Below are 144,179 nucleotides of genomic sequence, written 5' to 3' on the forward strand. Positions count from 1 at the left end.
ATGGGCTGTTAGGGGCGAGGAATGTTCGGGCTAGTCTTTCACTTCTTCATGCGGAGATGGAAGCACTGCTCTGGGCAATGGAATGCAAGAGAAACTTACGTCAATTTCAAGTCACGTTTGCAACGCATTGCTCTCAATTTGTGAAGATGGTTTCGGAACCAGAAGAATGATCAGTTTGGAAGATATTAAGGTCCTGAAAGAAAGTTTCCTCCAATCAGAGATTATCTATGTACCAAAGACGCAAAATACAAAGGCGGATAGCCTAGCACACAGTGTCAGAAAGCAACCGTTTTTCGTCGTTCACGTGGATCAAGATCTACCGGTTTGGTTCACAAAGTCAGTATGAGTCTGTATAAGTTGATGACAAAAAAAAAACTCTAAATCCTAAAATTTGAATTAGTTAGTCATATGGATATAATTATATATTTGTGATCATTATGATCACTACAAGAAAACAACGGCATACTGAGGGAAAAAATTGTCGGTATGTCGTCGGAATAACGCTATTCCGACGACATACCGACGAAAAAAATCCTCGGAAATAACTCCTCGGAAATTCATATTTCCTCGGAAATCCCTCGGAAATTTCCGACGGAATTCCGAGGAAACCCTATTTCCTCGGAATTTCCGAGGACCACAAGTTCGTCGGAAATTCCTCGGAATATTCCGAGGAAGATGTCGTCGGAATATTCCGAGGGATAAACTTCCTCGGAATATTTCCAAAATTAAAAAAAAAAATTATAAATTTATTTTTTTAAATTGAAATTCGAAAATATAAAATTAAAATTGAAATAGAAAACATATTTAAAATACAAAAAATAATAAATAGTTTTTATAAATAAAAAAAATGTTTTATAAATACAAAATTAGTTTTAATAAATATGAAATCATCTTTTTATAAATACAAAATAGTTTTTATAAATACAAAAAATAATAAAAGAGTGTTTATAAATCAAAAAATATTTTATAAATACAAAATTAGTTTTATAAATATAAATATTTTTATAGATATGAAATCATCTTTTTATAAATACAAAATAGTTTTTATAAATACAAAAAACAATAAAATAGTGTTTTTAAATCAAAAAAAATATTTTATAAATACAAAATTAATTTTAAAATATGAAATCATCTTTTATAAATCCAAAAATCGAATTTATATACAAAGAACGGTTTGTATATTTAAAAATAGTTTTTATAAATACAAAAATAAAAAAAATAGTGTTTATAAATCAAAAAAATGTTTTATAAATACAAAATTAGTTTTAATAAATATAAATATTTTAATAACTATGAAATCATCTTTTATAAATCCAAAAATCGAATTTATATACAAAAAACGTTTTGTAAAATCGAATTTATATAGAAAAAACGTTTTGTAAATACAAAAATAATGAACAATTTATAAAAAAAGTTCTAAATCAATTCAACACAACCAAATCACAATTCTAAACCTATTACACAACAAATCACAATCCTAACCAATCACCCTAACAAAAATCTATCAAAAACCTTCTAAAATCATCAAATCTACTTAAAAACCTAACAAATAGGACCTAAGAGAGTGGGATAGGGTCCTTACATGATTTGCAAGGGAATGGAAAGGATTCGCCGGAGAGATCGTCGCGAGAGAAGGTGGAGAACGCCGGAAGGAGAGAGAGATCGCCGGAGAGGAAGAAGAGAGAAATGGGGAAGAAGAGAGAAATGGGGAAGAAGATGCGTTTCAAGTTTATAAAACCTTGGGTCCGACGGATATTTTCCGTCGGAATTCCCTCAGTATTTCAATTTCAATTTTCGCGAAATATTTGGCGGCTTGTTTGCCCGGTTAAATGAAAATATTCCGAGGAAATTCCGACGGCCACTTAAATATCCGTCGGAATTTCCTCGGAATATTTTCATTAATTCGAGGAAAAAAATATCCTGTGCATGTATTTCTATTAATTTATATTGTTCCTCGGAATTTCCTCGGAATATTCCGAGAAAATTCCGAGGAACTAGTGTTTGGGGTTTCAAAACGTCAATTTTTTTTTTATAAACGCATCGATCGATGTATATATATTCAAAAACGCATCGATCGATCACATAGATGCACCGGGCCGTAAGAATGTGATCGATCGATGAGATTATCCCATCGATCGATTGAGGATATCAAGTGTTCCTCGGAATTTCCTCAGAATATTCCGATGAAATACCGAGGAACTAGTGTTTGGGGTTTCAAAACATCAATTTTTTTTGCCGTATTTCATTTCTTATACAATTGTAATGCATACCATTGAGGATTCTTTGTATAGATGAGCATAAACCATGAAATAAAAAATTTCAAAACGAATTGTAAGTATTCCCTTTACCGTTCATTAAAGTGTATAAGTGTTTCTCTTATGTTGTGGGAATTTCGTTCATACAATCGGAAAAGTGTTTATTATAGGGTAAGGAACAAATTTTTAACTTCATAATGAACGCAAGACCCTTAATAAGGGTTATATAGGTGTTATTCAAACCGCAAAACGTTGTTTTCGGTTTAAAAACCCTATTTCCTCGGAATTTCCTCGGAATATTCCGAGGGAATTCCGAGGAAACCCTCTTCTTCCTCGGAATTTCCTCGGAATATTCCGACGAAATTCTGAGGAACTAGTGTTTGGGGTTTCAAAACGTCAATTTTTTTTTATAAACGCATCGATCGATGTATATATATTCAAAAACGCATCGATCGATCACGTAGATGCACCGGGCCGTAAGAATGTGATCGATCGATGAGATTATCCCATCGATCGATTGAGGATATCAAGTGTTCCTCGGAATTTCCTCGGAATATTCCGAGGAAATTCCGAGGAACTAGTGTTTGGGGTTTCAAAATCTCGAATGTTTTTTTATAAACGGATCGATCGATGGATTTATGTCCAAAAACGCATCGATCGATCACTAAGATGGACCAAAGCGTAACAATGTGATCGATCGATGGGTATATGTCCAAAAACGCATCGATCGATCACTAGTTCGTCGGAATTTCCTCGGAATTTTGTAAAATCCCTATAATATTTCCTCGGAATTTCCTCGGAATATTCCGACGGATTGATGTTTCCTCGGAATTCCGTCGGTTTTTTCCGAGGAACACATTTTTCCTCGGAATTTCCTCGGAATATTCCGACGGATTGATGTTTCCTCGGAATTCCGTCGGTATATTCCGAGGAAATTCCGAGGAAACCCAAATTTTAGGTTTCCTCGGAATTTCCTCGGAATTTCCTCGGGAATTTCCTCGGGAAATTCCGAGGATTTCATTTTCCGTCGGAATGTCCGTCAGAATACCGCTGTTTTCTTGTAGTGGATGAGTGTTTTTAAAACCGGACCGGAAGCTGAACCGAAATTTTTTTGGGTCATGGTTCAATATGGTTCGACCGGGTCAAATCTGGTTCAATAATCTAGTTTAATATATTTTTAATATATAAATTTAAAAGTAATGTTAGTAAATATGATACATAATTAAAATATAAATGAATTTAAAACATAAAACTTATAAATATAACTAGTTTTATGTTTATATGGATAGTTTATAGACTTTTGATAGTTTTAATGGTTTTTAGCATTTTAATAACTATGAAATCCAATAAGGCTATGTGACCGGTTCATGGTCGAACCAATTATTAGGTTCAACCCGGCTATGCAACCGGTTCAAACCGGCTATGCAACCGGTTCAACCTCCTCTTACAGCTTTCATTTGCTTTTCAACAACCTTTCCAACTTAAAAAACTTGCAAAGACAGATAACTAAGAAGAAAAGGAACTTTTGATAAACAAAAAATGTTTTAAAAATTAATTACATGATTAAGACTACTTTAAATCTCTAACAAAAATAATAAATTACTTGTTTGAAAAGAAAACTAAAAAAAAAATCAAAACGGCACCACTTCGCTACGACCGAACTCGTCGTCGTTCACAAGGGTATCGTCCGGCCATGAATCTCTGAGAAGCTTCAAAAGCATCTGAGCTTTCCTCTTCGCTCTCTCCGTACAATCACTCTGCACCAAAAGCAGCAACTGCGTCACCAATCCCGCCGCCGCAGCCTCGTCTCTACACCTTTCCTCCGCCGTGCACAGAGCCAACAACGCTCCCGCCGCATACTCCGTCGCTCTATCCGAAACTCTCAAAATCGTCTTCACAAGAAGCGGCACCGTCAAAGCGTGCTCTCCGAACGCCGCGCATCCTTCCGGAAGCCGGCAGAGAAGCTCCACCGTCGCTAAACCCCTCTCTGTATCACACCTATCGAAGTCCGCCGCTAAACGGTCGATTAAAGTCCCCGGAGCTCCGGCGGAGATCGCGAGGTGGCGCGTTTGTTTCACGAGGCAGAGAGCAAAAAGCGCTTTGATTCCGATCTTCAAAGCTCGCCGCGATGAAACCGAACTTCTTAAAAGATCCATCACGCCTTCGAATACCGAACCCGACCCGGAGATTATCATTTTCAGATCCGTAGATTTGGATCCGGTCAACACCATCTCTACCAACGCCGCGGCGTTGACCCGGTTTTCAATCGATGAATCGAACAGTAACCGGGTCATAAACCCGACCCGATCCGGATCCGAGGAGATAGAGTCGCACTCTCCCTCTGTCATATGGAACATAACCAAAAGCGCGAGCGACTCGGAAACAACCTCCGACGACGACGTTTCGACTCCAACGTCCACGTCAGCGAACAAAATCCTCACGAGAATCTCCCTCGCGTTATGACCGGCGATCAAAACGCGATTCTTCTCGCTATCCCTAGCCAACCCCCTCAGCCGGCGAATCGCGGCGGCGCGTGAGCGAACAGAGACGTGAGCTCCCGAAATTGCGGAAGCTTGGCTGAGGAGAGACCGGACGGAAATCGGATCCGCCGGCTGTTTCGGCGTGGGAATCCGTTCGACGCCGCTGGAGCGGTTGGCGACGCACCATTCTTGGATTAGACGGCGGAGAGTGTGGTTAGGGATGAGAGTGAAGTCGGAGAGAGGGAGGCGTGTGACGGGGCAACTGGTGTTTCCGGTGGCGATCCATGACTCGATGCTTGTGCGGTCGTAAGTCTGACCGGTTGAGACGGTTACTGGATCGGACATAAGCTCCAATGAGATTGGGCATCTGAAATGGTAAGGTATTTGGATTCCGAGATCCAACGGTTCTAAATTCCCCGGCATTTTTGGAAGTTTTTTTTCTGAGCTTTTAGGATTTTGTTTTCTGGAATTTGAGAGTGGGAAGACGAAGGAAGGAGACCTTATCTGCGCAGGGTATGCGCCACACGTGTGGCTTTTATAACTTTGTTGAATTTAAATTTTAAACATTTTATCTGTTCGGTTTGATAAAATTAGTTGTTTTTATAAAATGTTATGAACGTCGCATAAAATATGGAGACAATATAATTGTCCATTTTTGATACCAGTTGTTAAACAACAATAATTTGTTATGAAAATTGATGTTTATATTATTTTTATGTAATAAATATTAAGTAATTAAGATCTAGTATAAATCAATGAAAGGAAATTTCAGAAATTAAATACAAAAGAGTTGATTTTTTTTTTGTGCTCGATTTGACAGAATAAACAAATTAAGTTAAACCAAGAAAATTTTATAACTTACTAAATAAAAAATGATATTAACATTCCGTTATTGTTTTTTTTTTGTAATGTGTAAATATTCTAAAAGTAACAATCTCAGTATTTAAAACATAAGCAGTGTCGAATATATTATCTATCTTATGGTTTCATTTTGTTTTATACGTTGACATGTTAAATGGTATTTACTGTCTACATTTTGTTGAGTAATAGAGTCGCACCAATAGAATTTTGTGTTAAGTCTTAATCACTTATTTTGTTTGTTTATTATTTCTTCGTTAACACCAATATCATTTTCCAATGACAAAAAAAAAACCAATAGCATTTTGCATTGATAATATGATTATAAGTTGTTCAAACATTATTCTTATATTTATTTGTTAAACAATTTTCAACCATTTAGCCACCATAATTTATTTCATTTGTACTCCTACTCACAGCCTTAAGTTTAAATATCTGGATTTGTTTTTCACGCATATGAACAAGGTTGAGAAAATTTGCAAATTATTTTTTTTGTCAAGTCATTTTATGCTGGAAAATTTTCCGTTACCAAAAGTTAAAATTAAAAATTTATTTTGTAAAGATAAGTTTTTGTTCTTATCCATTTTAATATGTAAAAAAAATAACTTTTGAATTTATTAGTTAATGGATAAATATAGGTTTCTACACATAAGTTTTAAAAACTAGTATTGATTTATTAAAAAATGTTAATATTAAGAATAATGTAATTATTTTACTTTTTAAAAAAGTAACTATAATTAAATTTATTTTATTAATAAAATATGAAAAAGTGAAAATATCTATTTATTTGAAAAGAGATGGATTACATAATCTTAGAAGTGAAGCTTAAGACATCTAAATCCAAGTATGTCTTTGGTTTTGATATGATACTACAAAAGCGAAATCTTTAATGTGTGTTTCGTATACAAATCACTTGTTAACAAAAGTTATAATCGATGTCTATACTCATAATTGATGATTGTATCACCAGTTGTGTATTTGTATTTTTATTTGGTCAAGATTTGTATACTTGTATTCTTTTTTTTTTTTCATCTATTAGTTTTTATTAAGGAACCAGACCCAAAAATGAGAATCCACATACATTATCCAAAAAAACTCAAACACAAAGAGAAAAAAATGAAATGGGTCTTGAGCCCAACCCACTGAACCGACCGCTTCACCGATCGCAGCTAAACCAAACCGCTCCACCGATCGCCACGCGTCCCGCAAGAACGTATAGACGCCCACGTGTCACCGATCACAACATCGTGACCCACACGTCGTTTCACCTCCACCACTTCAACCATCTCGAGATTCTACGTCGGAGACCAAATCGACGGTGCACCGGAACCCATCGAACCACACCGACGTCACACCAGGAACACCATCCTCCGTCATCTTCTCCGACTTACTAGTCACCACCTGACCAAACAGAACACTCGCCACCGGAATCCACCGGTTCCTCAATCACAACCACCGAGAAACCACCTCCAACAAGTGTATTGAAGGTTTAGGAGATTCGGTGGCAAAATTATACCGCCCCAAAAACTTCACATCACGACATCAAACTCAAACCATCACAAAAGCCGGCGAAAAAGAACTGGAGAAACTTCTTCTTCCCAGAAATAAAGCCCGTTGAACGGAAAACTAGTCCAGAAAAGATTTGATAGACCAAGAAACAAAGTTTTCTCTCTTCTCTGTGGAAGATTTTAAAGAGGGAACAAAACCAAGAGAGAGAAGCTTTCTTCACCAATATTGTATACTTGTATTCAGTAGCCACAACCACCAAATTTATTATTATCTACCATATGTATATGAAAATAAATATCGATCGTGTGTTGTGTTTTTTTTATAAAATCAATAAATTTGGTCAAACTAAAATGCTAAAGACTGGGAACGAACCTGGGACCCACCAAGACAGCTCCCCCTTACTTCTGTTACATCAAAGCCTGTAATCATATAACCAAAATAGATCATTACAAGACCAAATAAATAGTTTGACTGTTTTGTCTTTTATGGAAAAACTTTTTGACTGTTTACGTCGCCGTAGGAAGTTATTATCCTGTTTTCAGTTCTTACAGTTTCTGTTTTTCTTGCTAAACAGTAAATTTTCTGATAGGTCATCAATCTTTAGGTCTTAATTAAGAATTCAAAAGTTACTTTTGTCTAGACTTTGACAATATTGACATCTAATTAGATTTTTTTCAATTAACTAGAACTAGTCACTGTATTATAACATATAAACAATAGCTTAAAACAACAATGTAGACTAATTAGAAGCTAATCAAGATAAGCCTGAACAAATACATATACATATATATATATATACACACATATGCATATACATATATATATATATATATATATATATATATATATATATATATATACATCTATGATTGGTTCGTACAATATGCATGATAAATAATTATAATAGGAACAAAAATCCAGACAGTAAATTGTGTTGGAATTTTAATTTGCTTCTGCACAAATGTAATGTCGGCAAGTACAAGAATTTGCAGAATCCTTTGAGATAAATAAGTTATCGAATGAAGACAAATATTCTTAGACAATAATATCGAAATCAAATAAATTTGGGATGAGGGATGAGATTCATGGACTTAGACCGTATTATTGTCTGTTTTCTTTCTATTTATTTTGTTTTGTATTTTTATTATATTTTTAAAAAATATTAATTTATTTAAACTAAACTAAATTGAGTGAAGAGGAGAAGAACAGTATCTGCCTGTCATTTGGCTTGGTTGCATGGGAACAACTAAAGAAGTTCGTGATTATTGTATTTTGCCTTTCTCCGTCTCTCTTGCGATAAAAGGAAAAGCAAACAGAAAGTAGTTAAAAATATATAACAAATTTAACTACATCTCCTGATTAAAGAAAATTACTGAAACCGAAATATTGTCTTACACATATAAACGACTATATGTTTTTATAAAATTATGAATGCGCATATAATCTAAGATTCATGATTTTCACAATGACATTTACTTATAATAGTTTAGAGTTATATACATGATCTATAAACGGACTGGGTCCATTTAAATAATATGCATTTGAGTATCATGCCAAGTTGTTTTTTTCTTCTATAGGAAAATAGATGATTGGTTGTGAGTTGTGACGAGTCCTTTAATGTAAAATATAGATCCTTGATGTTCAGGCTGTAACATGTAAATATGCAACAACAATAAAACGATTTGAAAGAGAATGAATATGAAACAAAAAAAACAAAAAAAAAAACAAGATTACAGCAAATATAAAAAAAAACTCGCCTCACGCGCTATGCGAAAACTCTCTCAAACCTGAAGACCTCTTCGTTTCACCTCCTCTGTCGCCATCTCCGGCGCCTGTCAGCCCCATCCGGGATGGCAAAGAAGAAATCGGCGAAAGGAAAGGGTTCCACTGTTTCCCACGCTCGTCAAAACTCGTCTCCACCGAGTTCCTCTGTATCAAAGTCTCTCTCTGTTGCAAAACAGAGACCTGATTCTGATTCCACCGCTGGAAAGGCTGCAAGCGACCTTTCTCCAGCAATTGATGCCCAAACTGCTGTTGTCGAAGCAGATCCGGCCATGGAGATTGTTTCCCCCAATCTTGAAAACCTAGCTACAGAAGTTACTGTACCTATTTCGAAATTCTCTGATACCACTTCTGCAACAAACACTGGAATTGAAACAGTGATAGAAACGACCTCTCCTCAGGATAGACAAGACGTCCACGTCCCCTCTCCTGCAAATCCTACAGCTTCACCCTCTACTTCAAGTCCAGCAGAGCTCTGGAAAGGCTTTGTGAAGGAAGCTAACATAAAGCTCTACCCAAAGGAGAAACCTTTTCTGCTCGACTCAGGCGAACCGTGTGTTACCATACCGAACGCCGTAGTGGAGAAGAACAAAAAGGCTTGGGAATGCTTCATCATAGGTCAGTTCTATGACGAAGCCCCTGCTCGGGGAGCTGTTCACGCGATTGTAAACAGTATCTGGAGCAAACATCGCAGAGATATAACAGTCTCCAAGATGGACAACCAGGCTTTTCTTTTCCGCGTCCCTTGTCCTCACGCCCGTAGACGCATCTTAAGCCAAAGTCTATGGCAGATTGATGGTCTCTCGATGTTTGTTGCCAAGTGGTCTCCGGGTATTCAACAGACCAAACCTGAACTCAAGATGGTGCCAGTTTGGCTTGAATTTCGTGGAGTCCCATTACAGTTCTTCAACGGAGATGCCTTGAAGGAGATAGCGGGAATGGTTGGACAGCCGGTCTGCCTTCACCCATCAACAGAGCATCTAACAAATATTGAGGTGGCAAAAGTCTACACTGTTATAGATCCCAGAAAACCGCTGCCAGAATTCGTAAATGCTCGGTTCGAAAGTGGTGAGACTCGTCGCATCTCAGTCACTGGCCCCTTCCTCCCGGCTTTATGTTCATTTTGCAAGAAAGTGGGACACTCCATATCCCGTTGCAAAGCAGCACCGAAAACCTGCACTCTCTGCAACTCCGTAAGGCACTTAACGGTTGAGTGTTCGAGGTACAATCGCGAGAAGGCGAAAGGAAAGGCACCTATAAAAAACTTACTCCCGATTGTAACGCAGACAAAGGCTGTCTACAGGCCAGTGAGTGGAAAGAGCACAGATGTTTTGATCTCCTCGGATGCTACTACTGGAAAGAAAGATGAACTGGTAATACGAACACCACCACATCCCAAAAGAACATCAACTTCGCCACGACGAGCCAAGGAGATGGGTATTAGGATGCGATCCCTGTCCCCCACCAATAATCAGTCTCCGCGCGTTAAGGCTCCACAACAGTCTCCCCTCGTAGAGTTCAATGATCTGAGGGATGGTGGTCTTTGTGTGGATTTGTCTCCTTATGCAGATGATCAGCACTCTAATGATGACTCCCTCTCAGCCGGCCACTCCTCTGGTCATGTGTCTGAAGGCAGCAAGTTTTCAGGAGAGGAGGATAATCCGGACGATGGAAATGACAAGTATATTGAAGTCATTTCTCGAAGAATGAAGAAAAAGTTAAAAGGAAAGTCTAGGGGTGGAGGCCCTTTAATCCTCTAAACCTTAACTTCTTAAATGGATCTTTTTTGTTGGAATATTAGAGGAATAAATGATCCTGTGAAGCGGAGGGGTTTTAGAAAATGGATGCGGAAGAATAAACCAATTTTTGGTAGTCTCGTGGAGACACATGTACAATTATCTAAGTCGGCTAAGGTTTTAGATTCTATTTTACCGGGTTGGTCTTTTCATGGAAACTATGACCACGCGGACTTGGGGAGGATATGGGTTGTTTGGCACCCTTCGGTTAAAGTAAGGATTATCTCGAGTTCTCGCCAAATGACTTTTTGTGTTGTGAAGCTCCCACAGATAAATCAGGAGTTTCTGGTTTCGTTTATCTATGGTTCCAACTGCAGAATTGAAAGACGTACACTATGGAGCGAGTTGGAAGCATGCTCAGTATCTCAGCAGGTGATTAATACACCTTGGATCACTCTCGGTGACTTTAATGAGATTTTACATCCATCAGAGCACTCAACGACTGATCAATTCTCTTTCTCACGGGGCTTGAGGAATTTCAAAGACTGTGTTGACAGCACTGCTTTGTTTGATCTTCCCTACTGCAGGAGTTCTTTTACTTGGTCAAATGGACACATATCAAAGAAATTGGATAGAATCCTCACTAATGCATCATGGTTTCAGCAGTTTCCAGAGTCTATCGGGGTCTTTGGCATTCCGGGAATCTCTGACCACAGTCCCTGCTGTGTTTTCTTCGATCAGTCTAGGCCGAAGCAAAAGAGACCATTTAAATTCTTCGCTCACTTGAATCAACATGACGAATTTGTTGAGATCCTTCGTAACTGTTGGAACTCTTTGAACTTCTCTGGAACAAATCAGATAAGAGTCTCTAAAAAGCTGAAGGAGCTCAAGGGAATTATTAAAACCTTCAACAAAGAGCACTTTTCCCAGCTGGAGCAACGCGTAGAAGATGCATTCTCCGAGCTGTGTCTTGCTCAAGAAAGTGTTCTTACAAACCCTTCTCCTACCTCTACCCAATTCGTTCAAGACGCTCATCGTCGCTGGCACGTTTTGGCAAAAGCTGAAGATTCTTTCTTGAAACAGAGGTCACGGGTACAATGGTCTGTAGACGGGGACTCAAACACTGCCTACTACCACAGGATAATTAAAACAAGACAGGCCCAAAACCAAATTGTTTTTCTCCTTGATAGTGATGGAGCCATCATTGACCAGATTGAAGACATAAAGAAGCATGCTGTTGATTACTACTCAAATCTGTTAGGTGGCCCTTCGTCTTCAGCTGCCCCTTCTCCGTCGACTATAGCCTCGTTCTTGCCTCTTCATTGTTCTGCAGAAGCTGTGAGCCTTCTTGCTGCTGAGTTCAGTGCTTCAGACATACAGGCAGCTTTCCTCTCCCTTCCAAAGTCCAAAGCCCCCGGACCGGATGGTTATCCTGCAGAATTTTTCAAGGCAAACTGGAGTGTGGTAGGAAAAGAAATGACCGCAGCAGTGAAAGAGTTTCTATCAACTGGGTGTCTTCTCCAACAATGGAACTCAACGATCATTTCCCTAATTCCGAAGAAGGCAAATGCTAACCGGATGACTGAATTCAGACCCATATCCTGTTGCAATACCCTCTACAAGGTAGCTTCCAAGCTGCTATCAAACAGGCTTAAAGCTGCCCTGCCTAAGCTTATCTCCTCTGCCCAATCAGCCTTCGTTCCAGGACGTCTTCTAGTTGAGAATGTACTCTTAGCGACAGAGCTTGTGTCTGGATATAAATGGAAAGAAATCTCAAAGCGGTGTATGATGAAAGTTGATCTACAAAAGGCTTTTGATTCGCTTAATTGGGAATTCATATTGAATACGCTCGAAGCCCTTGGGTTTCCAAGCCACTTCCGGAAGCTGGTATCTCAGTGCATAACAACTACCAGATTCTCTGTATCAATTAATGGTGAGTTGTGTGGCTATTTTAAGGGGTCAAAGGGTTTACGGCAGGGCGACCCGCTCTCTCCCTATCTATTTGTCATTGCGCTGGAAGTATTCTCTCAGCTGCTAAATACGAAGTTTAGAGTTGGGGATATTGGCTACCATCCGAAGACATCAGACCTTGAGGTAACACATCTTGCCTTTGCTGATGATATTATGATTTTCTTTGATGGTGAGGAAAACTCCCTTGCTAATATCGTTGATACTATGGAGTTATTTGCCACTTGGTCTGGATTGAGAATGAACAAAGAAAAAACAGAACTCTTTGCAGGAGGGTTGAACCAGGCTGAAACTACTGATCTGCGACGTCTTGGTTTCACTCTCGGTTCAATGCCTATCCGTTACTTGGGTCTTCCTCTGATGCACCGTAAGCTGTGCATTTCCGAATACAGGCCACTGTTAGTGAAAATAGCGGGTCGGTTCACTGCTTGGTCTGGTAAAAAGCTGTCCTATGCTGGTCGTGCTCAGCTGATAAACTCGGTTATCTATGGAACTATAAACTTCTGGACTTCGGCATTTGTTCTGCCTAAAGGATGCTTACAGCAAATTCAAAGTTTATGCTCTCGCTTCTTATGGACCGGAAATATTACTGATCGTGGAATGGCTAAGATTGCGTGGAGCACAATCTGTTTACCTAAAAGAGAAGGAGGGCTCGGCTTTAGGAACCTGGAAATTTGGAACAAGACCCTTTGCCTAAAGCTTATTTGGATGTTATATGTTCCTAATCCTTCTTTATGGGCTGCATGGATTAGGAAGTATAAGATTGGAGATGAGAGCTTATGGAGCCTGGACCCTAAGAAGGCAGGCTCGGGAACATGGAGGTCACTGTTAAACCTGCGTCATCTAGCTACAAAATTCTTGAGAGCAGAGGTTGGAAATGGTGACAAAATAAGCTTTTGGTGGGATACTTGGACCCCTCTAGGTCGGTTAATTGATTTATTCGGTGAGACAGGTCCACGTGAACTCTCAATTCCTCTGTTCGCATCAGTTGCTGATAGTTGTGACCATAATGGTTGGAGACTGAGAGGTGCTCGCTCACCTGCGGCAGAGAATCTACACATTCATCTCACTAGTATTCAGCTGCCTACTACCTCCCAAACAGATGATGAGTTTTACTGGTTCATTGATGGTGAGAATCTACCGCGATACTCTGCATCGCGAACTTGGGGGGCAATTAGAGATAGAGTGCAGTCACTTGGTCAAGCAGTGTCTGGTTCAGATCAGCAACACCTCGTCATGCTTTCTTGATGTGGATCGCACAGAATGATAGAATGCCAACTCGAGTACGACTAACAAGTTGGGGCCTTGGCATCTCATCTAACTGCTGTCTATGCGACTCAACTCCAGAGACTCGAGATCATTTGCTTTTGCGCTGTGAAGTTAGTAAGCAGATTTGGGTCTTGGTTCTGAGAAGGTTAGGATATTCCCACTCTTGCTTCATCACTTGGACATCTTTTATTGAGTGGTTATCTCTAAGGGATTCCACAGCTCCACTGATGCTCAAAAGAATTGTTGCTCACACAACTATCTATAGTATCTGGGGAGAACGGAACAAGCGTCTACACGACGGTATCTCGACTGCTCCTCCAACGACTTACAGGCTCATTGATCGTAATATCAGAGACACAATCTTGGGGAAACAGCACATCAAGAAGACTTTCAAAAACCTTATGCTATCTTGGATAAGGCATGATTAGGAAGTCTTCTATTTATGGTTTACACTTTGTTTTTATCCTTTTTGCCAAAGTGCATCCCATCTACTCTAATTATTTTTGTAAAGTTTTACAAACTCTTCTCATATTTATATGAATTTCAAATCCTTGGCAAAAAAAAAACAAAAAAAAAAAGTACTGCCGTTTGCATACCATTGTTTGCATAACTAACGTTAATTGACTAATCAAACTCCTAATAAATTACATGGTATACACCAATCGAATAAGTGGGGAGGATATGGACTGACATTAGTAGAGCTACCACGACCGTTTGTATGGTTTTTATCATTTTTATAACCAAATAACCAACTCATTTTACACAAACAAAATTTTAGTCAATTGAGCTACAAAAATGGCAGAATGATGGATTGATTTTTTTCATGAAACAAAGGGGAAAATGAAGAAAATTAAATAAAGTCATTAGGGTCACCAATCATGCCAAGCAGTATGAAATTCCGCCAAATAATTCCAAAAATTACAAATACGATTGATTGTATTGATTAATTTACAAATTATGTCAATCATTATGTAATATTATGTTAATTAAATCCAAACATTACAAAACAATTTTATTTTATTGGTTAATTGGAGACTTGGATGAGTCACAAAGGTCAAAGAATCTTAATGAACAGCGAGGACATGAACGCTTAAAACTGGGTCCAGCTTGGTCCCAAGCTATAGGTACTCAACAATTACACAAGAGGTTGGACCATTATTGATATTTCTTTTATTCTATAGTATTTTTTTTTTTTTGGTATATCCTTTTCTAACTATAAATTACACTGAATTTATTCACTCATTTCAAATGAGGAGTATTTGTAGTTTTGTGATGAATGAGAAACGGTGTCGTAAAAGGCGTGTGAAGGAGACTGTGCGTCTCCCACTTCTCGCGACCCTACGGTCTCCAGTCAACCCTGCACTGTCTTTGTTGCACGTGCTTCTCTCTCCTTCACACGTGCTTCCCAGCTCATCTCCTTCTTCTTTTGTGTCTTTTACTAATTTATTCATATTTTTTCTTGCCAAAACATAAAATATGCCAAAGTAAAATATGAATTATTCCCAAAATTCCTAACAATTACTGACACTGTCGGATGAGTTCCAAGGTTTCTTTTGTTTTTTTAACATTGGGGTTTTCATTTTTCTTTTCGAGTTTTAATGTGATAAAGATGAAACTAGACGAGGTTTGTGCATGCATGTAAATGTAAGCATGTTTATCTTGTAATTATAATCCAATAAAATAGGTTTAAACAAAGGCGCTATGATATTAAATCAATCATGCACTACGAGAAACATTAGTTGTCGTTTTAATACGAAAAGAAATTCCGGTCAAAAAGTTTTCGATATTGAATGTAAAACACACATGTGAGAGCTTTTGGCGTGCCTATATGTGAGAGGGGCTAGTTTGATTTAACCCAAAAGTCTAAATAAAAACCCTATTTTAAGAGGTTGGAGCCAATTACGGAATGGTCCAAATCTGCTTAAACTGTTTGGATAATTTCAATTAACTTGAGAAGCAACTTAACTCATTAAAGTGAAGTTTGATGGGTTAAGAAAAAAGGAAAACATATCGAGCTTAGGAATGTTTCCATATTATTATTAGGAAAAGATGTAGCTTCGCTCTTAGAAAAAGATGTAGCTTTTTCCTATATAAAGAGTTCTCATGGAGAGATGTTCCATCAAGAGAAACACATTGAAAGGTTTAGTTTTGAGAGAGTTTCTAAATCTAATAAGAAGAGAAGTTCTTATAATCTTTGTGTTTGTGCAACTTTAATTGGTATCAAAGCTCCAGGTTTCGAAGGTCGTTTACAAGAGGAGTTGTAACTTCGATCAAAACATGGGAGACGATTCTCAAGCACGTGATAAAGGTCTTGAGATGAAGAAGGACATACGATGTCCGATGCTAACATCGACCAACTACACCGTATGGTCGATGCGAATGAAAGTGATGCTTCGTTTATACGAAGTTTGGGATACAATTGATCCAGGGAGTAACGATGCAAAGAAGAACAATATGGCGATTGCTCTAATCTTTCAATCAGTCCCGGAGGCGCTAATACTTCAGATTGGAGAACATGATACATCGAAGAAGATTTGGGAAGCTATCAAATCCCGTAACCTAGGTGCTGATCGCGTGAGAAAAGCAAGGTTACAAACTTTGATGTCTGAGTTCGACAAACTGAAGATGACAGACACAGACACGGTGGATGACTACGCAGGAAAACTTTCAGGCTTAGCATCGAGAGCAGCCGCGTTAGGAGAGATAATGGAAGCATCAAAGCTGGTAAAGAAGTTTCTGAAGGGACTTCCAAGAACGAAGTTCATTCACATCGTAGCTTCGTTAGAACAAGTGTTGGATCTAAATTCAACGGGATTCGAAGACATTGTTGGGAGATTGAAGGCTTTCGAAGAACGCATCAAAGAAGAAACCCAAGATGAAGATCAATCGAAGCTAATGTTTGTAAAGAATGATGCACAAGGTCGTGGAAGCCATAGAAACTCGCGAGGAAGAGGCAGAGGTAGAGGTTATGGTGGAAGAGGAAGAGGACAACGAAGGTCTAATGGTTCAGATGGTCATAACAAAGGAGGAGAAGCTTCAGACAAGACCAAGAAGGACTACTCTAAGGTTAGATGTTGGCGATGCGACAAGATGGGGCACTTCGTGTCACATTGTCCTACACGACCAAGAGAAGAAGCTAACCTAACGGAAACACAAGAAGCAGATGCATTATATATGCATGAAGTAGTATTCCTCAGTGAAGAGAGAGTGTTTCCTAAGAGGTTTGATGTATCCGATGGAAATACGAGTATATGGTACCTTGACAATGGTGCAAGTAACCATATGACAGGCAAGAGAGAGTTCTTCTCAAACCTAGATGAGAGCATCAAAGGAAAAGTCAAATTCGGTGATGGATCAAACGTCGAGATTGTTGGGAAAGGTTTGATCACGTTCATCGGAAAAACAGGGGAGAGAAGAGCACTCAAAGATATCTACTACATCCCAAGTCTTAAACACAATATCATAAGTCTTGGACAAGCAACCGAGATGGGTTGTGAAGTCAATATGAAAGAAGACTTACTGATGCTGAAAGATCCCCGTGGAAGGCTATTAGTACAAGTCGCAAGGCAACCAAACCGATTGTACAAGACGCCAATGGAGGTTGAATATCCGAAGTGTCTTCAAATACAAGGAACTGATGTTACATGGACGTGGCATGCACGGCTAGGACATGTGAACTTTGGAGTCATGAAGAATATGGTAGACAAAGAGATGGTAGTAGGGATGCCTCAGGTGATACACAAGAAAGATGTGTGCAGCGCCTGCTTAGTTGGGAAGCAAACTCGGAAGTCTTTCCCGCCTAAAGCAAAGTATCGAGCATCACACGCATTGGAGTTGGTACATGGTGACTTGTGCGGTCCGATATCACCATCAACACCAGCAAACAATAGATATGTATTTGTCTTAATTGATGATTACTCAAGATATATGTGGACGATGCTGCTAAGAGAGAAGAGTGAAGCGTTCGATCGGTTCAAAAAGTTCAAGGAGTACGTGGAGAATCAAACGAAGCTACAACTCAAGACTTTTCGCACCGATAGAGGAGGAGAGTTCACATCTTCTGAGTTCATTCGTTTTTGTGAAGAAAACGGTGTAACTAGACATCTCACCGCACCGTATACACCGCAACAAAACGGTGTGGTTGAGAGAAGAAATAGAACACTAATGGAGATGACTAGAAGTTTGATGAAAGCTATGAAGATACCTAATCAGCTATGGGGAGAAGCAGTACGTCATTCAACGTATCTCATAAACCGCATTGCTACAAAGGCTTTGGAAGACAAGACTCCATACGAAAGCTTGTATGTTAAGAAACCGAACATTGAGCATCTAAGGATCTTTGGATGTGTAGCTTTTGCAAAAATCAACAGTCCTCATCTCAAGAAGCTGGATGATCGATCAAGGATGGTGATCAACCTAGGCACAGAGCCCGGCTCAAAAGCTTACAGACTCTATGATCCGGTCGCGAAGAAGATAGTTGTTAGTAGAGATGTAATCTTTGACGAGAAGAAAAGTTGGGATTGGTCCACACTATCAACAAACGTAGACGAAGAACCAGGATCATTCAAGCTTCCTCATATTGATGTTACAGAAGAAGGAGATGGTGATGAGCATCAAGATCACCAACACCACGAAGAGAAAAACAATAATGAAGAAGAAGATGTTGTAGACGCAGATGAACAAGAGCAAGTAGTAGAAAACAACGATGCAAACCAAGACCCGCATGTAACATCAAGATATGGTCGTAACATCAGAAAACCAAAGCGGTTCGATGATTACATCCTACTCGCTGAAGTTGAAAGTGGCAGACTCTTGCTCACCATCGATGGTGAACCAGAAAGTTACATCGAAGCTGCAGTGATACAAGCTTGGATCGATGCAATGAAGGCAGAGATCGAAATCTATCATCAAAAACAAAACCTGGAAGCTCGTCAAGAAGCCGGCAGGTGTGAAACCGATAGGTTTGAAGTGGATCTATAAGATCAAGAGGAATGCAGATGGAACGGTGATCAAATACAAAGCAAGGCTAGTTGCAAAAGGTTATGTGCAACAACAAGGCATAGACTTCGACGAAGTATTTGCACCAGTTGCTCGGATAGAAACCGTACGACTACTCTTGGCGTTAGCAGCAACTAATGGATGGGAGATCCATCACTTAGATGTGAAAACTGCGTTCCTGAATGGAGACTTAAATGAGGATGTATACGTTACTCAACCAGAAGGCTTTGTGGAGAAAGGAAAGGAGGATCATGTGTACAAACTTAGCAAAGTACTATACGGTTTGCGTCAAGCTCCGAGAGCTTGGAACATCAAACTCGATCGTGTTCTCAAGGAGATGGAGTTCACGAAGTGCACCAAGGAACCTGCGGTATATCAAAAGAAACAGAAGGGGGAGCTTCTGATCATAGCTATATACGTTGATGACTTGTTTGTAATAGGGACTTCACTCAACGTTATCAAGCAATTCAAAGATGATATGTCAAGAAGATTTGAGATGTCAGACCTCGAGATGCTTACATACTATCTTGGTATAGAAGTAACGCAAGGAGCTGATGGCATTCACATCAAACAAGAAGGATACGCGCAAGGTATACTTGTAAAGACGAAGATGGAGTCATGTAACTATACTCACGTTCTGATGCACACGAGTTTGAAAGTATCAAAGGCAGAGGAGGAGCCTGAGATTGATGCAACATCGTATCGAAGCACCATAGGATGCTCAAGAGAGAGTCATAGAGATGCAGTGAAGCATTCATACTCACGTTCTGATGCAACATCGTATCGAAGAAATGCGATGCACCTATTAACGGTCTATGGAAGTTCATCGGAGTTAAGAAGATCAACATACCCGAGATTCGAGTTGGAATTAAGGGGGAGAATGTTGGATAATTCCAATTAACTTGAGGAGCAAGTTAACTCATTAAAGTGAAGTTTGATGGGTTAAGGAAAAAGGAAAACATATCGAGCTTAGGAATGTTTCCATATTATTATTAGGAAAAGATGTAGTTTCGCTCTTAGGAAAAGATGTAGCTTCTTCCTATATAAAGAGTTCTCATGGAGAGATGTTCCATCAAGAGAAACACATTGAAAGATTTAGTTTTGAGAGAGTTTCTAAATCTAATAAAAAGAGAAGTTCTTATAATCTTTGTGTTTGTGCAACTTTAATAAACTGCCAGTTAATTATAACCACATATATTAGGGCATGTAATGGGATATAAGTATGCAAGGCCATTGCGATACTCAATAATTATTGATAAAGCAATAGAAGACGGACATCCTTTAACAAATATAAGACGAAGATGCAAATCGATGATATAAGTACTAATTCAAGTGTATCGTAAATTTAATAATATACATATATATGAAGTATTGTGTGCTTTAAAAAGCCGAGAGAGGACAATCGCATGGTTTTTTTTTATAGAAATTATTTTAAAATCAACCTGGAAATTCGATTTCGGTTTACAAGATCGACCTGAACAAAAAATTTCAAGTCATTTTATGACTAAACTGGCTTCGCCTAAACTCAGCACGTTAATCCGTTTTTAAACTTCTTAGAAATTGATTGTCGTTCCCAACCCTCAGCGATGACCACCACGACATGAGGTTCACCTCTTTTACACGGATGCCGAAAATCACTATATTGTTTTCGGAATGGCTAGCTCTCGATGAACGCCTCGATTCTTGTAACTGTCACCGCCATTTAACACGCAAAATGTAGTAGAAGAATGGATATACAACGTAAACCTGATAAAATCACTCCAGAACCACTTGTACAATCTTCTAAAACGTCAGGATCCAGTCAAGAAAAAGCAAGTATGAGGAAGCCACACTCACCCTTAAACAGAGATTCAGAAAATTGGGCACAGAACGGCCGCAGCTTGTTGAAACTAGTAGAAGCACCATGACCTGCCAAGCTATAACAATGCAACAATACCATAAGCAAGTCGCCCTACCCATGGCACTGGATATGCACAACGTCAACTGATCCACTGAGGTAAGACATACCCCTCAGACCACATGGAGTCTGATACACCCAAATTAGGGAATGATTACTCAGTCGGACTTGGATATGAACTCAGACGGTTTGAATGAGAACTGATGGATTGAATGGTGACACAAAAGGGGCGGAAAGTCTCTTAATACTACCATATTTCGATTGTTGCTTTATGTGACACACAAGTCCAACAAAAGAAAGATTTGTTTACTTTGAGATAACCTCACCAAAAAACGAAAAGTATTCTAAGCAAAAAACAAAGAGATAGACTCAAATAAAAGGGGAAAAATGAATGATTTATTTTGTGGCTCTTAGACCTGATCATATAGGTTACAAGTTGTAGAAAACAAGAATTATTGTGCTAAAAACAAGAAACATAGAAACTAGAAATGAAGACTTTGACCAGAGACCGAAATTAATGATTTTTGTTGAATTCTTTTTCCCATGCACGACCAAGACCTCCTTGCTGACTCCCTCTTGGTATTCTTGATGAGAATGGATCAGAAACATTTTAATATAGGACCTGGTCGAATTTTAGCTTCATCCAAAACAAAGTGAATTTGTTTGGATCATTTGCTCTGCCCAAAGAAGTCTGTTTTGTTGATGCAGTGAAAATAATAAGGCCCAATCTTTCCTGAACGTCTTTGGACTGATAAAGCACCTTTGGCCTTGAGTCTTCACTTTTTTGAACATAAGAAATAATCATGGTCGATGGTTGGGAATTGGGTGACCAAACCAGCTCGGATGGTCAAACCAGCTAAGAAGATCGAACCAACTTACTTAGCTCGTCCAGGTGAGTGTTAGTCCAGCTAGGCTCATCTAGGATAATGTCATTCCAGCTCTCTTGATTATTCAGCTCATCCAGCTCAGCTAGGTAAGTGTCACTTTGATTCAGCTCGACCATGGTTGCATTATTCTGGCTCGGATCTACGATATGAGGCGCATCATTCCCTTTCTCTTTAAAAGAATTTGACCTCAAATCCATTTTACCTGTATCAAAAAGAAATGAATCAGACAAAAAGAATTTAAAAGACATGTAAAATTTAGGAAAGGAAAGTTTTGGACAGAAACTTCCTTGGAGTTTTGAAGCCATTTTCCTTGAGTACATGCATCTCCAAATCTCAGGCTGATAAGCACGGTCTATGCTTTTGTTCCTTACATTTCTTTGAGACTGAACCTGTTTATCTTGGACACTCAAAACAGAAACTAGAATACCATAATCATATTCCCTAGAACATGTAGCACACGTTTCAGCCTTTCAAAATTCACATCAAAGTAAGCATTACATGCCAGAATGGTATCAAGGCACAAAATAATATTGAACATTTTCAAAACGTGCATATCCTTCTCAAATCCAGAAGACAAAAGAGTAAGTTCGGATTGAGAATCACTTATCAAAGGCTCAATATGTTTGTCAAAGAATGTGTTGTAAACCATAATATTATCAAAGCTCAAAACAACACAATTATTAAGCAATGATCTCAACACATGCCAAGGTCTATCAATTTCAAAACAAAAAAAGATCAAGCTTCAAAACATAATCACAAAAATCGGTTTCAATTCTAGGTGATTTATGTTCCAGCAAAGTCTTAAATATCATGAGTTCGTCCAAGGCACAAGTAGATGCAAACAAATCACCAGTGATCAGTTCATGTTTATAAAAACTCAGATCGAAGTCTTTTTATTGAAGACAAATGAATCAAATGATTTTCTAGGACATAAAATAGGCTGTTCCAAATCAAGCTCAAATGACCTTTTAAGATGATAAAAACCTTTGCTATGTTTCAAAAACTGATCAAAACTCAAAAAAGACCATAATGGATGTCATTGCCATATTGAAAACGTTCTTGATCAGAGAGTTTATCAGGTTCAAACAATTTAAAAGAGTTAATCATGTTTTCAAAAACAGAGTTTGAAGCACAAAATTCTTTTGCCATGTCTAGACCAAAAAGTTTGACATCTTGAGAACTGATCGTAACAAACATTTCAGGCAGAGAATTAGTCATAACAGGTTTCTTACAGTGCTCTGTGGACAAAGGAATATGACTTGTTCCTGGATCAAAGCAAAGCTGGTTCTCCATGATGATGGACGTCATGCTTGGTGCTTCCTCATCAAATATTGGACCATGATCATATTCTTCATCAAATATGGGACCTAGATCATCGTCCAAGGGTATCCTTTTGCCAAGAAGCGGTTTTTGATGTGAGTAGTCGAATGGCTCTTCCGCAAAATCTTGTGAAAATAGAATAAGACTACTCGGATGCTCCGGTTGCAAAAAAGTTAGTTCTGTAATAGTCTGTTCATTATTAATCATCAAATCGGATTCAAGAGAAGGAAGATCACAATTAGCCTCACAGATCATCAAACTGTCCATCAGCTCTTCATCATATTCATCAAAAATGAGTAAAGAATCTGAAAAATCTTTTCGCTCTTCAAAGTTGTTTTCATATTTACCTTTGGGTTTTTCACTGAAGAATATTGGTTGTTCAGCTACAAGTGTACATGTGGTTGTGCTCATCATTTGGCTCTTGCTAACGTCCTTAATTCCTTTAATCATTTCCATCTCAAAGTTGTAACAAAACTCTTGGACATCAAAATGACGGAAAAGCCTCATTTGATCAGCTTCATCTCTAGATGGTTTAAACTGCTCTCTGGACCTCTTGTTAGGCTTCTCATATGGTTTTGTTAGGGCCAGCCTTTCCTGCACAGTAACAAACTCATCAAAAATATTCAACAAGTTTTGAGATGAAGATTGAAAAATAGCTTGTCGTTGGGATGTTGCTTTGCTACTTTTCCTGTGAAGACTAAACATCTTATCCCTTAAAATACTCAACACAAAAGGTTAATAGATAAAAATCCTCACACTCTCATGTGTTTAATTTCATCCACACAAGTGTTTCTCTCAGAAATTTAGTGGTCACTCAAGAGTCTTTTCTCAATGTTCTAAGAGAACAAATCAAAGTAACCTAATGGAATCTCCAAGCAACAAGGGATGAACACAAGATAGAAAGATAAAAGATATGAAATCCGTATTAACCACTCCAAGGCTGGATTTCTCCTCAGCCAGCATGATTTCTTTTCCACCACCTAGCCAAAATCAAACTTTGTTTCTTTTCTTTTAATCGATCCTTTTTTTTAAGAATGACAATAGATAAGGTAGTGGACCGGATTTGAAATAGAAAGAAGAAGAAGAAGTGTTTAGAAAATAGAAGATGAGAAGATGAATAGATAGTATCGGTTGAGTGGCTCTGATACCACTTGATACACCCAAATTAGGGAATGATCACTCAGCCGGACTTGGATATGAACTCAGACGGTTTGAATGAGAACTGATGGATTGAATGGTGACACAATAGGGGCGGAAAGTTTCTTAATACTACCAGATTTCGATTGTTGCTTTATGTGACACACAAGTCCAACAAAAGAAAGATTTGTTTACTCTGAGATAACCTCACCAAAAAACGAAAAGTGTTCTTAGCAAAAAACAAAGAGATAAACTCAAATAAATGGGGAAAAATGAATGATTTATTTTGTGGCTCTTAGGCCTGATCATATAGGTTACAAGTTGTAGAAAACAAGAATTATTGTGCTAAAAACAAGAAACATAGAAACTAAAAATGAAGACTTTGACTAGAGACCGAAATTAATGATTTTTGTTGAATTTTTTTTCCCATGCCCGACCAAGACTTCCTTGCTGACTCCTTCTTGGTATTCTTGATGAGAATGGATCAGAAACATTTTGATATAGGACCTGGTCGAATTTTAGCTTCATCCAAAACAAAGTGAATTTGTTTGGATCATTTTCTCTGCCCAAAGAAGTCTGTTTTGTTGATGCAGTGAAAATAATAAGGCCCAATCTTTCCTGAACGTCTTTGGACTGATAAAACACCTTTGGCCTTGAGTCTTCACTTTTTTGAACATAAGAAATAATCATGGTCGATGGTTGGGAATCGGGTGACCAAACCAGCTCGGATGGTCCAACCAGCTAAGAAGATCGAACCAACTTACTCAGCTCGTCCAGGTGAGTGTTAGTCCAGCTAGGCTTGCTAGGATAATGTCATTCCAGCTCATCCAGCTCATCTAGGTAAGTGTCACTTTGATTCAGCTCGACCATGGTTGCATTATTCTGGCTCGGATCTACGATCTGAAGCGCATCAGAGTCTCCATAAACCTCGGCAATCGCCCACTCTGAAAACCGGAGCTAGGTAAGCTTTAGAGTGAAGGGATGAACCCGTGGAACGATTCAACACAAAACCAATGAAACACCGGTGCTAAAACAACCAAGAGCTACATCAACATACACTACAAGAAAACACAAATTTAACGACGACCAAAATCGTCGTTATTTCCTCGTAAAAGAAGAGTTACGAGGAAATGGCGATAAAAGGCGTTTCGTCGTTATACGTTTGTCGTAAGAGAAGATTCGTCGCCATTTCCTCGTCCATTAGCGAGGTTATATTTTCATCGTAAAGAAGAATTAAGTTTTCCTCGTAAAGACCACGTGGGCTTTCCACGTAACGCGGTCGTTGTGCTTCCTCGTAATAAACTCGAAAAGGATTCGTCGTAAAAGACCCGCAAAAACCTCTAAATATATTCGTCGTAATAAAAACGTAAAGAACACGAAAATATTTCGTCGTAATTGAATCGTAAAGTATACGAAATAGAATCCACGTAAAATCCTCGTTAATAGTTCCTCGAGATTTTGTCGTTAATTTTCCTCGTTAATACATCGGGAATTAGCGACGAAATTACTTTGTTTTCTATTTACTGAATTTATAAATAAAAATAAAATAAAAATTATATTTATTTAATTTATTAATAAAATTTTAATTGAAATTAAATCGAATAGAAATTTTTTTTTGGCCGAATCAAAATGAAATTATATAATATATAAATAAGTTTTGAATTTTAAAATACAATAACAAAAAAAAAACTAATGCTGCATTGCCGCGTCGTAGAATTCCTCGCTCCTTCTCGAGAGATCTGCCTCGTTGACTTGCACGGATGTCTCGCCTGGAATGGGGTTTTGTTGTTTCATGGTCCTGAACATGGCCTCCCATTCCGGATTTGTGGCCGCTATGACGTCCAAGAAGTTCTCGAGACCACTCATACGAGCTGTGAACGACGTTTTTGTCGAGGCCAACTCGTTTTGTGTCGACGTCAGCTGATGTTGTGTCGTCTCCAACACGTCGCGCAGCTGAGAGACTTCATCATCCCGTCTCTGGCCATAAGAGGAAGTCGCTCTCGGAACATCGTTGACGGAACCAATCCCCAACACACGTCCCTTTTTCCTAGGAGCGACCTTAAAAAACAATAAAATATATATTAAAATTTAAATTTTAAAGTAAAATGGAATTAATAAAAAATTTATATAAAATTTACCTCCTCGTAAATTCTATCCACTTCTATTGTGGATAAGACGACGGGTGATCCGTCGGCGGACTCCTGCGCCAGCTGGGTCTCACGCTCGTCAATACGAGCTGCCACATCATTGTAGATCTTCTCAGACTTCTCATCTACAAATCCGCCCGCCTTGTTCTTGTGGGTCCGATCGAAAAGTTCCATAAGAGTCGGTAAACGTCCCAACTCCTTGGCCTAAAAACAGTTAAGAAAGTTTTTATTATATATATATATATATATATTAAAAATCAAAAAGTTAAATATTTAAATTACGTACCATTTCCAAACGGACGCGGGCGTGTGGCTTTTGGCCCGTACTATGTTGCATCGCCCTGTGGCCGTGCTCATCTACCGAGTTACGGGAGGCGGAGCAAGACTGGGCGACTCTCATGGCATCAGGATCCCTCCAATAACGGATGAGGCCATCCCACACGTCCGTGGTGATGGTTGAGGGTTTGCCCCGCTCATAGCCCTTCACGATCCAGTCACCCTTCCAGTTGGAGACCGTGTCCAACAAACGTTTCTTCGCCTTGTCGATAAACTCTTTCCGCACCTTCTCAGTGAACCCCATGGACCAATTAAATTTTTGCTGCAAAAAAAAAAATTAATAATTAGTTTAGAAAAATAAAATTTAAAAAAATATAAATCAGGAATAAATTGTAAAAACTTACAGCGTAAATCTTGAACCACGTCCTTCTGATGTAGATCGGAGTGGATTTCCAGTTGGGATGTGCCATGGAGAAGTAACCTTTAATCGTCTCGGTTACTTCTGTTGCAAGGCAGTTATCAACCCCAAACCTGAAAAAAAAAAAAAATTTAAAGTTTTAAATATTTATTAAAGTCACAAATGAATTTAAAAAAATTAATGTAACATACATACCAGAGAGTTCCGTCAGGTCGGTCGGGGTCTATGATCGGTAAGCCTTCTCTGCCTGGCAATACGAGAATGTCCTCAACAGTGTACTGAGAGTAAGGACAACTCGGTGGCACCATCAAATCAGCATGAACCTGATTGGCGGGCATCTGAGGAGGCACATGAGGAGCTGGCATCGGATGAGGAGCTATCGGAGGAGGCACATGAGGAACTGATGGCGATGCCGTAGAAGAAGGCGAGACTCTCTGAGAAGATTGAGTCTCGGGGACGGTCTCCTGCTGACCCGAAGAACCGGGAGCTGAAGAAGAACCGGGAAGTGAAGGCGGGTCTAACCGACTACCCGGTGGACCGAACATCTGCGAGTAGTGAGCAGTACGCTGGTGCTTGCGAATAGTCTGCAAAATTTAAATTTCTAAATTAAAGTCAAGAGTAAAAAAAAAAATTATGAACAGTATTAACTACGTAATTAATAAAATTACGAAACCTAAATTTTCTAAACTAATTTCGTAAACTAAATTCCCTAAACTAACCACCTAATCTAAATTCCCTAAACTACTTAGAGAGGAATGAGAGACTTACCATGGTGAGAGGAAATAGAGAGGCTGTAGAGAGGAAATAGAGAGGAAATGAAGAGGGCATGCGGTTTCGCCTATATATAGGATTACGGTTCGTCGAAGATTAATCGCAAAATAACGAGGAAAGACAGAGGCCCGTCTTTCGTTTCGTCGCAAGGCCCACGCAAATTAACGAGGAAATACAGAGGCCCGTCTTTTATTTTACGTCGTTCTTGCGACGATTTTTGTTTTTATCATCGATTTTACGTGCAAATGGCGAGGCTTTTTTTGCTAACCCCTAAAATCTTAAACCCCAAACCTCAAACCTTATCTTTCTTATCTCCAAACCTCAAACCCTATCTTTCTTATATTTCTTATCTTATACTTCATATATTTCTAACCCTTTAACTTCAATATATATATTTTTTTGAATTTGAAAGGTTTAATACGTTGAAAAACAATTTTACAATATCTTACGTATCAAATATGAAAGGTTTAATATGTGTTTCCAATATCTTACGTATCTCGTCATATGTGTTTCCAATATCTTTTTTCTCTTTTTTTTTTAAGTTTATATAAAATAGAAAATAATTTTTTTTAGGGTTTGCACATTTGGGGTTTAGGGATTTGGGTTTCATTTTAGTTTAGGGTTTATATTTACCGACGAATTAACGACGAAAAGTAAAATAAAAAGCGAACCTCGCTCATTCCACGTAAGTTCACGAGGCTCTTACGACGTTTTCATCTTACGTGGAATAAGCGAGGTCCGCTTCTTTAATTATAAAGCGTCTCTTATTCCACGTAATTTCACGAGGCTGTTACGACGATTTTTGTTTTTATCATCGACATTACGTGCAAATAGCGAGGCTTTTTTTGCTAACCCCTAAAATCTTAAACCCCAAACCTCAAACCCTATCTTTCTTATCTCCAAACCTCAAACCCTATCTTTCTTATATTTCTTATCTTATACTTCATATATTTCTAACCCTTTAACTTCAATATATATATTTTTTTGAATTTGAAAGGTTTAATACGTTGGAAAACAATTTTACAAATTTTGAATTTGACATATCACACAACAAATCAAACACACTCTACAATTTTGAATTTGACGTATCTCGTCATATGTGTTTCCAATATCTTTCTTCTTTTTTTTTTTTAAGTTTATATAAAATAGAAAATAATTTTTTTTTAGTTTATATGAAGTAGGATGGGGAGTTTTAGGGTTTGCACATTTGGGGTTTAGGGATTTGGGTTTCATTTTAGTTTAGGGTTTATATTTACCGACGAATTAACGACGAAAAGTAAAATAAAAAAGCGAACCTCGCTCATTCCACGTAAGTTCACGAGGCTCTTACGACGTTTTGGTCTTACGTGGAATAAGCGAGGTCCGCTTTTTTAATTATAAAGCGTCTCTTATTCCACGTAAGTTAACGAGGCTATTACGACGTTTACTGTTACCGTGGAATATGCGAGGTAATGTATTATAAATCGTCGTAAAATTCCCGTGAGGTAACGTGGAAAGTACGACGACTGTCTCTAAACCCCTAAAACGAAACGCCAAACCCCAAACCACATCTTCTTTATCTTCTACTTCATATATCAAACACTTCTATCCTTTAACCTCAAGCAATTCATTCTAATCCAAACCGAAAATTATAAAAACACAATTCCTTTACTTATAATTAATGTCGATATCTTATTTATAAATAAACTCCCATTATCTTTAATTATATATAATAAATCAAACTCATACAAATATCAAATACATTAATCGGATTCATCGACATTCTCGTCATCACTTGAAACATCATCATTTTCATGAAACTCGTCTTCAACAGCTTCCTCCGTGGGATCTTCGGTAAGATCTTCATACTCGTGATTATGCGGATCAATGAGAAGGATGTCATCAATTTCTTGTTCAGGTTCATGAACTTCATTTATTTGTTCTTCTTGCAATGGTGGTTCTTCTCCTATGATGATTCGTCCTCGAGGTGTAACTTTGATCACGGCTAACCAATTTATACCCGACTCTCTCATCCGAGGGTATGGAAGGAAGCTAACTTGGTCTGCTTGTGAAGCTAAGATGAAGGGCTCGAATTTGTTGTACCTCCGGCCACCGTTGACATCTACAACACCGAATTTGTTCAACCGAACACCTCTATTGACGACGGGGTCGAACCATTCACACTTGAAGAGGACGCATTTTAGCTTCAATATCCCTGGGAATTCGACTTCAATAATCTCCGTCAAGATTCCGTAGAAATCTGTTTCTCCTTTCACACAAATTCCATAGTTACTGGTTGCCCGCTGTTTACCATACTCATATGTGTGAAAAGTATAGCCTCGTGTGAAATACATCTGTGATGTGGTGACCTTTACAAGTGGAGATTGAATTACTTCGTGTAACCACTTAGGATAATCTGCATCGTCGTCATAATCAACCTATTTAAAAATAAAAAAAACGTTGAAATACAAATCATTCATGTATGAAAATTTTAAAAGTATTTGATTAATACCTGATTCTTCAACCACTTAACAAAGTGTTGATCTTTTCTTTTGTCTACGTCACTTGTGGATATACCAGGAAATGTTTCTTCGACTTGTGAAACAAACATGCTGTAAAATCACATTTTACATGAATTAATCTCTCTCAATTATATAATGTATACTCAATTTAAGTTACCTTTCAAAATAACGCATCAATGGATCCTCGCAATTGAGTAGAATATAGGTGTGTGCACTATGAGCGTCTTCTTCACTCGACCACCAAACCTGTTTTGATTTCCCACCAAGTCGTCCAATCTGGCTAAAGATTTCTGGAACACCAACAACTGCATATGTGGGCGCAACGCCACCATCATCATATCTTCTTGGAGCTCTTCTTCGGGTACGTACTTTTGACGCAAAGTAGTACGATGTGAAGTGAGAAACTTCTTCTGTCAAACTTCCAGCAATTATAGAACCTTCAACTTTGGCGAGGTTCTTTGCTTTTCCCTTCAAATATTTCATGGCTCGCTCGTACTGATACATCCATCCGTAATGTACCGGTCCACGAAGCAATGCCTCATATGGGAGGTGGATAGCTAGATGCTCCATCACGTCAAAAAAGCCTGGAGGAAATATCTTCTCCAAGTTGCACAATAAGATAGGAATGTTCTCCTGAAGCTGTTCTACGACTTCTTCTTTAAGAGTGCGTGTGCTCAAATCCCTGAAAAATGCTCCAATGCCTATTCCAAAAACAATTAAACACATTGTTAGTCAAATACTATTATTGTAAACTAAACCAATTTAATATTATTGTCCTATTGTAAACTACCTGCAAGTGCTTCATGTACGTTTGTTGGAAGTAGCTCCGCAAATGCAAATGGCAGAAGTCGTTGCATAAAGACATGACAATCATGACTCTTCATCCCGGAGAACTTTTGACCCTTTTCAACACATCTTGAAAGATTTGAAACATACCCATCAGGGAACTTCACTTCTGATGCCACCCAATTGAACAAAACCGACTTTTTTTCTGAAGACAATCTAAAAATTGGAACGGGAACTTGGCCATTGCTTTTTATATGTAACTCACTTCTTGAGCAAATATCCGGCAAGTCCAACCTCGATTTTATGTTGTCTTTTGTCTTCCCTGGGACATTCAATATTGTATTCATGATGTTCTCAAAGAAATTCTTCTCTATATGCATCACATCAAGGTTGTGGCGCAGAAGAAGATCCTTCCAATATGGTAACTCCCAAAATATACTCTTCTTGTGCCAGTTGTGATGAACACCGTAAGAATCAGGCATATTACGAGGGACATGCCAATTACCACCCCAGCGAACTGTTTCGTTAGCTCCGTAGTAGTCGATTTGCGCTTCAATTTGTTCTCCAGTTAGATATGGAGGAGGAGTGTCTCTCACAACCTTTTTGTGCCTAAACAAATTCTTGTTTCTTCGGTACGGATGGCCAACTGGAAGAAATCGACGGTGACAATCGAACCAACTTGTCTTTCTACCATTCTTCAGTTGAAATGCATCTGTCGTTCCATTACAATATGGACAAGCTAATCTCCCATGTGTAGTCCATCCAGACAACATCCCATAGGCAGGAAAGTCACTTATGGTCCACAAAAGCATAGCTCGCATCGTAAAATTCTTCTTCGTTGAGCAGTCATACGTCCTCACCCCTGTTGACCACAAATCCTTCAACTCTTTTATCAGTGGTTGTAGGAAAACATCAAGTGACCTTTTTGGATGCTTCGGACCGGGTATTAATATGGTCAAGAATAAAAACTCCCGTTGCATGCACATCTCCGGTGGCAGGTTGTATGGCGTAAGAAAGACAGGCCACAATGAATATTGTCTCCCTGACATTCCAAATGGACTAAATCCATCTGTGCATAATCCGAGGTACACATTCCGGCTATTGCTAGCGAAATTCGGATGTACTTTGTTAAAATGTTTCCAGGCTCTTGCATCTGATGGATGAGTCATCTCACCATCCGTCTGAGTATGCTCGGCATGCCACCTCATCTTTCCAGCAGTCTGCTCCGATTGGTACAATCTTTTCAATCTATCTGTAATTGGTAGGTACCACATCCTTTGGTACGGTACCCTATTACGTCCCCTTCCTTGCGGCTTGAATCGTGGTTTCTTGCAGAATCGACATTCTTCCAACTTCTCATCATCTCCCCAGTAGATCATGCAGTTGTCGATGCAAACATCTATCATCTCCGAAGGCAACCCAAGACTATAAACCAGTTTCTGAATCTCATAATAAGAATCAGCAGACTCATTGTCTTCCGGCAAATACTCTTTAAATAAATCTGCCCATTCGTTCATGCAACTTTCAGGTAGATTGTGATCAGTTTTAATATTCATCATTCTAGCAGCCAATGACAATTTAGAGAGACCTTCTCTACAACCACTGTAAAGTGGTTGATTTGCCGCATCTAACATTTCATAAAACTTTTTTGAATCTATGTTAGGTTCTTCATCTTCATCATCATGAGCTACGAATGCATCAGTTACCATATCATGAACCCTATCATAATCTACCATTGCCTGATCCTCCTGATGGTAACTATGTGCATTATGCAATTGATGATCAACCGGTTCTTCTTGAAAGTTGCTATTACTACTACTAGCTTCATTCTGATCATAACTATAACCTTCTCCATGTTGAAACCAGATATAATAATTTGGCGTGAAACCTCTATTTACTAAATGCTTCCAAACATTTTCACGATTTGCCAACTTTGAATTGTTACATTTTCTACAAGGACAGAATATTTTACCGCTTTCTTGGGCGAGCGGTGTAGAATCTGCTTGATGCATAAAACGCTCCAACCCAGCAAGATATTCTTTCGTCACTCTCCCGTTAGCATCTCTATGCATATACATCCACCTCCGCAACTCGAAAATATTTCCCAAGCCCGACATTTTTTTCACGTTTTTTTTTCTTGTTGGTGTGCTTAAAATTATGTTCAAACCTCCATATTTATAGAAAATTTTCGAATATGGTAGTTGAATTTTGCTACGAATTTACGACGAAATATTAGGTTGGTGGCAAAAAAAACGTGTTAAGTTGGTGGATTTCTCGATCTTTCCTCGTAAGTTATTTCCTCGTAAAAATCATGCTAATTTTACGACGAATTTGCGATGAAACACATTTTTCTCGGAAAAACCACGTCAACTTACGACGATTTTACGAGGAAACGCTTTACTCGGTATTTTACAAGGCCGTTACGAGGAAACTTTATTTCCTCGCAATTTCATCGTTAAGTCAACGTAATTTCACGAGGATTAGTTTTCATCGTTAAATTTCCTTGCTAAAACTGTGTTTTCTTGTAGTGATAGCATCACCAGAAGACTAAAATCAACAAACCGGGAATAGATGAATATAATGGAAGGAAGACACATGCAAAAGAAGAATAGACTTATGGGTCGCCTACCAAAGAAAGATAAGACTGAGAGAAGACAGTAGGGAAAGGTTGTTTTTACAACATGTACACTTTAATTAAACATCGGATAACCACATGGTTAAATACATTAAGTTCTAGACATCTCTGAAGAAGAATAGTATACGTTGCAACTTATAACGAACGATTAATAATTCAAAGATTTATAAAAACTTAAATGTAAACTTGTTTTTATTAGAAAAGTGAAATTAGTAGTATAATGATCCATTGCATCATCACAAACAAATAACCGAAATAACTAAGCCTACTACAAAATCTACACGCAAAAAACGGAGCTTATGACAAAGATATGAATAGTTAATTCGGTTCGTACTATTTTATGGAGATGAGAAAACTCCACTGCCCTGAGAAAAATTTTAGGGTCCTAAATCGAATTTTTTACAATAACTAAGAATTTTTTTTTTTGTCAACAACATTTTTTAACAATGGTCTCTTCAAAAAAATATCTGGTATGTTTACAAACAACTAAAATGGAAGATATCATGAATGTGTTTATAACTGAAGTTTATAAGATGAGTCCAAACTAAAATGAAGAAAAAATTATAAGACTTATCAAACTCCAAATATATGTATGCAGATATTTATAACACTCAACTAGTAATGAATTAAATAAATAAGGGGCCCTAAATTTAAAAATTCTCTCTCTTCTAGTTTTTTTTTTTTTGAACCTCTCTCTAAATCACAAAACTTTTCAGTTCCAATTTCGATTCCTCACTTGTTTGCTGCTCTCACCAGTGTCGGTGCGAGTCCCCTCCCCTTTTATTTTTTGGCCGGCGCTTCATCTTTGAGTTTCAAGGGGCCTCTCGATGGCTTGATGTGGCAGTGCTCGTTTGCTCTTGATGTTTCTGGTTTCAAGTAGGTGGTGGCTCTTCAGCGACGGTCATGCATCCAGTTCTTTGGAGGACGAGATATTGGTTGTATTAATATCAAGATATTAATATATACAGTGACCACCATATAGAATATCATCATTACATGCATTTTCTTACTTATGCTACGGATTAGACATTTGGCTTCCTGAAATTATCAAATCTTTGGGAACATAAATAATTAAGAGTTTACCTACATCAAATTTAAGGATATCCAGCTCACACTACGTTGCAAGCTTACAGTTATTGACCAGTAGTGCCCCCCCCCCCCCCCCCCCCCCCCCCAGTCTCAACAAGTGGTCGTACGGATGTAATGGCTTTCCTCCATCTTTAGTTTGAATCCTTCTAGCACTCAGCTTAGGGTATGTTCGTTTATCTATCCGAATAGTCACAAAGATGAGAATTGATGTTCACTTTGACACAAAATGAACATCATCCAAATGATTCAACCAAATACATTTTAAAATTTTAGTCAAAAATTAGATATCATTCAGATAAAACTAATTGGTGCATCTGAATAATGATGAACTTGTCAAAAATAACAAACGACAAATTCATTCATGTCCAAATAAAATATTTAGATCCAAGATTTAGATAAATAAATAATCATGATATAAATCAAATTTTCCGCCAAAACAATAAAATTACATTTTCCGTCGCAATGCAAAATCACATTTTCCCCCAAATTTAAAAAATCATATTTTTCCTCCAACCAAAAATTGCATTTCTCCTAAAAAACTGCAAACCCTCATTTTCATGCCAAAACTACAAATTTATATTTTCTTCCAGAACTGCTAATCTTATTTTCTCACTAAATTGCAAATACATCTTTCCCTTTAACACTGTCAAATTACATTTTTTTCTGTCAAAACCGCAAAATCACATTTTTTTTTGCCAAAATCTCATTTTCTGCTAAATTGTAATATTTGCATTTTCCCACTAAAATTGTATAATCACATTTTCGACTAAAACCACCAAAACCGAAAAACACATTTTTGAAATCAAAATTCAATTTTCCACCAAACCTACAAAATCACATTTTTCATCATAACCACAAAGTCAATTTTTTCTCACCAAAACTGTAAAACCACATTTTCGTATAACCACAAACTTTTATATTTTCCAAAAAAATAAATCACAATTTCATAATAAAACTGCAAAAATCATATTTTAAAAACCATAAAATTACATCGTTTCTTATGAAGCATTCATAAATCACCGCAAGACCAATCCATATTCCTGCAAAGATTAGGAAAGTGGGAACATATGAGGACATGACCATCATAAAATTATATTGTTTTTTCAAAGAAAAAATCAAAAAATATTTTAAAAATTATTTAGTTATGACTACATTTTTGATAAATACTAAAAAATAATGTGTTAAACATAAGATTTAAAATACATTAAGATGAACGTGAAGATGAGTAAGCGAATAGAAGTCCATTTAAATGATTCATCTAGATAAACCATCTGAATGAAAAAAAAAAAACAATCCTGAACAACATTCATATAGATCATGTATCATTTGGATTGGTATAATAGATGAATAATACACAGTGGCTTACAGTGAAGCTATGGTAACTGACAAAGTATTAAAACTTTTTATTGGTCTTATTTTCAAGATACAATCAATGTTATAAACCTTAGATCAAATCTAGAAAGTAAACCTCTCAAGGTCCCAAACTCTGATAACAAACACATAATTTGTTAGAATATTTAACAACAAAATATCAAGAGTAAAACAATCATATCAATGGGTAGAGATACGAGAACAAAAATCATCAGCGAAGAAGGGAAAGAAATGCTCCCAGGCGGGCATCCCAACGTTCTTCCTTCCCAGTGATTTCTAGCTCTGTCCTCCTCCTAAAGTCATTCTTCAGTCGTATCCTTCACCTAGCTTAGCCGCGGCTGCCTCTCTGGCGATCATTTTTCCCTTTTAAGCTTCTCTACCCTTTTGTGGTAACCGATTTATTGTCTGGACACCCTATCCCTATGGAGCTGAATCTAAAGTTTAAAGTTCAAATCTTGGAGTGCTCTGGATCTTTTACATCGTCTTCCTGGGCCGGGGTTGTGCTCACCAACCTTCCTCTGAATTCTCTCAAGCGTTTCATGTCTACTACCTTGTTTTTGAGGAGTTAACCTAACCTATGTGCTCACTCTCTTCTCTAGCTTATGTTACCTCCTTAGTGAGGACTCAGGACCCCAATTTCCTACAACTTTCTCAATCTCTAGCCTTCCTTGTTCGCAGCTTCTTCTGTCACCATGTTTCATCGTTACTCACGGCCAGATAAAGAGAAGTGGGTTGTTGAACCGAGTATATTTGGCAAATCAACCCGTCGAGCCCCTGTTCAGATCCTGCTGAGTGACAATGATGCTCTTATATAAGAGAAAAAGATGACCCTAATAAGAAGAGTAACAAAATCATGAACCCAGAAACAACAGTGGGTAGTTGACTGGCTGATTCAATACTGAAACCTGAAATCAACAGTCATCGGCAGAGACCCTGGGCCAGAACTCTTTCTGATGATATTTGAAACCGAAGATGAGCGTCAATCAGTCTTGTGTTGCCTCCATTTCACTATTATAAATGGATGCTCCTCCTTAAGAGATGGAAGCCCATCATCTCCAACTACTTTTCAAGTCAAATCTCCATCTGGATTAGGATTCATGGACTGCCTCTCCACTACTGGACTCTAAATACCATCCATACGATAAGAAGAGAACTTGGTCCAATTCTTGATCAAGATATCAACCAAAAGAAAATCAGAATCGACATCAACGATCTCGAAAACTTGGAAATGAGACTTCCAATTCAACTACCTTCTGGTGAGGTTATCCATGAGGACTTAGAGTATAATAAGCTGTAAAACATTGCTTCCACTGCTTCTCCCCCTTTCATTAGAAGGAATCGTGCCCCAAACTCCCTTCTAAGGAGAAGGACACTTCGCATCCCCAAGGAACCAGTCATCTCCAACTACTTTTCAAGTCAAATCTCCATCTGGATTAGGATTCATGGACTGTCTCTCCACTACTGGACTCTAAATACCATCCATACGATAAGAAGAGAACTTGGTCCAGTTCTTGATCAAGATATCAACCAAAAGAAAATCAGAATCGACATCAACGGTTTCGAAAACTTGGAAATGAGACTTCCAATTCAACTACCTTCTGGTGAGGTTATCAGCCCCAAGGCACCAGTCAATTCTATATAATGGGACGACTTGAAGATAACAGAAGACAACAAGACCTGAGGCACTCATACTATGCTACTTGGCATCTGCTCTTTCTATTATGTCTATTGTTCCTTAAAAAGATGTAAGAATGTTGCTCTAAATCAAAAGCAAGATGCTGCATCGGGTAAAAGAAGAAGACGTTATCCAATCTTCGTGGTACTTATGAGATTTTTTTTTTGATAGATCGTATCGGCCATCTAGCCGGCCCCATAAGGAATGCAACTCGCAAGTAGTGATACAGAGTGAATTAGCCAGAAAGCGTATCACACTGTCTGATATGAGTTTAAATATTTTCCGACTATTGCCAGGGGTGAACCAATCGTCTGTTACGATCCATCATGTAAACTACCCGAGCTGAAACTCAAGCCCAAACTGACCAAGTAACGATAATTTAGTTTCCAGCTAGAATCGAACTCAAGACCGACGTGGGTACATGCCGAACTCCATGAGATTACTACTATGCTACCGCCACTTGGCTTGTAAAAATTTGTCCATATGCGGCATTATGTTTTACTTACTTTTTTCTTGAAGATGGAAATAGTTTTCCCACAAAAGAAAAGTTATTAAATTTTAATTATACATGCACCATTTGTAGACTTAACGACTCCCCAATGACTATATGAATTTACCAATATAAATGCAAATTATTAAAATGTTTATATATTGAAGTCTACTTTTAACATTAAATAATATATATAACATATGGAAAGTTAAGAGATCAATCTTGATGAAACAAAATAAAAACGTAAAAACAGTATTCATGGAACGGAAGTATGTAAAGGTTTCAAGCGATAGTGTACGTGGGCCTAGTTTCCTAATTTGGAATGAGCATTCATAGATTCATTTTTTTTTTTTTAATTATACAGAGGTATCCTAACCCCACAGAAGTGATCAAGACTAGTCACGTGTTACCACGTGTCGGTCCTCTGTACCTGGCGATGCCGAAATATTAATTCTCTAGTGGCAGATTCATTTTTCTTGCCACGTGATTTCTACTTACATGCTTAGTTGCTTTGATCCTTACATCATGTTGAGGATATTGTCTCTACCCCTTGTGTAGAGTGTCCTCATCTACGATCACTACAAGAAAACAGGCGGATACTGACGGAAAAAATCGTCAGAAGTTCGTCGGAATAGAGACAATTTGACGAATTTCTGACGAAAGTGGTCGTCGGTATCATTTCGTCGGAAAAAAAATTCGTCAGAATTTCGTTAGAGTTTCCAACGACTTTCTGACGAATACCGATAAACCACATTCTGACGAATTTCCGACGACACTCCGATAACATATTCCGAGAACAGAATTCATCGGAAACACTATATTCCGACGAATTAGGTCGTCAGAATATACTGACGAATCAGAGTCGTCGGAATATAGCGACAAGCAGGTTCGTCAGTATATTGTGATGACTTGTACTCGTCTGTATATTCCGATGACTATGATTCGTCAGTATATTTCGACGAACCGGTTTGTCGGTATATTCTAACGACTCAGATTCGTCAGAATAAACCATTTTTAAATATGAATAAATTTTGCATTTATAAATACTTTTTATATTAAAAATTAATAAATACACAAAATCTGAAATTTAAAACTAATAATATTATAGAATTTAAATTCATAGAAACTTAAATAGAAAAAAAAACATTCATCAAGTTTTAAAATTCATAAAAAACTAAGAACCCGAAGGCAACAAACGATCTAGCTTTTCCAATAGCTCGGCGTTGGTCTTCTTTTGGGATTCCAGCTGAACGGTTACGATCTAATACTATACTAAATACTTATTATGTGTTATTTTCATAGTTTCGGTATCCAAATTTATACATATTTTGATATGAAAATTTTTTAAAAACATAAGTCCTCGGAAATAGCTCGGAATATACCGAGGAAATTCCGACGAATTTAACAAGTTCGTCGGAATGTCCTCGGTATATTCCGAGGTATTTCCGAGGAACTTGTCCACTTACAATGAAACCATATTTCGTCACTATGTCGTCGGTATATAGTGACGGAATACCGACGGACTTGTTTAAAAAAAACAACAAATGTAATTACAACAACTAATAAATACAAGTCAAATAATAAGAATTTCTAATCAGAATCATCAGAATCTTCAGAATCTTCATCAAACTCCCCAACCTCAGCTTCGTCCTCTGAATGTACAACATCATCAAGTCCAAACTCGGTAAAATTCTCAACGAGTTCAACATCTGCCAAATCTTCAACTGCACTCAAGTTGCTGGTAGAGTCTGGTTGTAATGGTTCATTATCAGAAGTTCCATCCACTCGTCCTCTTGGGTTGATTTGCGTTACAGTAACCCATGGATCGTCTCTGTACGTCACTCGAGGGTAACAGATGTAACACACCTATCAATTATACAAGGTATTAGTAAAATATAAACCATTAATTATGAATAAATTGACATACCTGATCAGCTTGCGAAGCAAGAATGAAGGGATCATAATATTGAAGTTTCCGCTGCGAATGAACCGATGTAACACCAAATACATCAGTCTTCACTCCTCTATCTGGGGTGGTGTCATACCAATCACAATAGAATACTATACACCGCAATCCAACCATACCAGGAAACTGGATTTCCAATATTTCTTCTATGTTGCCATAGTAGACATCGTCACCGGAACAAGACGAAACACCATCATCATATGTTGTCCTAGAATGACCTTTCCTTGTGAATGTATATCCTCGCGTACAATATTTTGGATATGATTTGACCACATAGTTTGGTCCCCGCACAAATTCGCGTATTCAATTATCGAACACAAAACCTCTGGCCAAACCATCATTCACCTATAAATTAAAAACATATATATGTGAGTGAAAAGTTAATTACTTTATATTAAATATAAACTAATCATATGCATAGGGTAATATGATATATGACTCACATAACTAAGAAGCCATGCAACAAATCCGTTATGTCTGAGTTGGCCATAGAGAATACTGTCTTCCACTCTTTCCAAATGGGCTGAAACCATCAGTACATAATCCAAGATAAACATTTCTTCTCTCTTCCGCAAATTCTGGATATGTTGACTGGAAATATTTTCAAGCCTTCGCATCTGAAGGTTGTCTAATCTCACCATTTGTGGAATGCTCTGGATGCCATCTCATTGCTTTTGTTGTGCGCTCACACTGATACAACCTCTGCAATCTTTCCGTCAAAGGCAAATACCACATCCTTTTGAACGGGATCAGAACTCTTCCCCTCGTCTCCTGATAATGAGGTTTCCTACAAAATTTGCAGTTATACCGTTCCTTATCCGCTCCCCAGTAGATCATGCAGTTGTCAATACATACATTTATCACTTCGTACGGTAGTTGAAGACCCGCAACAAGTTTCTGAACCTCGTAGTATGAACCCGGTGCAAGATTATCCTCAGGTAGAATACCTTTGACAAAATCAGTAATCGCATCCACACATTCTTCAGCCAAATTATAGTCTGTCTTAATAACCATCAATCTAGTTGCAGATGATAAGGGTGAATGACCATCTCTACAACCTTTATACAAGGTTGTTTTCCGGCATCCAACATGTCAAAAAATCTCCTAGATTCGGGATTTGGTTCTTCCCCTCTATAATGATCATGTACCATATGCACAGTACCTACACCATAATCTATATCCATTCTAGGTTCTTCTAACCTAATATCAGGCTGAGGTTCGCTAACAGGCTGAAGTTCGCTAACAGGCTGAGGTTCGCTAGTACTACCATATTCATAACCAGTTTCCCCATGAAGATACCAAACTTTATAATTACGTGAAAATTCTCTCATATACAAATGAGTCCAAACATCAAATTAACTTATAATCCTATTATTATTGCAAGTAGAGCAGGAACATCTTAACATACCAGTTTTTGCATCCGGTTGCTGTTCAACAAGCTTCATGAATTCTCCAATCCTTTGAACGTATTCTTCCGTAAGTAAATTGGTGTTGGGATCCATATGAGGTTTATCCATCCACGAACGATAATAAACTCCTGAAGACATGATTTACTCGGAATTGTTGTGATTAGAGAGAGTGAAGAGAGAATGAGGAGTGAATGAGTTGAATGAGGAGAGGTTGTATTTATAGGAAATTGCTTACGACAGTCCAACGACATTCCGACAGAATTCCGACGACCCTAACGGTCATATCCGTCGGAATTCCGTCGGTATTTTCCTATCTCAACGGCTATAAAACGGTCATATGTATTTGTCGGCAACGGTCAAAAGGTTCGTCAGAAATTTAACGGTCATATCCGTCAGAATTCCGTCGGTATTTTCCTATCTCAACGGCTATAAAACGGTCATATGTATTTGTCGGCAACAGTCAAAAGGTTCGTCAGAAATTCGTTGGTATATACCAACAAACTTCCGACGACAGCGACGTTTATATTATTGATCGCAATGTCGTCGGAAATTCGTCGGTATATACCGACAAATTTCTAATGAACGTAACGGTTATATATTTAATCGGAATGTCGTTGGAATTGCGTCGGTATATACCGACGCACACTCTTTGGTCGGAAAGTCGTCGGTATATTCCGACGAATTTCCGACGAAGTAATATTTTTTGTTTTCGTCGGAATGCTGTCGGAAAATCGTCAAATGCGTTCGACGGCTTTGTTGTCCGTCGGAACGTCCGTCGGAATATAGTGTGTTTTCTTGTAGTGGATATAAACATGTTCCCAATCTCATAATTACGTGTTTCAGTGTTCCCACGAATCTTTAGAATCTCAAGGCAAAGCGTTACTCTAGATAAACAAAGATCCTTTGATTGAGAGAGACATCCCCATCAGATAATTCAAAATATCAGTGCATCTCTTAACGTCGATGCTTTCGATCATTTAAAGGGGTTTATGGCTTCGTCTCTCTTTGTCAAATGCCTAGTAGGTTTGCTTGTCAAGAGCAATGCGTCCATTAGAAATTCTGAAAACTTACTGAACCATATATAAGGTGTTTCACGGCTTCTTTAGTTCCTAGATCACGATGCTTTATTTATACTTGCAGAAGGCTGTCCACCAAGTTTTGCCTGAAACTAAAGAAGAATTCTCTTAGGCAAATCGCAATGCATATCGTTGTGTTGAATACCTCTGTCAAATTGTCGTTTGGAAATATGTAGAAAACATAATTAAAGCTTGGTTATATGATTATTACGTAGAGAATAGAGACAAGATAAGAGAAAAAGGAGAAAAACATAAATATTGGAAGAAGGTTACATCTTAAAGGCTACTAAAACATGGTAAAGTTATTACATCTGCATATATATTCTTATAATTTAAATTCGTAGGTCTTGTTCTTTAGTGTCCAACACCAGGACTAGGACCAGAGTCGTCTCTGACTCGTCCAAAGGTCTTGTATCCTTTGGCTCGATGATGACCAACCCCTGGGCTTGGTCCGGACTGCTTCACCGTGGCTAGCCAAGAAACATCTTGTACAGATGACTCAACTGGTTTAAGCTTAGACATTGCGCTTCCATTGTACAAAGGTGAAACTCTTAACTGGGTCAAAGCTGTCGAACCATACTTGACCGGTCGTCCTTCAGTGGCTAGTAACACTGATCCCACCATATTTATCAGAACAAGGACCAATACTACGTAGTGCTCTGTGCGGTTCTTAGCAATCACCATGATTTATGTAGTCGTAGCACGAATATATAAATCTCTATATGTATTTAATATGATGATCATGATAAAGTTTAGCGTAGGGTTTAGAAGTATTTATAGTGTACAAGAAAGATGAGTCTGAGGGAATAATATCAGTGGATGTCTAATTTTCTGTTTCTTGGAACTGTTGATTTGCCGCCACCTCCATAAATTTCAACAAGGAGAGATCATATTCACGTAAACTATAAGTATTGAGTTGCGCTCACGTAACTAAAAGTACACATTGAGTTTGGCTACTACAACTACAAGAGATAATTGACATTATACAGTGACGTTGATGGTTAGAGCACTCTTTTAGAGTTCTCAAAATACAAAACTAATAGATTTAATATAATTTAAGTTAAATAATAAAATTTGGAGATTTTTAGAAAATCTGACTAGCAATAAGAGCACCCCCATTAGTGAATTTATGGGGGGTTCACACAGATTCCAAAAAAAAAAAAAAATATTAAAATAATGAATAATGATGAACTTGTCTCTCTCCACCTCTTCCAAGTGAACCGGGTTCATCACTGTAGCGCGGGCTCCACGGCACGTGGCGGCCCGCGATTGGTCCGATTAATTTTTTTTTTTTTTTTTTAAAAACAAAAATCAAACAGAAAAAAATATAATAAAAAAAATACTTTGTGAACTCCTTTCATGGGGTTCACTAATGGGGGTGCTCTAAGTGAACAAGTGGGATTTGGGTATCTAGGATTTCACAGTTTCTCTTTTGAGAAATGAGTTCTACTCTTTCTCCTCTTTTTCTATTATTTCTTTTAATAGAATAGATAATTTTCCTATAGTATCTCCAATGATAAAGATAATTATCTAATAATTATTATATTATAAAAAACAAGCAAAATACTAAGCAACAATATTTCTTTTGAGAACCTTTGGGACCTCCTTTAGAACTCCATTTACTCACTTGACATTTTTCCATTGGTTATAATTTTTTTTTTAATTAAATTTTATTAGTTGATAAAGTTAACATATAATAATAATTAATGGCTTAGATACAAAAAAAAGGCTTAGATACACAACTTAAGTTTCTTAGTGTTGGCCATGCTCTTAGATACTCATGAAAATGCTCTTATATAATCTAACTTAATGAGAGTGTTGCACAAGCACAATAACCAAAACAGTTTGCACACTAACAAAATCGTGGTAAAAAGTGGACTTGTGTGACAAAACCACTAAAATGGATGATTAGTTGGGCGATGTAAAGAAAACTACTGTAAAATTTTATCTGTAATTTTTTGATATAACTGTATATAATGTAGTTGTAAGAATTAATGAAAAAAAATAAAAAATTAATAGATATTCGTACAATAATATTTTTTTCTCTACATCTTATAAAATTATACTTGAGAAAATAAGGTTGTTATAGCCATTTTTGTTTTTAAAAATTGGTTTTTACTTTTAAAAATTAGATAAAACATATTGGTAATTTTGTAATAGATAAAAATTAAAACTAAATACACTTGCTACATTGCAACCAATCACCACCAAAATCTTGTTTAACAAAGAAAAAGTGATATGTTTCTGTTCAGTTCAATACAATAAAAAAATCAATTTGATTTAAATTTAGTTATAGTTTAGCCATAGATACTTAATAAAATTAATGATTTAGTTTATATTATATTTATATTAGATGATTATACTTATTTAAAAAATGTGAATATTTTTTTTTGTCATCAACTTATACTGACTCTGTAAACCAAACAGGAAGATCTGCATCCATGTGAACGACGAAAGACAGTTGCTTCCTGACACTGGCACTACAAGAAAACAGCAAGGATACTGAGGGAAAAAATCGTCGGAATTTCGTCGGAATAACGTTATTCCGACGACATACCGACGAAACAAGTCCTCGGAAATAATTCCTCGGAATTTCTTCTTTCCTCGGAAATCCCTCGGAATTTTCCGACGGAATTCCGAGGAAACAAATTTCCGAGGAAATTCCGAGGATCACTAGTTTGTCGGAAATCTCCTCGGAATATACCGAGGGAGAAATTCGTCGGGATATTTCCTCGGAAGTTCATCGATCGATGCGTTTTTGGACATATATCCATCGATCGATCCGTTTATAAAAAAACGTTCGGAATATACCGAGAGACATCTTCCTCGGAATATTCCGAGGAACATGTCCCTCGGTATATTCCGAGGAACATGTCCCTCGGTATATTCCGAGGAAAGTTGTCCCTCGGTATATTCCGAGGAAAGTTGTCCCTCGGTATATTCCGAGGAAGATGTCCCTCGGTATATTCCGAACGTTTTTTTATAAACAGATCGATCGATGGATATATGTCCAAAAACGCATCGATCGATCGAGTAAAAAATATAATTAATTTCCTCTGAATGTAAAAAATATTAATTTTTTTTTAAAAAATAAAATTTTTGAAATTTAAATTCGAAAATATAAAATTAAAATTAAAATTGAAATCATATTAATTAATATTCAAAGTTTCACAAATAAAAATAAAACATTCCGAGTTTTTGGAAAAAAAAAAAACTACGGGTCTGGCACGTCCGGGAACACCTCGTTCGGGTACATCCTCTGCATCATCTCTATCATTTGCTGGTTCAGCCTCCTCTGTGCCTCATAGCACGCCTGTTGAGCCGCCATCTGGGTCTCCAACAAAGATATGCGATCATCCTTGTCCTTCAACTGAGCCGTAAGTACTTCTGGATCAACAAAGGGCGGTGGTGCAGAAGAAGGAGGAACCGACCGGATGAGACGACCCAAACCGACCAAACGTCCCTTATTCTTTGGAACCGACTGAATAGAAAATAGCCAAATTTACAAATTTAAACCAAGAAATAAATGAATTGAACTTTAAAAAAAAGAACTTACGGATTCAACGATTTCGTTGATTCGAAACCGGGACAAGTTGGTCGAAGCCGTCGAAGCGTCATCCTCGGTTTGAAGCTGAGACACTTCGTCTACCACCTGAGTTTGGACCAGGTCGACCACGTCCCTCACAAGACCGTCATCAATCTGGCCGGTCTTCTTGTTGGTATACGCCCTCCTCATTAGGGCGAGATCATCAACCGGCTCGCCATCATTTTCTTCCGCCTTGAAAAAAAACATAAATTAAAGAAACATTAGAAATTAGAAGAAATGCATAATAAATTAAAATTCTGAAACTCAAAAATTGAAGAAAAAGCGGTTGAACTTACCATGCGATCTCCCAGAGTGGCAATAGATTGAGCACCCAAGTTATGCTTGTAGATGCCCTTCCCTTTACGGTCGCTCCTGCGGTTGGTGGAGTTGGTGGAAGAAGTTTCTTTCGTCTCTTCCTTATCCCAATGCGCACACAACTCCTTCCAGACCGTGTCGTTCATCGACTTTGGGACCTTTTAATAAAAAAAAAAAAAGTTTAATAAATAAAAAAATAGTTTAATAAATTAAAAAATAGTTTAATAAATTAAAAAATTGTTTAATAAATTAAATCGAACCTTATTGATTTTCCACTTCTTCTTCCACTCGTGGATCTGGTTCCCATAGTTGTCCATAACTTTATGGACGAAGTGGTGATAGATAAAGAGCGTCTCATCGGAATTCCAGTTGAACTCTTGCTGAAAAAAAAAACACAATTAGTAGAAAATTTATATTAAAGATTAAAAATATAAGTAAAAAATTAGAATACTTACCGCAAACTGACGAAACCACAGAACCTGCTTGTCGGTAGGGAAGTGAGTGAAAGTCGGATGTCCCCTGTCGAGGGCCGAGTACATCATACGGTTGATCCATGCGCTGATCCCGTTCCCGGATCGGTTGAACCTAATAAAAAGAACAAACGGTTAATAATGAATCCAAATTTAAAGAAAAAAAAATGTTTAATTACCATGTTTGACCCCGTCCATGTGGATACAGAGTGAGATACGGAAGATGGTCACGACCGGGCTGTTGAACCAACTCCGAAACAATCATCACTCCCGGAGGACCCGGAGGAGCAGGAGCGGATGCAGCAGCGGGAGCGAGAGGAGCAGGAGCGGGTGCAGCAGAGGGAGATGTATGGTTGGAGCTGTGGGGCAAAGGAGAATCCTGAAAATGGCTGGAATCCCGAGACTGGCTCCCCGTACCACCACGACCACGACGCTGTCGAGGCCGGGTGTGATCATCATGAGACCTGTAAATTAAAAAAATATATTTAATAAATACAGAAATATATAAATTAATTTTTTTTTAAATCCCAAATAGTAGTTTTTAATCACAAAAAAGATTTATAGATATTAAAAATATTTAATAAATATATAAAAATAGTTCTAATAAACAAAAAATAGTTTTAATAAATAAAAAATAGTTTAATAATTACAAAAAATAGTTTTAATAATATATATATATATTAAAAATATTTTTAAATCCCAAATAATAGTTTTTAATCACAAAAAAAGTTTTATAGATATTAAAAATGTTTTGTAAAATCCAAAAAATCGAATTTATATACAAAAAAGATTTTGTAAAATCCAAAAAATCGAATTTATATAGAAAAATAGTTTTGTAAAATACAAAAATCGATTTTATATACAAAAATCGATTTTATAAATACAAAAAAATATAAAAAATATAAAAAATCCTAAATCAATTCAACAAAACAAATTATTCAACCAAATCACAATTCTAAACCTATTATACAACCAAATCACAATCCTAACCAATCACCCTAACAAAAATCTATCAAAACTACACAAAAACCTAACAAATAGAACCTAAGAGAGTGGGATAGGGTCCTTACATGATTTGTGTAAGAGAAGGGGGAGATCGCCGGAGATATCGTCGGATTTCAGGGGGAAATCGCCGGAGAGAAGAAAGGAGTCGCGCAGAGGAAGAAGAAAGAAATGGGGAAGAAGAAGGGGCTCGTGGTTATAAAACCTAGGGTCCAACGGATATTATCCGTCGGAATTCCGTCGGAATTCTAATTTCAATTTTCGCGAAATATTTGCCCGGTAAAATGAAAATATTTCGAGGAAATTCCGACGGATAGTAAAATATCGGTCGGAATTTCCTCGGAATATTCCGAGGAAATACCGAGGAACTAGTGTTTGGGGTTTCAAAACATCAATTTTTTTTGCCGTATTTCATTTCTTATACAATTGTAATGCATACCATTGAGGATTCTTTGTATAGATGAGCATAAACCATGAAATAACAAATTTCAAAACTAATTGAAAGTATTCCCTTTACCGTTCATTATAAGGTATAAATGTTTCTCTTATGTTGTGGGATTTCGTTCATACAATCGGAAAAGTGTTAATTATACGGTAAGGAACAAATTTTTGACTTCATAATGAACGTAAGACACTTAATAAGGGTTATATAGGTGTTATTCAAACCGCAAAACGTTGTTTTCGGTTTAAAAACCATATTTCCTCGGAATTTCCTCGGATTATTCCGAGAGAATTCCGAGGAAACCCTTTTCTTTCTCGGAATTCCGTCGGAATATTCCGAGGAAATTCTGAGGAACTAGTGTTTGGGGTTCAATACGTCAATTTTTTTTTTAAACGGATCGATCGATGGATATATGTACAAAAGCCCATCGATCGATAGAGTATATCAGGTGTTCCTCGGAATTTCCTCGGAATATTCCGAGGCTTTTCCGAGGAAACAGGGTTTGGGGTAACAATGTGATCGATCGAGAACAAAATCTCGTACGTTTTTTTATAAACGGATAGATCGATGTATATATATCCAAAAACGCATCGATCGATCACTAAGATAGACCAAAGCGTAACAATGTGATCGATCGATTAAATTATCCCCTCGATCGATCGAGAATCTCAAGCGTTCCTCGGAATGTCCTCGGAAAATCTTGTAAGTTTTTTTATAAACGGATCGATCGATGGATATATGTCCGAAAACGCATCGATCGATCACTAAGATGGACCAAAGCGTAAAAATGTGATCGATCGATTAGATTATCCCATCGATCGATCGAGAATCTCAAGCGTTCCTCGGAATGTCCTCGGAAAATCTTGTAAGTTTTTTTATAAACGGATCGATCGATGGATATATGTCCGAAAACGCATCGATCGATCACTAAGATGGACCAAAGCGTAACAATGTGATCGATCGATTAGATTATCCCATCGATCGATCCAGAATATCAAGTGTTCCTCGGAATTCCGTCGGAATATTCCGAGGCTTTTCCGAGGAAAGAGGGTATATCAAGTGTTCCTCAGAATTTCCTCGGTATTTCTTTAAAAAAAAAAAAAAAAATCAATGGTAGTCTGTTTCCGAGTCATCATCACCAGATGAATCTGAATCTGGATCTTGGTGAAACTCTCCAATCACTGGTTCATCCTCTACGTGAACGACGGCTTCCTCTCCGAAGTCGATTAAATCGACTACAAGGCCAACTCCAGCTAAATCTTCTGCTGCACTTAAGTTGCCGGATGTGCTTGGTTGTAGTGGGTCTTCTAGCTCAGAACTTCCCTGAACTCGGCCTCTCGGGTTGAGTCTTGTAACAGTAACCTATGGATCATCTATGTTCCTTACCCGGGGATACTTGATATAACAAACCTGTAACATTTAGAAAATTATTAGTAAAATTATAAATTAATACACATGATGATGAATCATTCTGAATAATTAACATTTAATTACCTGATCGGCCTGAGAAGCAAGAATGAAAAGATCATAATATTGCAGCTTTCGCCTCGAATTTACTGATGTAACACCAAATGCATCTGTTCTCACACCTCGATCTGGAGTGTTGTCGTGCCAATCACAATAGAAAACAGTACAGCGCAATCCAACCATGCCCAAATACTTGATTTCCAAAATCTCATGTATGTGTCCGTAGTATACATCATCTCCTGATGCAGAACAAACGCCAGCATCATAAGTCGTACTCGAACGTCTCCTCTTCTGAGTTGTGAATGCATATCCTCGAGTACAAAATCTCGGATATGACTTCACAACAAAGTTTGGTCCAACGACCATCTCACGTATTCAATCGTCAAATGTTTCACCTCTGGCCAAACCAGCAGACACCTATTAATAGCACATATATATATGTTATATCAATAAATGTGAATTAGTATAAATATGTGATAAAATATATTTTAATTTTTTTAAAGCACTCACATAAGTAAACATCCATCCAGTAAATTCTCTCTGCTTCATTTCTTCTAGTTCGTCCTCTGTGGCGTATCTATACTCGAACCGCTTTTCTGCCATGAAAATCCTGTATATGATGACAATAATGTAATTAATTAAGATTTAAATTTCAACTTGTTAAAATAAAAATTTGTAAGCTAATTTATTTACCTCTCATATTGAAGAACGTCTTCGCAGTTTGTGAGCAAATATGTTTGCAAATGACTGCGCTCCTGCTCAGTAAGTCGACGGTCCTTTGGTTTTCCGCTAAGTCGTCCAACGTCTGTGAAAATGTCTGGAACCGTAACATGATATGTTGCCCGTTCGCCTCTATCATCATGCCGAGCAGGTCTTCTGTTTTTGGTCTGAACTTCTGCTGGAAAGTAGTACTCGGCAAAGTTTGAAGTTTCTTCATTGATCATCTGTGCGACTATAGAACCTTCCACCCTACTTAAATTTTTCACCATCTTCTTCAAATGGAACATATACCGCTCATACAGATACATCCATCTATACTGCACAGGACCACCAAGTTCCAATTCTCTTGCCAGGTGAATAACAAGATGCTCCATAACATCAAAAAATGAGGGAGGAAATATCTTCTCAAGGTTGCACTGAATCACGGCTATGTTAGTCTTCAAATTTTCAATACCTTCAAGAGTCACTGATCTCGTGCATAAATCGCGGAAGAAACCACTTATCCCTGCAATTGCTTCATGAACATTTCGTGCTAATAGTTCCTTGAAGGCGAACGGAAGGAGGCGCTGCATCATTACATGGCAATCGTGGCTTTTCAAGCCAGTAAACTTTCCTTCCTTTCTGTCGATACAGTTACGCAAATTTGATGCGTAACCGTCTGGAAATTCCACATCGTTTGAAATCCAATCAAAGAACGCATCTTTTCCCTCTGCATCAAGTCGGTATATGGGAAAAGGAGCCCTACCATTCTCATCAACATGAAGTTCTGAACGAGCACATATATCGACTAAATCCAGTCTTGACTTCAAATTATCCTTTGTTTTACCTTGAACATTAAGGATCGTGTTCATGAGATTGTCAAAAAAGTTCTTCTCAATATGCATGACATCTAAATTATGCCTTAGCAGATGATCCTCCCAGTATGGCAGATCCCAGAAAATACTTTTTTGTGCCAGTTATGTAGTTCTCCAACAGCATCTACCGGAAAACGCTCATGTCCACCGACGTCTGGCGTCCTTTCTGCACCAAAATCTCTTAGTTGTATCTTCAAATCTTTCCCACAAATTTCCGGAGGTGGACTGTCAAACACCCTCTTGTTCTTCGTAAACAAATTCCTACTCCTACGATATGGATGATCAGGTGGTAGGAATCTCCTGTGACAGTCAAACCAACACGTTTTCCTTCCGTTTTTTAGTTGGAAAGCATCAGTGTTATCTTGACAATATGGACATGATAGCCTTCCATGCGTTGTCCATCCAGACAACATACCATATGCTGGAAAATCACTTATTGTCCACATTAGTACTGCCCGCATTTGAAAGTTTTCTTTACACGAAACATCGTATGTTTCAGCACCTTGAGCCCATAGTTGTTGCAACTCATATATTAGTGGCTGAAGAAACACATCAAGTGATCTCTTAGGATGCTCTGGTCCGGGAACGAGAATCGAGAGAAACAAAAACTCTCGTCGCAAGCACAAGTTTGGGGGTAGGTTGTATGGTGTAAGAATGATGGGCCATAGAGAATACTGTCTTCCACTCTTGCCAAACGGACTGAAACCATCAGTACATAATCCAAGGTAGACATTTCTTCTCTCATACGCAAAGTCGGGATACTTTGATTGGAAATGCTTCCACGCTTTTGCATCTGAAGGATGTCTGATCTCACCATCTGTTGAGTGCTCCGCATGCCATCTCATTGGTTGCGCTGTGCGTTCAGACAGATACAACCTCTGCAACCTTTCCGTCAAAGGTAAATACCACATCCTTTTATATGGCACTGGAACTCTTCCACTCGTATCTTTATAACGAGGCTTTCCACAAAATTTGCATGTAACCCGCTGTCCATCCGCCCTCCAATAAATCATGCAGTTGTCGCTGCATACATCTATTACCTGATACGATAAACCAAGACCAGCTACGAGTTTCTGAACCTCGTAGTATGAACCAGGAGCTACATTATCCTCGGGTAGAATACCTTTTACAAAATCAGCAATCGCATCCACACAGTCTTCAGCCAAATTATAATCTGTTTTAATGCCCATCATTCTTGTAGCAGATGATAAAGCTGAATGACCATCTCTGCAACCTTCGTACAATGGTTGCTTTCCAGCATCCAACATATCATAAAATCTACTAGCATGTGCATTGGGTAAATCTTCCCCTCTAAAATGATCATTTACCATCTCCTCAGTACCTACACCATAATCTACATCCGTTCTAATTGGTTCTTCTAATCTAACCGCTGGCTGAGGTTCGCTAGTACTACCATGTTCATAATCAGTTTCCCCATGATGATACCAAATTTTGTAACTTCGTGTAAACCCACTCAAATATAGATGAGTCCAAACATCCCACTCTTTAATAACCTTTCTATTTTTACAATTAGAGCAAGGACATCTTAACATACATGTTTTTGCTTCCGGTTCTCGGTGAACTAACCCCATGAATTCGGTTATACCTCGTTGGTATTCTTCCGTAAGCAATCTCGTGTTTGGATCCAAATGAGGTCGATCGATCCAAGAACAAAAATAATTTGAAGAAGACATATTTTTTATGAATCAAATTCGTGTGTAAATAGAGTAAGAGGGAGGATGAAGATATGGAGTGAATGAAAAGGAAGAGGACTGCTTGTATTTATAGTTTAAATCCTGCCGACAGACCGAGGAAATTCCGACGGAATTCCGACGCCAACGGCTAGTTCGTCGGAATTTCCTCGGAATTTTGTAAAATCCCCCAACGGCTCTCCAACGGCTATAATATTTCCTCGGAATTCATCGATTTTTTCCAAGGAACACATTTTTCCTCGAAATTTCCTCGGAATATTCCGACGGATTGATATTTCCTCGGAATTCCGTCGGTATATTCCGAGGAAATTCCGAGGAAACCAAATTTTGTATTTCCTCGGAATTTTCTCGGAAATTCCTCGGGATATTCCGAGCATTTCATTTTCCGTCGAAATATCCGTCAGAATACCGCTGTTTTCTTGTAGTGTGGGTGCTAGGCTATCCGTCTTTGAGTTTTGCGTTCTTGGTACATAAATAATCTCTGATCTGAAAAAACTTCCTTTCAAGGTCTTGATATCTTCTAAATAGCTTGCAAAAGCTGGTCATTCTTCTGGTTCTGAAACTATCTTCACCAATTGAGAACAATCCTTTGCAAACCTAACCTGAAACTGTCGTAAGTTCCTCATACATTCCACTGCCCATAGTAGCGCTTCCATCTCCGCATGAAGAGGGGAGAGACTAGCCCTAACATTCCTCGCCCCCATCAACCCATCAAAACCCGCTAGAGTACTGAACCAACCTTGTCCAGAGAAAATATCATTTTCTTTCCAAGAACCATCTGTGAAACACCATATTCCTGGTATTGAGGGTAGGGTCACTGCCTCTATGTGTGGTGTTGTCCTCTGTGTGTCCAATATATGTGCCTCAGTCCAAAGTGTAGATTCTGTTTCTGCCAATTTAAGTGTGTCCATGGGATCAATGTCCAGATTACTTAAGACTTTGTTATTCCGTCCTTTCCAAATATACCATAGAATCCATGCAAACCGATGATCATCCATCTATGGGAGAACTCGCCAAAAGAGATGATCCATGTTTGTAAAGAGGGAATTTGTTGGGAAAATGGCTGGATTTGAAGGTATCGTAGAAAGGGCCCAAACCTGAAGTGCTGGAGGACTCTCAAAAAATACATGGTTTATCGATTCTTCATCGGCTCTGCATCTTGCACAACATATGTCCCCTTGTATCCATCTCGATTGCAGATTTTTCCTAACTGATATACATCCTGACACCAATTGCCATAAAAAATGTTTTATTTTTGGTGGGCACCGTATTTTCCAGCAAAAAGCCTTTAATACGTCAACTGTGGGTCCAATCAGTATTGGTGGTTTTTCCTTGTCTGAATAAACTCGTTCTATCTGATATCCCGATTTAACCGTGTATTTCCGATTTTGTGTGAAATGCCAACCATATCTATCTACCATATGACTCTTACTCAGTGGTATACTTTCTATAATTATGAATAAATTTAAATATGTAAAACTGACTAATTTTATTTTGGATTAAACTATACTAAATCAGTTTTTTATTTTAACCAACTAAGTACCCTAATTTACCAGCCAATATACTATACTAGCAATATATTTAAATAGGTTGAACACCTTAGACATAAAGTTTTTTTTTTTATGAAATTTCAAATTTATTCATCAATCAAAAGTGGGAAACCCTTTACAAAAGAATGAGAGATATAAAAAACCTACGATAAGCTATAATGAGAAGAGAAATAATTATGGAAACCAACGTCTTAACAAGCTCTCCAATTTGTGATCAGGTCTGTACATAAGAGAAGAGATTCTGTTCTTGACAGCCTTGTGTATGAGTCTAATCATTTTCTCATAAAGTGTAGGCATAAAGTTTTTTGGGAAAATTGCCAAAACAGAATAAAAAAACAGAATGGTTGTCCCTATGGTATAAATTCAACTTTGTCCATTTTATCTCTCTTTTACCCTTTTATTTCTGAAACTTAATAAAATAAATAGTTTTATGAATCAAAAAAATTATTAAAAATATAAACTATTAATGGAACACCAATATACAGAAGGACATATTTTTTATTTTTTCAAAAACTTAATAAATAAAATTTCCAATTTACGTTCTACTAAAAGTAGAAATCGTCTTCTACGGAAATTGGGTTAGTAGAATGCAAAATCCAGAATAAACACGTACATCTACTTGTTTTGGAACGTAAAATCTACTTTTGATTCAATATCTAAATATGGGGAATGCGAATTCTACTAATTGTAAAGATATCTACGTTTCTGAAAAATGCAGTTTCTACTTTTAACAAGTATTCTAACATTTATCGAACGTGAAATCTGAAAACTACACAAACGTCTAAAGAAGGTAGAAATTACATTCCTTATTATTTTCATGGTTCTACGCATTGTAGAAGGTGTCTTCTACTAATAAAATCACCTGTTTTTGGCGAAAATAAAGGAAAGTCAGTTAACAAAATATTCTAAAAATATTCTAACTTCCTAAAATGGTTCTGCTCGATTTTCTTTGTCAATTTTTTTTTAAAAAAATGATTTTGCCTTTCTTCTTCATGAATCTATGATTTTTTCATAGTTTCTCTTTTGATTTTCAGAAACTTTTGTTCTAGATTAGATGCATATCTATACAACATGTGGTCTTTGGGAATTAGGTGCAACTACGGGATGGATTTTTGAGGCTGATGGCAAAGGGGGTAGGCTATTGTTAGTGGAATCAAATTGTACTTTAGATGAATTAAAAAGGATGATTTTGGAGGATTTTGGTATGGAAGAAGAAATCATAGCCGATTTGGAGTTAAGTTATCTACCTGCTGAGTTGATCAATACTTCAGGATGTCCACCTGTGATCATTGCAAACGATCGTCAGCTTCATAATTTTGTTCGATTTGTTCAAAAGAGTGCTTCTACTCGATTGTGTGTAACATGTAAAGCCAAGGCTGAGAATCCGAATAAAGAAGCCTTTGATCTTAACAAACCGCCAGCTGATCCATGTACTCATGAAGAGAAAGGAAACTCGTTTGACAATGGGGACGAATCAGCTCCTGTGTATGCTGAGAGGCAGGGGAATAAGAAGAATGAAAAGCGGAAAGGAGTCGCAGTTGATGAGGATGGGGACTATGATGCTGATACCATGATCTCTGAAAAAGAGAACATACATAAAATGTCAAAGTTTTCTCTGCTCCATGTTGTTAAGGTCGGACAATTTTTTGAGAACAAAACTTTGTTGAAGGCGACTTTCGAGATGTGTGCAATGAAGCATAACTTTGACTACCAGGTTATCAAAACGGATAGACAACTTTGGTATGTTAGATGTGCAGATAATGCATGCAATTGGGGTGTTCGAGCAGAGTGTCTGAAGGATTCATCATATTTCATGATCAAGAAGTATGTCGGTAAACATACATGCGCACCTTCAAGCAAAACCAAAGCGGGTAAGACTGCTTCAGCAAAAACAATAGGCAGTCTGATTATGCATAAGTATGTAGGCGTCAAGGAAGGGCCGAAATGTAATGATATCATACAGATTATGCGTAGTGATCATGGATGCGAGATATCAAAATCTTTAGCATGGGATGCGCGTGAATATGCGATCAGTGCAGTTAGAGGTATTCCAGAGAGAAGTTATGGGAAAATACCAAAATACTTGCACATGCTGAGAGAGGCTAATCCAGGTACACACACATCCTATGAGATTGACGGAAATGAGAACTTTCGTTACCTATTTATTGCATTTGGGCAATCGATAAGAGGATTTAACAGAGTCATGAGGCGGGTTATTGTGATCGATGGGACCTTTTTGAAGAATAAATACAAAGGAGTTTTACTGGTTGCTACGGCTTTAGACGGAAATTCAAATTTGTATCCTATTGCGTTTGGAATAGTCGACTCAGAGAATGAGCGTTCTTGGGAATGGTTTATGAGACAACTTAAGGTTGTCATTGCAGATGATCATGATTTGGCTTTTATTTCAGACAGACATGGGTCTATCGCTAAGGCAATTGAAAACGTGTATCCATCAGCCAGACACGGGATTTGTATTCATCATTTGTTGAATAATGTGGTCACATATTTCCATGGGAAAGGACTTGCTGGGTTGGTTTCAAAGGCGTCCAAGGCTTATCGAGTTTCTGAGTTTGAGAAGACATTTGCTACTGTGTGTAATATCAGTCCGGCAATTGGAGATTATCTTAGGGAAGCTGATGTGCAAAAATGGGCTAGATGTCAATTCCCTGGATACAGATACGACATAAGGACAACCAATCCTGCTGAATCTATCAACTCTGCTTTGCGTTCACCGAGAGAGTATCCAGTCATCCCTTTGTTAGACAGTATCAGGGAAATGTTAACACAATGGTTTTATGAGCGTAAGAAACTGATTTCAAAGCATAAACATCCTCTGACTAAAGATGTAGAGAAAAAAATAGAGAGGAGAATCGGGAAAGGCGCCACATTTGTAGTTTACCCTGTCAGTGCTGGTCGATTGCTTGTTAGAGGTGATAAATTCGACTGCTTAGTTGATTTGGATAGAAGGACTTGTTCATGTGGAAAGTACACCCTTATGAAGATCCCTTGTAGGCACGCAATTAAAGCTGGTTTTCATGTTGGAAGAGAGCCACACACATTGACTGATTTGATGTATACTACAGGAGCTTGGAGAGAAGCTTATGAAGAAAGCATAAATCCTATTGATGTTCCTGAGGATGCTTGGTCTATACCAGAAGATGTTAAGAAAGTCATTGTTTTACCACCACAGACAAGAAGATCAGTTGGAAGAAAAAGAAAACGCAGATATGAAACTGCGGAAGACAAAATTCGGTCATCGCAAATATCACGAAGAAAGCAGCCTCGGAAGTGTAGTAGATGTGGTATTAGTGGGCACAACAGAGCAACTTGTCAAGTACCAATATAGTCAGTCACAAATGGTAAGGGGTGAGGTTATATAGGCGGTAAATTTATGTGTTTTTATAGCTTGGTTTATGTGTTTGATGTATGGTTCTTTGTGTCACAGGTTGCTCTGTTCAAGTTTGCAAGTGGCGGTAGATGGCGAGCTAGGCGAGCTTATTTCAAAGTGCATTCTCATCATTTGGATAAATTTCACAGGTTGCTTTGTACGGTTTTTTTCTTCTAAACACTATAGGTTCTCTTTTCAATTGGATAAATTTCGTTTGGATTTTTTCTCATTTTCATTGTTAAGCATTGGCATCATTCTTCTAAGTTTCATTGTTATACATTGCCATCATCATTCTTTCTCAGTTTCATTGTACTCGATTTGAGAAAACCCCTCGAAAATGAACCAAAACAAAGCCATAGTAAGAACCATAAAATGTGACATAGTCATTGTAAGAACAAAAGAGATTGAAGCAAAATACTAAGAACCAGTAGACTGGTTTCATTCATTCTTGACTTTACCAAAACACAGTAGAATGATTCCTAAACAACCTAATTCAAGGGAATTTTTTTGCTTCCTTACTTCTTCTTCAACTGTCTCTTTCATACTCGTTTTCAGATCTTCAATTGCTTCTGTTATTCTCCCTTGCTCTGCATCTAGCTTTTGAAACTCATCAACCAAAGCTTCATCAACCCACTTAAATAAATGGGTTTCATTTTTTCGCTACATAGAAGAAAAATAAAGTCAGGACAGCGTGTTCGTCTCTCTTAATCAAAAATCGATTCAGACAAAAGATATCAAAGCCATGACCAACGCCTTTAACAAAACAGAGTTTCGATATGAACAGATAACTATTATGTATTTGAATCCTTAAACAAATCGAAACCATGAACCTGTGACCCAATTTCGCATCTATAGAACCGTCGGTAAGGATTCTCATCTGTTCTCGAATAGAAAATCACAACCCCCTTCCCACACCAGCACCTAGATGGCACCCCGTACGAATATCGCCTTGGAGTATTCATGTTTTAGGAAAATTGATTCAGAGAGAAAAATGTTCTCGACAGAGAAGAGAATTCTGAAAAAATGGGGAAAACTCGGGTTTTTGGTTTAAATATGTCGGGTATTAGGTTATTTGTGGATCTAATTCGGGTCGGGTTTTATTGCTGATTTGGATCAAAAGTCGAGTTTACAAGAAACCAAGTTTAGTGTATTGGATTTGATTCGTTTATATACTCTTATCGGTTGATTTCTTCTACAACGGCTATTAGAATGCATGATTAATGTTGTTTTGGTTTCTCGTTAGGGTATGTTTAGGGTTTCGTTATGTAGGGCATGTTTAGGATCTCGTTATGTAGGGCATGTTTAGGGTCTCGTTATGTGTTTTTAGACTCTCGATTGAATGACTGGTTTCTGTTTAGGGTATGTTTAGGGTATCGTTATGTTTTCGAATGTTGTCTCATTTAGGGTATTGTTTAGGGTCTCGTTACGGTTGATTGTTGTCGCCGACATGACTTTTTTGGGTCTCATTAAACACATTGTCAAAAACTTAGAATAATAAACCCAAAAGCAATTCATTAGAGGGATTAAGCATTCATGTTCCTAATAAAACACACATTAGATTAAGCATTTTTATCCTAAAAGTTAGAATAAAAGCCGAACTAGTTACATTTAAAAATCGATTCTCACAGAATCTCTTCTACGGTTGAAGTGAGACACTCTGGAGGTTCATAATTTGACATCCTCTCAACCAATTCCGGGTCGTTTGCCGCTTCCCATAGATCCCACAAAATTCTGTGGCGAGCTTCTTTGATGTTACCATCATTCACCATCGACAACTTCAATCCAAGCGAGTGGCACTCGATGAACTTTATTGTATAGACACCACAATCACATGCACTTTTATTCAGCTTACCCATGGGGACATAGTGAACCGTATATGCAGCGAACGTAAAGTCCTTCTGGTAACTCGGTGGCTGAACTGCCTTGACAATACGAGGAACAAGATTTGCGAACCCATCCAATTCCTTGTACCTTTTTCTGCCCGAGCAATCAAACACATCAATGCTCCTCGTCACGAAACTGATACACAATGCGATCCAATGATTCCCGCTAACATGAACAGGGACATACAGTCGATCCACATCTACATTCCATATCTCTTGTGTCTGTCCATGTGGTGGAAGGACCCCTTTGCCGTACTGCACTAGCAAATCATGAAGCTTGTATTTTCTTATACCCGCCTTGAAACTCTCATACTCCTTTTTAATCATGTTGCTGAAGACAACAGACATGAAGGCGACACGGTGAAGTTTCCATCGTTTCAGAGATGTTCTCTCCCTGTATACGTACATCATGGCGTCAATCTCCTGCATATTACGATGATGTTAACACACACCATGTATGGAAAACACACATGAAAGCTAAAAGTATAAAGGTTTTACCGAGTTGTGAAGCCACTCGGTTCTATCCATAAGACGAGTACCAATCTCAGCATCTAACAATGAAGGTCCAATCCGTAGAGGTCTGTAACCAAAACAATGATAAAAGTTCAAAACAATGATATGGTTTGATTAAATTTTAAAAACACATGATATAAAAATGAGAATTTACTTACTTGGATTTAATTAACCAAGTGCTAACTTTTTCCCAATCCTCTTTACGAAGATACACCAATGCCGCATCTGCTGAGGCTTCTCCGGCTCGATCTATTTCCTCATCATTTAACTTCGGTGGGGACATGTTGAAGGGTTTTGAGTTTTCGACTTTCACTTGAGAAAGATCAAACCCATCAACATATGTATCTTGGGACAATTCCCTTAATTCTTGTGTGCTCAATCCAAAATCAAACTCGTTAGTTTCTATACCATTCTTTAACCAATCCTATTCATTAAAACCAAAAAAAAATATATGTAAGAAGTCTTTCAATCAAAACACAAAGAAAGCATTACATTCATGGAGTTATCATTACACAAACATTCAAGCATATTACACATTTATAAACCTATTACAATATCCGAAAGTTTTACATAATATTACACTGTGAAAATGTTTAGTTCCAAAAACAACCTAACTCCAAAAGACTAGTTCCAGCACCCTTACGCGGCATCCTAGATACAAGAACATCAAGTTCTACACTTTCTTTTAGGAAGTACCTTTTCCTTTGCTGGAGCTTGAGCTTGAGCTTGATTGACCTTTTTCTTTGCAGGAGCTTGAGCGGTTTTGGTCTTAGGCGCAGCTTCATCGGTTTTGCTCTTAGGAACGCTTCCTTCTGCCCTCAAACTGATTGCTTCCCTGAGCTGTGAAACCTCGATCTCCATGTTGCCGATCCTCTCTTTGAACATGCTCTCCATACTCGCCATTTGCGCTCTGAGTATATCGCCCAAGGAACTGATAGATGAGTGGACCAAACCCTCAATGAAACTCTTAGTTTCTTGATCAATACTCTGTTTTTTTTCTGCTGTTCGCTTACACAACAACTTCTTCTTTCTTGACTCGGCTCCTTCATCCTGAATCTTTCTCTTGCCTCTTCCAGCAACATGGACCGAAGATGTCTCCACATCTGCTGCAATATCAGTAGCATCCACACTCTTATCAGCTTCTGACTCTGTATCGGCTTCCTCCATCTCAGTCTCTTCATCCTCTATAACTGGCCATTCTGTGTTGCTCCAATCAAAGTTCTTTTTAATCCTATCGAGAAGAAGCTCCACACGCTCATCTTCCATCTCATCCTTCCTTGTATAATCAGCATCCCTCAACACATCACCATTGCCACTTACTGAAATTACCGAGAACAAATCTCCCTACAAAACAATTATTACATTATAAGCTTTAAAAAATATGCAACAGCCATATAAAAGAATACAATAAATATTCATACCTTCTCAGTAAACGATTCCTCAAGTTGAATGATGTCTTCATAAGAAACTTTTGCAACTCCTTTCCAATTTCCACACCTTGGACCGCAGAAACTGTCCGAGACTTTGCTGCCACATATTTCTCCAAAATCCGGAATTGCTTCCATAATCCAAATCTGGAACGCATAGGAGAACCCCTCGAAAATGTAGCTGTTCTTCTTACCCAACTTCTTCCTAACCTTCTCAATGGAACTCAGTAAGAAGTCGTAGGAGTGAAGACCCCAATGGAAGTTCCGAAGCTTCTCGAGATCCATCACCAGCTTGATGTACATATGAGGGATGTTCACCTTCTCATCTCTCCCCATCACCACACCCATTATCACACACAAGTAGATCAACCTCATCCTATCACGCCGAGACCAGCTGTGAACTTCTTGTAGATGCACCTTTTTGATCGACTGCAAGGTGATCTTACCACCTGTCCTTAGTAGTTCACTCCAAAATCCGCCATCACTTTTCCATTTAATTACGTCACAGCTACTTTCCCGCGAGATCTTGAGGCCTGTCACAGTGTGGTACTCCTGAAGCGAAAACCGGAGAGGCTTCCTTGCAAATATAAACCACTTCTCATGCATCTTCGAGGTAATCAGCTGCTTACACAAGAAGCTATCCACCAATTTCCCCGAAAACTTGAGGTTATTTTCCGCAATCGCCATGATATGTTTGAAAACAGGATCTATCTTGACATCATCGTACTCCGCAGGCATAGCTTTCTTCAGATCTCTGATAAGTTCCATGCGGCAGCAGTTATTGATCTTCTTCACCTGAGGTTCTAAACCCTCTGCATACACTCGCTTAGGTAGCTCTAACTCCATATCTAGAAAAGACAAAAAAAATTGATTCTAGTTAAAGACTGAAATTGATTGAAGCAGAGACAAACACAAGAAATCTGTTAATCAAAGTAAGCCAATTCACAATCAATAAACCAGCCCATGATAAACGAAATCAATTCACAAACGAAATCAGTTAATCAAAGTAAGCCAATTCACAATCGAAATCTGTTCATATAATCAGTTAACAACACTTAAAATCCTAAGAAACGAATATAAAAAGAGTAACCCAAATGAAGAACTCAAACACAGAGAAATGCAATAAAGAACCGGATAAAGAAAGAGAGAAATGCTAGCTTCAAACCCGAATGAAGAACTCAAACCACTTGACATATGAAGTATTGAGAACATACCTTATGCGCTAGCAATGTCGGAGAAAGAGAGAGGCGGGGAGGTTGAAGACAAACTCGATTTCACCAATGACCAAGAGAAGTTCCGAAATCGCCTTTGTTTGTCGAGATATCCAGAGATCCAGAGAAAAGTATTAGAACAAGAAGGAGAAAGAAACAAACTTTATGATTGAAATTGGATGGAGAACGTTGGTGTTTACCTTCAATATGTAGGAGAAGACAAAGGGTTCCACCGGTAGGGGAAAAGAAACGGGTTCCACCGGTGGCGTCTGCAGTCGCCGTTGATTTCACCGGAGAAGACAGAATCGCCTTCGTCGTCGCCGTATAGAGAGGCGGAGAGATTGTTTTCTTTATTAGGGTTACGGGAAAAAAAAACAGAATGGTTTTAATCCATTTTCCAATTTTCCCTTTGTTTTTCTTTTTTATTCGGCAACCATTTTTACAAATTGATTTCCATATTTTTTAAATACAATTTGGGATTAGTTTAAGGTTAGTTTAGGTATTATGAAGAAAGTTATACTATAGGGACAACTTTAGATTGAATTTATACCATAGGGACAACCATTCTGTTTTTTTATTCTGTTTTGGCAATTTTCCCAAGTTTTTTTAAGGGAAATTGCACTCTATAACCAACAAAAAAACAAAAAATAAGAATAGACTTCTAGAGAAGTCTTCTCTGATAAAGTTTAGTTTTGTAATTGACCGAAGTTTTACATAAATTTGACTTTTCCAAAATAGACTTCTAGAGAAGTCTGCTACCATAATACTTCTTGAAAAATCTTCTTACAGTCACATGAAGTCTCTGAAGTTTGACAAGAGGCCTGCGTAAGTTAGTATAAGGAATTAAACATTTAATATTTGTTAAAAGACTTCTCAAGAAATCTTCTTTAATTATATTCTGAGATTTTAGTCAAACTTTTGGTTTTGACATCAGACTTCTATAAAAGGCTACATGTAGACTTCATGCGACATTTATAATAGAAGTCTACTCCGAGAAGACTTCTTTGCAAGTGTTCTTTAGAATAGTTAAATATCTACAAAACTTTGGTCAGTTGCAAAACTAACCTACATCAGGAAAAACTTCTAGAGAAGTTTTCTCTGGTATAATCGAGAATTTTTTTAATACAAAAATAAGCCAAAATTTTGCAAATGAAGACTTTTTTAGAAGTCTTCATTCGTAAATTTGTAATTGCAAAAAAAACCTAAGCCAAAGATTTCTAAAGAAGTCTCCTCGGATAAGACTTCTTGTTCGAGGAGACTTCTTTAGAAGTTTTGTACGTCAATGTTGATTAACGTTGCATTTACCTCATAGTTAAAATGACTTTTAAAAATTGTTAATTCATGTATATTAGTCAATATCGAAACTTCTGAATGAAATTCATAAATTAATTAGTTATAATTATGAGATTACAAACATTTATGTTTATTAATGTTTCTAGCTGATGAAAGATCTATGAAATTATGTGGTTTATAATGTCAAAGGAGCGAAAATGTTCTTTTTGAGTGATGGTTTTACACATGCTGAACTTGTTGAAATGGCTCGAAAAATTTATAACATGGACATGAACATAGAGTTGGTGGAATTAACCAATTAATAAGCAAAGTATTCTATCTATCTATATCTTGTGTTAAGAACTTATTTATGTTCTTTATGCTCTGGAACTTATATTAATGTGTTATGAACTTATTGTTATGTTTGTTAAGCTTTGGAACTTATATTATTGTGTTATGAAATTATTGTTATGTTTGTTATGTTGAACTTGTGTCAAGTGTTATATTATTATAAGCCTCCCCTTTAAGTTGCACAACCATAATCTTAATAAAATATTTATAATGAAAACAACAATTTATGACTATAAGTACTTGAATGAATGAATAAATAAATAAATAAATAAGTAGAAAAAAATTGTTTTAATATATTGGAAACAAAGTGGATATGTTATTGAAAATATTATATAAACTATCAAAACAAGAGTCTCCTAACCCTAAAAGAGAACTAAAATTTTCAGTGGAATTTGACCGCAAATGAGAAGACCATACTAGAAGTCTTCTAATTCACAGTCAAATTTAATTTAAAATTTAAATTTACCGCTTAAGTTTTAATTTTCCAATTAATTAATGTGAAGTCTGCTGAGAAGTCTGCCAAGATATATTCCAATAAGTCTATTCGAGAAATCAGTTCAGGAAATCAGCTGAGAAGTCTCCCGAGAAGTCTGCCAAAAAGTTTGCTTGATGTCTTCGGATCTGAAAAAATCGGCATATCTTAAAATGTTTAAAATGATTTCAACCAAAGAAATTTTTCACAAAAAAAAATTTAAGATTAAATAAGAAGAAGAAAATGACAATAAGATTAATATACATATTTATTTGAATTTAACATAAAAATAAAAATATATTCTATATTATTTGAAACAATAACTATTACAACTAAAATAATAACAAAAAATATAAAATCACAATGATTTTGAATTTGTATTTTTATTTGGTTTTAACACACAAGAAATGAATATATCAAAAACTTAATGATCTATATCTTAATTTTTTATAAAGAAAGATAAACCAAAAATATTTAACCTAAAATATCAAAGACTAATTATTATGGGAGCCTTCAAACCCTAAATTTACTATTCGTCCGAGAAGACTTTTTGAGAAGTCTTCTAAATCCTAAAAATCAAATATCTAACTATATATTAACAAACACTTTATTAAACATAAGTTAAACTGATAAAGTGTTTAATATATACAAAACTAAACACATATATGTCAAATTTAAATTATAATTTTAAAATCTAACCCTAAAAATACAAAAATACAAACAATACTAACTCTTATGTTACCAAAGCCTAAAACAAGGACAACCATGACTTACAACATATATTCACTCATCTATGTTGAAAACAATTCAATTTGAATAAATATAAATTTACATCATTTAGAATTGTTAATAATTATATGATTTCAATTTATTTCCATCAAAATATTTTATAAATTTTATAAATTACTTAAAGATTAAATACCTTCTCATAGTAGACTTCACTGACTTCAGAAGACTTCGTAGAGTTATATTAGTAAAAGTTATTAAAAGTTTTTGTTTGGTCACAAGAAAATGATTGTAATTTCACTACTATGTTGGGTTACATTGCATTTGATCAAATTTAAGATATACTTTGCATTTAAAAACAAGTTGTATGTCATTTTTGGCAAATCCTCCTAAATACAAATACAAAAACTAGAAAACTATTTTAAAGATAAAATTGAGATATTATTATAATAAAATATTTTTAAAAAATTAACTTAGAAACAAATATTTTTTTAAAAAAATAACTTAGAAATAGATTAATAACCATTGAAAATGTAATATAATTATTAAAAATAGTAATTACCTTGAATAATTTTAATTTATGAAGATATCTTTGTAATTAATGTCATGAAATTTAAATGAACATGATTTATAAAAAATTAAATTATCAAATAACATTATAAAAAATTGTAAAGTAAAATTTGTTTGTTGTCATCACTAAATTTACAGCATTTTAATATAGTCTGATGCCTCCTATTGAAATGTGATTGGTAATAATCGATTTGCAAAATCCCATAATTATTTGGCTATAGTGCAAATACCGGATCAAAAGCTTTCACTATTGTTCTATTCTGAGCCATCAAACAAAGTGATACTGTTCACAATATCCCCATTCATTGTATCGTTGTCGAGACTTTGGGAGCATTGAGTCTTTGTGTTCGAAATCTCACACTTTAACTATTTTAACTAAAGTTTTCTTTAATTGTCGAAATACTGAAATTTCTAATAAAAGGAATTCAAATAATGGTTTCTTGAGTTCAAATAGTCAAATAGCTTTAGATGAGATCTGTACATGAACCTACCTTACTTGAGGTTCACAAATTTTTCAGGTAAGACTCCATTAAGTTCAATTCAACAAGGCTGGTCCAAAAGTAACAAATGTTGAAAACGATATTAAATTTTGTGTTTGTGACTCATCTCATTCGTTTAGTTATATATTCTAATGATCTCAACTCTAAAATCAAAATAATTAACTATATCACATGTTTGTATACTCATCTAAAAAACACTTTATTTTAAAATTTGCAAAACTTCGTATTTGAAGTTTAAAAATATTTTTCTCTAAAAAAACTTCAAACTTAACTTTAGAAGTATTATGCCCTTTTTCAAAAAAAAAAAAACTTTAGAAGTATTAGTATTTTGTATTATGGTTTTTTATATTTTCCATAGTAATTTAAATCCATAAAAAAATTTATAAATAACTAGCACATTTATAAAACATATTAATTAATAAAATACTACACCAAAATAATTTTATACATAAATGCATAATTAAAAATTAAACTACAAGCAAAATGTCACATTATTCCATAAAATTATTTCCGTAATGGTCCCATATATGATTAACTAGTAATTTTCAAAATAAAAATGACTCCTTATTTTAATTTGTAGATTACGAGGTAAAAGTTATTGAAATCGGGTATCCTCATTTTATGCCATTTCAACTATTGATTATATCACTGATCTGTATCCTTTATCGGTACATTGATATCACGTTCATCCTAAATTATCATGTTATGCATTATAATGTTTGTCGTCATTTTATCATCCAATACCTCATTCTTCTAGTTTTAAAATATTTTCAATTTTATTTTAAAGTTTCTTTAGTTTTATTTGTAAAAATTAAATTATAAAAAATGAAATATTTATGAGTTATAATTTTTTAAGGATTAAAACAATAAATGACAAAATATGTAAGAATAATAAATATGATGTGTAATTGTAAGGACGAAAATGAAAATAAATTATGAAAATTTAAACTTGAATTTTTTGAATTTCCGTTTTGGAGAACAAAATTTTTTATATTTGAAGTTATAAAATGTTTTTTGGAGATACTGTTAATCACTAATTATAATGTCGTACAGTACAAGATAAGAATTCTTTTTGTAATTCATAGCTAATAATTAGTCTATATAGTTTGTAGGCAGTTTGTATACTATTAAAACAGAAGTCATTTTTTCGAGGCCCCTTTCTGTTTTACAACTATTTACAAAACTGTGTCATTGCCTTATTTAAATCATATATTTTTTTAATTAATGATAAATTTTATGAAATGTCTTTTAATTCAACAGATAAATAGATTTTAGTTTATTTTCCCTTTCAGTGTAATTAATTAAGTATTTCTAAGCGAACAGTATGCGTTGATATCAAAACTGTTGGTATAATTACATATCAAAAAGGACATCAAGTTTGTTTTGAATTTCACCATAACCTACAAAAGTTCATACACACGGTTTCAAGCATCAAAGTTAGTTTTCTGTAAAAAATGATGATTAATATCATCACGTTAATAAAGTTTCACTTTTGTTTTTATGCATTACAAAAGTTCATACACACGGTGTCTATTTTTAATGAACAAATATTAACTTAATAAGTAAAGTAAAAAAATTTCAAAAAAAACAACAGAATTACGTTTCTGGTTTGCAAATCTACAACAACAGAATCTCATATTTGAAGTACCTCTTAATTTGATTTGTGGGTTATATAACTGTTCACAGGAAAATAAAAAAATTCAAAAAAGCAACAAAATTACTTTTCTGTTCTGCAAATCCATAACAAAAAAAACTAACCCTTAATATTCGTATTGATTTGTTGGTTATATAACTATTTGCATAAGTTTTTATTCTATGTTATTCTGATCATATTCGAATATATTATGTGGAAATTATTGTTAACAACTAATTTAATAGAACACATATATTAAAGTATCCATATCAAACTATAAAGTATGTTAAAATATTATGTGGAAATTATTGTTAACAATTAATATATATTTTATGTAAAGTTTATCAACGTATTCTTATGTGCTTGCCTCAATTAAAAAACACTAAATCTTGCAAACAAAACTTAAAACAATTAAATTGTTTATTAATTATTTTAGTATATTATCAATACTATTAAAATGAAAAAGAATTATTTACTTACAAATAGTATAGTTTGAACCATTATGTTTAACTAGATTTTTTATTATTTCTACTTATACCTAACTTAATTATTATTAAATATATATCTTAGCGTAAAATTAAAGAACTAAATAACTAATCAACTTTTATAAATGAATATATTAAATTTATATTAACACTGAATTTAAGTAACTAATCAATTATATTTTATTTATTAATATAAAATTATATATGTATATACAATTGTACTTTGATTCATATGTAAGAAACAAATTCTCCAAAACCCTCACCGAATAAATAATAATATAATTCATATAGGTAGAGTGATAAAATTATATATTATATATAAAATTATATATATATTATAAAATAAATATTATTTTAAGACACTTTATAGTTATTTTAAAATATGGGTCTGCAGAGTCTAATTTTAAGATACTTTATAGTTATTTTAAAATTAGATATCATATATATATAATATAAAATAAATATTATGTTTGCAGAGTCTATATGAGTCTGTTTAAATTGTTTAAAAAAAAAAGATAAAATAAATATTATTAGTTAATTAATTTTAATATTTCATGATATGATAGAACATGTTATTATTGATATTTTTATGAGTATAGGTTATTCCAACAAACATGTAAAATATTTGTCAAATATAAAACTATCTGAACAAAACAAAAAACATTAAGCTAGACTTCGCGTTCAGGTACCCATTGGGATACATATTAAATATTTAAAATTTTGGTTCTAAACTATATCACATCCTATGTCTCACTCTGGTAAAATTTCTAGTATGGATCGGGTTCAAATGTAACACATAGGTTTTGATTCTAATTTGTATCACATACTAAAACCAATAAAGTAACCATCTATCATTCAGATTCTGGTTATATTGGTTCGGTTCGAATATATCCAAATTTAAATCTAACATTTAAAAGAAAAACTTAAGAAATAATTAATATTTATATAGAATTAAATATTTTAAATGTAAATACTTATTTTATATATTATTTCAAACTAAATACATAATTGAATATATATCTGAAATACATATTTATGTTAAATATTTATATTTGTGATTAATTAAGACATTCTGATCGGTTTTCAGATTATTTTCGGGTTTTTCATTTTCGGATTATCGGTTCGGGTTCGGATAATAGCACTTCGAGTTTGGATATATTTCGTACCACTTTACAAGATTCATTCTGGTATTTCTTATATTTCAGACCGGGTAAACGGTTATTTTTGTTTAGGTTTGGTCCAAACTTCGGGTTACGGATTTTATGCTCATGCCTACTTTAAATAATAAGTAAATGCTATTATTAAAATTTTCACCAAAAAATTATCTCACGTTTTTACATGTCCGGGTTTGGATAATAAAATTTTGAGTTCTGTTGTGTACCCTTCTACAAAATCCATTATGGTTTTTCTTATTTTGACTGGATACGGATTTGTCACTACAAGAAAACACAGTTTTAGCAAGGAAATTTAACGAGGAAAACTATTCCTCGTGAAATTACGATGACTTAACGATGAAATTGCGAGGAAATAAAGTTTCGTCGTAATGGCCTTGTAAAATACCGAGTAAAGCTTTTCCTCGTAAAATCGTCGTAAGTTAACGTGGTTTTTCCGAGAAAAATGTGTTTCGTCGCAAATTCGTCGTAATTTTAGCATGATTTTTACGAGGAAATAACTTACGAGGAAAGAACGAGAAATCCACCAACTTAACACGTTTTTTTTGCCACCAACCTAATTTTTCGTCGTAAATTCCTAGCAAAATTCAACTACCAGATTCGAAAATTTTCTATATATATGGAGGTTTGAACATAATTTTAAGCACACCAACAAGAAAAAAAAAGTGAAAAAAATGTCGGGCTTGGGAAATATTTTCGAGTTGCGGAGGTGGATGTATATGCATAGAGATGCTAACGGGAGAGTGACGAAAGAATATCTTGCTGGGTTGGAGCGTTTTATGCATCAAGCAGATTCTACACCGCTCGCCCAAGAAAGCGGTAAAATATTCTGTCCTTGTAGGAAATGTAACAATTCAAAGTTGGCAAATCGTGAAAATGTTTGGAAGCATTTAGTAAATAGAGGTTTCACGCCAAATTATTATATCTGGTTTCAACATGGAGAAGGTTATAGTTATGATCAGAATGAAGCTAGTAGTAGTAATAACAACTTTCAAGAAGAACCGGTTGATCATCAATTGCATAATGCACATAGTTACCATCAGGAGGATCAGCCGATGGTAGATTATGATAGGGTTCATGATATGGTAACTGATGCATTCGTAGCTCATGATGATGAAGATGAAGAACCTAACATAGATTCAAAAAAGTTTTATGAAATGTTAGATGCGGCAAATCAACCACTTTACAGTGGTTGTAGAGAAGGTCTCTCTAAATTGTCATTGGCTGCTAGAATGATGAATATTAAAACTGATCACAATCTACCTGAAAGTTGCATGAACGAATGGGCAGATTTATTTAAAGAGTATTTGCCGGAAGACAATGAGTCTGCTGATTCTTATTATGAGATTCAGAAACTGGTTTATAGTCTTGGGTTGCCTTCGGAGATGATAGATGTTTGCATCGACAACTGCATGATCTACTGGGGAGATGATGAGAAGTTGGAAGAATGTCGATTCTGCAAGAAACCACGATTCAAGCCGCAAGGAAGGGGACGTAATAGGGTACCGTACCAAAGGATGTGGTACCTACCAATTACAGATAGATTGAAAAGATTGTACCAATCGGAGCAGACTGCTGGAAAGATGAGGTGGCATGCCGAGCATACTCAGACGGATGGTGAGATGACTCATCCATCAGATGCAAGAGCCTGGAAACATTTTAACAAAGTACATCCGAATTTCGCTAGCAATAGCCGGAATGTGTACCTCGGATTATGCACAGATGGATTTAGTCCATTTGGAATGTCAGGGAGACAATATTCATTGTGGCCTGTCTTTCTTACGCCATACAACCTGCCACCGGAGATGTGCATGCAACGGGAGTTTTTATTCTTGACCATATTAATACCCGGTCCGAAGCATCCAAAAAGGTCACTTGATGTTTTCCTACAACCACTGATAAAAGAGTTGAAGGATTTGTGGTCAACAGGGGTGAGGACGTATGACTGCTCAACGAAGAAGAATTTTACGATGCGAGCTATGCTTTTGTGGACCATAAGTGACTTTCCTGCCTATGGGATGTTGTCTGGATGGACTACACATGGGAGATTAGCTTGTCCATATTGTAATGGAACGACAGATGCATTTCAACTGAAGAATGGTAGAAAGACAAGTTGGTTCGATTGTCACCGTCGATTTCTTCCAGTTGGCCATCCGTACCGAAGAAACAAGAATTTGTTTAGGCACAAAAAGGTTGTGAGAGACACTCCTCCTCCATATCTAACTGGAGAACAAATTGAAGCGCAAATCGACTACTACGGAGCTAACGAAACAGTTCGCTGGGGTGGTAATTGGCATGTCCCTCGTAATATGCCTGATTCTTACGGTGTTCATCACAACTGGCACAAGAAGAGTATATTTTGGGAGTTACCATATTGGAAGGATCTCCTTCTGCGCCACAACCTTGATGTGATGCATATAGAGAAGAATTTCTTTGAGAACATCATGAATACAATATTGAATGTCCCAGGGAAGACAAAAGACAACATAAAATCGAGGTTGGACTTGCCGGATATTTGCTCAAGAAGTGAGTTACATATAAAAAGCAATGGCCAAGTTCCCGTTCCAATTTTTAGATTGTCTTCAGAAAAAAAGTCGGTTTTGTTCAATTGGGTGGCATCAGAAGTGAAGTTCCCTGATGGGTATGTTTCAAATCTTTCAAGATGTGTTGAAAAGGGTCAAAAGTTCTCCGGGATGAAGAGTCATGATTGTCATGTCTTTATGCAACGACTTCTGCCATTTGCATTTGCGGAGCTACTTCCAACAAACGTACATGAAGCACTTGCAGGTAGTTTACAATAGGACAATAATATTAAATTGGTTTAGTTTACAATAATAGTATTTGACTAACAATGTGTTTAATTGTTTTTGGAATAGGCATTGGAGCATTTTTCAGGGATTTGAGCACACGCACTCTTAAAGAAGAAGTCGTAGAACAGCTTCAGGAGAACATTCCTATCTTATTGTGCAACTTGGAGAAGATATTTCCTCCAGGCTTTTTTGACGTGATGGAGCATCTAGCTATCCACCTCCCATATGAGGCATTGCTTCGTGGACCGGTACATTACGGATGGATGTATCAGTACGAGCGAGCCATGAAATATTTGAAGGGAAAAGCAAAGAACCTCGCCAAAGTTGAAGGTTCTATAATTGCTGGAAGTTTGACAGAAGAAGTTTCTCACTTCACATCGTACTACTTTGCGTCAAAAGTACGTACCGAAGAAGAGCTCCAAGAAGATATGATGATGGTGGCGTTGCGCCCACATATGCAGTTGTTGGTGTTCCAGAAATCTTTAGCCAGATTGGACGACTTGGTGGGAAATCAAAACAGGTTTGGTGGTCGAGTGAAGAAGACGCTCATAGTGCACACACCTATATTCTACTCAATTGCGAGGATCCATTGATGCGTTATTTTGAAAGGTAACTTAAATTGAGTATACATTATATAATTGAGAGAGATTAATTCATGTAAAATGTGAATTTACAGCATGTTTGTTTCACAAGTCGAAGAAACATTTCCTGGTATATCCACAAGTGACGTAGACAAAAGAAAAGATCAACACTTTGTTAAGTGGTTGAAGAATCAGGTATTAATCAAATACTTTTAAAATTTTCATACATGAATGATTTGTATTTCAACGTTCTTTTTATTTTTAAATAGGTTGATTATGACGACGATGCAGATTATCCTAAGTGGTTACACGAAGTAATTCAATCTCCACTTGTAAAGGTCACCACATCACAGATGTATTTCACACGAGGCTATACTTTTCACACATATGAGTATGGTAAACAGCGGGCAACCAGTAACTATGGAATTTGTGTGAAAGGAGAAACAGATTTCTACGGAATCTTGACGGAGATTATTGAAGTCGAATTCCCAGGGATATTGAAGCTAAAATGCGTCCTCTTCAAGTGTGAATGGTTCGACCCCGTCGTCAATAGAGGTGTTCGGTTGAACAAATTCGGTGTAGTAGATGTCAACGGTGGCCGGAGGTACAACAAATTCGAGCCCTTCATCTTAGCTTCACAAGCAGACCAAGTTAGCTTCCTTCCATACCCACGGATGAGAGAGTCGGGTATAAATTGGTTAGCCGTGATCAAAGTTACACCTCGAGGACGAATCATCGTAGGAGAAGAACCACCATTGCAAGAAGAACAAATAAATGAAGTTCATGAACCTGAACAAGAAATTGATGACATCCTTCTCATTGATCCGCATAATCACGAGTATGAAGATCTTACCGAAGATCCCACGGAGGAAGCTGTTGAAGACGAGTTTCATGTAAATGATGATGTTTCAAGTGATGACGAGAATGTCGATGAATCCGATTAATGTATTTCATATTTGTATGAGTTTGATTTATTATATATAATTAAAGATAATGGGAGTTTATTTATAAATAAGATATCGACATTAATTATAAGTAAAGGAATTGTGTTTTTATAATTTTCGGTTTGGATTAGAATGAATTGCTTGAGGTTAAAGGATAGAAGTGTTTGATATATGAAGTAGAAGATAAAGAAGATGTGGTTTGGGATTTGGGGTTTCGTTTTAGGGGTTTAGAGACAGTCGTCGTACTTTCCACGTTATCTCACGGGAATTTTACGACGATTTATAATACATTACCTCGCATATTCCACGGTAACAGTAAACGTCGTAAGAGCCTCGTTAACTTACGTGGACTAAGAGACGATTTATAATTAAAAAAGCGGACCTCGCTTATTCCACGTAAGACCAAAACGTCGTAAGAGCCTCGTTAACTTACGTGGAATGAGCGAGGTTAGCTTTTTTATTTTACTTTTCGTCGTTAATTCGTCGGTAAATATAAACCCTAAACTAAAATGAAACCCAAATCCCTAAACCCCAAATGTGCAAACCCTAAAACTCCCCATCCTACTTCATATAAACTAAAAAAAAATTAATTTTCAATTTTATATAAACTTAAAAAAAAAAGAGAAGAAAGATATTGGAAACACATATGACGAGATACGTAAGTGTAGCCCACATAAATCTACATCATTTGTATTCAAATATCTTCTTCTCTTTTTTTTTATGTTTTTAAACCTTTCATATATGATTTGTAGAGTGTGTTTGATTTGTTGTGTGATATGTCAAATTCAAAATTTGTAAAATTGTTTTCCAACGTATTAAACCTTTCAAATTCAAAAAAATATATATTGAAGTTAAAGGGTTAGAAATATATGAAGTATAAGATAAGAAATATAAGGAAGATAGGGTTTGAGGTTTGGAGATAAGAAAGATAGGGTTTGAGGTTTGGGGTTTAAAATTTTAGGGGTTAGCAAAAAAAGCCTCGCTATTTGCACGTAAAATCGATGATAAAAACAAAAATCGTCGCAAGAACGACGTTAAATAAAACACGGGCCTCTGTATATCCTCGTTAATTTGCTTGGGCCTTGCGACGAAACAAAAGACGGGCCCACGTAAAATCGATGATAAAACAAAAATCGTCGCAAGAACGACGTTAAATAAAAGACGGGCCTCTGTATATCCTCGTTAATTTGCTTGGGCCTTGCGACAAAACGAAAGACGGGCCTCTGTCTTTCCTCGTTATTTTGCGACGAATTGTCGACGAACACTAATCCTATATATAGGCGAAACCGCAGCCCTCTTCATTTCCTCTCTAATTCCTCTCTACAGCCTCTCCATTTCCTCTCAACATGGTAACTCTCTTTCCTCTCTAAGTAGTTTAGGGAATTTAGATTAGGTGGTTAGTTTAGGGAATTTAGTTTACGAAATTAGTTTACAAAATTTAGGTTTCCTCATTTTATTAATTACGTAGTTAATACTGTTCATAATTTTTTATTTACTCTTGACTTTAATTTAGAAATTTAAATTTTGCAGACTATTCGTAGGCACCAGCGTAGTGCTCACTACTCGCAGATGTTCGGTCCACCGGGTAGTCGGTTAGACCCGTCTTCACTTCCCGGTTCTTCTTCAGCTCCTGGTTCTTCGGGTCAGCAGGAGACCGTCCCCGAGACTCAATCTTCTCAGAGAGTCTCGCCTTCTTCTACGGCATCGCCATCAGTTCCTCATGTGCCTCCTCCGGTAGCTCCTCCTCCGATGCCAGCTCCTCATGTGCCTCCTCAGATGCCCGCCCATCAGGTTCATGCTGATTTGATGGTGCCAGCGAGTTGTCCTTACTCTCAGTACACTGTTGAGGACATTCTCGGTTTGCCAGGCAGAGAAGGCTTACCGATCATAGACCCCGACCGACCTGAAGGAACTCTTTGGTATGTATGTTACATTTATTTTTTAAAATTCATTTGTGACTTTAATAAATATTTAAAACTTTGAATTTGTTTTTTTTTTCCAGGTTTGGGGTTGATAACTGCCTTGCAACAGAAGTAACCGAGACGATTAAAGGTTACTTCTCCATGGCACATCCCAACTGGAAATCCACTCCGATCTACATCAGAAGGACGTGGTTCAAGATTTACGCTGTAAGTTTTTACAATTTATTCCTGATTTATATTTTTTAAATTTTATTTTTCTAAACTAATTATTAATGTTTTTTTTTTTGCAGCAAAAATTTAATTGGTCCATGGGGGTCACTGAGAAGGTGCGGAAAGAGTTTATCGACAAGGCGAAGAAACGTTTGTTGGACACGGTCTCCAACTGGAAGGGTGACTGGATCGTGAAGGGCTATGAGCGGGGCAAACCCTCAACCATCACCACGGACGTGTGGGATGGCCTCATCCGTTACTGGAGGGATCCTGATGCCATGAGAGTCGCCCAGTCTTGCTCCGCCTCCCGTAACTCGGTAGATGAGCATGGCCACAGGGCGATGCAACATAGTACGGGCCAAAAACCACACGCCCGCGTCCGTTTGGAAATGGTACGTAATTTAAATATTTAACTTTTTGATTTTTAATATATATATATATATATATATATAATAAAAACTTTCTTAACTATTTTTAGGCCAAGGAGTTGGGACGTTTACCGACTCTTATGGAACTTTTCGATCGGACCCACAAAAACAAGGCGGGCGCATTTGTAGATGAGAGGTCTGAGAAGATCTACAATGATGTGGCAGCTCGTATTGACGAGCGTGAGACCCAGCTGGCGCAGGAGTCCGCCGACGGATCACCCGTCGTCTTATCCACAATAGAAGTGGATAGAATTTACGAGGAGGTAAATTTTATATAAATTTTTTATTAATTCCATTTTACTTTAAAATTTAAATTTTAATATATATTTTATTGTTTTTTAAGGTCGCTCCTAAGAAAAAGGGACGTGTGTTGGGGATTGGTTCCGTCAACGATGTTCCGAGAGCGACTTCCTCTTATGGCCAGAGACGGGATGATGAAGTCTCTCAGCTGCGCGACGTGTTGGAGACGACACAACATCAGCTGTCGTCGACACAAAACGAGTTGGCCTCGACAAAATCGTCGTTCACAGCTCGTATGACTGGTCTCGAGAACTTCTTGGACGTCATAGCGGCCACAAATCCGGAATGGGAGGCCATGTTCAGGACCATGAGACAACAAAACCCCATTCCAGGCGAGACATCCGTGCAAGTCAACGAGGAAGATCTCTCGAGAAGGAGCGAGGAATTCTACGACGCGGCAATGCAGCATTAGTTTTTTTTTTTGTTATTGTATTTTAAAATTCAAAACTTATTTATATATTATATAATTTCATTTTAATTCGGCCAAAAAATTTTTTCTATTCGATTTAATTTCAATTAAAATTTTATTAATAAATTAAATAAATATAATTTTTATTTATAAATTCAGTAAATAGAAAACAAAGTAATTTCGTCGCTAATTCCCGATGTATTAACGAGGAAAATTAACGACGAAATATCGAGGAACAATTATCGAGGATTTTACGTGGATTTAGTTACGATTCTATTACGACGAATTGTTTTCGTGTTTCTTACGTTTTTATTACGACGAATTTATTTAGAGGTTTTTGCGTGTCTTTTACGACGAATCATTTACGAGTTTCTTACGAGGAAGCACAACGACCGCGTTACGTGGAAACCCCACGTGGTCTTTACGACGAAAACTTAATTCTTCTTTACGAGGAAAATATAACCTCGCTAATTAACGAGGAAATGGCGACGAATCTTCTCTTACGACAATCATATAACGACGAAACGCCTTTCACCGCCATTTTCTCGTAAGCCTTCTTTTCCGAGGAAATAACGACGATTTTGGCCGTCGTTAAATTTGTGTTTTCTTGTAGTATGTTTTTTTTTGTTTGAGTTTGGTTTGAACTTCGGGTTGCGTATTTTACACATATGTCCACTTTAAATAAAGAGAAAATACGATTATATAAAATTTTCACCAAAAAATTATTCCGCGCTTTGAAAATCTAGTTTGAGTTTATAAGACTCCGGTGAAATATAAAACAGAAACATAAAGATAAATAGCCATTGAGCTTTATCGTGTAGGAAAAATAAAAGAGGAAATCTGTTTAAAAGCCAGGTTAGATATTCTTCTATTCCAACTGAGATCCTTCCACTAGAAACAAATTACTATTGGACTGTAGACGCTTCTTGGAAGTCACCAAACGAGAAGATTGGCATTGGATGGTCCTTTTACAGTAAACAAGGCACTTTTAAGGCTTAAGACCATGATTATCGGTAAAACTCCTAAAGGAAATTCTGTAATGCATCCAACTCATTCACCTTTGATTGCAGAATCCGTAGTAATGTGGCTGGGGGAAGAAAATCTGTTCGGTAATCAAACCGGTACGAGTTGGTACGAGTATATCAATTAGGTTTAGTCAAATTGGTCTGGGTTTAATGTTTACTTATTCTCCTAATTCCTTATTCGAATAATGTTGAGAGAGATTAGAAAACCTAATTCCTTATTCGAAATCTAGGGAGAAGAAACGAAAAGAAAGAAGAAGATAATGGGCTGCTGATGCAATTTTTGGGGAAAGAAAATCGGTTCGGTAAATTATTTTATTTCCATTACTCGAACCAAACTTTGGTATGAGTAAGGTTTAATCGAACCGGTCTGGTTTTGATGATACAAAAACCCTAGAGACAAACAGGGAAAAAAAAGAGAACCGGTTCGGTTCGGTAATTTATTTATTTTAACCACTCGAACGGTCGAACCAACTTTAGTATGAGTAAATGAAGGAGGTTTAATCGAACCGGTATTGGTTTTGATGTTACTTGTTAAAAAGGCAATATCGTAAGTTAATCCATGTTTAGTAACTGATTAGTCTGAAAAAAGGAAATAGTCTAAGTTAATTAATTTTAATGACTGGTTAGCGGATAAATTAATTACAACAACGTAACCTATATATACCGACCAGATAGATCGAGAGAGTGTTTACTTTGCTATCTTTTTGTTCTAAAGCTTCTCTACATTCTCTAAATCTCTGTAATATTGAAAACTAGGGTTTCGTTTTCTTCGAACAATGGTGAAAAGAGGAGGAACGAAGAGGAAAGCTGAGATTAAGAAGATCACTGACAAAAGCTCAAAGGCTGTAACTTTCACGAAGCGAAGAGATGGTCTCTTCAGTAAGGCCGCACAGCTCTGTCTTCTCGGCGACGCTCAGATCGCTATCTTAGCAACTCCTTCTTCTTCCCATTCCAACGTCTCTTTCTTCTCCTTCGGACACTCCTCGGTCGATTCGGTGGTCTCCGCATATCTCTCCGGTCAAAGGCCCGCTCCTCCTCCCGTTCCGGAAGACAGCAGAGAGATGCGGGAGGACATCGCTGTTTGCATGGCTCGGAAGGAACTCGGGCTAGGCTACTGGTGGGAGGACGAGAAGCTTCTTGCGAGTAAGAGCCGGGAAGAAATCATGGAAGCCATGGAGTCCATGCAGATACTGTGGAAGGCTGCGGAGAGGTTGCGTGATGAGTACGTCGTTGAATTTGATCGAAGAAAAGGATCGCATGAGAAGAAGGAGGACATGAGTAATGATCAAACAACGCTGATCAGTACAGAGGATGATCAGATCATCGCTGTTTGTGACAGTTTCTTCAACTACAACAACAACAACGCTGCTTTATCAACAACTCCTCCTGATGAGGATGAACATCATCATCAGATTGAGGCTGTTTCTGAAAATTATTGCAGCAACAAGAACGCTCTGTTATCACCTCCGGCTGCTGCAGGAGGAGGTTTGAATGATCTAGCTAATGTTGATTTGGATACAATTTTTGAAGGTTTGGCCGACCTTGATGCTGAGCTTGTCGCTTCTTTTCTCATGTGATGATGATCATGATGATGAGTCAATGATTACTAGGTACTGACTATTTCTTATGTAATTTGAGGAGAAAACTGATGCAACTCAAACAGGTTCAGCTTCGGTAATGATAACTGATAAGAGTTTCAGTTGTATTATTCTTTTTAGTTCAGTTCAATATTTGTATTTTTGTAGTCCATAATCATATGATTCTTTCTTTAATAAAATCTTTCTTTAGTCAGTGGATTCTACACTTTTCACTGTCGTGTGAGAGAAAACTGATTCAACTGAAACAGGTTCAGCTTCGGTAATGATAATAGCTCGAGTTTGTATTATGTTCAGTTTTGAAGCTTCAGTTTCAAAATCTTTAATGAAATCGTTCTTTTATATCTTTCACTGTTGTCTATTGGGACTTCAATGTTTTTTTAAGTAAACAAATATGAGTGCTGTTTTGTATAAGTTATCGTTGATATGCTTTGAATCTGGATGTTACATCTAGGTGATGGATGTTACATCACGTACATCGTATCGACTCGGTTGCATCAAGAGCGTTGCATCAAGTTATTATGGATGTTACATCTGATCGTGGGCTTAGGCCCATGAGTCCATAAAGTCTAGGGTTTTAGATACGGGATGCTACTATATATATCTTGTATTCGAAGTAACTCTAAACTTGCACTTTGTAAGCTCAATATCGCCTACAATAATAAAATTTCTCTTTGCTCGTGGACGTAGCTCTAGGGGTGAACCACGTTAAATATCTATGTCGTAGTTCCATTGCTTTTATTCATCTGTTTCCGCATCTATTCCTTCTCACGTCCGTCACAACAAACTGGTATCAGAGCTCGGGGTTGGTGATCTGGTGAGAAGATGTCTAGAATAAACGCGAAGATCGACAAGTCTGATGGTAGAAATAGCTTCAGTCTTTGGCAAATTAAGATGCAGGCGTTGTTGAAGCAACAAGGCATCTGAGAACTATTGTCAGGGAAGAAATCTGAAGCAGCTGATTTGGAGGCTCTGGAAGAGAAAGCGTTCTCAACAATTTTGTTGTGTCTAGCAGACGAGATTATCATCAAAGTGTCGGATGAGAAAACGGCTGCTAGTTAGTGGCAGAAGTTGGAGAGTTTGTACATGACAAAATCTCTGACGAATAAGCTACTTCTGAAGCAACACCTCTTCGCCTTGCGTATGCAAGAAGGTATTGAGCTTCGCAACCATCTTGACAAGCTAAATTCGATATTACTGGAGCTGCGTAACATCGATGTTAAGGTGGAGGATGAAGAAGCGGCACTAATCATGTTGGTATCTCTGCTGAACTCCTTCGAGAACTTCGTGCAATCGTTCATTGCTGGCAAAGATACAGTGAAACTAGAAGAAGTTAGGTCGGCGCTTCATAGTCGGGAATTACGCCATAAGGCATCCAGCTCAGGGACAGACAATCAAGCATCGGGCTTGTTTGTCAGTGGTGTGAAGGGACATGGGAACAGAAGGACTTCGAAAGATAGGAAGTCGTTTCCAAGGGATCCTAAAGCATCTGATATTTGCAACTATTGCAAAGAGAAGAGACATTGGAAGTCAAACTGTCCCAAGATGAAGGAGCAGCAGTTTTGGTCTGTTGCAGTAGCCGAGGATGAAACCAAGTCTGACGACGACAACACTCTTGTTGTGCAAGGACACACACACTCTTCTGATGTGTGGGTTCTTGATACGGGAGCATCCTACCATATGACACCGAGGAGAGAGTGGTTTTTAGAGTACACAGAGGTACTTGACAGCAAGATTAAGATGGCAAACGACTTTGTCTGCAAGATTGTTGGGATCGGCTCAATCGAGTTCATGACACATGATGGTAGATTCTGCACATTGAACAAGGTTAGGCATGTTCCATCAATGACGAAGAATTTGATATCCGTGAGTCTTCTGGACAAGAGAGGGTTCAAATATTCGGGTGGCGATGGAGTTTTGAATGTCTACAGGGGTTCTGATGTGATTCTGAAGGGTTTCATGAACGGTACTCTGTATTTGCTGAAGGGTACAACGGTTACCGGTTCAGCAAATGTTGCATCGCCAAAGATCCTAAAGGAAGATATGACTAAGCTATGGCATATGAGGCTTGTACATATGGGTGAGCGTGGGATGCAGCATCTGCCGAAGCAAGATATGTTTCATTCTGATATTGGTTTGGAACTCTACTCGGAAGAGTTTAAACAGTTTTGTAAGGATGCAACATCTGCCAAGCATCTTACAAACAGGGGAACACCACATCGGGATGGTGTTGCAAAATGGATAAACCAGATAATGCTAGAGAGAGCGATGTGCATGCTCTCGAGTGCTGGTTTGGAGAAGCGGTTTTGGGCTGAAGCAGTTAACATGGCTTGCTACTTGATAAATCTTGTTTCCCACACATGCATCGAGTGGAGGATACCTTCTGAGGTGTGGTGTAGAAACCCGTTCAAAAAAAAAAAAAAAAAAAAAAAAAAAGAGAGAATGGTCGAGTGTCTTTGTGGTGGTCGAATCGTGGGCGGTAAAGATCGATCGGGAAATTTCGAAGAACGAGGTGGTCGAAGAAGTGATCATGGGTGAACTATGAGTCGAATAAGTTGCTCGACCATAGTTAGAAGATGTCTTAGATTGATCAGACGGACGTTTTGGAAGCATAACAATTTTGGAAGCACGACAGTTTAGAAGCTCGACGTTTTTGAAGACCGACGTTTCTTCATCACGAAGTTTTCTTGGAAAATCTTCATATCAGTAAAATATTATTCTGGAGACATCATAAGTTGGAAGCAGGATGGGAATTAAGCACGACGGGAAGCAAGCACGACGGGATCGAAGCACGACGGGAAAACCTGAAATTGGGCGAAAACCCTAATTTCGGTATTATGGAATTCTTCGAGGAAGCCGGAGGCTCGGGAAATATTTTTACAGGATATCAGAATTCATCTGGAGTCTATTAAAAATATTTAGAGCATCAGAACGGGAGCGGAAAAATATTCGGGATTGATCACGGGTCAGAAATTTGCCGGAAGGGTAAAAAATCGCATAAACCGACCGAGAAGCCCGAGGTGGCTTGTTGCATGGGTTCAGAACGTGGTGTCAAGCATCTAACAAGCTGAGTGTCTCCAGAAGCTCGAGGTGTCGCCGTGCATGGAAGCTGTACATGCAGCCTGACATGTAGAAGCACGAGGTGGATCGACCAAGCACGAGGTGTCTCCGCGCATGCAACCGAAGCATGCTGATCGACATGTGTGTACTGGTGTGGCTTCTTGCATGCACTCCAGGCATGCATCCTGACATTTGGGAGGAGTGGTGGCGTCCTGCATGTGTCCTGGACATGCAGCCTGACATGTGGAGCACGAGGTGCCGCCGCGCATGCGTCCGGAGCCATGCGAAGCGACACACGGGCTGCCACCAACCTGAAGCTGATTGGCTGGTGTCTCCTATAAATACCCCACGACCCCAGCTCATTTCTTCACATCCAGACCTGTCCAAACCAAGTTAAAAACGTGAGAGAGAAGTAGAAAAAGAAAGCAAGTGATTCCGAGCTATTTCGAGAATTTTAGAGAGTTTTCGAGGTCAGTTCTCTACTGATTTCGAGTCAGCGCCTAGGGACGGTTCTGTCCAACTGAATTCGTCCAGGGCACTCAGTTCCTTTGTTGATCAAGTGGAGATGCTGTCCGGAGTTAGTTCAGTTCTACGGGTTCAGATCAGTCGAAGTTCTGCTCGATACTCCGCCGGGAAGTCCGAAGAACTGTCCAGAAGCTAAAGGAGGTTCTGTCCGAGTCCAGATCAGTCTGTCGAGGCTTGTCAGTTTCTTCATGGTGAAGCCGAGGTTCTGTCCAAGTCAAGATCAGTTCAGTCCAGTCCAGTCAAGTCGTCCCTTGGGTTTTGGCTAAGTCCTCTCCGATCAACCAGCTACTTCTCGCCTAGAACACTGTGAGTTGGCTTGTTTGAATTCCACTTGGAATTTAGGGTAGTTCTGTGAGTTGGTTTTGTTTGAGTTCCACTTGGAACTTAGGTAAGATCGAGTATTCATATAGAGTAGAATGCTCACATTCTTGCATGGTAGAGTCCTTGGGGTTATTTATTAAACCGGACTCAGTTTAGCACGGGCTAGCTGAGATGAAATGGAATTAAGACTGAGATAATAACCTGACTAGGACTAGGATGCATCATGGTTTATATTCTTGCGTGTTGATATGGTTGAGTGCAGATTCCCGTTATCTTTAAAGATAGTGTCGTAGCATGAGGCCGAATTATCTGGGTAACGGTTTGATTGAGTAGATTGATTGAGTAGATTTAATTAAATGCTTGTTCGTTTAATTAATCTTGTTGAATAAGGTTAGTCATCTCTTGGTAAGGGAGTGACTAACTGGTTGAGTTGTTTAGTGATAATATTGTTGTTTAGGGATCTTGGCCATATAGGCCGATCTCATGGTTGTGATGTTGATACTACGGGTCCTATGCCATATAGGCTGGACTACGAGTATTAGTTGATATTTTCGTAGACTCCTATATATTGTTTAGTTTTGGGTTGGAGTCTTGTGTCGAGTGTGTGTTATGCCGACAGCAGGTGCGAAACCCGCCCATGCTAGGTATGTTTTGGGGTGGACTAGTGTTTCCTCGCCCTCGTATTCAGCGGGTTCAAGGAAACCCCTTATTCGTTGGATCGGGAAGACTCAGATAGACGGGGTCATGGCCTATGGCTGAGTGATTACACGACGGTGTAATGTGGCAGTGACCCGAAGGACTGTGGGCTGTCGCGCGGTGACCCGAAGGACTGTGGGCCGCGGTCGGTTGAAAGTTCCTTCTTTTGGCCTTTGTGGTAGGGAGATAGGATATTGCCGATAGAGAGGAGGAACACGAAGTCACCAGGGCCCAGGTTAGAGTGTTGTGTTAGTGTGTCGTAGAGGGTTATGGAACCCTCGAGTTAATGTAGCACCGATATACGGTGTTACGAGTAAGATCGAGTCATTGGTAGTTACTATCTTATTATTGTTGTGGTTGTGGTTGTTGATTGCTTTGTTTGCAGGTTCTGACATTAAGTCCTAAGTCTGGCTTAGGTACCGGATTAGGCTTGGTGTGTATTTTGTTAGTGTAGGCCTGACGTTGGCCTGTATGTGTTTGAGGGATTACTTGTGAAGGGTGGTGGATATTAAAGCTATGCGGTATCATTGGTTGGCCGATCATGTTCTTGTTTGATTGTTGGTCGACCGGCTCATGATACTTGTATAGTCTAAGTGTCTAACACTACATGAGTACTGAACTCAAGCGTATATATGGTTAACTAGGGATTGGTTGTTGACTTGTTTAAATGCAGGTTCCCGTTACTTGAAGTTAGATTATGGCAGGAGGCCAAGTCTAACTTAGTAACGGTTTGCTTAGCCTTAGCTTATATTGCATGCTAGGGCTAGATTGATTGTTATTTTGGGTTGTCTGGGTTAGAGTCTAGGTTGCGGGTAGATGCCGCCAGCTCATTGAGTAATACTAGATTACTCATCCAACTCCGTTGTCCTTTTTGCAGGTCGCTTTAGGTAAGGATGATTGGATAGCATGGTGCTGGACGTTAGGACCGCCGGTGTAGATTTTCATGCCTTTTGTAAACGGTATTGTGAATTGTGTTATGTTGACTCGATTTGGCATTAGGCCGGGCCTAGTCTTGAATTATTCAATGTATGAATATTTCTTAAATCAATAAAAGTAATTGTTTTATATGCGCTTCATGAGTATTCTGATATTTGACTAGTCCGGTCTAACACAACGTTAGGTCGTGGTACGGGTTGAAAAGCTTTAGGCCTCGATCTAACGGAAAACGCTAACTCTAGGTACGGGTTGCCAAGCCTTGTGCCTTGACGCAGCGGGACGTGTTAGTGGACGAACTGGTCGAGGTCGTGGAGTAAATTTTGTGACTCTGGCCGGATCGTCCCTAACCCGTCACGTAGCGCTTCTGGACCATGGTGTTGGGTTGGACGGTCAGTCATGTTCTTGTTTGATTGTTGGCTGGCCGGTTGGCCTTTCATCTCCAACTTTTGGTGTGGGTCGTCCGTCGGTCATGTTCTTGTTTGATTGTTGGCCGGTGGGTTGACCTATGCCTAGGACGGTTCGGGGGTGTTACATGTGGTCAGATAGATCTGCTGAATATTCACTTTTAAGAGTATTTATGGGCTACGGTGATGGAATCAAGAGATACATGGTCTGGTCTCCATCAGAAAACGGAATGGTTCTAAGCAGGAATGGTGTCTTCGATGAAGCATCTATGGTTAGAAGCTCAGGTCAAGTTCAGAAGTAGAAAAGGGTAGCATTGATAAACAGGTGGAGCTGCAAGATGATCATGAAGTGATCGATGTGCAGGCACACACAGAAAATCAAGTGGAGCGTGTAGAAGATGTTCAGTTGGATCTACGAAGATTCAACCGCTTGATGTTACAGAGCGTAGCATCGTGAAAGATCGACCAAGAAGGGTTGATGTAAGGCCACCAAAGAGATATCACTTTGATGATATGGTGGGTTATGCACTTTAGGTTGCAGAGGAAGTGGATGCGTCATCCACTTACATGGAAGTTGTTTCTAGTCCCGAGTCTGAGAAACGGCATGTTGCAACAAGAGACGTGGAGTTTCATTAGAAGAATCATACATGGGATCTGGTCACATTACCATCGGGGAGAAGGGATGTTACATGCAAGTGGGTCTTCAAGATTAAGGATGGAGCATCACTGGCAGAAGGAGTTAAGTATAAAGCTCGGGTTGTTGCAAGAGGGTTCAGCCAGAGAGAGGGAGTAGACTACAATGAGATGTTCTCACCTGTGGTCAGAGATACTTTCATCAGAGTGTTGCTAGCGCTGGTAGCACGCCAGGACTTGGAGCTTGAGCAATTTGATGTGAAGACAGTGTTTCTTCATGGAGAGCTAGAGGAGATATACATGACTCAGCCAGATGGTTGTCGAGTTCCTGAAAAAAATGACTATGTGTGTACGCTTCATAAGTCACTTTGTGGATTTAAGCAGGCTCTCAGAGGATGGTACAAGAGATTAAACAGATATATAATCAAGTTGGGGTACATCAAAAGTCCTTATGATTGGTGTGTCTGCGTGAGTAAGTTGAAGGATGCAACATTCATATGTTTGGTACTCTACGTGGATGACATGTTGTTAGCTGAAGAGAAGTGTGACATCGAGAAGCTGAAGCTTCTGGGTTCTGAAGTTGAGATGAAGGACTTGGGTGCAGCAAAGAAGATTCTAGGGATGGAGATCTTCAGAGATAGGGAGAAGGAGTTCTTGTCACAGAAGGCCTATATTAATGAGGTGTTGACAAGGTTCGTGATGTCTTCAGGTGAACATATCAGTACTTTGTGCACTGCAAATGATCATCTCACCATGTATATGGTTTAGCCCGTTGGGGCATCTGGCCCGTTGAGGCATCATGCCCGTCGGGGCATCTGGTCCGCAAGGACTTCTGGCCCGTTGGGGCATCTGGTCCGCAAGGACATCTGGCCCGTTGGGGCGTTTGGTCCGTTGGGACATCTGGCCCGTTGGGGCATCTAGTCCGTTGGGACGTCTGGTCCGTTGGGACATCTGGTCCGTTGGAACATCTGGCCCGTTGGGGCATCTAGTCTGTTGGGACATCTGGTCCGTTGGGACATCTGGTCCGTTGGGACATCCGGCTGATGACGAACGTCTGCCTCTAGTTGAGCATCTGGCCGTTAAAGGGTGTCTGGTTTGTCATAGCAACACATCTGGTCCGAAGGGACATCTGAGGCAAAAAGAGCGATGGTACATTTGGCGTTTGAAGAACGCATTTGGTACATCGGGCGTTGATGGTGCATCGGGCATTTGAAAGTGCATATGGTACATTTAGCGCTGATGGCGCATCTGGTACATCTGGTGCAGAGACACGCATCTGGTACATCTGGCACTTGAAGGTGCATCTGGTACATCTGTTATTGGGAGGATTCAAGTCAATGTGGAGATTTGTTGATATGCCTTGAATCTGGATGTTACATCTAGGTGATAGATTACATCATGTACATCATACCGACTCGGTTGCATCAAGAGCGTTGCATCAAGTTATTATGGATGTTACATCTGATCGTGGGCTTAGACCCATGAGTCCATAAAGTCTAGGGTTTTAGATACGTGATGCTACTATATATATCTTGTATTCGAAGTAACTTTAAACTTGCACTTTGTAAGCTCAATATCGCCTCCAATAATAAGATCTCTCTTTGCCCGTAGACGTACCTCTAGTGGTGAACCACGTTAAATATCTGTGTCGTAGTTACATCGCTTTTATTCATCTGTTTCCGCATCTATTCCTTCTCACGTCCGTCACAACAGTTATTGTTGCAGCAAATTTACGAGTTACCACGTGTTAGTATGTAATTTGAGGAAAGTCTTGTTTGATCTTGGATGAGGTCTGCCTCTCAGATGAGACCAAACTGATACAACTCAAACATGTTCAAGCTTCGGTACTGATAAGAGTTTGAGTTTGTATTATTCTTTAGTTCAATATTATGTTCTTTTTGTAGTCCAAAATCTCACATGATTCTTTCATTAATCAATGAATGCCTTTTTGTATATTTCTGCTGGATGTGTGTTTGGAGATAAACCGACTCAACAGAGACACAAAGAGAGTGAGAGTCACTGTGGGTAAAATTCCCTCTTTTATCTTTCTCTTGACTTCACACAGAGAGTGAGAGTCACTGTGGTTACTATTTTTATTACAACAAGTCTTCGTACAACTTCTCTTTTAGGAAACTTTATATTCCCTTTTACAATGCTCACTACTGATCCAAAGAATCAAAGTAAAGCTCTTGACATCCTCTCTTTTGGCTTTGTCAGTGTGTTGGTTCTTCACCGTGTAGTTTTCACCGAGGGCCGAACAGAGACACCATGTAAGAGTTTAGCAAACCCAAAGAAGCTCAGCTTCCCATCTGTGTGTCTTATCCAATCATGTAGAACCGAATGTACTGTTATAGCTGGTCCAACCCCAAGTTCCTGCATACTCAGAAAACAACATGTTGTCATCTTTAATAGGCAAAGAAAGCAAACACTGCTTAGCTTACAGATGCGAGTTCTTCAATAACGATAGCTCTGTTTCCATTCCTTTCAAATAGCTCATAAGCATGACGAATGCTCTCTTCCCAACAATCAAGCGACTCGTGCTGATGAACGTTTATTGCCGCTGCACAAAACTCTGCAAAGTCCATTCCTCTGTGTTGAAGTCCATTTAGCTGTACAAATGACAAGTCATTGATAAGAGGCGTTACAACCAAAACCGTTTATAGTATCTACTAAACGTTTCTTACCAAAGCAAGAAACTCTGGGATTCGAGTCTCCTTCATTTCATCTGTGGCATTGCTTGAGAGTGACGATCTAATGCTTCCCAAAGTGATGAAGCCATCTTTGTTCGGTGAGAGGAAAGAAAATTGAGTTTTCAGGTAAATAATCTCATCAGTGATTAGTGTCTTGGACAATGCCTGTAGAAAGAAAGAACACAATGGTCAGAAACTAGTCTTCAGACAATGTTCTTCAGTGCTTAAAAACATACCCTCAAAGCAGCTTTGCGCAATGAAGAAGATCGCAAGTAGGCCTTTATCTGCCTAAAGATGAGGATATCAAAAGGTATATTCATGTCCCTATCATAACCACGGATCCAAGGATGCACTGTATAAAATATAAAAAACGAACTGTGACTACCAAAAGAGAAAAAATATTATATCTATAAATAAAGAGCTTGTGAGGTTTAAAAATGAACTGACTCAAGGCTTGGGAAGCTGACATTCTTCTCCGGGGATCCTTAAACAATAACCGCTTAACAAAATCTTTAGCTTCAGAGGACAAGAAGGGCCAAGGAGCTTCATCGAAACTAGGGTCAGCTTTAAGAACAGCTCTGAAGATTCCGGATTCTGTTCTTGCCCAAAACGGACGGCTGCCACATAGTAGAATGTATGCTATGACTCCAATGCTCCATACATCTGCTTCTGTTGTGTATGATCTGTGTAGAACTTCAGGAGCTACGTAGTATGCACTTCCAACTATATCGTTGAGTCTCTCATCTTTTTCAAATTAAAGAACACAACAGACCATTTTTTAGTTTATTAACCATAATAAAAAAAGAAATACTCCCTGCTTTGCAGATTAATTGTCGTTCTATTCATTTTAAATGTATGTTTTCAATGCATTTAATTGCTAATTTTTCCAATTTTCTGGCTATTCTTTTAGCTCCTTAATAAACATAATCAAACAAAATAATGTATTAACTAGGGGTAAAAGATGAAATTTAATGATTTCTTAATCTGTGTGAAAAAACTTAAGAAATATATATAAAATGAAACGGAGAGAGTAGTTGACATAGTGAAATATGATTATGAACCTGGTTTGACAAAATTGTCGTTCTAGAGTTTAAAATTTTTCATTTTCAATGTATGTTTTCAATGCATTTAATTGCTAATTTTTCCAATTTTCTGGCTATTCTTTTAGCTCCTTAATAAACATAATCAAACAAAACAATGTATTAACTAGGGGTAAAAGATGAAATTTAATGATTTTTTAATCTGTGTGAAAAAACTTAAGAAATATATATAAAATGAAACGGAGAGAGTAGTTGACATAGTGAAATATGATTATGAACCTGGTTTGACAAAATCTGACAAGCCAAAGTCTATGGCTTTAAGCTGAGAGTTCTCCTCCTTGGAAGTGTACAAGAAGTTCTGATGATCAAAGAAAACATTAAAGAGATAATCTTCTTTCTGGTTTACAAAAAAAACTGTGCCTCACCTCTGGTTTAAGATCTCTATGAACAACTCCTTGGAGATGACAAAAAGCTACAACGTTTAGTATTTGTATAATCACTGGTTTTGCATCATCCTCTGAGTACTTCCCTCCCCTACAAAAAAACAATATGAAACTTCAGAACCAATCTCTAACCATATGTTTCCAAATGCTTTAAACTTAAAATAGCACACACCTTGCTAGGATTCTGTCAAGTAGTTCACCGCCTTCACATAGCCTGCAAAATTCAAGTTACTTTAATTCTTTAAATCTAACTGATTCATCTGGTAACAAAAGTTTGCTTACTCCATGGCAATGTAGACGTTAGCATTGTCCTCAAATGCATCATAGAACTGAACCAGATTCTTATGTCCAGATAAAGCCTGTAGAATCTTCACTTCCCTTCTCACATCTTCTATAGCTATTGCACTTGTCATCTAACCACACAATGAATCATAAGAAAATTATGTTTTGGAGTATGCAATCATCAAAAAAAAGAAAGGGTTTATTTTTTTTTTTACCTTAGATTTGGGGATGATCTTAACAGCAACCACTTGACCTTTGAGCTCACCTTTCCTGAACTTAGCAGAGCAAGTATACCCAAAATGCCCTCGACCAATCTCATCCCCCAACTCCACTCTACTGTGGAAATCCTTTGCAAAACCAAACCTTTTGTCCAGCCCTAGCTCCTCTCCCTCCTCCTGCGGCGGAGCCTCCGTCGCTTCCGCCGATAAAGCAGCTTCCTTTTTGCCCTTCCTCCGCCGTAGCGCCGCGCGGATGTGTTTCGCCGGAGAGGGAGGGTTGAACGCGCGCCGTAATTGACGGAGCGGCGTGCTCGTCACGCTCTTGCTCTCTCCGCCGGTGACGTCACGGCTCTTGTTGCGGCGGTGGCGGGCAGGGCTAGGAGTGTAGAAGGGGAAGAAAGGAGAGGCCTTTGATGCTGAAGGGGTGGGATTGTCAATTAGGGGATAGTCGTTGCCGGGGAAGAAAGGGTTATCAGGTCTGCCGGAGGTAGAGGGTTTGGAGGTGCAGCCTCCCATGATCTCCGGCGAAAGAAAAGGAAGTAACTTTGTTGAAGAAACAGAGTAATGCTATCTATCAAAGTTCTGATTTTTAGAGAGTGTAGAGAAGAGAGATAGAGAGCAAATAGATCACATGAGAAGTGAAACAGTTAAAGAAATTGAATTTTGAATCTGAAAATGGGGGTAGTGATGAGATCATTTTTCTGCCACGTATTTATTGTCTTAATTTATTACGTTTTGTTAAACTTACGATCTGTTTTTTTTTTTTTTTTTTAATAAGGTCGTTTTTTTCAACGGTGGTGAGATCATTTTTTGGGTTGCATCTTTTGGTTAAATTCAATTGAATGCTGTAGCAGAATCTTTGAAGTAAACAAATTATAGATAACAGTTGGTGAGTATGATTAAGGATGATTAAGTATGTAACATTGTAGAAATACTCCTATGTTTTGGCATACTACTGAATATTGTATACATGTGTGTGTGCCTACGGACAGAAAGAGATTAATACAGATTTTGAAACAAAAATATTATGATGAATTGTATATTTTGTTCCGGTTTAAATAACGTTATAACTGTGGTTAAAAAAAACGTTATAACCAATTTTTATAACAAATTCTGAATTTTAAACCAGTTAAACCAATGTTATTGGACACAAATAAACATGTTTAGTGAGTTATTACTTTAAAAAAAAATTATTACTTTAAAATGTTGATAAATAAAATTTAAATTTGAGCCAATAACAACCAATTCTAATGTTGAAATATTCACCATCAGTTTAGAAATCAGAACTCAAAGATCAATGGGATTTCGACCTTGGTTCAAGATATCACGATTATATATATGTATATATATGTGTAAAATATTAAGCTCGTAAAAAAAAATATGTGCTAGCTACTTTCTTAAACATAATTTAAAATTGATCAAACTTTTTTTGTAAATAAAGAAAGTAAGATTGATCAAACTTGCAATGACTATATCTCATTTATGTTCTTTTGGCAGCTACCTTTAAGTTTATAAGTCTAATTAAATTCGGTATTTTTAGTTTATATTTTCTTGGATGTGTGTTCTTGTAATCTAACAAGATGATGTGTGTAACCTAACCACTAGATGATGTGTATATGTAATAATAGATTGAAAACATTTAAAATCACCTTAAGTGATGTATTTTTCTTTGGACTTATATATGTATATGATGTATATATTTTTCATTTTTCCACTAACTCTCTCTTAATAATCTCTTGAAGTCGTTGGAGGAAATTTAATGATTTTAAATTAATGTTCTCCAACCAGTAATCAACAAGCAATACCTAAAAAGTTGGTTGCTTCCATTTGGATTTGTTAGAAATTCATGCCATCATTTAATGCTTAATTGCTTCTTTTTAACTCATAGAAACGTATTTCTCTGATAGATATATGCAATCAATTCTGGTATTAAATTTAACAGTTTACCAAAAAAACAATTCTGAAATTAATGTTGAGATACTTGAAATTTGATTTGTTTGAACTGGGGACTGATAAATATGTATTTCTTTTTCAAGTATGTATTTTCATGATTAATATTGATGTGCTTTGAATCTGGATGTTACATCTAGGTGATGCACGTACATCATACTGATTCGGTTGCGTTAAGCGCGTTGCATCAAGTTATTATAAATGTTATATTTGATCGTGGGCTTAGGGTTTAGATGTGAGATGCTATTATATATATCTTGTATTCGAAGTAACCATAAACTTGTACTTTGTAAACCCAATATCGCAATGTCTGAAATAATCACGAAGATCGAGAAGTTTAATGGGAGAAATAGCTTCAGTCTTTGGCAGATCAAGATGCAGGCGTTGCTTAAGCAACAAGGCATCTAGGGACCATTGTCAAATAAAAATTCTGAAGCAGCTGATTTGGAGGCTCTGGAAGAGAATGCGTTCTCAACAATTTTATTCTGTCTAGAAGACGAGATAATCATCGAAGTGTCGGATGAGAAAATGGCTGCTAGTTTGTGGCAGAAGTTGGAGAGTTTGTACATGACAAAATCTCTAACGAATTAGCTACTTCTGATGCAACACCTCTTCGCCTTGCGTATGCAAGAAGGTATTGACCTTAACGACTATCTTGACAAGTTAAATTTGACATTACTGGAGCCTGCGTAACATCGATGTTAAGGTGGATGATGAAAATGCGACACTAATCATCTTGGTATCTCTGCCAAACTCCTCTGAGAACTTCTTGCAATCGTTCATTATTGGCAAAGATACAGTGAAACTGAAAGAAGTTAGGTTGGTGCTTCATAGTCGGGAATTGCACCATAAGGCATCCAGCTCAGGGACAGACAATCAAGCATCATAATTGTTTATGAGTGGTGTGAAGGGACATGGGAATAGAAGGACTTCAAAAGATTGGAAGTCGTTCCCAAAGAGTCTTAAACCATATAATATTTGAAACTATTGCAAAGAGAAGGGACATTGGAAGTCAGCTTCCCAAGATGAAGGAGCAGCAGTTTAGGTCTGTTGCAGTAGCCGAGGATGAAACCAAGTCTGACGACGACATCACTCTTGTTGTGCACGGACACACACACTCTTCTGATGTGTGGGTTCTTGACACATGAGCATCCTACCATATGACACCGAGGATAGAGTGTTTTCTTTAGTACACAGAGGCACTTTACAGCAAGATTAAGATGGTAAACGATTTTGCCTGCAAGATTGCTTGGATCGGCTCAATCAAGCTCAGGACACATGATGGTAGATTCTGCATATTGAACAAGGTTAGGCATGTTCCATCAATGACAAAAAAAATTGATATCCGTGAGTCTTCTGGACAGTAGAGGGTTTAAATATTCGGGTGACAATGGAGTTATGAATGTCTACAAGGGTTCTGATGTGATTATGAAGGGTTTTATGAACGGTACTCTGTATTTGCTAAAGGGTACAACGGTTACCGGTTCAGAAAATGTTGCATCACTAGAGATCACAGAGGAAGATATAACTAGGCTATGGCATATGAGGTTTGGACATATAGATGATCGTGGGATGCAACATCTGTCGAAGCAAGATCTGCTTCATTCTGGTATTGGTTTGGAATTCTGCTTGAAAGAGTTCAAACAGTTTTGTAAGGATGCAACATTTGCCACAGATCTTACAGACATGGGAACACCACAGCGGGATGGTGTTGCAAAACAGATAAACCAGATAATGCTAGAGAGAGCGATGTGCTCTCGAGTGCTGATTTGGAGAAGCGGTTTTGGGCTGAAGCAGTTAATACGACTTTCTACTTGATAAATTTTAGTCCCCACACAGGCATCGAGTGCAGGATACCTTTCGAGATGTGGTCATGAAGATCTGCGAAATATTCAATTTTAAGAGTGTTTATAGGCTATGGTGATGGGGTCAAAGGATTCAGGGTCTAGACTCCATCAGAAAACCAAGTGGTTCTAAGTAGGAATGTTGTCTTCGATGAATCATCCATGGTTAGAAGCTCAGGGTCCAGTTAAGAAGAAGAGAAAGATAGCACTGATAAATAGGTGGAGCTGCAAGATGATCATGAAGTGATCGATGTGAAGGAACACACAGAAAATCAAGAGGAGTGTGTAGAAGATGTTCAGTTGGAGTCTACAGAGACTCAACCGCCAGATGCTACAGAGTGTAGCATCACGAAGGATCGACCAAGAAGGGTTGATGTCAGACCACCAGAGAGATATCATTTTGATGATATGGTGGGTTATGCATTTCAGGTTGTAGAAGAAGTGAATCCGTCATCCATTTACATGAAAGATGTTTCTAGTACCGAGTCTGAGAAACGACATGTTGCAACGAGAGACGTGGAGTCTCATCAGAAAAATCATACATGAGATCTGATCACATTACCATCGGGGAGAAGGAATGTTACATACAAGTGGGTCTTCAAGATTATAGATGGAGCATGACCGGCAGAAGGAGTTAAGTATAAAGCTCGGGTTGTTGCAAGAGATATCAGTCAGAGAGAGGAAGTGGGCTACAATGAGATATTCTCATCGGTGGTTAGACATACTTTCATCAGAGTGTTGCTAGCGCTGGTAGCACGTCACGACTTGGAGCTTGAGCAACTTGATGTGAAGACTGTGTTTCTTCATGGAGAGATAGAGAAGATATATATATAACTCAGTCGGATGGTTTTCGAGTTTCTGGAAAAGAAGACTATGTGTGTAAGCTTCAGAAGTCACTTTGTGGACTTAAGCAGTCTCCCAGACAATGGTACAAGAAATCTGACAGATATATAATAAAGTTGGGCTACAAAGTCTTTTTGATTGGTGTGTCTACGTGAGTAAGTTGAAGGATGCGACGTTCATCTAGGTATTCTACGTGGATGACATGTTGATAGCTGAAGAGAAGATGTGTGACATCGAGAAGTTGGAGCTTCTGTGTTTTGAAGTTGAGATGAAGGATTTGGGTGCAACAAAGAAGATTTTAGAGATGGATATCTTCAGAAATAGGGAGAAGAAGTTGTTCTTGTCACAGAAAACCTACATTAATGAAGTGTTGACAAGGTTCGTGATGTCTTCAGGTGATCCTATCAGTATTCCGTGCACTGCGAATGTTCATCTCACCATGTATATGATTTAGCCCGTTGGGGCATCTGGTCCGAAAGGACATCTGGCCCGTTGGGGCATCTGGTCTGAAAGGACATCTGGCCCGTTGAGGCATCTGGTCCGAAAGGACATCTGGCCCGTTGGGGCATCTGGTCCGTTGGGGCGTCTGGTCCGTTGGGACATCTAGCCCGTTGGAGCGTATGGTCCGTTGGGACATCTGACCCATTGGGACGTCTGGTCCATTAGGACATCTGGTCTGTCGGGACATCTGGTCTGTCGGGACATCTGGTTGATGACGAACGTCTGGCTCTCGTTCAGCATCTGGTTGTTAAAGGGCGTCTGGTTCGTCTTAGCATCATATCTGATCCGAAGGGACATCTAAGGCAAAGAGGACGATGGTACATCTGGCGCAGAGAAGCGCATATGGTACATTTGGCACTTGAAGGTAAATCTGGTACATCTGTTATTGGGAGGATTCAAGTCAAAGTGGAGATTTGTTGATGTGCCTTGAATCTGGATGTTATATTTAGGTGATAGTTGTTACATCACGTACATCATACCGACCCGGTTGCATCAAGAGCATTGCATAAAGTTATTATGAATTTTACATCTAATCGTGGGCCCCATTAGTCCGTTTAGACTAGGGTTTTAGATGTGAGATGCTATTATATATATCTTATATTCGAAATAACCCCAAACTTGCATTCTGTAAGCTCAATATCGCCTCTAATTATAAGATCTGCCCGTAGACGTAACTCTAAGGGTAAACCACGTTAAATATCTGTGTCATAGTTACATCGTTTTTATTCACCTGTTCCTTCTCAGGTACGTTACAACAATTAGTTTGTTCGTTTCTTTTAAAAACGAGTTGTATTTAATTGTTCTTCGTTTCTTTTAAAAACAAGCTGTATTTAATTAAGAATTTTATTAATTTTGAAGACTCCAGCTATGTCCAACGTGTTCTATTTTTCCTTTTCACGTTTAGATGTTTGGTTGTTGTGAAAGATAGTATGTGTATACACGTAATTCTTCGATTCTTAGTTTAAAGAAATATATGTAACAAATCGGAAAAGAAAAGGATTCCTGAAGTATATGGTTTGCTATGAGTCTAGGACTTTGGCGGTATAACCATTAGATATTCTTAGTTTAAAGAAATATATGTAACAAATCGGAAAAGAAAAGGATTCCTGAAGTATATGGTTTGCTATGAGTCTAGGACTTTGGCGGTATAACCATTAGATATTCTTAGTTTAAAGAAATATATGTAACAAATCGGAAAAGAAAAGGATTCCTGAAGTATATGGTTTGCTATGAGTCTAGGACTTTGGCGGTATAACCATTAGATAGAACCAAATCGAAGACAATATAAATTTCGAGAACTAATTAAAGACTATTTCATATTTGTTATACAACAAGTGAGAGAGTTTGATTTTTAGGATACAAGTACTAGTAAAATACAAAGACAAATACATATTCCTTTTTTATTTGAAACACGACAAAGGCATATTCCACTACACACAAACACACATACAACTCCAAGTATTTTTTGTCTATGTGATCCATCATATGTACAAAAGGCTGATTTTACACCATATATGAACATACTTTATTCATTGACATTGGTCTATATGATTATATTCATAGTTTTTAAAGCTAGATTAGTTCTACGTATGTTATAGATTGATTTGGATCGAGTGTTTACGTTCAAAGTGGTCCATATAACTTAACCTGGAAATCCACACCTTGCTCTAATCACTCCATCACTTCCGGTCATAACTCCAATATTCCCCATTTTAACCATTGAAACCGCGAAATCTCCCGAGAACAAGTACGGATTCTCGCTGTACGACTTCACCAAAGCAGCTGCGTTGGAATCCGACATAAGGATTTGATCGGAATCAAGCAGTCCAACGTTGTTCATGAGGTTCACATAATAAGCATTGTCGAACTTGACAACACTAGCTGCGTCAAGAGGAGCAAGGTTAGAGTTAGATGAGTCTACATTAGGACATGTGTCCGTTAGCTTTGAGAGAAGATCTGAGGAGGCAGCTAGGTTTGGGTCAGGCTGTCCTGAGCCCTTGAAGTTGAAGAGCCGGTGCTTGAACACGAAACATTGTGCAAATCCTATAGTATGCGCTCCTACACGTATATCATCAGATCAATCATATTACAAAATAGTGCAAGTCTAAAAGAATGATGCATATGCCAAATGATGAACTAAAATAAATAAAATGATGGTTTACTATTTTATTTTGTTGTATTTTCAGAACATACAAAACAATCGGTTTTGCTTATTTATTTCTGGAATATATTGATATGTGAGTATTTTAAATTAGTTAATTTTGCAAAAAAGATAAAAAAAAAGTAATCATCTTCTATAAATAAAAGCCTTCGTTTTAATTATGCACTTTTAAACTAAACGAAATGGGCTAGCTGGATTTGACACTCGTATATATAATAGTATGATGTATATACGACGTTAAGTAACCAAACCTGAGAGGACAACAACATCTTTGAAGTCAAGTCCAAGAGACACAAACTTGGCTGTTATATTTTCCAACGGCTCAAACGGTGAGGGCAGATTCGTATTCGCCGCTTGCTCACTCGCCGTCAACGAGTCCCTTCTCCCCAACGGCACCGGCCAGAACGGCCCTCCGGTCTGCACATGACATAAGAAACCAGGCATATATATGATTTACCCTAATCGACATCCATAATATATATAGCATGTATTAGTTTGATTCAATTTTAGATTAATATTAGCGGTTTCAAGATCACACGTACGAGAACAACGGCTTCTCTAGCTGCAAGAGCAACTATATCTGCGCATGAAACGGTTAAGGGACAAGCACTCTCAATATCTGTTTTGATGTCTTCTATTACGTCGAAACCACGAACCGAATTTCTGTTTGGCAAAGCGTTCTTCTCTCCTTTGAAATCCTCTGAATCATCTAAAAGGATTGAGCCATCACAACCCTACAACACAATTTGATTATTTATTTTGCACAATCACAGAAAAATAATATGTTTAATAATGAAATGCAAAAAATCAGTAAAAAATAATATTATGTTTAATACAGTTATATAGAGTCTTGAGTAACTAGCCATTTAGTCTAACGGTTTTCACTGTAACGTGTATTATATTATGTACATAAATAATTTGAATGGCCAGCCTTTTAGTTCTCAGGTTTCCGCCGTATTTATGTTCTTATACATATAGTCATATTTGTCCCAAATAATACATATAGTCATATATAGAGTATGATTGATATATGATCCACAGTTACATATGTGTAAGCATGAAATGAAAACGTTGCGTAACTTACGTTGACAAAACAATCGTGGAAGTGGAGACGGAGAAGCGATGCAGCGATTCGAGAATCATCTTTAAAAGCTCGCCAAACTCCGGACTTAACCATCATCTGTAGACGAGGACAAGACCGGTCATAGAATCGATAGTCGAGATTACTAATCATATCGTATCCGCGAGAACCGTGACCATTGTTATAACCACCATTATGACCATTGTTGTAACCACTATTGTAACCATTGTTATAATCATTTTTAGGACCATCATTATATCCCGAAGGAAACGAGGAGACGACCTCGTTGAAGAGAAGGCTTAAGATTGCTAGGTGGGTAATAAACCAATACGAAAAGATTTTGCGATCCATGATGATGAAATAAATGATTGATGAGTAGATTGATTGTGTATTGCTATGGTGATTTTTCTTGTATTTATACACCAAAACAAGGTGTATTTTTTTTTTTTTTTTAATATAAAAGCTTTAAGGGTGCGCCTCGGAGATGCATGCACAAAATATGAGAGTGGGAGTGGCACTATAAATAAGATAATACAGTGGGATATATTTTAGGTTTTTGTAATATTTGGTTTTTGTCAGGTAGTTCACTCACTTGTCAAATGCACTTTATTTTTTGCCATTTTAACATGTGAGTTCATATCGAATGAAGATGTCGTATCATACTGTCATAGAAACTTTCAATTATATTTAGGTTTTGAATAGTGGGAAACTTCAGTGGACAAATAATCTAAACTAATCATATAATGCCCCACTTATTTTCTTAATTGATAACGTTTCTGTTCAACGCAGCCAATGTTTATTTTCCCGTTTTATAAAATATCAGTTTTCTTATACAATACAAAAATATACATTGGCAATCAGATGAACCGACGACAGTCGCATGTGAGTTTCCCCACGTCAAATTGATGATCGCGAGTGATGTTTCATAACAAAAAGATTGCAAAATACGCTTTGAGTTATATCTCTCTTTTTTTTATAGGGAAAAAGAGCTATATTTTACCCTGACATATTCTTGATATATTCTAAATGCTGATGTACGAGTACGAAAATCTTCGAACTCTATATCTAAATATTCGTTAAAACACTTAATGACATTCACAATTAACACACACATGCCCTTTAGATTGGAGAAGAGCCGAGGAGGCAGTTTGGTACGGGTCTAGCTCGCGGCTCTAAGCTAGTCTTTAAATACGAGTGTCTCAGACCTGAGAGTATAACCCCATCTTTGAGGTTGAGTCAAAGAAACATGAATTTGACACATGTATTCTCCAACGGCTCAAACAGTTATATTTGCTTGTTGCACCGTCAACAAGTATATGACATAGATATGACAATTCAAAGTTATGTGTACCAGAGATTAGGCCTGGGACGGATCGGTTATCCGGGCAATTTTAAGGTATCCGGATCCGGATCCTTATCCGGCGGATCCATAATTTTACTATCCTTATCCGGATCCGGCGTTCTCGGATATCCGGGTGTCGGATATCCTTTTAAAAATTGTAATATCCGGCGGATATCCGGATCCGGATTTGGATCCTTAAAATAAATAAAAAAATAATATTAATATATAAAATATTAAAAATAATTTTTTTTAAAAAATATATAATGTTTTTAATTATTTATATGTATAATATTACAAAATTTACATAAAATTTATATATACTATTATAAAAATGAAAATATATTAAATAAAATTAATTTTTATATATAGATATTACTATTTTTAAAATAGTTATTAATAAAAATTACGGATCCGGATCCGGACTAAAAAATTAAGATATCCGGATCCGGATCCGGCTTTGACGGATCCAATATTTTACTATTCAGATTCGGATTTGCCCCCCCCCGGATATCAAGATTTTCGGATCGGATCCGGATCGAATCTCGGATCGAATCCGGATCTCGGATAAAAATCTCAGGCCTACTAGAGATACTGTCACACACATCAGAAGTTGGAAATAATTTCTTATCTCTCATGTATTAATTGAGGAGAATTACAACATTTTTTTGTAGCCACGTGTCATCATTAAGAGCATCTCCAAAAGGAGTCTCTATTTTAGAGTTTGCAAAACTCTATATTTGAAGTTTCAAGTTGTTTTTCTCCAAAAACAAAACTTCAAATTTAACTTCAAAATTACTTATAATTTACACTATGGTCCTTATATTTGTCACAACTAATATAAATCCATACAATTTTTATAAATAACTAGCACATATATAAAAATATTACAGTAATATTAATTAATAAAATATTATACTAAAATAAAAAAAAAATTATAAATAGAAGTACATAATTAAATATTAAACTACAAACAAAATACCACATTATTCTATAAAATTATTTTTGTAATGCTCTATCTTTGGTTACACAAAATTTGTTTGGACAATAGTATAGAGGTTCCGAAGAAAATTTAGTAGACTATTAGTGTTGTTGTAATATTTAAATTTGTGTGTCTTCATGTATCTTTTTAAAAAGTTTTTTTTATTAAGCTTCTTTTGTAATATTCTTATTGTCTAATTCTAGTTTTAAATATTATAAATCTCATTTAAATTTTTTTTATTTAATTTTATGTGTAAAATTTGAATTTATTAAAATAAATTTGAAATATTTATGATATACAAAAGTTTTAAAGAATAAAACGAAAAAATGTAAAAAAACTTAAGAATCATAAATGTAATGTGTAATTAATTATAAGGATCAAAATGCAAATAAAAATATGAAATTTAAAATTTGGAGTTTTGAGTAGTGAATCTCCAAATATGAAGTTTCACTACTTAAAACTCTAAATTTGAAGTTATGAAGTTTCTTTTTGGAGAGCAAAAACTCTATATTTGAAGTTATAGAGTTTCGTTTGGAGATGCTCTAAGATAATTCTTAGAATCTTTAGAAAAATTAGTTGGTTTATCTGAACATATATTATACTTTTTATTACCTTAAATATAAAATTAATTAGTAGTGTACAAAAAAATATTCTCATTTCTTTTCTTAATTAAAAACTACGTAATTACCTAATATGATTAACATATATATGATAAATAATAGTTTTGCATAATAAAGTTTTGATAACAATTTTTGTATCCTTCATCAGTTTTATTTAATTTTATATTCTTTAAAGAAACTAAACAATCACATTAATCATATCATAAAAAACTAAGGTTTTCTCATATGTTATATTTTGAATTTTTTAAAATAACTATAAATTACTAATATTATTAAAAGTCTCACATTAAAAAATTTGTGATCAATGGTTTAACTTTTTTTTTGTTATAAAAAGATACAAATGATCATAAATCATATGAATAAAAAGTTTCATTTACTAGATATTCATATTAAATATATATATATATATATATATATGATAATATATTAAAATTAAACTATATACCATATACAAATACATAAATATGTTAATTTGTTAATTTGAAAAATTTAATTGTAAAAATATTGAGACCTTAATATTTTAATTTTTAAATTTGCATTGATTTTTAAAGAACTATTATAAATTACTAAAATTATTAAAAATATCACACTATATGTTTTGTGATTAATGATTTAATTTTTTTGGTACAACAAATATACAAATTTTAATAAAATTATATGAGTAGGAAACCTCAATAAATAAATATCCATAATAAAATATACTATATATCTATGTCAGTAACATTTAAATTTAATTATATAACTTATAAAATAAATAAAATGATTTTTTTATTTACCAATAAAAAATATTTAAATAAACAAGAAGGATTATTTTGATTTATGTGATTATTCCAATTTAATTATATACATAATAGTTACCTGCCTCTCAATTATACAATATATTTATTATTTCATAATAAGTAATGAACACAAAATACATAATAACATATAAAAGTAATTTGTATATATAATATTCATTTTGCATCTTCGTTCTGCGCATTGAAGCGGATTTTCACCTAGTTTTAAATAAAATATAAAAAGACAGACCAATCTATTTATTAGCATTGACGCATAAGTTTTAACCGCAGATGTAATAAAAAAAATTTGCCTTAGATGGGGCGCTTTCTAAAATTGAGATAATTATTAAAATCAAAATTTTAAGTTAATCACATTAAAATAAAATTTGAAGGGCACGTAACCACTGGTTATTATTAGGCCTAGTTATAATACAATTGATTTTATGTTAGAAGTGCATCTAATTTATTCTGGTATCATAATTCAATTCACACATTCTAATCCAAACCATAATATATCAAGTCCAAAGTTGGTTTTCAATTCTTGTGCAAAACTTTTAAGGTTAATATTCTAAGAGCCATTAGCCAGTGTGAGCTAGTCCAATGGTGATTAGTTGAAGGAGTTTAATTTGCCCCCAATACTTGAAGCCAACTGGATTTAATTCGCGCTGGCCACCAGAACATTCACATTCTCTTTCCGGAGAAATAGGCAATCCCCTATCTTTTTTTCCAAAGAACCATTATGTAAAAAGAGAATATTAAGACACTCTTTCACGTCCACATATCACCAGTTAGTTATAGCTTATAAGTCTATTTAATTTCACATTATAAATTTTTTAAAATATTAAAATCTGAAAATCCACTACTCTGTTTGTTATTAAAGATCCAAAATTCCAATTTTTAGCTTTTGCTGAAAATAGATTAAAAATATATCTTAAAATACAATTTTCTATTAGAAAGTCTAAAATTTCGGGTTTTTATAATCCTTCTTGTGAATGTCGTATTTTTTCTAAAGCTCTTGATTTTCTTTTGTTAGGACCTGCGGACCGCAGTACCAGCCAAAATGGTCCTTTTGGTAATTGACATTTAACCAATCAATAATATATTTTTGTTATTATATAATCTTTTATGTAATATTTGTAACATTTAAGTCACACTTGCTCTCTTCATAAAACAAAATAAAGAGAAAAAACTACACTTGTTTTTACAATTCTCAAAACATGTATGTAATATTTAATAATAAAGTAAAATCTTGACAACAAGAGGATTGCAACACATTCCACTACCCATCTTGGAATATTACTAGAAAGTATACTCGAAGACTTGAGAACAGATTTTTTTTGCTTTCATTGGTTGGCCTGAGATGATAACTTTCCAGTTTCCACAACCAAAGTGGATTTCTGACATTTTATGAACTACATGGGGCTGCATATCCAGATTAGTGCATCTCATTTTATCAACTAGAATCATCTCCATACTTGTATTAAAAAGACTAATTTATTGACTACGATAAGATATCGTGGAATCCTTTGTTTAAATAGTTGACCAATAGTTCTTTTTAAAAAGTATTGGATACATCATCGTATAATTTTTATTTTATTAACTATCTACAATATGCGATATTGATGAATAACTATACGAATAATTTTCTACGAACCTCTATTTGTAACACTGGTTTAACATACTTTTTATATCATGACTGAAGTTAGATTTTGTTAGAATGTGAACTTTGTAAATTAATAGAGACAAATTATTGATTTTCAGCGTAATGTAAATATAACTTGTGTAGTCGATCATGTATATTAGAGAAATATATATCCATTACAAACATAATGCATGTAAAACTATATTTACAGAATACATGTAAGAAGAGTATATTGTATAAAGTTGTTTTAATTGTAAAATCGGCTACATTTGGGTGATGTCTTCTTTACGAAATTTACACATCACTATGATTCAGGTAGAAATAAATTGTTCAGATTTAGTGGACATGATTGAGAATCCAATTGACTGGTTGACATTGCTTCTGAGATAGTTTCATTCTGCTTTCTATACGAGTGGGCTATGAACATTCGACTTGCGCTGCGGGCAAGGAAGAAGTTTGGATTAGTAGATGGAAGTATCGTGAAACCTAATGAATATTCTGATGATATCGACGACTGGTGGGCTAACAACGCCATGGTGAAGTCATGGATTAAGCTCACGATTGCTCCAGACCTTAGATGCTCTCTATCTCACCATGAGGTTGCTCGTGATTTATGGCTGCATATCCAGAAACGGTTTTCTGTCAAGAATGGACAGAGAGTTCAAAGGCTCAAAACAGAGCTCGCGAACTGCCATCAGAAAGGATCTGCGGTGGAGGCTTACTATGGAAAGCTAACAAAACTGTGGACAAGCTTAGCTGATTTCCAATGCGCTAAGACATCTGCGGAAATCGAGAAGGAACGTGAAGAAGACAAACTTCACCAGTTCTTGATGGGGTTAGATGAAGCCACTTTCGGAGCTGTGAAATCCTCTCTACTGTCTCGTGATCCTTTGCATTCATTGGATGAAGCATACCAAGTGGTTATCCAAGAGTCAAAATGCGGGAGTCATATGATGGAAGAACGACCTGACGCAGCAAGCTTTGCAGTTCATACAGGTTCGACTAATCCGCGTCAGGAACTGATATCGCTCAAATTACACTAAAGAGTGAATTTACTCTCTCAAATAAGAGGTTCAATTGCAGTACTTAGGGATCGAATCCACAAGGAGCTAGGGAACCTAATGAATCTAATATGATTTGTTAAGTAGGATGTTTTAAGATTTAAAATGTAAATTTGCAGTTTTGTTGAACAAGTAATTGCTCGATCGATTGGTTGAGGTTTTGGTGCTTAAAAGGAAATAGCTAGACTTAGGGTTTTTATTCAGGAAATTTGGGATTATAATCCTACAGATGCCTAATGAGTTGCATGCATGATAATGTAAAGCTCAACTACTAAATCAACAAGTCAATCAGCTCTCGCATGTCTGGACTTGTCTATTAACTAGATCTAATGACTCAAACAAATGTGTTCGATCAATAGCAGTGTCGATCGATGATCCTATAGGGATATCGATCGATACACCTTTCACTCCGTCGATCGATTATCCAGTATGGATATCGATCGACGCGTTTCTAGTTAAGCTTTATGCACGGGTTGAATGATGCTTACTAAGCTCACTAGATCAGCTCTCGCCTTACTCTTAGCAAGAAACTTAGTTCAGTTAGAATGTTTTCAGGATGAGAATGAAGCTATCGTTTTTATCTATCAATCCAAGGGAAAGTTCTAGGTAACTAATCTAGAAACATGCATTAATGACAATCCTAATGACTATTATCACAACTCAGCAATCTATAGTTGGGGCTAATCTCTCGTAACCTATTTAAACCCTAAAATTTAACAGTGGAACTACTCAGACATGGCCAAGCAATTCATGAAAGCAATTAGATAAGAAAAATTCATTAGAATAGTAAAATAGATATTAATGGAGTTCCAATCACAAATTATAACTTTGGATCTTCTCTCCAATCTATCAAAATCCTAAAAACCTTTTGCTGAAAGTAATAAAATTAGAAACACAAGAAAGCACACTTTGTCTCTAAGATGGTGGCAAAGCTTATATAATTAGGTTAAAACTCGCCAGGGGTAATCTTGTAAATTGGGGAAGACTTGGGCTTCAAGTCGGCTGTGACCAAACGGACTTTCTGCGCGCTTCACTGTCGATCGATGTTCTGATGTGAACATCGATCGATATCATCGATCGATATTTGTTCCTCAATATCGACCGATGGTCCAGCTCGATGGTCATCTTGGGTGCTTGCTCCAAATATCTCCAAAATGCTCCAAAATCATCACTTATCTCCAAATCACTCCTGATCTTATAAATATAATAAATAGACTCTATAATATAATAATTAGTAGTAAAAACACCTATAAACCATGGGTGAAAGTGAGTCAAATCCATGGTCTATCAACTCCCCCAGACTTACCCTTTTGCTTGTGCTCAAGCAAAACAAACATGCAGTCTTTCTGAAAGAAGTTTGAAAACAGCAGGGACTCACACAATTTTAAATTCAGAATCATCACCTCTACAATATTGCAATCCACATCTAAGAAGTCCTAATCACAAACGCACATTATACCATATCCTAGCTTAGCAACCAAATTCATCTAGCTAACAACTTAGCAAATCTTGTCTGACATTCCCCTCTACCAACCTCATTTCTTAGCATAAATAAAAGTGCAGGCTTTTCCTTGGGAGTATCGATCACATGATGCAAGGATTTTCAAACAAGTATCTGGACCTGCGGGTAAACATTAGTTCATATCCACTCTCTCTACTAATTTTCTCTCTTAGTCAAAGTCTGCGTATATTTGCAAGATCATTGACCAAGATTGGACAGGCTTCCATGAATCAAGCCTTAATGGTGGTTGCCACCAACTCCTGTTTACTTCTTTTTGACCTATATCCTAAGATTATTTATGGAGCAAGCCTTAATGGTTGTAACCACCAAATCCTGTTCTAATCCTTTACCTATAGAATTCTTATGAAGCAAGCCTTAATGATTGTAGCCACCAAGTCCTGTTCGAATCCCTTCCTAATAAATCTCTAATATATATATATATATATATATATATATATATATATATATATATATATATAATAGTATTTTTTTATATCTATATTTCGAAGATAGAGAGAGAGAGAGAGTGATAAATCTATCTACACAAGGATTTACCTTCCAGACTTGTTTGAAGAATCCGATCCCATGTATGCCAAGCCCCAAGACAAGCAGTTGTGTCAAGTTTAGTGTTGGAGGTCAGCTTTGATTCCTTTAAACTATCTCATCAAGTGTAACATAGTTGACAGGTTGATCCACTTTAGTATCATTGGTACTATCTGCAATCAGTAAGTTCTAGAATAGTGAGTGCTAAAGAGTGGTTAGATAACAAGCAAAAATCTAATGAGTTCATTATCCCTTTCTTGACTCAATAAAAACTTTATGTTTCCAAATATTTTAAAAATTCATGAATAAACTAATATCAGTAAACCTCCCCTCAGACTTAAACTACACTATCCCCAGTGTAAATTCAGTCGGAGTTATGGTGATAATAAATCATAAGTACTCAATGTAACGAGTTAGAACGATATACCAGACCGGAATGGACGTCGACCGATGTAAGAATGTTGATATCGGTCGATGCAGGTACTGCTCTGTCGATCGATGTCAACAGTGTCTCATCGGTCGATACTTAGTGCAATCGACTACTCGGATCTATTTTTGTTTCTTTTTATTTTTATGACCTTCAATAATTAAAAACCAACATAAATAGTATATTAATAAAAATTATATAAATAGTACCTAATAGTGGGTTACCTCCCACTCAGCGCTTTGTTATAGTCATTTAGCTTGACTTTGGAGGTGATTGGGCTAGTGATGTTGAAAGGTGGCACTTGTTGGGAAACAAGTCTCCATATCTTCTTTGCGCTTGTTGAACCATGTACTAGTGAAGTCTCTCATTATTTCATCTCCTCTGCGCCATTTGTCCTTCATTATTGTAGTTGCATCTTCTATCTTCTGCAATCTATCTCCAAGACTCTCAAGAATGAACTGATGTCTCATAAGTCTTGCGTATGTGCCAGCTGAGATCTCCTCTCCATGGTTGTGTGTATCAGGCATGTCTGATGCTACCTTTTGTACTAGCCTCCCTCGGTTTGAAGCTTCGTCGACCGATGTCCGATGATGAATGTCAGTCGATTTGTTGTTGCGTCTGTCGATCGATGCTGATGCTTCTGATCGACGGGCAATATAACTCTGAATCTCCACTAATTCCCCTTGAATAGCTTCTATCATTGAAGTCAAAGCACTAATGCTAAGATCCATTGGGAAATATGTGTCATCACATCTCCCATCAAGCCTCTCTTCTGTAGTTTCTAGAGCTCTGTAGATCCCTTCTACTACTGATCTATCTCTTCCCTGGTGTGTAAATCTGGTTGAGACTTCATCGAATGTGGGTGTGGTAAGTTGTCGTCGACCGATGCTGGTTTACGGTTTACGATCGATGCTGGTAGGAGACTGTAGATCGATGCTCGTTGACATCTGTCGATCGATGTAGGTCGAGCAATGTCGGTCGCGCGCTGAATTCTGGCTATGTCTTGCTTCATCTCCTCCATGCAAGTAGTCAGCCAACTGATACTATCATTCAATGGATAGTAGACACTATCAAGTTTTGTTGGGGTCAAAAACGGACACGGGGAAGTTAACATCTAAATATCCGTAAAAATCGGCATTAACGCTTTTACGAAAAAGTAATCCTCGTAAAGAAATCTTTACGAAGAAGCTTGCGGTGAAATCTTGCACTAATCTCGGTTGATCCATCAAAACTAAACTTCCATAGTCCAAGAACATGTTCGTAAAACATCGGAAAAGGGTCCAAACAAGGTCGCCACGTAACAACCGGTCCGAAACGAGCCGGTCACTACGTAGCGACCAACCAAGCCACTCGGTCGGTTGCTACGTAGCGACCGACCCGCAAACGAGTCGGTAGTGACCGACCCGCAAACGAGTCGGTAGCGGCCGACCCGCAAACGAGTCGGTCGCTACGTAGCGACCGACCAAGCCCCTCGGTCGGTCGCTACGTATCTAACGATCCGCGAACGAGTCGGTCGCTAAGTAGCGACCGACCAATCCATTCGTTCGATCACTACGTAACGACCGATCCAGCGCGGATCAGGTCGGTACATAGCAACCGAACTGTCTCGAACGTCGATCAATGGGTACGACCCAAATCCATGCAGTCTCGTCTGTTCCTTAATGCTAGCTCCTATGTACCGCAGCCATATCATTTCTCGTCGTATTGTTGTAATGCTCATACCCAAATTCAGAATAAGACTTCTTTTTGCTCTCTTTTTACGATTTCTTATTTTTCTCGGTTTTATTTCTTGTTCTGATTGCTTGGCGCGTGGTTTAACAGATATCCGGGATCTCTGGGAAATTAGGGTTTTCCTAACTTTTCTAATTTAAATGGAAATCGACAGTTCGAATTTCAAGGAGGGGGGGGGGTACGGATCAATCTAACTCTCAGCCGCAAGACGCTCAAACTGACGACATGAATAACCTGCAGACTCCTCTCAACGGAGGAAGCAACACCAATCTAAACACTCCAGCGGCGGATGTCTCCGAGGCCAACGCACCAGCCAACGCCGAAACACTCGAGGAGTTTATAAAGATGTTCGCCACCTATGAAAAAGGTCAGAAGAACATGATAAACTCGTGATAATCTTGACTAAGCAGGCCGAAACCTTAACAGCAAGGACTCGAGCAATCCATCCCCTCGGAACCAAAAAAGATTCGCAGGAAAAGACTCGACTTCACAACTCCACTCGACAGGCCGAGAACATCGCGGGAACGTCCTTCGGGTCAAAACCCCAGCAAAACATCCCCTGCTGAGAAACAGAAATCTGAAAACCCTCTACCTCCCGTAAGGGACACATAGGTCGATGAAGTCGAGCATGTCAACTTGGATCCCAGCGACATTTCCGACGATATGGAAGAGGATGCTGACATACATCCAAGAAGAACCAGAAGTCGTTCGGCTTGGGAAGACTCTCTGTTCGATAAACCTATGATGGAAGAAGAGGAAAACCTCTACTGGGTCGAACAAGAGGAGTTAGCCCAAAAACAGACCGAGATTACTCGCAGCAAACGCCGATATGCTCGGAAAGCTGCTGGCGAAAAATCAGACATACGCGACCTTCGCGATTACATAACTAAAACTGCAGCAGAAGTAAGGGCCGTGAAGTCCCAGATCCATCATGCTACCAGCGTTGCCCCAGAGATCGACATATTACTTGAGGGAGCTCAGAAAACACCTTTCACTGCTCGTATCTCTGATACCAAGATATCTGACCCGGGAAAAATCAAAGTACCAATATGCAATGGTAACACTGATCCTAAAGCGCATCTTCAAGCCTTCCACATCACGATGAGAAGGGCCAGACTGAAGGAGAGCGAAAAAGACACTGGCTACTGCCGTCTGTTCGTCGAAAATCTGGAAGGAACGGCGCTCGAATGGTTCACACGCCTTAAACGAAACTCCATCGGAAGTTTCCGCCAGCTCGCATCAGAATTTCTCAAACAGTACTCTATGTTCATAGATAGAGAAACATCCGATGTCGATCTCTGAAGTCTATCCCAGAGAGAAGACGAACCTCTCCGCGAGTTCATAAGCCGATTCAAGCTGGTTATGTTAAGGGTTAGCGGAATAAGCGACAAGGTGGCCATAGACGCACTCAGAAAAATGCTCTAGTACAAGTCGAAATTCAAAAAATGGATAACCCTCGACAAACCACGAACGATCCAAGATGCCCTTCACAAGGCAACAGACTACATCATAATCGAGGAAGAAACCAAAGTTTTGTCGCAAAAACATAAGCCTACAAAGACGTCCTCGAAAGATGCAGACCAAAAGACTAAGAAGAAAAACTCTCGTAACGACAAGTACGTCCATCACGAGGTGGAAGAACTCCAAGGGGCGCATAACTACGCAGTCAGTTCGGAACAAGGCAGAACCTCGGGCAATACATGGACTCGCAATCCAGGATACGACGAAAACACCTTCTGCGAGTTCCACCAGACTCGAGGACACTCGACGACTAACTGCAAAGTCTTAGGAACAAGACTGGCCGCAAAGCTACTAGCTGGAGAGCTCTCCGAAGTAACCAGCGTTAGAGATCTCATCTTTAAGACCGATCGTCCTCCAAAAACCGATAAAAGTCCACCTGGAGAAAATTCTCCTCGGAGAAATCAAGCAGGGGATAAACGTGGAAGGAGATCGGACGACAAAGGAAACGATAACAATCGTCGCAGAGTGAACATGATCATCAGAGGATCACAGTACTGCAACGACACGGTCTCGGCCATCAAGGCCTACCAGCGAAAAGGCCTACCAGCGAAAGGCCGAGTCAAGTGCAAATTGGCCTACATGGTCTCCTCCCCGAGATGGTCAAAGCAACTCGATAACTTTCACGGAAGAGGAAGCCGGCGGAATCGATCAGCCTCACTGCGATCCACTCGTCATAGACCTCGTCATACGGGATCTGGAAGTCGCAAGAGTCCTCATTGACACAAGGAGAACGGTTAATGTTGTCTTCCGTGATACTCTCAAGAAGATGAACATCGAACTCAGGGAAATTACCCCGATACCAAAACCATTGACGGGTTTTCAGGCGAAACGTCAATGACTCTCGGATCAATCCAGCTACTAGTCATGGCCAAGGAAGCCACCAAGATCGTCGACTTCGCAGTGGTCGAACATCCTGCCATCTATAATATGATCATGGGAACCCCATGGCTGAACGCCATGAAAGTCGTTCCGTCTACATATCACCTGGGCATCAAATTCCCAACCCAGAGCGGGGTTGCTGCCATCTGGGGTTGTCAGAAACAGTCGAGACTTTGCTTTCTCGCAGAGCATAAGTTATGACAAATCACAACCACCACTATGATAAGTCGCAAACGCACGAAGTTGACTCAGCCTTCGGCCGAAAACACTTCAAAGAAAGATAACCAGACATCCTCTGCTGGAGCAAACGCCTCGGATATCGAAATTCAGCCTGATTCCAAAGTCAACGCTGTCACTCAACCGGAAAAGAAAAACCCGGACAAAGACATTGATCCTGCCACAGTCAGATTAAGGCGGTCAACACAGCACCAACCGCCGAGTAGAAACACTCGCGGCATAAAATAGAACTACGAGATGGATTGATCCTCGAAAGGGGTACATAAGCAGCTCGTCGAAAGACGAGTTCAGCTATCCCGACCCTCTCTAATAAGGGAGGGGGGGGGAGTGGGTACGTATACTCGTATACTCCCACGTTTTAAAAGCATGCATTATTGTACTCGAGCTTTTTAAAACTTTTACTACAATACGCATTTTATGAACTCTTACGCTCCAGCTACCCAAAAATCTCTACAAGCATTAAATTCTTGTCAACGGCCGTATCTGGTCCAAGTCACAAAACATTGGCAAACCTTTCAGAACTTAAAACAAATTTATAGCCTTCGAAGTAACAGTGAGACGTCGCCAAAGTTCGAATCGAAACTATACGAACAACTGTCCAAACGCGACAATAAAATTTCAACAAATATTTACATCCTGCTCGTCGATTGGACCCGACGAACACATCAGCCGTCCTAAACAAACGCACCCTGATCATTCTGATCCTCAAACATCCGACACAAAGATAAAATCGCGCTATATAAAAAATCCGAAATTTTAATCAAGCACTTCCAGTTGGCTTAAAAATTGTCTCTGGAGAGATGCTCGATTCACACCATACAAGTCGTATAAGCCGAGAACCTATCGTAGACTTTAAATTGGCATGAAACAGGTTGAAATCGCAATAGAAAAATCGATAGCCGGCTAGTCACCACATAAACCTTAAAACCGAAAGTAAACCTAGGTCTTGCCCTAAACCTAGCACACTGGTCTCTAACATCTCAAGACATGATATCTAAAAAATGATACGAGATCTTAAAATATGTCTCTCCGTCTATATCTTAACGTTTATGAAACTTCGTAAAAATAAATAAGTAACTTTTACAAAAATTCACATCTCGAGCAAACCAACAGATGGAACGTCTCGCTAGAACTAAATATGAGACGACAACTCATATTTATTTCAGACATATTCATAACAAAGTAGTTCGATAAATATTCAAAACCGCAACATGGTAGGGATTCGAAGCCACCAACGGCCAGTCACGATAAAAACGAAGCGGCCAAACAGGCCCACATAAAGTCTCAACATAAAGGCCACACTCGGCCATATACAGATAATAAGGGCCACCCTCGGCCATAAACACAAGATAGGGGGAAACCTCTTCCCGTCAAATGCTAACTTCAATCCTCACAGATCAAAGTTAAAACCCCCGGACATGGAAGCTCCGAGTGCATCCGCGGGACAATCCACTTCCTCATCATAACCAGTAGCCTCGGTCGCGACCTCCTCTGTATCGGGAGAAACCGGAATTGGATCCCAGAATCCCAGAATCCTCCCATCGATCGGGGAAATAAGCGCCCCAGCATGAGCATACATTCATGCCACCTTTCATGAGTTCCATTTCATCCTTGAAAACAAAGTTGTCCGCCTGCGTCTTCCAGAGGGCATCAACCGAACCACGACACTCGCGAAAATCGCCCACCAGGGAATAAGCCTCCTTAAGGTTTCCATACTCGGCCTTGAGCTGAGAAGTACGGTTTCTCACCACCTCGACCACCTCTCTCCTACCTCTCCTTTCCGCTCGACGGACGGCCTTGTCGTGATCCTTGGCAAGCTTCGAATCTCGCTCTAGAATTTAGTTTTGCATACGCGCAAGGTCCTTTTCCGCTTTCTCTGCCTTGAAGCGGTAAACCATGGCCTCCCTCTGGCTCGTTTCAAGGGCTGAGTCAAGCATGTTCAGGCCCTGCAAAAATGACTAACTTAAAGAAAAAGAGAAGCGCATGATTCTATCCGCAAAGTTCCTAAAGAAGAAAGCGACTAATCGCGTTGATTATACGTGATCCTTCCGCGACTACCTTGGACCTTCCCAATTCGTCCTTGGACGAAGGAGGATCGAAACTCGAGGGTAAGCCGGCAAAGAACTCGTCAAAATCCAGAATAGGTACCTCGCTCGAACCGCTACCGTCACCATAAGCAAGGTATGGATCCCATCCTGGAAGAATAGAGTCATCTACGGAAAACTCTATATCACCAAGATCAATGCCTTTACCCTTATCCGCTTCTACGCCCACTCCAAGATCGGGATGCACGAGTCTCAACGCTTTGCGAACTCTCCTCGGCATAAAGAAGGTCCAGAAAAATGGACCATTCCTGAGGAGATCCCTCATTTCGATCACGTCTTCGGGGAATGGGTAGAGCGGGTTGATGAAGGGACTGTCATTCGGCTTGCTCCAGAACAGTGGAATGTAATTTTCTTCGACGAACGCAGCATTTACACAAACAAAGAAGAAGAACTTCATCCACGAGTTAGAGTTGGAAATAAGCCCCTTAATAACCGTCATGTATTTCCGAGGGACCAACCGGTAAAGGTGCGGTTACGAGACAAGTTGCAGCCTAAAGATCGCTTCAAAGTGGTCGGTGGTAAGGGATAGGCCATGCTCATAACTCAAGATCACGATGCCAATGAGATGATGAAAACTGGTGGGATTCCGCTGGCTTATCGATACCTCGAAGCAGTCCAACACACGGACTATGATTTCAGGGATCAGAAACCATAGACGACAGCGCACCAAGAACTACTCGTACCAGGTAAAGTAACCCTCCGGCGGATTATCAGTACTTTCCCCTTGACAAGGAATTCGAAACTTTACCGCATCCGAAATCCGGCAGAACGCCCGAACGGGCTTAAGAAATTCACCGGTGCTTCTGCTCGGCGCGCCTTTTTCGTCCAAACGCTGGCTCATGATAGGAAATGACTTCTCGCTGGGGGGAGTAATCGAACCATATCTCGCTATCCAATACGCCTCCCCATCGGCAGGATCTATCTAGTCGGTCACTACGTAGCGACCGACCAAGCCATTCGTTCGGTCGCTACGTAGCGACCGATCCAGCGCGGATCAAGTCGCTACGTAGCGACCAAACTGTCTCGAACGTCGATCAACATGTACGACCCAAATCCATGCAGTCTCGTCTGTTCCTTAATGCTAGCTCTTATGTGCCGCAGCCATATCATTTCTCACTCCCATTTATTAGAGTTATCACGTAAACTTTTCGATAAAAATTGCGAAAAGTTTAGTTTTATCGATTTAAATCGTAATAAACGTTTTGAGTCGAAAGACGGCCCAAATTGGTCTAAAACGAGATTAGAAACTCACTTACGATTTTTTAAGGAAAAAGCCCATAGATACTATGGCGGTTTATACTTAGTCCGCATGAAAAGTTAAAATGTCAAATTTCCGCAGATAAATGTTAAGTTTCTGCGGATAATCATGAAGATCGAAAAAAATAGAATATATTCATTTTCGAGTTATGACGGCTTAAGGGTAGAAGAGGAAAGCTCAAACCGACCTTGGAGGGAGTATATAAGGAGTTCTAGGCGAGAGGCACAAGGGGAGAACTTTTTCAGAGAAAACTTAGCAGTTAGAGCATTTAGGCAACTTTCCGTTTTTGTTATCTCGAGCCGCGACTCAACTAGGTTTTGCAGTCTTAGGTTATTAGAACTAGGAATCTCGCCGACAGCTCTCGTAGCCGAGGCTTCTACCTTGTTGTAACACTCATACGTAAATTCAGAATAAGACTTCTTTTTGCTCTCTTTTTACGACTTCTTATTTTTCTCGTCTTTATTTCGTGTTATGATTGCTTGGCGTGTGGTTTAGCAGGTATCCGGGACCTCTGGGAAATTAAACGGAAATCGATAGTGCGAATTTCGGTTCTCACAAGTTTCATCTGGAAGGTTTCTTTGTTCTTCTCTTGTTCTCCACAGACTCCATAGAACATCTCAACGATCTCGTCCTTGGTGTAGATCTCTGGTACTAGCTTTGTTTGAGTGAATGAGCTAGCATGTTTTGGAAGACAGATGTAGTTTGGCTCATCTCTTGAAGCTCTTTCAAGAAGTCTTCTGATATTCTTGCTGTGAACACGAATGGCGTGTCCATCTAGATCTCTGGCGTATCCCTGATCATCTCTGTAGATACCATACTCCTCATTTTCTTCCAAGTAGAATCTCCTAGTACCAAAAAGATCAAAGGCCCTTCTGCCAAATTTTGGACGTCTGTCGACCGATGTTGGGACGTCAACGTCTACCGATTGTTGAGTTGGATGGCGAGACCTTTATTTGAAGCTTTTGTCTATGCCACGCTGTGCCATAGAACTCCTTTGTAAACTTCTTTTGGTGTTCTGGAATGTTGCGTTGATGCATGAACAGATCGTCTGCTCCATTGGCTGTCTGAAGGATGTCTGCGATATCTTCTCGAGATACATACAGTGTGCGTCCGTCTATTCCTTTTGCGTAGCCATCTGAGTCCATGAAAATACCAAATTCGTCTGTAGTTAGATACTGGTTATCAAATTTATCTTTTTGGCTTACAGTCGTTTTTGGTTTTGGACGGATGTCTATCGATGTGGTATGATCAACGTTGATCGATGTTGAAGGATTGATGTCGATCGATTGACGGATTGCTCTGTTGATCTGTTTCATCTCGTCTTTGCATGTTGAGAAGTTCCTAATATGTGAAACCCTCATGAAGTTCGTCAGCTCCTTGATCACGGTATGCTGTCTCTACTGCGTATCTCTCGTGATAGCGATCATCTGCCCAACTGCCAATTGAGTAATCTTCATCTCGGGTTGCGTCGACGTAGTGTCGATCGATGGGAAGTAGGCAATGTTGGTCGATGCTCGAAGGTGGTTTGGTTGGTGAGGTTGAGTGTTGATCGATGTTGAACCATATTTGTCGATCGATGCAACTTCTTTTTCCAAGAGGAATGATGGAGAAGTCTATCTTCCTCGTCAAGATTCGCTCTTTGTTCTATGGCTCGTTCTTCCTCATAATCTTCATCATACTCCTCCGTATGCATGTTGTGTGTTGCCATTATGGGATTGTAGTAGTCATTCTCCCATTCTTCTGGACTACTATCGACTGATTCTTCCTTTGGTGTGTCGGTCGATATCTGATGGGCACTGTCGATCGATGTTGCAGTGTGAGTTTCGATCGACGCCGAGTATTCTGTCTCGTACTCAGCTCCATAATGGCATGCTGCAATGATTCCTGGATCATTGATTCTTCTGGGGGTCGTCTGTGGCTTCTTGACTGGAATAGGTTTGTAGTGGACATGAGGATCTATGAGCGTTAGGCACTACTGGTTGGTTTGCAAGTTGCACACTGCTCCCACTGTTGACAAGAAAGCTCTCCCAAGTAGTAGAGAAGAGTTCCAGTTCAGCTTGATGTCCAAGACATGGAAATCAACTGGAACTAGGGCATTACCAATCTTCACCTCTAGGTCTCTCACAATTCCTCTTGAATTCCTCTGGGAACAATCCACAAAAGTGAATAATTCCTTGGAAGGCTCCACCTGCAGACCCAGATGGTCTGCCATAATCCTAGGTAGGTTGCTGACTGATGCTCCTGTGTCGCACAAGGCATGTGGGAATTCAATACCCTTCACCGTGCAAGGTATTGTAAATTTCCCAGGATCACTCTTCTTCTTCAATGTAATCCTCATCCTCATCTTTTCTCTAGCTTCACAGAACATTCTCCTAATGTCTTCTTCTGTCTCTCTAGTTTCTCTGAAGAACATCCACAATCTGTGGGTAAAATAAGCTTCATCGAATGGCTTATCTAGAGGAATCATGAAGACTCTTTTTCGGAAACTTTCCTTTTCCTTTTCATTAGCCCCCCTCTTCAGATGTTTCGCTACTTTTTCCTTTCTTTTCCTTAGGGTTCATCCCGTAGGAACCCTATCAACTTCCATAAGATCCACTCCATCATCTGAAGGTGTCCTGACGGTCTCTGGTGTGTTTTCTGAAGGTTTGGGTTTGGGCATGAGTGCATTAAGACGTGCATCATCTATCTTCGGCATCTGCACTCGGTATGTAAGAGGTGCTCGTCGATCGATCGACGCTGGAGGTTGTCGATCGATGACGGTCTCTTGATGCCGATCGATGGCGGGGTCATAATGTCGATTGATGTTTATGTAGACAGGACTGGGTGGATGTGGGTGTTTTACTGCGAACTCCTCATGAGTCATGATCCTTACGGCTTTACAAGATGCGGTTGATTCCGTAAGTGGTCTCGGTCAATGTCCAGGAGGGGATGTCGACCGATGTTCGTGGCTTGGCGTCGATGGACACTAATGCGATCCGCCGAAACTCATCAGAATCTCTACTTCGAAATCTCCTTCTTGCAACTTCTCTTCTTTTACCACTTGCTAGAAATCATCCCCAATGATGGCATTAACGTGGTGCTTCATCACATCATCTTCTACCCCTCTTGTCAAGGCTCCATGCCTCTTAATAGCTTCTCCTGTCTCAAACTTTGTGTTTAGGTAGGTGTAGACAGAATCAATCTTCCCATTGAAGTCCACCGTCATGCGCTGCTGTCCCTCCAGAACTCTATCAAGCATCTCCTCAATATTGCTCTCTTGAGTTGGCGGTGGTGGCTTCTGGTAGTAGGAGCTTCCATAACCCATGTTGTTGTTGTAGTTGTTGCTGTAAGGTTTCTGGTGCTGCGAACTTTGGTTGAAATTACCCGTATTTCCATAAGAGTTTATGTTTCCTCCCTGGTTTCCAGAACCTTGGAATCCAGTTCCACTGATGAAGTTCACATCTGCTTCCTCTGCTCTTCCCTTTGTGTCTACAGCCTCTGCATCTTCAACCAAGCAGACCTGTTTCTTGAGAAGCTTGTGAACACTGTCCAGCTTTTCCTTCACCTCATCCATCTGATCATTCCCAAGGATGGTGGCAGATTTCCTCTCAAAATCAGTGTTCTTGGTGCTGCTGGTAGATGCTAGGTTTTCAATGACCTTCACTGCCTCCTCTGGATTCCTGGTGTTGACGTTCCCATTGCTGGAAGCATCAAGAGTCATCTGGTATTGCATCGCGATGCCTCTGTAGAAAGTACTGAGCAGTTTTACTTCATTGAATCCATGGTGTGGATAGTCTCTCTGATAAGACTTGAATCTGATCCAGGAGCTTCTGAATGATTCTGCAGGCTCCTGAGTGAATGTAGCAACCTTGCTCCTCAAGTCTTCAGCACGCGCTTCATCAAATAAATTGCATAAGAATGCATTCTTGATGTCGCTCCAGGATGTTAGAGATCCTGGTGGTAACTGCTTAAGCCAATGCAAAGCATCTCCAGCAGGTGAGTACTTGAAGAGCTTGCATAGGAGATAGTCTTCAAAGAATCCCTCGACTTTAATAGCAGATATAAGATCCTCGAACCTCTCCAGATGGTCCATAGGATGCTCGAGAGATAACCCATGGTAAGGTGTCTGTCCCACGAGTGTGTAGTACTGTGGCTTCAACTCATAATCCCTCTGAATAGTGGGAGGACGAATGGCTGATCGGTTGGTGTAGAACTGATCTGATCAATTGGTCTATCATCACGTACAAGTATCAAAGTTGCAACCATGTCTTGCGGTTCAGTATCGATCGATGTTCGGACTAAACTATCGATCAATGTAGGATGGAAGATGTCGGTAGACAGAAGATGAGTGTCTTCGGTCGATGGTGGTGAGCGAGTATCGACGAGACTAGTGTCTGGGTCGACGGTGGTAGACGGTGGTAGACGGAAATCGATCGATGAACAGGGGGTGTTGTCGATCGATGAGGAGCACACTTCTTTACGGATTGAATGCTCCAAGCTTGCAGGATCTGGTGAGAATAGTAGTTCAGTTTCCTTGTTGCTTCTGGTACTGCTGGGCATGTGTGGGAACCAAAATTCGCACTGTCGATTTCCGTTAAATTAGGAAACTAGGAAAACCCTAATTTCCCAGAGGTCCCGGAGATCTGTTAATACCACACGCTAAGCAATCAAAACACGAGATAGCAATGATAAATTATACGAAATCGTAAAAAGAGAGCAAAGAGAAGTCTTATTCCGAATTTGCATATGAGCGTTTACAACAAGGTATAAGCTTGGGCTCGAGAGCTGTCGGCGAGATTCCTAGTTCTAACAAACCTAAGACGGCTAAACCTAATTGAGCCGCAGCTCGAATAACAAAGACGGAAAGTTGCCTAATTGCTCTAAGTGCTAAGTTTGCTCTGAAAAGTTCTCCCTCATGCTTATCGCCTAGGACTCCTTATATACTGGCTCCTAGGTCAGTTTGCGCTTTTCCTCTTCTGCCCTTATGCCGTCATAGCATAAAAATGGAGATATTCCATTTTTTCGATCTTCGTAATTATCTTCAAAATTTAGTATTTATCCGCGGAAACTTGACATTTATCTTTCCTTGCGAACCAAGCGTAAACCGTCATGCGGCCTACGGGCTGTTGGTTAAGAAATCGTAAGTTGGGCCTCGAGTCATGTCTTAGGTCCCTTTGGGCCGTCTTCTGACTTGAAGCATTTATTACGGCTTCTTTCGATAAAGAACGAACTTTCGCGGTTTTTACCGTAAAGTTTGATCGATGACTTAGAACGGCGGAAAACATGAAATGGGTTCGCTACGGTCTTCGGGAGATAGCATCGAAGGGTAGACGAGAATGCATGGACTAATGTCGTATCGACGTTTCGGAAAAGCTTGGTCGCTACGTAACGACCGAGCGGGACGGACGCTCGGTCGCTACGTAGCGACCGAGCTTGGCTCGAGCTCGATCGCTACATAGCGACCGAGCTTTGGCTCGAGCTCGGTCGCTATGTAGCGACCGAGCGGGACGGACGCTCGGTCGCTACGTAGCGACCGGACAGCGTGCATGTGCGGTAGTTGCGTAATGACCGAGCTTGGTTCGTCCGTGTTCTGATTGTCATACTTGGACCTATCCGTAACTGGTCTGGGTATGTTTCCGATGGCTTATGTTTGATCTAAATAGAATTCGAACGAAGCTTTATCTTGGGAACATAAGTTGCGACGTACTCGTGACTGAGCATGATTTGTTGTGGAAAGACATACTTGTATTTTGCGGGGATTTGGACGTTAACTTCGTCGTAACCGTTTTCGACCCCAACAGCATGTACCTGAAAATCCAAGAAAAATTTTTATGTCAGAAACTTAACAAAAATTAGATCTATAGGCGATCAAAGCTCCCCGGCAAGGCGCCCAATTTGATATCACTCAAATTACCATAAAGAGTGAATTTACTCTCTCAAATAAGAGGTTTAATTGCAGTACTTAGGGATCGAATCCACAAGGAGCTAGGGAACCTAATGAATCTAATATGATTTGTTAAGTAGGATATTTTAAGATTTAAAATGTAAATTTGCAGTTTTGTTGAGCAAGTAATTGTTCGATTGATTGGTTGAGGTTTTGGTGCTTAAAAGGAAATAACTAGACTTAGGGTTTTTATTCAGAAAACTTGGGATTATAATACTACAGATGCCTAATGAGTTGCATGCATGATAATGTAAAGCTCAATTACTAAATCAACAAGTCAATCAGCTCTCGTATGTCTGGACTTGTCTATTAATTAGATCTAATGACCCAAACAAATGTGTTCGATCAATAGCAGCGTCGATCGATGATCCTATAGGCATATCGATCGATACACCTTTCACTTCGTCAATCGATTATCCAGTATGGATATCGATCGACGCGTTTCTAGTTAAGCTTTATGCACGGGTTGAATGATGCTTACTAAGCTCACTAAATCAGGTCTCGCCTTACTCTTAGCAAGAAACTTAGCTCAGTTAGAATGTTTTCAGGATGAGAATGAAGCTATCGCTTTTATCTATCAATCCAAGGGAAAGTTCTAGATAGCTAATCTAGAAACATGCATTAATGACAATCCTAATGACTATTATCACAACTCAGCAATCTATAGTTGGGGCTAATCTCTCATAACCTATTGTAACCCTAAAATTTAACAGTGGAACTATTCAGACATGGCCAAGCAATTCATGAAAGCAATTAGATAAGAAAACTTCATTAGAATAGTAAAATAGGTATTAATGGAGTTCCAATCACAAATTATAACTTTGGATCTTCTCTTCAATCTATCAAAATCCTAAAAACCTTTTGCTGAAAGTAATAAAATTAGAAACACAAGAAAGCACACTTTGTCTCTAAGATGGTGGCAAAGCTTATATAATTAGGTTAAAACTCGCCAGGGGTAATCTTGTAAATTGGGGAAGACTTGGGCTTCAAGTCGGCTGTGACCAAATGAACTTTCTGCGCGCTTCACTGTCGATCGATGTTCTGATGTGAACATCGATCGATATTTGTTCCTCAATATCGACCGATGGTCATCTCAGGTGCTTGCTCCAAATTTCTCCAAAATGCTCCAAAATCATCACTTATCTCCAAATCACTCCTAATCTTATAAATATAATAAATAAACTCTATAATATAATAATTAGTAGTAAAAACATCTATAAACCATGGGTGAAAGTGGGTCAAATCCACGGTCTATCAACAACAAGTAGAGCTTCGTGAACCATCGGTGATGTGTAACCTGTGTGGAAGAATAGGCCATCTCGCTGCAAATTGTTTCGGAAAGATTGGATATCCTCTATGGTGGGGAAACATGCCTCGCTCTACTCTTCAGAATGGTACACAAGATGCATCTGCTATGAGTTCGACTGATCGCAAGGACTTCTCTTCATCATCGACCCGTCGTTAAGAACCAGCTCGTGTGAATCATATGGCCACCTCTACGCCGGTGATCTCAGCACATTCAGCAATTACAGATGCTGATAGTGTGGGTTTTACAGTGTTGAATGATCAACAATGGAGAATTTTGGTGAACATGTTGCATGGCCGACACACTGCTGATCACCCAAATCAATATGGTACGTACTTTACTGAATCTTGGATCATAGATTCTGGTGCCTTGAACCATATGACAGGAACATTTGAGTTTCTTATGGATGTTTGTACTATGGCACCAATGAGTATCAAACTACCTGTTGGTCGCTTGACTATTGCAACCAAACGAGGGAAAGTTTGTTTTGGAACTCAACTGCAGTTAGTTAATGTGTTTTATGTTGATGGATTAGACTGTCATCTGATTTATGTATCTCAGTTATCAAAAGACAATGGTTGCATAGTACAGATGTTTGACAGGATTTGTGTTGTTCAGGACCGCATCACTCAAACCCTGATTGGAGCGGGTGAGCAGATCAATGGATTGTATTTCTTTAGAGGAGTAGCTGTAGCTGCAGTGACACAAGTCCAAGACAGAGAGTCAGAGGAGATGTGGCATCGCAAATTCGGTCATCATGCCTCTAAAGCGATGGAGATAATACCATTACCGGCTTTTACTAGTAGTACTCGTTTTGATTTTGATTCACAGTCTTGCGACATTTTGTATTCGAGCAAAACAATCCAGAGATTCTTTTCCTTTAAGTATTAATAAAACTAGAGAGGTTTTTGAGTTAGTTCATTGTGATTTATGGGGTCCATATCGGACACCGGCTTTATGTTGATCACGTTACTTTCTAACGATATTGGATGATTTCTCTTAAGCATTGTGGATTTATTTACTACCTTATAAGACCAAGGCACCGACGACATTGCGAAATTTTGTTGCTTTCCTGGAACGGCAGTTTGCACGCAAGGTTAAGACAATTCGTAGTGATAACGGGACTGAATTTACTTGTCTCCGTGAATTTTTTAAAGACAAAGGGATCATACATGAGACTTCTTGCGTGGGAACTCCGCAACAGAATGGTCGTGTCGAAAGGAAACATAGACATATACTCAATGTGTCTCGAGCCTTAAGGTTCCAAGCTAGTCTTCATGTGGCGTTTTGGGGTTATTGTGTGCTCGCGGCTTGCTACGTGATCAATCGCACACCCACAGCGGTACTAAAAGGGAAAACTCTGTATGATATGCTCTATGAGCGACCTCCTCCATTGACACATCTTCGTGTCATTGGCTGTTTATGCTATGTCCATAACCAACGGCATGGTAGGGACAAATTTGCGCCCAGAGGAAACCGCTCTGTTTTTCTTGGCTATCCGTTTGGTCAGAAGGGCTGGTTGGTTTATGATCTCGACAGTGGGAAAATATCGACTTCTCGTGATGTGGTTTTCATTGAGACTGAGTTTCCTCTCTCTGCTAGCAAGTCTACACCTATGGTCTCTCAACCTAAGTATTTGCCTCTGATCTCACCATCTACTATATATATGGATGATGATCCTTTGACTGCAATTTCGATCCCAATACCGGGTAGTGTACTGGAAACACCACTCGATGAATCCGCGAGAACACATGCTCCTATTCCCGTGCCTCTTCCTTCTGATGATCTGGTTACTCCGACTGGCTCACCTTCTAACTTACACCATTGAAACGATGAACATGGCTCTGTTTCGGGTGTAGACTCGCAGATACAGACGACGCCAGAACAACCACACGGTGATTCTTCTCTTCACAATGATGATGAACCCGAATTGGGCAAAGGTTGTCGTCGTAAGATTTCATTTACACGTCTCCAAGACTATGTTATGAATACTATACATAGTGGATCTTATAGTGATTTCATTGATTCTACTTGGTATCCGATTGATGACTTTGTGGATAGTTCTCGATTCTCTGTTCAGCATCAAGCATTTCTGGCAGCGGTTACAGTAGGTGTAATACCACGATCTTATGCTGGGGCTGTTCAAGATGAACGTTGGAGAGGAGCAGTAGGAAATGAAATTGATGCTTTAGAGGAGCGAGGTACATGGACTGTTGAAACATTACCAGAAGGGAAGAAAGCTCTTGGATGTAAATGGGTTTTCACTATCAAATATCACTCAGATGGTACGATTGAGAGATATAAAGCTCGTCTTGTTGTTCTTGGAAATAATCAAACAGAAGGTGTCGATTATGAAGAAACTTTTGCACCAGTTTGTAAGATGGTTACAGTTCGGTCGTTTGTCAAGGTCGTAGCATCTAGTGATTGGGAGATACACCAAATGGACGTTCATAATGCTTTCTTACATGGCGATTTAGAGGAGGAAGTCTACATAAAGTTCCCCCTAGGCTTTCGGACTGATGATGCAACTCAGGTATGCCGATTACACAAATCTCTTTATGGGCTTAAGCAAGAACTGAGGTGTTGGTTCGCAAAACTATCCGAGGCACTGAAACGATATGGGTTCATTCAAGATGTTTCAGACTACTCCTTATTCACGTTTGTTGATGGCGCGATCCGTCTTCATGTCCTAGTATATGTTGATGATCTTATCATCTCTGGTAGTTCTCCTGATGTCATATGTGGATTCAAAAAGTATTTAAGTTCATGTTTTAACATGAAAAACCTTGGCGTTCTGAAATACTTTCTAGGTATTGAAGTAGCTCGCAGTCCTCAAGGGATCTATCTATGTCAACGCAAGTACGTTCTTGACATTATCTCTGAAACCGGACTTCTTGGTGCAAAACCAACGACTCACCCCATTGAGCAGAATCATCTACTGGCAAAATCAACAGCGGCTCCTCTCTCAAATCCGTATGCCTATCGAAGATTTGTAGGTCGACTGATATATCTCGGAGTTACTCGACCAGAATTTTCTTATGCGATACATTGCCTATCACAGTTCATGCATGCTCCTACGACTGAGCATTGGGAGGCAGCGGTTCGTGTAGTCCGCTATTTGAAAAAAATCCAGGTCAGGGTATTCTCCTAACGGCTGATTCCAACTTACAACTATCTGCTTGGTGCGACTCGGATTGGGCAACATGCCCGACATCTCGTCGCTTTCTTACCGCTTGGTTTATTCAGTTGGGAAGCTCACATGTGTCATGGAGGACGCGAAAACAGGATGATGTGTCTCGATCATCTTGTGAGGCTGAGTATCGAGCGATGGCTGATACGGTAAGTGAAATTATATGGATGCGAGCGTTGCTTGAATCTTTTGGAGTTGATTGTTCTGCCTCAGTCCCTCTTCATTGTGATAGTATGTCCGCCATTTACTTGAGCAAGAATCCAGTTTTTCATGAGAAGACAAAACATGTTGGGAAAGAAAGTCATTTTATACGGGATGAGATAGTACGAGGAGTTATCACGCCACAACATGTTTCGACTACTGCTCAACTTGCTGACATTCTTACTAAAGCTCTTGGAAGGAAGGAATTTGAAGCTTTTGTTCGCAAGTTGGATGTTTCGGACCTCCACGCTCCAACTTGTGGGGAGGGGGGGGGGTATTGAGAGAGTTACGGATTTATATTTTAATTATCAAATACATAAAGGTAATTAGGCAAATACCATTATGTTGGTATTAGGTTTAACTTGTGTTTAAGAGGCAACGCCTCCGACGTAAATAAACAATAATCTCTTTATACAAAGCTAGAGATCTTGACAGAGGAGCCTAGAGAGGGTTAAAGAAATCATATCGATTCATTCGTCAGTGTCAATGTGCTGCGGTACACTTTCTAGCTTTATTAATTATAAAATAATAATAATGAGAACGTTGCACATGGATGAACAAATATAATAGTAGTATCTATACTTTATTAGTTAACCATGTCCACTTTCAGTTCCCACTTGCTAGTTAGGTGTGGGCTTTTGCTATTCAAGAAGATGAAAGTTGTGAAGAATGAAATATGAGATTCAGATTCAAGAGCATGCACATGGATTTATATAGGATTTGGAAAGTAATTAAAGAATGACCTTTGTTTCTCAAATTTTTAATTATGGAGTTCAACTGTTTGTGAAGAGAGCGATATTAGATCATAGCCAGATTTATCGACTCGTCATAGCTAGATTTAACTCAGATGGTGCCTCCTCCAAGAGGTACTTAAATTGTAATGTAGACTATGTTTCCTGGACAGAAATGAAATTAGGATGGGTAGTCCAAGATGACTAATGCATGGTCCGATGGTAGCAAAAGCTTACCCTATATTTCAGTATTTCTTTGAGAAATGTTTTGTTTTGATAATCTTTGGTTTTAGCTAAAGTGACTCTTGGATTCTCATTGAGCATTTGGGAGATCAACAAGCTTGGACAAATTAAGCTAAAGTGCTACACAACTGAATTTCATTTACAGGGAGGAACAAAACTTATCCATGTTTTAAAATTTTCTGAATTTAAATAACATTCAGTTAAAATTTTTGGACCCAACGATAAATGTTGGACCCTATTATTTAGCCCATTAGTTTAAATAATAAATGGTCAAATGCGAAAACGAAAAAAATTTTTAGGTTTTAATAAAAAACCTTGTTACCCAATAAGATTTTTTTGGACCAAGTTAAACACGTTTTGCTATTCAATTTGGAGCTTAATTCAATATGCCTCTGTCACTCTTAAAAAATTATCATTTCTCCCTTTATTAAACTATTACTTATTATTTATTTATTCTTAATTAGAAAACGTGGGGAAAGACTCCAATGCCCTTAATGAAATCACTTAACTACATGATCCAACCTAAACTATCCGATCCACCCAATCCCAGTTGGGTCAAACTCGGGTCTAAAGCTAAAGGCCGTGTTTTGCCTCCAACTCTCTCTCTCTCTCTCTCTCTCTCTCTCTCTCTCTCTCGAGAAGAGAAAAATGGCCTCCATGGTTTCTCTCTCGCTCTACAAACCGGAACAACAATTGAAATCGAACTCGTGCCGCAAGTTTAATCTGACTCCGCTGCATCTACGGCGTTTCTCTTGTTGTTCAACTCGCGAGATTTCTCTCAAATCGCGTTACGGAGTGGCTCTTCCTGTTACCTGTAAGCATCGACGAAGTGTTGAGATTTTTACTCGACGTGGAGCGACTTTCCTGCTGAGGAAAAGGAAGAGCTTTGGGGAGTGGGTTGAAGCCGAGTGCTTTCAATTGAGTAACTCCGGATTTGACCATCTTACGATCACTGATGCTCGGAATGGGGATGACTTTTGACTCTCGATTATCTTCGCTGGCTTTTCCTTGCAGTACTCAGGTTGGAATGCTCTAATCATCATTGTCTCTTGATGGAATGTATAAGTTATTAGAGAAAAATGAGATCTCTGAAGGAACCATTGTTGTGTTGGTAACATGATTCTTGTTGAACTAGTTTGTAGCCGTGCTTGAGCTCATGATTGTAAGTGAATTAATCAGTACATGATTTTGATTCTTGATTTTATGATTTCTTGTGAGAGTTGCAGCTAGCTTTGGTCTTGCGACGTTTTTTTTATGCGAGTAAAAGGCAAGTAATGACGACACGGGTTGTTACTTTATGGTGCAGAGCACCAGAGCTTCTCCACGGTGCTGTTGAGTATGGTATCGGCATTGACTTATGGAGCGATGGTTGCATTTAGCAGAGTTATTATCTGGTAGACCGATCATGCCAGGTCGTAATGAGGTTAGTTCTCAAAAGGATTGATATTTTATTTTCACGTTTGGTTTATTCATATGTTAATGTGAAAACGTGACGCAGGTTGATCAGTTGCATAGGATATACAAGTTATGTGGATCACCTTATGCAGAGTATTGGAAAAAGATTAGGCTTCCTTCTAATCTTAAGCATGCTAATCAGATGGCTAAACCACAGTTTAAAAGAAAAGTAAGAGAGGATTACCAATATTTCTCTCCTGAGGCGCTTTCTCTTGATGAGTGATGTAAGTGTTCAAAATTAAAAGTTTTAAGCCTTTGAGAACAAAGCACTGCTTCAGTCTTTACTAAGTTGATCATGCAAGTTTGATCATGAAAATAGATTTTAAAGTCTTTTCCTCTGTGTTTTGCAGACAAGTTTTGTTTCAGCTTCCTGTATCAAACAATGGATCAAAGTTGTTCCAAGCAATCATGCAGGATCACAGTCCGTTTTATCTCGTGATTCCATGAACTTTTTACTGAAACCTTCAATGCAGAGCCAGTAAAGATTTTGCAGAGACGATGCTCTGTTTTGTGGCATGAGAACCATTACATGGAATCTAACCCAAACTTTGTGTCATTTTCTTTTTCCCTAGTCAGCTGTCAGCATTTGTTCCCAATCTGCCTGAATCTGTAGAAAGTCTAAAAGTTTAAAACATGGAGATTGATAAAAACACAACAAACTTTACTTCTATTATTTTATTATTTGGTCTCCATTACAAACCATTATTGAATGATGTAAGTGCATGTAGATGTCATATATGCAAATCTAATAATAATAATTTATTTGTACGTAACTAGGCTGTTATTTAAGTATATTCAAAGTTTAACACTTGATAGGGTTGTGCTTTTGGGTGTTTTAAACTTGGTATGTTTTGCAAAAGACAACACATACCAAGATTTGAATAAATCTAAAAAAATTGAGATTCGAGTAAATCTTAAAAAAATTGTATCTTGAAATTTTAAATATTTATTTTAAATAATATTTTTATTTTTTTTAACTACAATAATTTGATATTTTTATCGTTCTATGAAATATATAAAAGTTTTTTTATTTGATTGAATTTATTGACAATCCTATTTGATTGGTTTTATTGACAAAATTCATATTTTCAATAAGCTGGAATTTTCAAATAATCTCGATACCATGTTAAACACTATCGAATTAAATAATAATAAAAATAACAATAAATAATTAATTCATGTAAACCGTGCATCCATCATATATACATATATTTAATATTATAATTGTACTTAGTAATCCATGGTAATCTTCAAGGCACTAGTAATTTTACTTTAAACATAGTAATATTTTGGCAAATTTTGAGTTTAATTAGTAAAACCATGACAAAAAAACAAGTTTTTGTAGTAAAACCAATGATTTTATACAATGAATGTCATTAAGGAAGAGTATTACATAAACAGTTTACCAGAAATAAGTTTTTTTTATAGATTCTTCTTACTATAGCCTTATGATTCACACAATAACCATGAAAGGTAAAGAATCATTTTGGGAAAATGATAAATATTCTTAAAATTATAGAAAATAATCATCTAAATAGTTTTAATAGTCTTATTTACTATATACATAGTCTACTAATAGATAATATATGGGTTATATATGTTAAATAAACGCACCACTTGCAATATATAGGGGGTTTCAAATTACACATAATAAAACCAAGTAATTTTTAGTAGTCCAAATTACACATAACAAACTCAGTAATCCTAGTAGTCCGAATTACACACAATAAACTCAGTAATCCTAGTAGTCCGATTACACACAATAAACCCAATAATTCTAATAGTCCGATTACACACAATAAAAACATAATAAAAAAAGCTCTCTTCTGGACTTGCTCGCACTTCATTAGCGGCTTGTCTTATTCCTCTCCATGCTGTTACGTATGATACATCCACACCAATTATGCGTGTAACTAAATCGAGCATAGTATTGGGGACATACAAGACAATAGACATAAAATGTATGTATAATTTTTTTTCCACGAGATTCTCCAGTTGATGAAAATCCAGTTTGTTACGGTTTTCCATTCTTCATTTCAAAATCTAGAGGAGATACTTTTATTAGTGTACGTATAACTTCTTCCTTGTTTGTTAATCTTTTTGCAATAGTGTGGTATATATTCGTGACCTGAGACTCCATAGAAGAACTCATAAAATATTTAATATGTAACATAGTTAAAACTTTTATAAATAACCAACCATAACTCCATAAGTATTATAAACAAAAACTCTATAAGTATGGTCACTATGAAATATTATAACCACTGAACCAAACTAGTTAATTTTTAGTCAGATCATTTTTATTGTGAATTCTTATATTGGCTGTATAGTTGAGTTACAAATCGTTCGCCTGATAATTTTTGGATTGGTTAGTGTTTGAACGTCCGTCATCAAACATAAGAGCTATGTTCATTGCTCTAAGTGTTTTTAAGCTCTGTTTTTTCAGTATTATGTTGCAGCAGACTCTCCAGTCTGGCTGTCAACATTGCTGGAGGATGAACGTATGCTTTCATCTCCTTGATTTTTTGGGTTTAGGCTGTTGTTAACCGCTGATGACTGTTGGTTGGCTACTGTGGAAATCTTTGGAAATTGTGGTGATGATCGTTTGATTTATAAATATACACCAAGTTGGAAAAAAAATGCCAGTTCGAGATACATTTTCCTTTAAAATAACAACTACATTTTTTTAAGCCAAGCGTAAACCTAACCACAATTTTCAAAATCGTTTTCAATTTCTCTTTGAATTACTATCTAATTTTGCATTATTTACATTACCCATGATATATATTTAATTTTAATGATATTTTACCAAAAGAAATCATCGAAAATGGATAAAAATTAATTAGAAACCCAAAAACACAGTTATGAATTTTTTTTTTAATTTTTCGAAATTTACATCAAATCTTTTTTTATATATATTTCCAAAGATAGAAATTTCATTTTAATGAGATTTATATTTAAAAATCGTCAAAAACGGACATAAAATACCTCATATTTGAGCTTCAAAAACTTGTCAATGGAAGACGAAGAAGATGAGTAGGATTAGGGAAGAAGAAAGAAAGTGGGCCTAGTGTGATTTTATTGGTTAAGATTGTATTGTAGGGTCAAGTAATTGAGATTTATTTAAATGAAAAATTAAATGTATTAGTAAATGTGAGGTGTAATATTTATATTAAATAAATAAAGGGCTATTTTAGTAAGTGCAAACATAAAAGGGTATTGAGAATAGAAAGAAGGCAGTGAGAATAGTTTTTTTTTCCAATAAGGGCATCTTGAGTTAATGTCCATTCAATTTGGGAAAAAACAACATGCAATTTTATTTAAAATAACAAGTAATTTGTCTAGAAAATAAAAACGTCATGCATTTTATCCTCTCGAAATTTTTTAAACGAGATAAGAGAGTCTTATGGAATAAGTTTTCAAAACTCAACTTCCCGTGATCTCCGCGAGATTTCCTCCAATGTGCACACGCGCTGCATCAGTTACGGAAAGTGGCTCGTCTTCTCCTCTTTAAAAACTCGTTTCCTCCTTCATTTCTCATTAAGTTTTTACGCAACAAAAATCACCAAATCCCTCAACGTAAGTCTAGAGAATGTTTCGTAGATATATTAGTTCATTAGAGCATTCACTAGTGAAGCGTGAATCGTCTGTTATGGTTGTATCGTGTCATTGGCTGTTTATGCTATGTCCATAACCAACGGCATGGTAGGGACAAATTTGCGCCCAGAGGAAACCGCTCTGTTTTTCTTGGCTATCCGTTTGGTCAGAAGGGCTGGTTGGTTTATGATCTCGACAGTGGGAAAATATCGACTTCTCGTGATGTGGTTTTCATTGAGACTGAGTTTCCTCTCTCTGCTAGCAAGTCTACACCTATGGTCTCTCAACCTAAGTATTTGCCTCTGATCTCACCATCTACTATATATATGGATGATGATCCTTTGACTGCAATTTCGATCCCAATACCGGGTAGTGTACTGGAAACACCACTCGATGAATCCGCGAGAACACATGCTCCTATTCCCGTGCCTCTTCCTTCTGATGATCTGGTTACTCCGACTGGCTCACCTTCTAACTTACACCATTGAAACGATGAACATGGCTCTGTTTCGGGTGTAGACTCGCAGATACAGACGACGCCAGAACAACCACACGGTGATTCTTCTCTTCACAATGATGATGAACCCGAATTGGGCAAAGGTTGTCGTCGTAAGATTTCATTTACACGTCTCCAAGACTATGTTATGAATACTATACATAGTGGATCTTATAGTGATTTCATTGATTCTACTTGGTATCCGATTGATGACTTTGTGGATAGTTCTCGATTCTCTGTTCAGCATCAAGCATTTCTGGCAGCGGTTACAGTAGGTGTAATACCACGATCTTATGCTGGGGCTGTTCAAGATGAACGTTGGAGAGGAGCAGTAGGAAATGAAATTGATGCTTTAGAGGAGCGAGGTACATGGACTGTTGAAACATTACCAGAAGGGAAGAAAGCTCTTGGATGTAAATGGGTTTTCACTATCAAATATCACTCAGATGGTACGATTGAGAGATATAAAGCTCGTCTTGTTGTTCTTGGAAATAATCAAACAGAAGGTGTCGATTATGAAGAAACTTTTGCACCAGTTTGTAAGATGGTTACAGTTCGGTCGTTTGTCAAGGTCGTAGCATCTAGTGATTGGGAGATACACCAAATGGACGTTCATAATGCTTTCTTACATGGCGATTTAGAGGAGGAAGTCTACATAAAGTTCCCCCTAGGCTTTCGGACTGATGATGCAACTCAGGTATGCCGATTACACAAATCTCTTTATGGGCTTAAGCAAGAACTGAGGTGTTGGTTCGCAAAACTATCCGAGGCACTGAAACGATATGGGTTCATTCAAGATGTTTCAGACTACTCCTTATTCACGTTTGTTGATGGCGCGATCCGTCTTCATGTCCTAGTATATGTTGATGATCTTATCATCTCTGGTAGTTCTCCTGATGTCATATGTGGATTCAAAAAGTATTTAAGTTCATGTTTTAACATGAAAAACCTTGGCGTTCTGAAATACTTTCTAGGTATTGAAGTAGCTCGCAGTCCTCAAGGGATCTATCTATGTCAACGCAAGTACGTTCTTGACATTATCTCTGAAACCGGACTTCTTGGTGCAAAACCAACGACTCACCCCATTGAGCAGAATCATCTACTGGCAAAATCAACAGCGGCTCCTCTCTCAAATCCGTATGCCTATCGAAGATTTGTAGGTCGACTGATATATCTCGGAGTTACTCGACCAGAATTTTCTTATGCGATACATTGCCTATCACAGTTCATGCATGCTCCTACGACTGAGCATTGGGAGGCAGCGGTTCGTGTAGTCCGCTATTTGAAAAAAATCCAGGTCAGGGTATTCTCCTAACGGCTGATTCCAACTTACAACTATCTGCTTGGTGCGACTCGGATTGGGCAACATGCCCGACATCTCGTCGCTTTCTTACCGCTTGGTTTATTCAGTTGGGAAGCTCACATGTGTCATGGAGGACGCGAAAACAGGATGATGTGTCTCGATCATCTTGTGAGGCTGAGTATCGAGCGATGGCTGATACGGTAAGTGAAATTATATGGATGCGAGCGTTGCTTGAATCTTTTGGAGTTGATTGTTCTGCCTCAGTCCCTCTTCATTGTGATAGTATGTCCGCCATTTACTTGAGCAAGAATCCAGTTTTTCATGAGAAGACAAAACATGTTGGGAAAGAAAGTCATTTTATACGGGATGAGATAGTACGAGGAGTTATCACGCCACAACATGTTTCGACTACTGCTCAACTTGCTGACATTCTTACTAAAGCTCTTGGAAGGAAGGAATTTGAAGCTTTTGTTCGCAAGTTGGATGTTTCGGACCTCCACGCTCCAACTTGTGGGGAGGGGGGGGGGGTATTGAGAGAGTTACGGATTTATATTTTAATTATCAAATACATAAAGGTAATTAGGCAAATACCATTATGTTGGTATTAGGTTTAACTTGTGTTTAAGAGGCAACGCCTCCGACGTAAATAAACAATAATCTCTTTATACAAAGCTAGAGATCTTGACAGAGGAGCCTAGAGAGGGTTAAAGAAATCATATCGATTCATTCGTCAGTGTCAATGTGCTGCGGTACACTTTCTAGCTTTATTAATTATAAAATAATAATAATGAGAACGTTGCACATGGATGAACAAATATAATAGTAGTATCTATACTTTATTAGTTAACCATGTCCACTTTCAGTTCCCACTTGCTAGTTAGGTGTGGGCTTTTGCTATTCAAGAAGATGAAAGTTGTGAAGAATGAAATATGAGATTCAGATTCAAGAGCATGCACATGGATTTATATAGGATTTGGAAAGTAATTAAAGAATGACCTTTGTTTCTCAAATTTTTAATTATGGAGTTCAACTGTTTGTGAAGAGAGCGATATTAGATCATAGCCAGATTTATCGACTCGTCATAGCTAGATTTAACTCAGATGGTGCCTCCTCCAAGAGGTACTTAAATTGTAATGTAGACTATGTTTCCTGGACAGAAATGAAATTAGGATGGGTAGTCCAAGATGACTAATGCATGGTCCGATGGTAGCAAAAGCTTACCCTATATTTCAGTATTTCTTTGAGAAATGTTTTGTTTTGATAATCTTTGGTTTTAGCTAAAGTGACTCTTGGATTCTCATTGAGCATTTGGGAGATCAACAAGCTTGGACAAATTAAGCTAAAGTGCTACACAACTGAATTTCATTTACAGGGAGGAACAAAACTTATCCATGTTTTAAAATTTTCTGAATTTAAATAACATTCAGTTAAAATTTTTGGACCCAACGATAAATGTTGGACCCTATTATTTAGCCCATTAGTTTAAATAATAAATGGTCAAATGCGAAAACGAAAAAAATTTTTAGGTTTTAATAAAAAACCTTGTTACCCAATAAGATTTTTTTGGACCAAGTTAAACACGTTTTGCTATTCAATTTGGAGCTTAATTCAATATGCCTCTGTCACTCTTAAAAAATTATCATTTCTCCCTTTATTAAACTATTACTTATTATTTATTTATTCTTAATTAGAAAACGTGGGGAAAGACTCCAATGCCCTTAATGAAATCACTTAACTACATGATCCAACCTAAACTATCCGATCCACCCAATCCCAGTTGGGTCAAACTCGGGTCTAAAGCTAAAGGCCGTGTTTTGCCTCCAACTCTCTCTCTCTCTCTCTCTCTCTCTCTCTCTCTCTCTCGAGAAGAGAAAAATGGCCTCCATGGTTTCTCTCTCGCTCTACAAACCGGAACAACAATTGAAATCGAACTCGTGCCGCAAGTTTAATCTGACTCCGCTGCATCTACGGCGTTTCTCTTGTTGTTCAACTCGCGAGATTTCTCTCAAATCGCGTTACGGAGTGGCTCTTCCTGTTACCTGTAAGCATCGACGAAGTGTTGAGATTTTTACTCGACGTGGAGCGACTTTCCTGCTGAGGAAAAGGAAGAGCTTTGGGGAGTGGGTTGAAGCCGAGTGCTTTCAATTGAGTAACTCCGGATTTGACCATCTTACGATCACTGATGCTCGGAATGGGGATGACTTTTGACTCTCGATTATCTTCGCTGGCTTTTCCTTGCAGTACTCAGGTTGGAATGCTCTAATCATCATTGTCTCTTGATGGAATGTATAAGTTATTAGAGAAAAATGAGATCTCTGAAGGAACCATTGTTGTGTTGGTAACATGATTCTTGTTGAACTAGTTTGTAGCCGTGCTTGAGCTCATGATTGTAAGTGAATTAATCAGTACATGATTTTGATTCTTGATTTTATGATTTCTTGTGAGAGTTGCAGCTAGCTTTGGTCTTGCGACGTTTTTTTTATGCGAGTAAAAGGCAAGTAATGACGACACGGGTTGTTACTTTATGGTGCAGAGCACCAGAGCTTCTCCACGGTGCTGTTGAGTATGGTATCGGCATTGACTTATGGAGCGATGGTTGCATTTAGCAGAGTTATTATCTGGTAGACCGATCATGCCAGGTCGTAATGAGGTTAGTTCTCAAAAGGATTGATATTTTATTTTCACGTTTGGTTTATTCATATGTTAATGTGAAAACGTGACGCAGGTTGATCAGTTGCATAGGATATACAAGTTATGTGGATCACCTTATGCAGAGTATTGGAAAAAGATTAGGCTTCCTTCTAATCTTAAGCATGCTAATCAGATGGCTAAACCACAGTTTAAAAGAAAAGTAAGAGAGGATTACCAATATTTCTCTCCTGAGGCGCTTTCTCTTGATGAGTGATGTAAGTGTTCAAAATTAAAAGTTTTAAGCCTTTGAGAACAAAGCACTGCTTCAGTCTTTACTAAGTTGATCATGCAAGTTTGATCATGAAAATAGATTTTAAAGTCTTTTCCTCTGTGTTTTGCAGACAAGTTTTGTTTCAGCTTCCTGTATCAAACAATGGATCAAAGTTGTTCCAAGCAATCATGCAGGATCACAGTCCGTTTTATCTCGTGATTCCATGAACTTTTTACTGAAACCTTCAATGCAGAGCCAGTAAAGATTTTGCAGAGACGATGCTCTGTTTTGTGGCATGAGAACCATTACATGGAATCTAACCCAAACTTTGTGTCATTTTCTTTTTCCCTAGTCAGCTGTCAGCATTTGTTCCCAATCTGCCTGAATCTGTAGAAAGTCTAAAAGTTTAAAACATGGAGATTGATAAAAACACAACAAACTTTACTTCTATTATTTTATTATTTGGTCTCCATTACAAACCATTATTGAATGATGTAAGTGCATGTAGATGTCATATATGCAAATCTAATAATAATAATTTATTTGTACGTAACTAGGCTGTTATTTAAGTATATTCAAAGTTTAACACTTGATAGGGTTGTGCTTTTGGGTGTTTTAAACTTGGTATGTTTTGCAAAAGACAACACATACCAAGATTTGAATAAATCTAAAAAAATTGAGATTCGAGTAAATCTTAAAAAAATTGTATCTTGAAATTTTAAATATTTATTTTAAATAATATTTTTATTTTTTTTAACTACAATAATTTGATATTTTTATCGTTCTATGAAATATATAAAAGTTTTTTTATTTGATTGAATTTATTGACAATCCTATTTGATTGGTTTTATTGACAAAATTCATATTTTCAATAAGCTGGAATTTTCAAATAATCTCGATACCATGTTAAACACTATCGAATTAAATAATAATAAAAATAACAATAAATAATTAATTCATGTAAACCGTGCATCCATCATATATACATATATTTAATATTATAATTGTACTTAGTAATCCATGGTAATCTTCAAGGCACTAGTAATTTTACTTTAAACATAGTAATATTTTGGCAAATTTTGAGTTTAATTAGTAAAACCATGACAAAAAAACAAGTTTTTGTAGTAAAACCAATGATTTTATACAATGAATGTCATTAAGGAAGAGTATTACATAAACAGTTTACCAGAAATAAGTTTTTTTTATAGATTCTTCTTACTATAGCCTTATGATTCACACAATAACCATGAAAGGTAAAGAATCATTTTGGGAAAATGATAAATATTCTTAAAATTATAGAAAATAATCATCTAAATAGTTTTAATAGTCTTATTTACTATATACATAGTCTACTAATAGATAATATATGGGTTATATATGTTAAATAAACGCACCACTTGCAATATATAGGGGGTTTCAAATTACACATAATAAAACCAAGTAATTTTTAGTAGTCCAAATTACACATAACAAACTCAGTAATCCTAGTAGTCCGAATTACACACAATAAACTCAGTAATCCTAGTAGTCCGATTACACACAATAAACCCAATAATTCTAATAGTCCGATTACACACAATAAAAACATAATAAAAAAAGCTCTCTTCTGGACTTGCTCGCACTTCATTAGCGGCTTGTCTTATTCCTCTCCATGCTGTTACGTATGATACATCCACACCAATTATGCGTGTAACTAAATCGAGCATAGTATTGGGGACATACAAGACAATAGACATAAAATGTATGTATAATTTTTTTTCCACGAGATTCTCCAGTTGATGAAAATCCAGTTTGTTACGGTTTTCCATTCTTCATTTCAAAATCTAGAGGAGATACTTTTATTAGTGTACGTATAACTTCTTCCTTGTTTGTTAATCTTTTTGCAATAGTGTGGTATATATTCGTGACCTGAGACTCCATAGAAGAACTCATAAAATATTTAATATGTAACATAGTTAAAACTTTTATAAATAACCAACCATAACTCCATAAGTATTATAAACAAAAACTCTATAAGTATGGTCACTATGAAATATTATAACCACTGAACCAAACTAGTTAATTTTTAGTCAGATCATTTTTATTGTGAATTCTTATATTGGCTGTATAGTTGAGTTACAAATCGTTCGCCTGATAATTTTTGGATTGGTTAGTGTTTGAACGTCCGTCATCAAACATAAGAGCTATGTTCATTGCTCTAAGTGTTTTTAAGCTCTGTTTTTTCAGTATTATGTTGCAGCAGACTCTCCAGTCTGGCTGTCAACATTGCTGGAGGATGAACGTATGCTTTCATCTCCTTGATTTTTTGGGTTTAGGCTGTTGTTAACCGCTGATGACTGTTGGTTGGCTACTGTGGAAATCTTTGGAAATTGTGGTGATGATCGTTTGATTTATAAATATACACCAAGTTGGAAAAAAAATGCCAGTTCGAGATACATTTTCCTTTAAAATAACAACTACATTTTTTTAAGCCAAGCGTAAACCTAACCACAATTTTCAAAATCGTTTTCAATTTCTCTTTGAATTACTATCTAATTTTGCATTATTTACATTACCCATGATATATATTTAATTTTAATGATATTTTACCAAAAGAAATCATCGAAAATGGATAAAAATTAATTAGAAACCCAAAAACACAGTTATGAATTTTTTTTTTAATTTTTCGAAATTTACATCAAATCTTTTTTTATATATATTTCCAAAGATAGAAATTTCATTTTAATGAGATTTATATTTAAAAATCGTCAAAAACGGACATAAAATACCTCATATTTGAGCTTCAAAAACTTGTCAATGGAAGACGAAGAAGATGAGTAGGATTAGGGAAGAAGAAAGAAAGTGGGCCTAGTGTGATTTTATTGGTTAAGATTGTATTGTAGGGTCAAGTAATTGAGATTTATTTAAATGAAAAATTAAATGTATTAGTAAATGTGAGGTGTAATATTTATATTAAATAAATAAAGGGCTATTTTAGTAAGTGCAAACATAAAAGGGTATTGAGAATAGAAAGAAGGCAGTGAGAATAGTTTTTTTTTCCAATAAGGGCATCTTGAGTTAATGTCCATTCAATTTGGGAAAAAACAACATGCAATTTTATTTAAAATAACAAGTAATTTGTCTAGAAAATAAAAACGTCATGCATTTTATCCTCTCGAAATTTTTTAAACGAGATAAGAGAGTCTTATGGAATAAGTTTTCAAAACTCAACTTCCCGTGATCTCCGCGAGATTTCCTCCAATGTGCACACGCGCTGCATCAGTTACGGAAAGTGGCTCGTCTTCTCCTCTTTAAAAACTCGTTTCCTCCTTCATTTCTCATTAAGTTTTTACGCAACAAAAATCACCAAATCCCTCAACGTAAGTCTAGAGAATGTTTCGTAGATATATTAGTTCATTAGAGCATTCACTAGTGAAGCGTGAATCGTCTGTTATGGTTGTATCCTGTGATTCGCTATTCGTACAGTTCCGTCTCACTACGAAGCGAATATTCAGAGTTAAGGAAAGATATTGTAGCACGACTCTATATCCAAAACGGTTTAGGTTTCGGTTTCTATCGGAGTTGGGCAATCGTTTTTTTCCTTAAATTGCTTTATTTATTATTGTTATTTCGGTTTCCGGCTTCTACAATAAAGCCCATCAAAATGCTCCATCTCAGAACTCAGAAGTAGCAATAACAAAAAAAACCTTGTCCGTCTCAGCTTCCCCATGGAATCTCCAGCGCTACAATTTTTGGCGAGGTTTGCCGCCGCCGGCGAGATATTACTTGTTAAAGTATCAGAAACGGAGAAGCAACTTCGTAATCTTCAATCAAAAAGAGATGTGGGGAAAGACCGAAGTGGAAGTAATGACCGGTCTGAAACAGGATGCAACAGAGAGGTCAACAACAACTCTTGGGGAGCTTCTGGTCTTGTTTCCTTCGGTGCCCAAAACGCCGTTGCTATTTTCTGCCCAAAGGTCTCTCTCACTCTTTCAACGATTAATTAACCCTTCAAAATTTGATTCTGCTTGTTCTTCTTTTCAGACAGCCCAGATTCTTACAACGCTTCCAGGTCATAAAGCTTCTGTGAATTGCACTCATTGGTTACCCAGTTCCAAGTTTGCTTTCAAAGGTTCCTTTTTTTCTTTTTTTTTTCTGTTTCTTTCTTACCTGCTGTAACACTGAACCATTGGGTTTAGAGTTTTTACAATGTTTGATTCATTTAGGGATTGAAAAAGAAGACACTTTTAATGTTGGAGGCTTTATCTATTAAACATGACTCTGCTACTTTTATCAAATAGAGAGCTTAGACTATATAACTAGGGTAAGATCCGTGCCTTGCGAGGGATCAACATTATATATAAAAATTATTTTATGTATTAAATATTTTTACATATTATTAAATAATTAATATATATTAAATAATTAAAGTTCAGTAACTATTAAATATATAATTAAATTGGTGCGAACATATAAATCAATTTTATTAATCCAAAAAATATGTTTTTTATATTTAATAGGATATGTAATTAAATTTAAATGATACTAACATAGATAATATATTTTAGTATATTTTTAATATTAATGTCTATTAAATGATGAGTTTTACTCATATAGTTTTTTTGATCATTTATATATTTTATAGAAAAAATTTAAATTACTGATAACAAAATTTTCATTGTAGGATTAATAGTTTTAGTAATTTATAATTTAAAAAAATAAGTTGTCAATGATCGTCCAAAACTTTTATCAAAAAAATTGTTCAAAGTAAATTTTGAAACTAAAATATTGTATTTCCAAACCGAGTCGCGTACCGAGTCAATCCGGAGGAGGCTAAGGAGCTGGAGAGACAGGTCCAAGACCTCATGGACAAGGGGTACATTCGAGAGAGTCTCAGTCTATGTGCAGTTCCCGTCCTCTTGGTGCCTAAGAAGGATGGTACATGGCGTATGTGTGTTGACAGCCGAGCCATCAACAACATCACCATAAAATATCGGTACCCCATTCCTAGACTTGATGATATGTTAGTTGAACTGAGTGGTTCCTGTTTTCCAAGATTGATCTTAGGAGTGGCTCGTGATGCCATTTGGTCTTACTAACACCCCTAGCACCTTCATGAGGCTTATGAACGAGGTTCTAAGGCCCTACATTGGTAAATTTGTGGTTGTCTATTTTGATGACATATTGATTTACAGTCAGTGCTTATCCGATCACATTAGTCATGTAGAACAGGTTCTGAAGGCGCTCAGGCAGGAAGGACTCTTTGCCAATCTCAAGAAGTGTGTCTTTTGCACTGACCAGTTAATATTTTTAGGCTTTGTTGTGAGCTCACAGGGTTTGAAGGTCGATGAGGAGAAGATCAAGGCCATCCAAGACTGGCCCACGCCGACCACTATTGGGCATGTCCGAAGCTTCCATGGCCTAGCCAGCTTCTATAGGTGGTTTGTCAAGGACTTCAGCACCATTGCTGCTCCCATGACCTCAGTGATCAAGAAGAATGTATCCTTTGTTTGGGGCCCTGCCGAAGAGGAGTCTTTCAACAAGCTTAAATATAGTTTAACTTATGCACCCGTTCTTACACTTCCTGATTTTAATAAAACTTTTGAGATTGAGTGTGATGCATCAGGTACAGGCATTGGAGCTGTTCTTACTCAAGGAGGCCGACCAGTGGCATTCTTTAGTGAGAAATTGAGTGGAGCTGCCCTCAACTACCCAACCTATGACAAAGAGCTATACGCTCTAGTAAGGTCCCTTGAAACTTGGCAGCATTACCTTTTGTCTAAGGAATTTGTTATTCATACAGATCATGAGACACTTAAGCACTTGAGGGGACTGGCCACGCTCAAGAAGAGGCACGCCAGATGGCTCGAGTTCGTGGAGACCTTTCCCTATGTGATCAAGTACAAGAAGGGCAAAGACAATGTGGTGGCCGATGCACTGTCCCGGAGA

At 37.8% G+C, this 144,179-nt stretch overlaps 8 protein-coding genes and 2 long non-coding RNA genes across 10 annotated transcripts; 4 read left to right on the forward strand and 6 right to left on the reverse strand.

The window, feature by feature from the left end:
- Window positions 1–3,762: 3,762 nt before the first annotated feature.
- Window positions 3,763–5,440, reverse strand: LOC106391926 (U-box domain-containing protein 26-like). The gene has a single exon (XM_013832669.3). It carries the CDS (start codon window positions 5,156–5,158, stop codon window positions 3,887–3,889), a length of 1,272 nt encoding a protein of 423 aa, XP_013688123.2. The 5' UTR covers window positions 5,159–5,440; the 3' UTR covers window positions 3,763–3,886.
- Window positions 5,441–41,696: 36,256 nt separating this feature from the next.
- Window positions 41,697–44,227, reverse strand: LOC106423843 (precursor of CEP16-like). Its single transcript, XM_048765674.1, has one exon. The coding sequence runs from the start codon at window positions 43,388–43,390 to the stop codon at window positions 43,061–43,063; it is 330 nt and encodes a 109-aa protein (XP_048621631.1). The 5' UTR covers window positions 43,391–44,227; the 3' UTR covers window positions 41,697–43,060.
- Window positions 44,228–55,131: 10,904 nt separating this feature from the next.
- On the forward strand, window positions 55,132–58,440 carry LOC106395818. Its single transcript, XM_048765675.1, has 2 exons — window positions 55,132–58,186; window positions 58,273–58,440. The coding sequence occupies exon 1, from the start codon at window positions 55,879–55,881 to the stop codon at window positions 58,171–58,173; it is 2,295 nt and encodes a 764-aa protein (XP_048621632.1). The 5' UTR covers window positions 55,132–55,878; the 3' UTR covers window positions 58,174–58,186; window positions 58,273–58,440.
- A 1,267-nt stretch (window positions 58,441–59,707) lies between these two features.
- Window positions 59,708–60,990, reverse strand: LOC111215290. The gene is made up of 3 exons (XM_022718736.2): window positions 60,770–60,990; window positions 60,597–60,678; window positions 59,708–60,521 (listed from the first exon to the last, which is right to left on the reverse strand). Exons 1-3 carry the CDS (start codon window positions 60,892–60,894, stop codon window positions 59,838–59,840), a joined length of 891 nt encoding a protein of 296 aa, XP_022574457.1. The 5' UTR covers window positions 60,895–60,990; the 3' UTR covers window positions 59,708–59,837.
- Window positions 60,991–61,063: 73 nt separating this feature from the next.
- On the reverse strand, window positions 61,064–63,856 carry LOC106423800. The gene is made up of 4 exons (XM_013864561.3): window positions 63,450–63,856; window positions 63,253–63,344; window positions 62,033–62,886; window positions 61,064–61,955 (listed from the first exon to the last, which is right to left on the reverse strand). Exons 3-4 carry the CDS (start codon window positions 62,882–62,884, stop codon window positions 61,278–61,280), a joined length of 1,530 nt encoding a protein of 509 aa, XP_013720015.1. The 5' UTR covers window positions 62,885–62,886; window positions 63,253–63,344; window positions 63,450–63,856; the 3' UTR covers window positions 61,064–61,277.
- Window positions 63,857–78,158: 14,302 nt separating this feature from the next.
- LOC106394221 (agamous-like MADS-box protein AGL97) lies at window positions 78,159–81,100 on the forward strand. Its single transcript, XM_013834810.3, has one exon. The coding sequence runs from the start codon at window positions 79,836–79,838 to the stop codon at window positions 80,634–80,636; it is 801 nt and encodes a 266-aa protein (XP_013690264.1). The 5' UTR covers window positions 78,159–79,835; the 3' UTR covers window positions 80,637–81,100.
- An 8,145-nt stretch (window positions 81,101–89,245) lies between these two features.
- On the reverse strand, window positions 89,246–92,606 carry LOC106423788 (CDPK-related kinase 8). The gene is made up of 10 exons (XM_013864548.3): window positions 91,900–92,606; window positions 91,685–91,815; window positions 91,575–91,616; window positions 91,385–91,493; window positions 91,239–91,317; window positions 90,367–90,663; window positions 90,156–90,271; window positions 89,914–90,084; window positions 89,671–89,838; window positions 89,246–89,602 (listed from the first exon to the last, which is right to left on the reverse strand). Exons 1-10 carry the CDS (start codon window positions 92,416–92,418, stop codon window positions 89,459–89,461), a joined length of 1,776 nt encoding a protein of 591 aa, XP_013720002.2. The 5' UTR covers window positions 92,419–92,606; the 3' UTR covers window positions 89,246–89,458.
- Window positions 92,607–98,375: 5,769 nt separating this feature from the next.
- LOC106423840 (peroxidase 10-like) lies at window positions 98,376–100,783 on the reverse strand. Its single transcript, XM_013864597.3, has 4 exons — window positions 100,286–100,783; window positions 99,744–99,935; window positions 99,453–99,618; window positions 98,376–99,098 (listed from the first exon to the last, which is right to left on the reverse strand). Exons 1-4 carry the CDS (start codon window positions 100,631–100,633, stop codon window positions 98,683–98,685), a joined length of 1,122 nt encoding a protein of 373 aa, XP_013720051.1. The 5' UTR covers window positions 100,634–100,783; the 3' UTR covers window positions 98,376–98,682.
- A 27,860-nt stretch (window positions 100,784–128,643) lies between these two features.
- LOC125591436 lies at window positions 128,644–130,643 on the forward strand. Its single transcript, XR_007327422.1, has 4 exons — window positions 128,644–129,519; window positions 129,725–129,921; window positions 129,997–130,177; window positions 130,304–130,643. It is a non-coding gene; the product is annotated as an uncharacterized LOC125591436 (long non-coding RNA).
- Window positions 130,644–136,721: 6,078 nt separating this feature from the next.
- Window positions 136,722–138,721, forward strand: LOC106423834. Its single transcript, XR_007327423.1, has 4 exons — window positions 136,722–137,597; window positions 137,803–137,999; window positions 138,075–138,255; window positions 138,382–138,721. It is a non-coding gene; the product is annotated as an uncharacterized LOC106423834 (long non-coding RNA).
- Window positions 138,722–144,179: the final 5,458 nt, after the last annotated feature.

Source organism: Brassica napus, chromosome C8 (genome assembly GCF_020379485.1).
Source record: "Brassica napus cultivar Da-Ae chromosome C8, Da-Ae, whole genome shotgun sequence".
NCBI lineage: Eukaryota > Viridiplantae > Streptophyta > Magnoliopsida > Brassicales > Brassicaceae > Brassica > Brassica napus.

Coding starts and splice junctions, on each gene's coding strand:
- LOC106391926 (XM_013832669.3), bottom strand. CDS start 5,158: ATGCCGGGGAATTTAGAACCGTTGGATCTCGGAATCCAAATACCTTAC.
- LOC106423843 (XM_048765674.1), bottom strand. CDS start 43,390: ATGGTGATTGCTAAGAACCGCACAGAGCACTACGTAGTATTGGTCCTT.
- LOC106395818 (XM_048765675.1), top strand. CDS start 55,879: ATGCATATCTATACAACATGTGGTCTTTGGGAATTAGGTGCAACTACG.
- LOC111215290 (XM_022718736.2), bottom strand. CDS start 60,894: ATGTCCCCACCGAAGTTAAATGATGAGGAAATAGATCGAGCCGGAGAA. Junction 60,679..60,769: donor ACTTGGTTAATTAAATCCAA/GTAAGTAAATTC, acceptor TTTTGGTTACAG/ACCTCTACGGATTGGACCTT. Junction 60,522..60,596: donor CCGAGTGGCTTCACAACTCG/GTAAAACCTTTA, acceptor CGTAATATGCAG/GAGATTGACGCCATGATGTA.
- LOC106423800 (XM_013864561.3), bottom strand. CDS start 62,884: ATGGAGTTAGAGCTACCTAAGCGAGTGTATGCAGAGGGTTTAGAACCT. Junction 61,956..62,032: donor AGGAATCGTTTACTGAGAAG/GTATGAATATTT, acceptor ATTGTTTTGTAG/GGAGATTTGTTCTCGGTAAT.
- LOC106394221 (XM_013834810.3), top strand. CDS start 79,836: ATGGTGAAAAGAGGAGGAACGAAGAGGAAAGCTGAGATTAAGAAGATC.
- LOC106423788 (XM_013864548.3), bottom strand. CDS start 92,418: ATGGGAGGCTGCACCTCCAAACCCTCTACCTCCGGCAGACCTGATAAC. Junction 91,318..91,384: donor ATAGAGATCTTAAACCAGAG/GTGAGGCACAGT, acceptor TTTGATCATCAG/AACTTCTTGTACACTTCCAA. Junction 90,085..90,155: donor TGCGCAAAGCTGCTTTGAGG/GTATGTTTTTAA, acceptor TTCTTTCTACAG/GCATTGTCCAAGACACTAAT.
- LOC106423840 (XM_013864597.3), bottom strand. CDS start 100,633: ATGGATCGCAAAATCTTTTCGTATTGGTTTATTACCCACCTAGCAATC. Junction 99,936..100,285: donor TCCACGATTGTTTTGTCAAC/GTAAGTTACGCA, acceptor ATTGTGTTGTAG/GGTTGTGATGGCTCAATCCT. Junction 99,099..99,452: donor AGATGTTGTTGTCCTCTCAG/GTTTGGTTACTT, acceptor ATATACGTGTAG/GAGCGCATACTATAGGATTT.